The following is a 144,179-nucleotide window of genomic DNA, read 5'->3' as shown; positions in this document are numbered from 1 at the left end:
ATATATACATATACTGAATTTCCTGCGCTTACGCCGCCGCGCTGCAGGGATTGCTCGCACTCCAGATAAGTCCAAATTTCATTCATTGCTGACGCGTTTCAACCAAACGGTCTTACTTAAAGCATTATATATATATATATATATATATATATATATATATATATATATATATATATATATATATATATATATATATATATATATATATATATATATATATATATATCCATTAACAATATATATTTATATACCAATAACGATAGATCTTATCTGGTGGCCCGCCATTTTGCACAAGAACATCAGAGCAAATGGGAGAAACTGAGTTTTTACTGCATGGACCAGGCCCCCAAATTGGAACGAGGAGGAGACAGAGACAAGTCGCTTAGGATTTTAGAATCCAAGTACATCATCGGCCTCAAAACCACCACTCCTTGGGGACTTAATAACAACGAGGAACTTTGGGTACACCTGTAAACATCTGTTGATTTAGGGACATATAGTGGACTTAAAAAACTGAAAACAAGAAACTTTGCCAGATTCCCTAGTACCAGGCCTTTTCATTTCTTTTTCATGCACATTTGTATGTCTTTCTTGCACATGGTCAAGTATGCCCATTCAGGGCTAAATAATGAACTTAAAATAATGAACGAGAAATTCATTTCATTTCCCATTGCACTTGCAGGTGTGGCACTACAATAAATGTCATCATTCATTCATCCCTTTCATACTTTGTTTATTTAATTTCACGTACCCCTAAAGAAGAAAAAGGAAGTCAAACCACCGTAACCCTCGATAACTAAATGTCTGAACCCAAAACATTAAGTATTAGAGAGGAAGACATAGAAGCATTACTTAGGAGGCCATCAACACTGAACCCAGGAAATACAGCGATTAATGCCAGTCACTCCACAGAACTAGAGAAAATTACCCACCGGAAAAAGACAGGACCACATTTATTGTTTCTTTGTGGAAAATAATCACACCTCAAAGATAGTCAAGTTATTGATTTAAAGTAGGACTCTTCTTTCTCTCTTCAGCAAACTTGGAAGAGTAGCAAATTTGATAGATTTTGTGTGTTTATGAGCTAAAACACTAGGACTATAGGTCTGTTTACCATTTTTGTATATATGTAGAGTATTGTCAAATGTTGCGTAGAGGAATGTTATAATGTTTATGTCATGAATTCACTTATATTTTTGGATACATGTTGAATGTTTTCTATCAAAGGAGATGATTTAAATAATGTGCTAACACCCAATTGTGTACCACTGAATAATTTTGAAGAAAACGCAAAAGTATATATTGCCGACAATGTCAATAAATTAGGACATTGGACAAATTTAAGTGTGAAATTCATGGTGTCAGAGGCAATTGTTATATGTTATAATTTATCTTGATTCCAGTCTCTGATTACCTTAACAGAATCAATCCCCTGATTGTTTGCTTAACTATAGTGTAGACACCAGTCTACGAGGGAAACTTTGGTATTTGGTTCCAAATCTGAGGTCTAGTGCTCCAGCCAGTTGGAGGCATATTCTCCTCCTGGTACGATTTTCCCATGGCACTTGCAGGTGTGGCACTACAATAAATTTCATCATTCATTCATCCCTTTCATACTTTGTTTATTTAATTTCACGTACCCCTAAAGAAGAAAAAGGAAGTCATACCACCGTAACCCTCGATACCTAAATGTCTGAACCGAAAACATTAAGTATTAGAGAGGAAGACATAGAAGCATTACTTAGGAGGCCATCAACACTGAACCCAGGAAATACAGCGATTAATGCCAGTCAGTCCACAGAACTAGAGAAAATTACCCGCCTGAAAAAGACAGGACCACATTTATTGTTTCTTTGTGGAAAATAATCACACCTCAAAGATAGTCAAGTTATTGATTTAAAGTAGGACTCTTCTTTCTCTCTTCAGCAAACTTGGAAGAGTAGCAAATTTGATAGATTTTGTGTGTTTAGGAGCTAAAACACTAGGACTATAGGTCTGTTTACCATTTTTGTATATATGTAAAGTATTGTCAAATGTTGCGTAGAGGAATGTTATAATGTTTATGTAATGAATTCACTTATATTTTTTGATACATGTTGAATGTTTTCTATCAAAGGAGATGATTTAAATAATGTGCTAACACCCAATTGTGTTCCACTGAATAATTTTGAAGAAAACGCAAAAGTATATATTGCCGACAATGTCAATAAATTAGGACATTGGACAAATTTAAGTGTGAAATTCATGGTGTCAGAGGCAATTGTTATATGTTGTAAAATACTTCAAAAGCACTGCAGTCTCCCATAGATAATTATTTTTCAGTGTATTGTGTTCAATGTATACAAAGTGCCACTGCACTCATTTCAATGTCTCTTCGGGTGCCATTGTCCTGAACCAGCAAGAGAAGGTGAACTACCACTCTCGCTCCCTTGCACTCCTCCACTTACTGTATTTATCTCAGGTAAATCATCTTTCTCAGTGGAGGAGGCTGGTCAGCCTCCGCATTGAAAGGAGACCAAGACCCTTCTGGGGAGGCATCCGCCAGGCGTGAACGGAGCCTCCCGCTATTAAACATGAGAAGAAGAAAATGCAGAAGCCTCTTCTTTCAGGACAAACATGCTCTTTATTCAGCTTTAAAAGTAGCAGCACCACTCTCCATCCTGACGTGTTTCGGCTTCCCCTTAAGCCTTATTCACAGGTGAACAATTTATAAAGTACCATGTATATATTACATATTTACAGAGCATGATCTTCTCGCTGTTGCTGGGGTTTTGCTGTGCTCGTTCAGCCAGGCCTTTAGGGTGCAGATGCACTCACAAGCAGTGTTCTTCGGCCCGGAGGGATCCCAGAGCCGGTGCTGGCCATAGGAGTAGAAGGCCGGGTGGTGGTGGGTAAAGGCGGTGTGCGGTAGTCTGCAGGTAGATCTCGCACTGGATGGGGGAATCAAGCCAAGTTATATACATCTTGCCCCAAGGTGGGCCAAACAGAGCAGTCAGGCCTCCAAAAGTGCCCCAGTCCACCACTGGTATTGACTGCCTCAAGTGCTTGGGGTTCCCCCTTTCAAATGTTATAAGGGTGTATGTGCACCCATTACACTGTGGCAAGCACTCAGGGGAAGCTCCAATGCCCGGCCCGCCAGCTGCCGATGTCGTTGCCGCTCTCCGATGCCAGGTCCAATGGTGCCATAACTTAAAGACTAACTCCAGGTCTCGGGCTATGATGCAGGAGCTCCTGGGCTTCCTACTGCAGGAGCAGATTTCCCTTGAAGCTCCGTGCGACTTACGGGTCACGTAGAGCGGTGCTGGCATAGGCGCCATCTTGCCTCGAGCCTATAAATGAACTCCAGACAATGTGAATGAATCAATTTTCCTCTTCCATTTAAACACTCCGATTGCATACTGGGATGATTTGTGTTCCAATAAATGTCTGGGAACTGTACAAGTATAATACATTCAATCTTGACGAGGGTAAGGAGTCAATATTGGTATTGTAGCTGGAATTTAAAATGCAGGTGTGCCTGGAAATCACTTTCAGGAATGCTTGAACTACTGATTAGAATTAGAAATGCAGTGCAGTGCAACATTAAATGTAAATGGACCAAAAACAAGATAAATGAAAGCATGAAAACAACCAGGGTTTGGGACACAATGCTAGAGTTCATAAAATGTAGATTGGACTTCGGAAAACAATGTATTGAATTGTACTGTTTTTTACGTAGCAAGGATCCTGACACTCACAAGGCATAAATCACGTTTCTGGGTGGAGTGGTTTAATTATTCATATACAACTTCATACCAGAAACAAGGATATTGAAGCATGCAATTTGTATCTACTGTTTGGTGCATATTTGAAAGGGTGGTTGTGTGACTTGACTTTTATTGGACGTGTTAGGTGAAGAGTGTGAGGTATGATAGGAGAGGATGTGCTGCAGACGCAGGTCTCGGCATTAGCTCAACATCCTTTAATTCCCGGCAAATCAGTTAATCTCTCTGTCGTTTAAATAAATTTGACATTGTTAAAGGTAACTGGTGTTCATGTAAAGCACTCTAATACCTTTGGGTTGAGTTTGTGAGATATAAAACTGCAAAAATTAAATAATATAAATATAAAATTAAAATATGATGACATAGTGGACACATGTCAGATGGAGTGTAGTTGCATGTAAGTGTTGCAGAGGGTGTAAGAAAGACTTGCATGCACTATGGATGGAATCCGCTGTTGATGTGCATCAGAAGGGTCCATTAAGATATACAGTGCTCACCAACTACCAACAGGAGACCGTGCATATTTTGGAGACATTGTTAAATTACAAAACAAAATCAGGTTCAAAGCCGGAGGGTCCTGGGGAAAATTTTAAAGTCCACAAATTATTTAATCCCCAACAATAACTTGCTATCAGTACAAAATCCTTGGGTCTATCACACAGATTTAAGAGTGTGGACAACCACTACTAAGAAGGTTATGAACCCAAAACAAAGTAATACAGAGCCAATGACTACATGCCCCAGAACTAACTGTGGGCATTTCCCTTTTAAGGATGAAATCCCTCACTCACCAGAGGTGGCATGCTTCATCATTTGGGATTCACCTTCCTGAGGAAAAACCTAGTTTCTCTGGGGGCTCCAACTCCCTTTCTGAGAGGGAGGAGCTCAAGGGATGTTTTGAATAGCTGGTAGGATATTCTAAATCCACAAATGAAGAGACAACTGTGGGAATGAGGATGCAGCGCAAAGAAACATAAACACGTAAGGATGGTGAGGTTAAAACTAGCTAAGGAGCGTAAAAATATGCTTTATTGAGATTTACAGCAATATTGAATGGGTTTGCTTAGATTGAGCCGCACATCTCAAGTTGTTACGCCAAGTATAATCGTGACAATAGGTCATTAAGCAATTGCAACTAAGGCGAGGGTGCTGAAGGTATATGACACCTACCCACCAAGGTGTCGTTTCCTCCCAAGATCCAAAGGGAAACTTGGGTCACACATATAGAGACAAAATACCTCAGCACACCCTTCTCATTATTTCTGCACGCGGTAGTATCAGTGTAATTTGACACAATCCTGGTAATCTCAGTGCCCTGTATAATTCAGTCCAAGAACAGATTATAGTCTCGGGAGGTAATGATAGAATGGTCCAAAACAGGTCTCCTTGAATTGAAGTTTGTTTATTCTCATATACCACAGGAAGAAAACAGCCGACGCGCGTTTCGCCCACAGGGCTTTTTCAAGGCTGCGAACAAAATATTGGTATATGTCCATCAGGAAAACATTCATTTCCATTGATTTATACTAATAGTGTACTTCTCATATTCATGCAACATCACAGGTGGTTCATGTTAATTGACAAGGCCATCTCGTGATGTATGCTAGGATACACACCATTATGTATGTGCCATTCACCCTAGTGCACCTGAACTCCCAGTTCACATCCATCTGTGATGGTGGAAACAAAAATGTTCGAATGAGTGATAAGAAGAAGAGGGAACCGATTAGAAAGCCAACGAAGAAATCGTAAGAAATAGATAATGTACTTAAAAAGTGGTAATACATTACAATCTAATTTGGACAGTATTGTGACAAGTATTTGCAAGTGTTAAAAGAAGGGGTGGGAGAGAGGACCTCCACCCAATGCTAAATATGCAGCCGCGATGTGTCTCACCTTGAAGTAATTTTTCTTCTAGTGACTCTAGTCCACAACGGATATTCACAATATAGATTAATTGAATTCAGTCAGTCACAAAGTATGAAATAGGTCTGCTTTTGTTATTCACTCTGAAAAAGTAACAAGGCCAACCGTTATTATCTATAATGTTAGAAACAAAGGGGTCGAGTGAACCTCAAACCAAATTTAAGCCAAAGAAAGTCTACACACTCATTTAAAAAATAAATGTATTACCTCACCAATTATACTGACTAAAATTTACGTTGGTATTCACTTAGTACCAATGTTATTAAAAACCGAAGATAAAAACAGCTAAAATATAGCTGATACACGTCTTACCTATATTAGAGATGAAAATGCGTCCAATTTTAGGGAATGTATTAATGTCCTTTCCAAATGAGTAATTGTAAACCCAAATTAGACAACATCCAACCCAAGGTATGGGTTTTACTCCCAGAATCTTGATAAATCCAAGGATAGATCTGTATCAATGATTAATATTTCAATGTTAGCCAAAACCCGAGAACCAAGCATGATTGTAAAATGATACAGTGGCATCGCAAGACAACATGTGGAAATACCACAACAGATTCGAGCTTTACAGAATCTAGTTATGTATTGTAAAGCCATGAAATGAAGTTGATCAAAACACGGTATTCCTACCTCATGAATCACACTGTTCTAAATGTGTTGGAATAGGGTGCTCACACAAGTTATATAAACGAATTGTTCATGTGCGCGATAATGGTATCTAAGGGGAGAGGTGACTCCTTAGTTGAAACTCCGATTTATCAGCACGGATATAATAAAACATCCAAACTTGTGCAATGAAGCGCGCTATATTATTTCGCATATAAGATTATAACTTGTTAGCGAAGTGTCCCGGACCTCACGTAAGATAGAGATTATATATCAAGCCGAGATATCTCACCGGACATCGCCCGAAACTGAAAAACGTCCTAACAGCGACATGAGCCTTAGCCAAGGCATGCACCCATAAGTTAGATGAGCCACCCGTCTCCTCTTAACTATTTCACAGCAGCAAGGGCAGTGTATCGCGCCCAAGTGAATCCAATACGAACACGCGATGCCGGTTCCTGGCCCCAGTATAAATACGTCAGATTGGTACGTCCTAGCTATCGTCGACACAGAGGAAGGACTAGCTCGTATACATTAAACGAGCGATTCAGTGTAAATAGACGCCATTATTGAACGTGTATCTTAAATGATAGAATATGTGAAACAAGCTTCATGTTTGAGATAAATACCAATTTAAAAAGAACATAAGTAAGATGGATAAGTATTAATAATTAACAGCTCCCTCACGCTTATTGTGAAAAGGAAAATTGGTGACTATAATTAGGTCACGTAAGAAGGGGATGTTGGTTTCATTAATTAATTCTCCTATTGGAGTATAGAACCAAGTGGGAAAAAGGTTATTATTATCTTTCTCACCATTATGTGTCGATCCTCAGGGATGTTTTTCCACCAGCACAGAAGACGAACCCTGGGACTTCCTGTTCACCATTACAATCTTAGTCTGTGTTGAAAAACAATCCTTTTTGACAAAACAGAAAACTCGAAGGAGAAAAAACAGAAATATAAGGCATATCATACTAGCGTATCTACCCGACCTTGTCACCATTAAATCAAGTCCAATATTGCATACTACATGTGAGTCATTTCCTTTGTATGCATACATATCACATCTACTCATATGTGACCCATAATTGTTGTTACACACCTGGAATATATACATTTCTATTCCAATATAATCATGTTTGGCACTGATACATATTCTTTGATGCCAGAAATTCTGTTGCCATGAATTCAAATCCGTAGAGCCCTCGTAGTTTTTGTTGTTTACAAGAATTCATGTAAATCCTTCACAATATTTACCCCACATTCCACTGCTCGTAGCTTGATGATCCATAAGCTCTCTTTTTTTCGTAGGCATGCCAATTTGTCCCCACCTCTTGGACCCAAATTCATGCTCTCAATTCCATGAAAGGTCACCTTATGTAAATCATTTGAGCTGTGGGTTTGGTTGAAGTGTACTGCAAAGGGATATACAGTATTGTTATTTCTAATTGCACGAATGTGTTCTTGAATTCGTTCCTTAAGGGGTCTGATAGTACTCCCTATGTATATTTTCCCACATATACATATCAAACAGTACACCACATACTCGGTATTACAGTTTATGAAGCTGTTAATGGTGTACGTTTTCGCTGTGTTGTATTTGAATTGACTTTTTCTATGTAATCCAAAACAGCAGATGTTACATTTTCCACAGCAAAAGAAGCCTTTCTGTGAGCAACGTGGCCAACCCTCATTGCCAATGGGGGGTATGTAACTGGGGCATAGATACTGTCTCAGTGTTCTACCTCTGGCATGAGTAATGACAGGATTGTTCCCTATCAACGGTTTGATATCAGTGTCATGTGTAAGCAGGTGCCAGTGTTTCTTTAAGATTTTATATACATCAGTACTGGCGCTTGAGAAAGGTGTAACAAAATTAATGTTTTTAAAGGTCTTCTTGTTCTTCTTGTCTTACTTATTGATTAGAAGGGAAGATCGCTTGATTTGTTTCACTTTGTTTCTAGCCTGTTTGATAATGGCTAGTGGGTAACCCCTTTGAACGAATCTGTGTTCCACATTATCAAGCTCCTCTTTTAAGACAGATTCCACACTGCAGTTCCGTTTGATCGAAGCATCTCACCAAACGGAATTGCATTAATCTGAGATTTGGGATGTGCACTACTTCCATGCAGTATGGCATTGCATGCAGTTTCTTTTCTATATGGAGTAGTGACCAGTTTGTCCATATCCACACCAATTGTGATGTCAAGAAAGTTAATTTGTTTCAAACTGGACTCCATTGTAAATGATAGGTTGAATTCATTATCATTCAAAAATTCATGAAATGTGTCCAGATCTGATTTGGATCCTTCCCAGAACAAAAGAACATCGTCAATGTAACGTCCAAAATAAAGAATGTGTTGTAAAAGGTGACCTGGGCAATTCTGCCAGATATGCATTAGTTCGAAAAATCCCATATAAAGATTTGCATACGAAGGAGAAAATTTTGCCCCCATCGCCACACCTCTTTTTTGGCGAAACCATTGGCCATTATGTAAGAAAACATTGTTGTTAAGGACCAGATTAATAAGGTCCAATATCATTAGCGTGTGTTCATAACACTCAATTGGACGACAGTCCATGAAGTGTTCTATTGCTTTGAGACCCATTATTCCCGGTATACACGTATACAATGAACAGACGTCCATTGTTACTAGGAGATGTCCTTCAATCCATTCCACATCCGAGATCTTACTAAGCACATCCCGAGTGTCCCTGATTGATACCGGAGATGATAGACCTGTCATCTCCGGTATCAATTCTCCTACTGAGAAAATATCTGAATACATTGATATGTATCTACAACCACACGTAATAAATCTTCCGTCCTACATCAGGGACACTCGGGATGTGCTTAGTAAGATCTCGGATGTGGAATGGATTGAAGGACATCTCCTAGTAACAATGGACGTCTGTTCATTGTATACGTGTATACCGGGAATAATGGGTCTCAAAGCAATAGAACACTTCATGGACTGTCGTCCAATTGAGTGTTATGAACACACGCTAATGATATTGGACCTTATTAATCTGGTCCTTAACAACAATGTTTTCTTACATAATGGCCAATGGTTTCGCCAAAAAAGAGGTGTGGCGATGGGGGCAAAATTTTCTCCTTCGTATGCAAATCTTTATATGGGATTTTTCGAACTAATGCATATCTGGCGGAATTGCCCAGGTCACCTTTTACAACACATTCTTTATTTTGGACGTTACATTGACGATGTTCTTTTGTTCTGGGCAGGATCCAAATCAGATCTGGACACATTTCATGAATTTTTGAATGATAATGAATTTAACCTATCATTTACAATGGAGTCCAGTTTGAAACAAATTAACTTTCTTGACATCACAATTGGTGTGGATATGGACAAACTGGTCACTACTCCATATAGAAAAGAAACTGCATGCAATGCCATACTGCATGGAAGTAGTGCACATCCCAAATCTCAGATTAATGCAATTCCGTTTGGTGAGATGCTTCGAATCAAACGGAACTGCAGTGTGGAATCTGTCTTAAAAGAGGAGCTTGATAATGTGGAACACAGATTCATTCAAAGGGGTTACCCACTAGCCATTATCAAACAGGCTAGAAACAAAGTGAAACAAATCAAGCGATCTTCCCTTCTAATCAATAAGAAAGACAAGAAGAACAAGAAGACCTTTAAAAATATTAATTTTGTTACACCTTTCTCAAGCGCCAGTACTGATGTATATAAAATCTTAAAGAAACACTGGCACCTGCTTACACATGACACTGATATCAAACCGTTGATAGGGAACAATCCTGTCATTACTCATGCCAGAGGTAGAACACTGAGACAGTATCTATGCCCCAGTTACATACCCCCCATTGGCAATGAGGGTTGGCCACGTTGCTCACAGAAAGGCTTCTTTTGCTGTGGAAAATGTAACATCTGCTGTTTTGGATTACATAGAAAAAGTCAATTCAAATACAACACAGCGAAAACGTACGCCATTAACAGCTTCATAAACTGTAATACAAAGTATGTGGTGTACTGTTTGATATGTATATGTGGGAAAATATACATAGGGAGTACTATCAGACCCCTTATGGAACGAATTCAAGAACACATTCGTGCAATTAGAAATAACAATACTGTATATCCCTTTGCAGTACACTTCAACCAAACCCACAGCTCAAATGATTTACATAAGGTGACCTTTCATGGAATTGAGAGCATGAATTTGGGTCCAAGAGGTGGGGACAAATTGGCATGCCTACGAAAAAAAGAGAGCTTATGGATCATCAAGCTACGAGCAGTGGAATGTGGGGTAAATATTGTGAAGGATTTACATGAATTCTTGTAAACAACAAAAACTATGAGGGCTCTACGGATTTGAATTCATGGCAACAGAATTTCTGGCATCAAAGAATATGTATCAGTGCCAAACATGATTATATTGGAATAGAAATGTATATATTCCAGGTGTGTAACAACAATTATGGGTCACATATGAGTAGATGTGATATGTATGCATACAAAGGAAATGACTCACATGTAGTATGCAATATTGGACTTGATTTAATGGTGACAAGGTCGGGAAGATACGCTAGTATGATATGCCTTATATTTCTGTTTTTTCTCCTTCGAGTTTTCTGTTTTGTCAAAAAGGATTGTTTTTCAACACAGACTAAGATTGTAATGGTGAACAGGAAGTCCCAGGGTTCGTCTTCTGTGCTGGTGGAAAAACATCCCTGAGGATCGACACATAATGGTGAGAAAGATAATAATAACCTTTTTCCCACTTGGTTCTATACTCCAATAGGAGAATTAATTAATGAAACCAACATCCCCTTCTTACGTGACCTAATTATAGTCACCAATTTTCCTTTTCACAATAAGCGTGAGGGAGCTGTTAATTATTAATACTTATCCATCTTACTTATGTTCTTTTTAAATTGGTATTTATCTCAAACATGAAGCTTGTTTCACATATTCTATCATTTAAGATACACATTCAATAATGGCGTCTATTTACACTGAATCGCTCGTTTAATGTATACGAGCTAGTCCTTCCTCTGTGTCGACGATAGCTAGGACGTACCAATCTGACGTATTTATACTGGGGCCAGGAACCGGCATCGCGTGTTCGTATTGGATTCACTTGGGCGCGATACACTGCCCTTGCTGCTGTGAAATAGGTAAGAGGAGACGGGTGGCTCATCTAACTTATGGGTGCATGCCTTGGCTAAAGCTCATGTCGCTGTTAGGACGTTTTTCAGTTTCGGGCGATGTCCGGTGGGATATCTCGGCTTGATATATAATCTCTATCTTACGTGAGGTCCGGGACACTTCGCTAACAAGTTATAATCTTATATGCGAAATAGCATAGCGCGCTTCATTGCACAAGTTTGGATGTTTTATTATATCCGTGCTGATAAATCGGAGTTTCAACTAAGGAGTCACCTCTCCCCTTAGATACCATTATCGCGCACATGAACAATTCGTTTATATAACTTGTGTGAGCACCCTATTCCAACACATTTATAACAGTGTGATTCATGAGGTAGCAATACCGTGTTTTGATCAACTTCATTTCATGGCTTTACAATACATAACTAGATTCTGTAAAGCTCGAATCTGTTGTGGTATTTCCACACGTTGTCTTGCGATGCCACTGTATCATTTTACAATCATGCTTGGTTCTCGGGTTTTGGCTAACATTGAAATATTAATCATTGATACAGATCTATCCTTGGATTTATCAAGATTCTGGGAGTAAAACCCATACCTTGGGTTGGATGTTGTCTAATTTGGGTTTACAATTACTCATTTGGAAAGGACATTAATACATTCCCTAAAATTGGACGCATTTTCATCTCTAATATAGGTAAGACGTGTATCTGCTATATTTTAGCTGTTTTTATCTTCGGTTTTTAATAACATTGGTACTAAGTGAATACCAACATAAATTTTAGTCAGTATAATTGGTGAGGTAATACATTTATTTTTTAAATGAGTGTGTAGACTTTCTTTGGCTTAAATTTGGTTTGAGGTTCACTCGACCCCTTTGTTTCTAACATTATAGATAATAACGGTTGGCCTTGTTACTTTTTCAGAGTGAATAACAAAAGCAGACCTATTTCATACTTTGTGACTGACTGAATTCAATTAATCTATATTGTGAATATCCGTTGTGGACTAGAGTCACTAGAAGAAAAATTACTACAAGGTGAGACACATCGCGGCTGCATATTTTGCATTGGGTGGAGGTCCTCTCTCCCACCCCTTCTTTTAACACTTGCAAATACTTGTCACAATACTGTCCAAATTAGATTGTAATGTATTACCACTTTTTAAGTACATTATCTATTTCTTATGATTTCTTCGTTGGCTTTCTAATCGGTTCCCTCTTCTTCTTATCACTCATTCGAACATTTTTGTTTCCACCATCACAGATGGATGTGAACTGGGAGTTCAGGTGCACTAGGGTGAATGGCACATACATAATGGTGTGTATCCTAGCATACATCACGAGATGGCCTTGTCAATTAACATGAACCACCTGTGATGTTGCATGAATATGAGAAGTACATTATTAGTATAAATCAATGGAATTGAATGTTTTCCTGATGGACATATACCAATATTTTGTTCGCAGCCTTGAAAAAGCCCTGTGGGCGAAACGCGCGTCGGCTGTTTTCTTCCTGTGGTATATGAGAATAAACAATCTTCAATTCAAGGAGACCTGTTTTGGACCATTCTATCATTACCTCCTGAGACTATAATCTGTTCTTGGACTGAATTATACAGGGCACTGAGATTACCAGGATTGTGTCAAATTACACTGATACTACCGCGTGCAGAAATAATGAGAAGGGTGTGCTGAGGTATTTTGTCTCTATATGCTTTATTGAGATGCTCCCCTTGCCAGGATTGAAAAACAGTGCACCAGTGGTATGGATTTAAACCGCAATGGTGCGATAGACAGTGATGGTCAACATGTTTCAGCCATAAGCCTCATGTTGAGGCGAGACTTTCATCAGGAGCTATGATGCTGCTGCTAAATAAGTGTAAGTGATGAAACAGAAAAAGGATACAGGGACAGAAATAATTTCTAATCTGTCTGTTCCATAAGGAAGAATTACCTATGATCAAATAAAAAGCATGTTAACAGATTTGATTCAAATAGATAATTATAAGCGTATAGCACAGATTCAATTATTGGTACTGTATAGTGATAAAAAATAAACACAAAAAATGCCTTACCCGGAACTGCTGGGTAAGTCACTGCACCTCTACCTGGAGACAGCTCAGGAAAGGCACACTGCACTGCAAAAAATGGTGTGTCTTGTAACAGTGGACATTGTAAAATACCCTGCCTATTTTCTTTCTTATGTTGCGTTAAGATCTAAGGTGGGGAGGGAACAGTTTCCCTATATCTTTGAACCAATAACAAAAAGAAGAGTGATAATAATAGATATCTGTTATTTGTATAACCCTCTGCAAAGGACATTTACTATACAATTTTTTGAGGTTTTTTTTATATAGCACAAACTTGTCCTGATATTGGGTATCAAAGCGCTTTACATAGCACCAGTTGCATTACATGAGGACACATTTACATTTGTTAGGCACTGGGAGATTAAGTGATTTGCCCAAATCACAGGAAGTTCAGTGTCATTGCCAAGACTCGAACCCAGTTCCCCAGATTCAAGGTCGACCGCCCTAGCCATTAGGCCAACTCCTCTCACCAATTATTATTAGCAATTCTTAACAAAAACTTAGGCTGAGACATACATAAATTGCAACATATATTTTTGTGACAGCTAAATTATTTGGTTAACTGACCTATGTATTAATAGGTCAGTTCGCACAATAAGGATTTGGAGTGAGGCACAATCCGACCTACCCCATTACTCTTCATGAATTTGGTGGCAAATTGTGACTTTCTCCAATGAAGGGCCATTAGAGGAATGGTGGCCTACTGTCAGCATATCACCATGTCTGTGATCTTATTTTTAATTGTTTTAACTTTAAAGGCAGCCATTTTGTCTTGAAAGAAATAGTGCTGCCTTTAAAATTGTGTATTTTACAGTTCCACTGAACTACTTCCTCCTCCAAACTTTTGTTTTACATTCACAACAAGGAAAGTGTCTTAGGATGACCACTTCAGCTTTGTGAATGGGTTACAACCACCTTTGAGGAGTTGGTAACCTAAGAATGGTTTACGACCTAAATTATGGTTGCAAACAATTGTTACATAGCATCTTGAAATGCAATTTAATAGGGATGCTGTACCAGCCCCTTCTCAATGTCAAATCAGTAAGCATTTCTAAACCCATTGTGTGATTTGCCAAAGGACTGCTTGGCAATATATTGTTTCTGTGATGGTTAACAAAGATAAGTGGGCATATTACCAACAACTAGCGATAAGTTTTGTCTCTAACTTGTTTAGAGACAAAAATTATCGCCACACATCGGCGATTTTTATCGCAGATAAACCTTGCTATTAGCAAGGTTTATCGCAAATGCGATAAAAAACGGCCGCAATGCATGAATATCGCTGAAAAGTCAGCAATATTCATGCATTAGCGAGCTAATGCTCTTAGCCATGTTATCCACCTCCCATTGGATAACATGGCTAAGAACTGCTCAGGGCAGGTGTTAGCTTTTGGAGATATTCGCGCTTAGCGCGAATATCTCCAAAAGTTGGTAATAGGAGATAGCGATGTTAGCGACTGTTTCCAGTCGTTAACATCTTGGCACGCCCACTTTGCATCTCATAAGTGATAAATATCACTGACATGCAAAGCGGGGCCCAAGATGGTCGCTATCTCCTATTAGCTGTCACTAACTGGTGTTAGCGACAGCTTGGTAATAGGGAGATAATTTTATCTCCGCTTTCTTGGCTTTTAAAGCCAAAAAAGCGGAGATAAACCCCCTTGATAATATGCCCCATACGGTCCTTGTGTTCACTTACCAAACCAAAAACCTTCTGTGAGCCCTTCCTACACTATGCCAAAATGTATACACCCAATCTCACTGCATGTCCTGCTTTCAGCAGTCTTTACGATCTTATTTTAATGTAAAAAACTTGAAACAATTCAGCGATAACGATTATTTTCCCATCCACCAAACCACTCTTATGTTGCTGTCATTGTTCGGGGCCATGCCCTCCCGACCCCCCCCCCCAACAAATATTCCTGGCTACATGCCTGCCTCTACCGTCAGCTCTTCTATTCTCAGCCCCATGCATAGCTGTCTCCGATCGTGGTCTACGGAATGTGCGTCACGCTGTTACATACACCACAGATCTGCTTGTAAAGCAAAACAATCCTCCTATAGGATTCCTTGTTTTCCTTCGCACCCCACAGGACGTCAGACCAGGCCTGCAGTTGTGCTTTTTCCTCTTAAATCAGGGAACCGTTGAAATGATTTACTGTGTGAAGCCTAGATTTAAATACAACTTTTAATTTGTTTAATCAGCAGTGTAGCCAGCAAGCGGAACATTTTTATCAGAGCCAATGAAAATTGCAATATTTAATCTACTTGAAAAACTGACAGTGCAAGAGCAGCAACAATGTAATGATCTTATGGGCCTAAAACAAAGTTACGGGCCTCCCTGTAAAATTTTGCGAGCGAGTCGTAAAATTTGACCTACACTGGCAACCTCACAGAGACAGTCACATAGGCAGAGAAAGCCGCAATAAGGAGTGCCCACGTCTCTATTCGCACGCACCATGGGCCTAACGCACACCCTTGCAGGCTCAGCACTGTGTGTGTGTGTGTGTGTGTGTGTGTGTGAGGGGCAGGGGGCAGGCTTTAGGGCCCCCCTACGTTTCAGAGAGCCCCATTTAACCCAAAGTCAGTGACTGTCTGTGAGATATGGGATGCTAGGGGATGCTAGGGGCCCCTGTTCATATTTTGCAGCGGGCCCCATCATTTTGTGTTACACCACTGGCATGCAGAAACGTACGAGTGCCTAGACGATGCCTCTGAAACTCTTCTCACTTACAGACCAGGCACTGCACAGAAGACACCGGTGCAGGCATTGGACAAACGCATTGAAGCAGTCCTGCACGGACGACCGAACAAAAGGTTTCCAGCGTAGACAGAAAAGGCATATCTTTCTCCACACAAAGAATAGCCACCAAATGCACACGAAGGGCTGTATCAAGATCAATTACCTCCTCGTCTGTTTTCCTGGAAGCAGTCCTTACGCATGACACTTCGCCTTTCTTGCAGATCAATTCCTTAGCTGAAACCCAAAAAGTTCCCCCAAGATGGCCCCTGTTACCCATGAGCCACCACAAAAGGGAGAAACAAACGAAGCCCTTCCTGTAACACCATACTAAAAAACACAAGAAAACAGGAAATAGTCAACCGCCATGCCCTTGAAGGAGGGTCGAACTCAGGCCTGCATCCAGGAAGACCAGGACTCGGAGTAATGAAGATTCTGATAAGTATCTGGGGCATTATTTCAGTCGTTATGCAAACGTAAGGCGGATTTATGCCTTTTTTCCCTGATATTGCGCAGTCTGCAGCACATGCATTACATTGGGATACCTATGAGTTTATATATGACCTGTAGACGGCACAGCTTGGCAATGCAGCGGGGCAGTTATGGCCAGTCTTTAAATGGCAAAACAAAAGAGCAAGTACTCAACAAATTGAAAGGCGACCAAGGGGGGCAGGGTAAAGAGGCGGGTTTAGGAGTGGGCTAGGTGTGGGGCTACCGAGAAACATATACTGGGAATCAATATTTTCTTGGGTCGAGTGATAACTGATTCAATTCTGCAGTCTGAGGTTTGAGAAGTGTGGTGCTGGAATAACTTTCAGAGTGGGAGTGCTGCAATCAGTGTTACATCGCTGAAGTCATAGGGATTGTGAAGAATCCAAGCATCACACAAAAAACAAGTGTAGCAAAGGAGTCACGTCCACAGGGCCGGACTGTGAACAGCAACCAGCCCTGGCAGGTTGCTGCTCGACCAGCCCCCACTGCCACAAATGGCCACAAAACCAGCCCCACCCCTCGGTTCCACCAGGGAAAAAGACGGTGCCCGCTACAACCAGTCCAGCCGTGCATGTCCAGCATGAAAGTGGTAATGGTGTGGGATCTAACTGGCGTGGTGGCACACGGTCATTTAGAGACAGCATATTTTCCTTTAACACAACCACTAAATTTGCACAGACATGCTGTTTTACTGATAAAACTGTACAACAAACCAATGATAATTTATGGAATCGAGTTTTCCAGTCAGTGGCGTTGCTAGTGTGTCATGGTCCTGTGGTGCAAGGAAGGAAACAGCCCGTGGTCCCTGCTTAATCTGTGAAATACTGCAGTATCTGGGTTCAGTGGCCCCTCCAGGCCTCTGTGCCACTGCACCTGCTGCACCAATGTAAGATAGGCTCCCTGGTTCAAGAGAATATTTATCTTTTGCGCCTCACCGAGTAAAGTATCAACATTTGTTCTGATCCTATTAAATTCTTCCATGACCTTTCAGAATGACAGAATTGCTTCATTTGTCCTTTTCTACTTTTAATGTCGAAATATTTGTATAGTTAATTGATAGGTTTTACATTTTGTTGTGTGTTAGCAAAATAATGACATCCTACAGACTTTCAAAAATTCTCTCACCCTGCAGTCAGAGAAATAAAAGTAAACCTCAAACTCCGTGTTAAAAGAATAAGCAGCAATTTATCAGACGTATCACCTGATATTTGACCTCTGTGACAAGAGGAAACAAGCATTTGCAATGCAATAGGTCTTGCATTTGCAAGAGTTTAAGCTATTGACATTGTAAATGAGAATGCCTTTTATTTATCTGTTTTGATAATTGACACATAAATGAAAGGCATTGTCATTTACAATGGCAATAATTCAAACTTTTGTAGCTGTCAGCCCTATTTTATTTTACAGAAGGTGCTGCCATTGTCCCGGGCTGCTTGGAAAGTGAAAGCGTGAAAGGAGTGCTAAATGTTGCAGGAAAGCATGTCGTGTCTGAAGTAGAAGAAACTCATTAAAGAAATAACAGCCACATGCATCAAAGGGAATCGCAAAATTCGTCCGTTTGCGAATGCAATTCCCATTTTTGGGATGCATTAACATTTTTATTTTTGCAATTTAAGAAATTGGAAAATTGCGATTTCTTAAATTGCGATTGCATTTAAGGAATCTCAAATTGAGATTCCTTAAATGCAATGCATCAAACTTTAAAAATGTGCGAATTCGCAAATAAGGGGAGCAAATTACCATGAAGTTGACCTTCATGGTAATTTGCGAAAACTTTGAAAAATGCACTAAAGTGCATTTTTCAAAGTTCCATTTTACGCACACACATGCCCTTGGGGCATGTGAGTGTGCAAAATGTACTCCTAAGCAGATTTCAGGGGTGCAACAGGGTGTCCTTTGGACACCCCTGCACCCTTGAAATTACATTCTTAATTTGTGAATTTTTAATGGTGAATGGCAAATTAAGAATGTCTTTCCATTCATTCCTATGGGCCTCTACGCCCATAGGAATGGATGGGGAAGTATTCCTTAATTGCGATTCTCAATTAGAGAATCGCAATTAAGGAATTTTAAGAAATTGCTATTTTTATAGCGATTTCTTGATGCATTGCAGTTTGCAATTACTTAATTGCGATTCCTTATTTTTCGCAATTAAGGAATCGCAAAATGCAATATTGATGCATGTGCCTGATAGTGCTTACAGATTAAATAAGACATGCTTTGTAACAACAAAGGTAAAAGGGCCAGACCTCGTGGGAGGTTACAAATGAAGACAAGGCAATACTAAGGACGGACTAACAAGCCTATTAACGAATCAGAAGCCAGCATTTACAAAGGACAATGACACAAGCCAATGATAAATATGAGTGGAGAGTGGAGGAGTTTCAATTCCATACTCCAATACAGCATGCCTCTACTTTTGCCCTCTTGCAGCTCTGCCCAGGCTCAACCTAAAAAATGTTTTAATGCATCTTATCGCTCTCCATCTATGTTATTTTGGCAGCTCAACTCACACTACCAGTGCCTGTGCCGCTTCCCAGGAGTTAACAGCTCGATATAGCAGCTGCAGCAATCGAGTCCTGGGTTATCAACAATGCTATGTGGATGGGGGGTCCTTTAATCCTTGCTTGTCGGTTCCCGGATGGCGCTGGATGCAGGAATCCGGTCATGGGTCCCTAGCTGGCATTGGAGAGAAGTTTGCTCAGTAGGTGCTGCTCCTAGCTGCTGTATGGCAAAGAAGTAAGGGTAAGCCACCCCAAACTGGATTTTCAAAGGGCTTCTCTTCCTTCCTACTACACAGTGACCTGTTTGGTGATGTCACACATTGTGTTGACTCCAACGTGCTCATCAGTACCAATGTGAAATGGTAATCATGTGAGCGTGCACCGCAGAGTAGAAATGTTGTGTATGCTCATATTGTCACGTGTCACCATTTATTTGGTAAATACTGAATTCTCAAGTGTCTTGCTCAGCAGAGAAAGTTCATATTTTTGTATCATTTTAAAGGTCGAATGTGCTCAGTCACAAGGATTCCATTTGCATCTGCAATTTTCTGATCCTACCATAATCACCCACATGATCTTCATTGGAGTCTGCATATGAAAACCCTATACATTTGTTCTATATGCATGTGTACTGGGTTCAGAGTGGCTCTCTGGCTGGGCAATCACGTGATTCGTAGACCATTTCGTTTAGGCCTCAAATAGGCATGAGACTATATTATCTTTGACGCCAATGTTGTCTAAAGAGGTACGCGTGTAGGACCGAGTTCCATATGATGACATTCTGCACTAAAGGTAAGAAGAGATTCTCTAGTGTGGTGGGACTGGGGTGGAGACTGGCCTAGCACTCAACCTACCCTTCAGGTCAGACATTTAGTTAATTAAAGACAGTTATAAAATTGCAAAGTTTAATCATGTTTATTTATCAGAGCACTTTTAAAGAAGACTATTGGTTGTCTTCTGGGCAGATGATGACAGGGCAAACCAACTTGGGTAGGTATAGGGGAAGTACCAGAAGACAGAAGTAAGAATGCAGGCCACAGTATAGAACAGGTGGCGTTGATAATTATTATCTCCAGGATGCCACTTTCCCTATAGGCAAATTACTGGGATGGGAGTGTGAGGAAGAATTACTATTCATATTCCTTGGCCCGCTGCTGACCTTGTCAATATTATGAAACAATTGCTTAGCATCCATGAAAATCCTAAGGAGTTCCATGAGGAGCTTCAAAACATGTCGGTTTACTATAAACCTAATTTGGCTTTAATTGAATAAACAGTTGTGACTTTTAGCACCTAGAAAGTGAGAGATCAATCAGTGAAAAAAGGTGGTTGGCTACGACATGCCTTGGATGATACCCCTGCCATTGCAGCCACATAAATGCTATAATGTAAGAATGATCAATCAAGATGATTTGACCAACATTTCAAATTTAAAACAAAACATAGAGGAATACCTTCAGACTATTCAGATCAATCCAAATTCTGACTGTGTAGGCCATGCAAAATGTGGGTTGGACACAGGGGCTGGTCTTTGGCCAGGCTACGCGCTCAGTGTACCATGGGCACCCAACTCTAGCAGGTGCATTATCTCCCATTGCACTTAATCGTCAGCCACATGAAGCTATAGGCAGTGCCCAGCCACTGCAGGTGCCCAACATCCATGGCCTGCACAATGGTGGTTAGCTTCATGGTCTGCTTCTGATCCCCATGCTGGCACCCAACTCCCCTCTATTCATGGCCTTTGGCAGTGCACATGTGAGTTTACCACTGGGCCTGGCATCTGGCCTGGCTCTGTGTCAATTCACCATGGTCAACCAATTACTTGCACCATGCATAGTGCAGGATGAACATAGGGCTTGACTTATGGCCAGGCCCTACACCCAGCTGTTGGACAACTGCCCAGGGCCCACAGCCTTTGGCCATGAACTGTGGGGGTTTGGCAGCAGGGCCTTGCCTCTAGCAAAGCCTTGAACCCAACTTATCATGGGTGTCCAAACTGACATGGGCAACCAACTCCATTTGTGAACAGCATTCAGCAGTGCACATAGGTGAGTCGACCCTGCACCCAACCCACTGCGGGCAGCCGACCCCATTGCGCAAGGTCTACTGCCTGCACAGTGGTGGTTGGCCAGAGGGTCTGGTCTAAGACCAAAACCTTCTCATAGTTTAGGAAAAATATTTCAGCATTACAGAGGTACTGGGTTACAATGGTACTGAGGTAATCAGAGGGGTGGCGTGAGAGGGGTGACGTGCTGTGTACCATGGTACAAGGGAACCAGGGACTGATACCATGGTACCGACAACCGAAAATATTTCTCATGCAGTATATTTATTTTTCTGGACTTGAGGACCCAGTCTCCAAGGGCTGTAATGGATGCAACAATGTATTCTCCATTTGGTTGCCATCTAATCAGGATCTGCCCATCCATTTGGGAATGGGCAAATGAAAGCACATCTGGACACCCATGGTCCAGATAACTCTACATTTTTTTACCTGTGCTAACACCATCATGCCCATCCTAAGTCCCTTTCTAAATGCAAATTTCTCAAAAACGACAGAGCAGATTTAAACCAAATCACAAAAAGCAAGTTTCTCAATAAAGTTCAAACTATTTACCAAATGTGGTGTCAATCTTTTCAATAATTTACTCTGTATTGGAAAGCAAATGTTTCTATGAGAATTAAAATAGGAGCTCACACTTTTGTCTCCCACCCCTTTTTTGTGCCCATGCTTGATGGACCAGTGCAAAACATTCCACGAAGGAATCAATGCAGATGAACTTTGTTTGTGCACATTCGGAACAAAAACTGTCTCTCCTATGGAAGCTCTGGGCCGACTATAGTTACATAGTAGCAACATCAACTGTGTAATATAGAAATAGATATAGATACAGATCCACAGTATGTCTGTGTGTATTCACAGAAAAAAAAAAAACAGAACACACTTATGTCAGAGTGTGATTATTGATTCACAATGGTCAGTGCTGAAAACGTACCTCCAACTCATTTTGACACATCACTGTCTTCTTGGTCACAGTAAATTAACAGTCCGTCAACACTGTTGTTTACTTTGGTAAAAGAGTCACACTATCACTTGTGTAAAAAGAGCTTTTTACTAACTAAGCATTATGGGACATGTAGCTCTTTCCCAATATTTCACCCTCAGTGTCAAATAATATAAATAATTTAGTAGAACTGAAACAACAATGTCCTTCGAGGTTAGTACTTTATCATCCTTCACAAATTGTGCATAGTCCTTATTCGTTTGTTCCAAACTGTCCATTTTTATCTTTCTGAGCTCCATGATGCATTATGTTACAATCTTCTATGTGTATTTACATTGATATTTAAGTTTATATATTGAATTAATGTTATATATCTATTTTAAATGTAGAACAAAGTATATTGAACAAATATATAACTAATTGAAATATTTTAAAATAGATTCCCTTTTTAAAGGCTTATTTAAAAAAGATTCCACCTAAAGTCAAATGTTTAAATTGATTTAATATGCATTAAAAATTGCGAAACCTTATTTATATAATGCAAGTAATTTAATGTAATTATTTAAAAAAACGAGTCACATTTATTATTGAATTGAAAAGGTAATTAAAATATGTTATTATTAAATAATATATTTTTTATTTATATATAAATGTTTTAACATGACATAAAATTCACTTATATTTATAAAAGTCATAATTTCTTGATTTATTTTAAAGCTATCTCTTATGGGTTTTTTATTTTAAGTCCTTGCATCTATTGTTTTGTATTGGAGGGATTTTCAGTATCAATGCTTGGCCATATGTGGCGTAAGGCTTACTCCAGGTGTGAGCTGCAGTACATTTGCTACAATTTTGGGTCCTTTTTGGGTGTAGTAGTTTTACACTCGTAAATTTTGCTCCACCCCCTGACATGTAAGTCATCACTTTGTAGAAAATGTACACTCAGAAAAGGTGAATAGCCAAAAGTAGTACATTTACTACAAAGTTGAGTAAATTTAAAGGTGAGAATAGGCTCCAGAGTATTAACTTCCTCCATCAAGTCAGTATCTTTGCCCTTGGTGACAAATTCAATATAAAAAGATATGTGTCTTCTCTTGAGGCACATAAAATCTTGAGTGGCTGTGGGTGGGTCATCCTGTGTAGCAGCCAGTAACTACTCCTTCTTGTGCAGTAAAAGTTCAGGGCAAGGGAAACAGAGAGTGTGAGGCCAGATAGGAGGACGGAACAGGGGGAAGCAATGAGCTGCCTGGTTGGAGGGGCAATAGGTTTCCGCTAGGGTAACATGACGCTTTTTACTTGTGAGGTGGGGCTTTAGAGATGCAGGTAGAAACAATAAGAGAGACAGTTGTCCTAACTGGGGGACAGAAAGCAGGGGACAGAAGTTTGCTGCTGAGAAGGAGCACCCACTGTCTCATGCGGCTCCTCGATGGAGAAAGAATAGTTTCTCCCCTGAAGCTGACCTTTTTAGGTCCAACCGACCAAACACAGAAAGCTGTCCAGTTGCAAAAGGCATAGTGTGGCTTGCTAAGAGCATACAGGGGCTTGTAGCCTGCCTATTGCTTACTATTGTTTGGCTTTACTGTTACTCTCATTTGCCTGCTTTTTATTTGTGGCCCAGCTTGTCAATCTGGTATTTGTCCTCCTATGGAGCTTAGCCTATTTACCAGCTCTTTGATTGGCTGACTCCTATCCTTAAACTGTTTGCTTTTCAGTTACTACTTTTTTTCTTTTTGTTTAAGCACTCAATTAAAGTGCATGTGCTTTACAGCTGCATCCCTTGTGTGCTTTTCTTCCCCCTCCACATTGCTCTCTCTTGCCCATGTGTTTCTCTCCCCCATCTGCACTTGAGGTGTTCTCTCTCGCCTATGTGAGTCAGTCCACATTGCTCTCTTTCAATCATGTTGCTTCTCCCCCACTTGCCATGGTGCATCTCCGGCTGGCCACTGTGTTGCTTCTCCTCCACTTTCTCCTCAAACCCACTCCCACAACCTGGTCATCTTTTTCAATAAAATAAAAAAATGTTAAGCACTTTTAAGCTGTGTTTTAAAACAGCGCTTAAACGCTCCTTTTTAAAATATAGGATCCATCTTGGATCAGAAAGTAAAAAGAAAAAAATCGGCGAGTAATTTTGTAGGCGAGCATGGATGTTGAACACATGCGCATGCCTACAAAATCACCAGCAGCCACGTCGTGGCCCTTTTTAGGTCTCGCCTACGCAGAGCGCAAGCGCTGCTTTGGATTGACCTTTTGGAATCACTCCCTACTTTTTTGGAAACTCGTGCATGTACTGCATTGTATCCAATGAGCCGCATGCATGTACGGCGTTTACCTTGCGGGAACGAGCAGCGGCGCCATCTGTTTGCAATTATCCCGCCCGCAGCTGCTCACTTCCGTAACTTAAACGCTGCGCTTTGCTTTAACTTTCGCGGCTGCAGGGCCTCGCTTGTCTTTCAGTGCTTGTTTTAGTTGGCAAAAGAAGGGCTTGGCTAGTTTCAGAAACTACATTTGGTTCTGGGCATTAAAGTGAAGCACTGCAAAGGAATGTTGTAACGTCTAGTCTCGTCGTCAGCAGTTCTGTGGGACAACCGACTGCCCAGAATTTAGCCTTAGCTGTGTTCCTCTTAGCCTTACGGTATTCTGTGCACAGAGCTTCCCCCGGTGGGTTCCGCGCTCGATGCTGCTCCCTCACACCTATGGCACAGTCGGTCTCCCCTGGCACAGGCTGTGATCCAGCTTTTGATCCTTTCTGTTTTGCTCAGTTACGAGTCCAGAGCCGCCCCCGTGTTGTCTGGCGGGGCTCGGCACGGCCCTGTGCCACACCACATCGACGGCCCCTCCTGGCACAGGATGTTTGCCACAACTTGTGCAGACTGTATGTTTGGACTTGTGCACAGAGCTGGCAGCGGCTGCTGCCCCCTGCTGGCCGCTGCTTCATTTTCGGTCTCAGTTTCGTTCCTGGTGGATTCACCGGACAGCGGCTGGGGAAGAGCAGCAGGCCCTGAGGGAGCAGCTCCACTGCCCACCATCCATGGGGCACACTGGGGAACCGAGTGCCAAGGAGCAGGGTGGGGTCATCGGCGGCGCCAGTAACAACGTCACGGTGACAATCCTTTTTAAATAAGTGGGCTTCCTCAAAATGAAGAGTGGGACGGAGGCGGGGAGCGGGGAGAGGCTGCGTCCCTATCCCGGGGCTCGCTTCTAGGTGGGCGCTCTGTGTTTGGGAACACCCACCCTGTGGTACTGGCTGCTGCAGGGTCCACAGGACTCTGCACCCAGAGAGATAAGCACAGGGCCCAGGGGTCTTATGTAAGTAAGGGTGCCTCAAGCGCCAACCAGACCCGAGGGGCATCGAGGGGTTGCATAGAGATTATATAAGAATAGCGTAGTGCTCACTGCAACCCAAGAGGTAAGCACAGGGCTAAAGGCGTTATGTACGGGTGTGTAAGCACTAACCAGACCTGAAGGGCATCGAGGTGCTGTGTAGAATTGTACAAGAATGAGGTGAGCACAGAATGCCTATAGATCTTATGCAAGAGGGTCTCCTGCACTAACCAGACACGAGGGGCATTACAGAGCTGTACCTAGATTGTACAGTAATAACCTAGCGCCTATGTACTCAGACATACAGGAAGAGGTAGAATTATTATGGCAGCTACTACCCCCCCCCCTTTCCGTTTCTCTCCCTCACACCTTTTGTCTCGGGTTTTGTTTCCCGTCTCACTTTGTCTTACATCCCCAGCCCTGTCCCTCGCTCTTTTCTTTCTTGCCCTTAAAAACTACTTTTTAGCCGAGATACTGCACATCGCGAGTGTCATGCTGAAGAAAAGAACGGCGGCGCTCTGTTTAAACAGAACACAGCACATTCTTTTGAGTCGTAATCAGTTGCTGGTGCCCAAAGGCGCGTACTGTAAGACTGCAACATACAGAGATACGGTTGGGCTTCATCTACTCCATCAAATGGATGGCCAGGCAACAGCTCTGTCCCGAAGGCTGTCAGTCTTGCTCTCCTCTAGAGTCGGCTCACTCTGCCTGCCCTAGGATCACTTATCTGCCTGTCTGCACTGCCTCTGTGTGATGGGTTTCAAACTGGAGCTGGGTCAAAGCAAGGAGATGAGTATGTGTTCTGAGTTTTTTTGTGTGTGTTTTTTTAAGTCAGCGCGTTATCAAGGAACACTCACTGTTCCAGGTATTTGATGAGTCTGTAGCTTAGGACTGGGTTGTTTCCATTCCTTTTGGGAAAAGAAAATAGTCTCCCTCCCCACAAAATGCTTTTCCAGCCCTATGAGTTCTGTCACCCAGTTCACTCATCACACTACTCCGTTATTTTTCTTTCTGTTATTCACCTCGCCTATTCTCTGCCCTTCCCTTTGCTCCATCCTTCCCTTTCCCAATCAATCTGTTCATTCTTTGCGGTGCTCTTTACACTTCACATCTGTCTACATTAACGGCCTCTTGACCCCTTCTTTCCAGTAGCTGCACTCTCCTCTTTATTTTTACTGTCTATCCACTCCACCAATTCATCCCCCCCTATTCACTCGTCATTAAATCATAAACCCACGGTATACCTTAATGGCAATAATTTATTGTCTTTACAAGTTTGGTGGCTATTACACGTTTGTGTAAAAAGTAACACGAATATTAAATGAAAATTAGATACATGAAATATGCAAGTTTGCTAGTGCCAACTCTTCAATTCCTTGTGACAGAGAACCCAGGATAATATGCTGCATTGCTAAACACTTAAAAGGTCCAAAAGGCAAGACCTATTGGCTATGCCAATGCCAATGCTTGTTTTTAATGGCCATGCTGCACAGCAACACAATGGTGTACAGCACGGATAAAAATATTGGCAAAGTCAATAGATATTTTAAACTACACCACCTTTACAAAACTCATGAGGTAAAAAAAGGTTATTTGCTGTTGCTGGTGATTTTGTACGTATAGCTGTGTGGCTTGGTGAGTTTGTGACCATGAGAATGACTCAAAGTGTAGATGAATGGCTGTAAGAGTGAATTCATGGATAAATGAATGCATACATTGAATTGATCATGGTTTGACGGAAACCATTTTTAATTGGGAAAGCTTGCAGCATCGAATAAAATTGTTTGGCCAGCAGGCTTTACCAGTTTTTAATGGTGAGAATTATGTTCACTGATTCTCACAGGGGTTCAATGGCTACTTATAACAATAGTCGGTTTACTTATCTTTAAGTTTGACTGTCACTTTTCACTACACCTATGTTACGGTCCTTTTAAAAGGAGAGCATACAATTTTTCTTTTCTTTTTCTCCACACAAAGAGAAAGAGTGGCCGATGATGTTAAGTGGGTAAGCTGGCGAGTACCAGTCAGCAACCCCTTTGGTGTTTCTACCGTGAGGCACTCTCTCTCCCCTTCACACTTTTGTTTATAGTTATTGGTGGGAGGTAGAACCTAGCCAGGATGTTTTTTTTAAAGTAGTGATTGATACACCGTGACAATTAGAGTAGTGCAAGTAATCACACTCAAGGGAATTGAGAATGAAATTGAAAATCCTTGTATTGTCATTCCTGTTGGGATTAGGAGTAATTTAGGTGAGGCTCTTGTTGTTTATTATAATTTAAATGACTGTTGCCTGAAGATACAGCTTAAACACACAAGAATGAATGAAAAAATATAATGAACATAGAGAATAAAATATTTGTAAAGTTAAGCACTAGCCAGTATGCTCAGGCAGTGAGGTGCACTACCGTTTAGGTGGATGTGCATATATGACCAGACAAAAGGCCGTCCCTCTCAGTGTAAAAGAGGCAGTGACTGAAGTGGGGAGACCATTGCTAATGCTGTATGTTGTAGTGGCGGACATTATATGTGAATGGCAGTTGAACAGAACAATGTTTGATGAGAGCCCCTATTTGAGTGTCTATATGTATGTATATTCTGTTTATGATTTTTTTTATTGCAAAATGTTGTGAGGCAGTCAAAGCTGTCCTTATACCAGACATAAGTATAACCGTAACTTCCATGGATGGCATTAAATTCAATGCACTTAAATTAAAACCAAATATACCACCAGGAAACTACCACTTTTTGTCAACGAGTCCTCTTTGGGGAGATTACCTGAAAAGAAGAAGCATTCTGCTGAAACTAAAATTTGCAAATGAGTCAGCCACATTTACTTACCCAGCTCAGTGTTCTAGAGTGGTCCATCCACTTGGTATCAGTATTCCTGACCGAGATGTTCCTCTTTCAAGGGACCCGCTGTTAGCGCTACTACAGCTCACACCTTTGTGATGGACTAGGAGAGTGGCATGGTTAGAGGCCTATGATGTAGTTATTGTAGGCAACAAAACTGATGGGAAAAAGGCAGAGATCTTCTCTCATGATAGTGAAAAACTCTCTGTAATGCCTAGTGATAGCTGGCTATTCTGTAGGGAAGACTCATATTTGGTTAGTCCGGTACAAATGTCACCGACAAATTCCGCTTCTGCCACCTGCCACCTGACACCTGCTGTGTCAAAGTGCTGAGATGTTTTTTTCTTGCCCGCATGTGTGTTTTCACACATTTGGGCTGCCTTATAAACATGCCCCAATGTTGCCATTTGCCATCAGTTGATACACAAGTTCAGATTCTGAAACCCTTAGTCTCCACTTCAGAATGCCTTTCGTACCACTGCCATCTTTTCTATCTGTTTCCTGCACTGGTTATATCCAGCATCTCTTGTAACAACATGCTCATGATGGTGTACAAAAGAAGTGGCACTAGTCACCGCAACATGGCTCAGAAAAAGCACTGAAAGCCAGATGTGGCCTCGCCCTCCACTCATCCTTTGTGTTCTTGTAGGCAGGCATGGGGGGTTTCTGGCCTCAAACACCACTGGTGGCAAGTATGCTACAGAGAGGAAGCAAGGGTATGCTGCTTCAACAGTGAAAAGGTCTTGCTAACATCTAGTGTTGACTGTTTAACCAATTGAAAGCATCCTGTTGGATATCCTGATGCTGCAATCTTCCCGATTTCTACTCCCCCCACCTGCTAGCAACTCACTTTTGTATCTAAGTAACTCATAACATGGCAATCGCTAAAGTATCGGACTAAAAAATTGCCTCTTCTTGCACACCTGGTTTAATTCATCTTGTTCCCATTTTGTCATCAGTTGCTGTGCACCTTTAGATTCAGACATCTTAGTCTCCCCTCCTGAGTAGCCACCATCCTTTGGTAATCAGTTTCCTGGGCTCACTACCACTGTCTCCCTTGCAGCGACACGCTGATTACACAGGTATGGTCCAAGTAGCCCTCTGTGTTGCAAGAATCGTCATAGAAAGCTCAAACATGCAGAGAGAGTCAGTAGTGGCTTCACCCTCCAGTCCTCTCAATATGTGTCTGTGTGTGGGATATTGTAGAGTCTTGAGAGATGAGGGAAAGGTTCATTTGCCTTGGAGACTGTGAGAGTAAAGAGTAAATGCTTTTAGTTTATAAACTATACTTAGCAAAAATTACAACACAGCAGAACCTCTAACAAAAGGAGGCCGGGAATATCTAAAAGGAATTTAAGGATGAATTGCGTTCTTTTTACAGCCGTTATAAGACTAATGTGGGTATAATCACGCAGTATCAAGTGGTCATCATAATATTAAACACTACTATACATTAAATCATAATACTTTCAAAAACAATTATTTCCCTTGACAAAAATAAAATACAAACTCACACATTTACATTTTATCAAAAATCCTCCATCATGTGTTTAAATCACAACAGCTTGACAACCTCTGCCTTTTAACTGATTATACGATAGGTCTAGAATGATCAAACACACATTTCCGTGTAACAAATCTGTGTTGGATAAATCTTTTTTGTATTATTCCAAATATGCGCCTGGTTACAAAATTCATAAATGTGGAATGGTAATAGACAGTATCTCAATTTGATCTGTACAGTAAGTAAAGGTAGATATTTGGCAGCTTCTTGCTACGTTTTATGAGCAATCATACTAATAGTGTCAAAAAGAATTTACCTCTTGTATAATTTTGGAGACTTCATAGAAATGTCAATCAATCAATGACTGTTTTAACAAACATAGCAGTGATGGACTGATGAAAGGGACTGGCCATCTAAATATACACCGTTATACACATAGAGAGAACATTTTCAAGCAAAGCTCTTCCTAACTGTTGCACTGCTAAAGTTATCTATGTGATTTAGTGCCCTCGTGAACGATTTATTTAGTGGTTCCAGCATAGAGGCATGACTGAGGATTTCTGAGTAGTGCTCAGCCCTCAGAAGCAAGATGGTTCTTCATTTCATTGTGAAGAATCATGAACCACTAGACTTAAGGCTAAAATCCATCGGAAAGTTGTTCTAAACAACTATTGGATTTTTTTTGCTCAATGAATAAATAGATGGGGTCTCTGTTATGCACATCTAGAGGACACATCGACCAAGTCATATCACGTCATATTAAGTACGCCTTTGTTATTTTTTGTCTTTCTTTTTCTTCATAACCGTACATATGATGTTGTTGTCTTGTTTTAAACAGATGACATGTGTTTTTTAAACAAGTGCTTATTAGATGTTTCAACTTCAAATGTGGAGTGTAGTTGTATTGCTCTACCCAATTGGAAAATTGTGAAGGAAGAAATGTGTCCACTTCTGGTCTGCTTTTCAAACATTTACCCCAGTCACAGATATGAGTTTATTCAATCATTATTTTGCTCGCCATGTCACCCCAGTTTGGACCCACCCATATGCAAATCAGTCTTGACCCTGCTCTCCTTGGTTCCAAACTGGGATGGCTTGGTGAAGAAAAGAACAACGAATTTAAACCAGATCTTGACTGGGGGTGAGTGTTTAAAAAGTTTCAGCGCTCCGTCCATCATCTTGTTGTGTTGCTAATATATAATAGTACCAGTTTATTATAATTATAAGTCACATTTTGAGTAGAATTGATGTAATGTAACATAGACTTTTATCAAATACGGATCATGCTCACCATTATTCTCCATTTTTTAGACCTGAACCAGCATTGCATTGCTTATTTGAAACATCCTTTTTTGGGGGTCTGGAAGAATCAGCTGCTTCTTCCTTCTGTTTCAAGCAGTCCAAATGATTGGTCTGGTGCTGACAGGACTGTTCATGACAGTTAGCATCATCACTTAGGGTCACATGGTGGCATTTCACATTGATGCCTGGCATGAGTTACAGCCAACCTAATGAAAAACAACAATTATTACATAAGGTGAGCCAACATGATTTGGCTGATTGTGTGTGCCTGATTTTTCTAGAAGGGGGACCTATATCTAACATTGTGCTGTGCTTTTGTCTTTACTAAGAACCAGCAGCCTGTTTCCCACCAAACAGATGAGACAATATAATTAATCATCTCGAAGCCACAATATGTATATATGGTTGAGTAGAGAATTATTGACAGTTTTGATATGATTTTGTGGAAAAACCTTTACTTTTTACTATGTGTAAGAATTCGAGAAACAAGTGGTGAACCAGCTGAGAATCCACACCATCCGTGAATATTTGCTCTAGTATGACAGAGGACAGTACTGAAGACAAACTGAAAGGGAGACTGGTGGTAATTGAGAGACAACCAGACAGACACTCATGTTTGCAGATGTTATTCGGGTTGACTCACTAGAGTCTCTCACCTTGAGTGGGACTCCACCTCAGACAGTCTCCAGTAGCTACACTGCAGGAGACAGTGTGAGATCCATACTAAAGCTTAGACATTGTATGTACCCGGAAACAAGTAATAAGAGCCAAGATCACTAGACCCTGCAGCAAGCTACTCTTGTAATGAACGTCAGACACATCAAGAATGATCCTGGTTCTGGCGGAACCTTGTGAAACCAGTGACTAACTGAGGGACATAAAGGTATAGAAGCACTGCCAAACAAGGCAAGAGGGAAACTGGGTCCAAGCAATGAGGTGCCATAAACCAACGGACCAGTGAGGAAAAAAACACAACAAAGCATGCGGGATGAAAGACAAACTAAAACCATCAGCAAAAATGACAATGCAACCATGCACCACGTTTCCAAGCACTGATCAAAGCTATGGGCTGCTTTTAGGCAGGAGCTGCCTGCACATCCCCAAAAACAATTATGCGTAAGCTTAAACTACACTAGATGCATGACTAAGATTATTCTGCTTCTTAGTATTCCTGAAAAACACCTCTCTCTAGTACCAGAGATTAAAGTTAGATAAAAAATATGCTTTGTCTTGCTCCCAGTTTAATGCAAATAAATATGGATTTTATAAATAAACTCCCTAGATTGTTTTACTTCTAATAAGTTAGTGATTTTTATGCAGCCATAGAAGGCTTCTTCTGATCCGTAGGTGCATCATCATGGAGACCGAATGACTTCGCTTTCTGGTATGAGAATGCTTTATCTTTCCATAAAGGTTAAAATGAGTCCCTATTTCAAATCCTAATATGTCTCCTTTAAAAGATATTTTATTGAGAATGTAGCAAAAAAAATTGAAATACATTTCAATTGTAACATGTGAATTGTGAACTTTTACAGTTTAAGTGGTATATTAAACATGTTACACAATAGGAAGTATGTAAGGTTGAGCAAGGATGGCAATGTAAGATCAAACCATGAGTTTTAAATAAGAGACAAAGGAGAATAAAAAAAAGAGGGAAGACTAGAAGAAAGAAAAGGGAGAGAAACGATAAAGAGTAAAGACGAGTTATAGCCATATGGGTATGTAGAATGAATAACAATAAATACAGCAGAAATAGTGGCAAAATCTAACTTATTCTGTAATAAGAGTAGACAAATTGTATAGAAATGCCTTAAAGTGTAAATTATACACTTATTTAGTTAGGTGGGAGGGAAGAAGTACATCCACTTAGCACTGCATGACAGATAGTTACTGAGTACGTAGCATCCATAGCTGATGACGCTTGATGTATAATTGCATCAAGTCAATTTTATACCTGTCCAGTCTGTGATAGTAAGACACTAAAGCCCACCAACATAGAAGGGTCTTATTATTTGTAGATTTCCAGTTAGAGGTAATAACAGAAATAGCTACAGAAAGCAGGAGATCCACCAGTTTCCCATGCCTCCTGTGTTTACTCCAGATTTCATGCAAACTACCCAAAAATAGTAAGTCATGTGAAAGAGGTATGAAAGTCTGGGTGATGGTTTCAATGCAATTCTATTTCGAAGCTCAGAAAGTGGACAGAACTATGCCCCTTATGTCCTCGAGACTCCCTCGCTGAGCGCCACGAGGGAGTCTAGAGGACATAAGGGGCATATCATAGCCCAAGACTCTGTGACTACACAAACTAAAAAAAAACACGCGGATTTACACCTTTGAATACGTGACGCAGTCTACTGCGTCACATAGAGATAAAACATACCTAGGGACAAACGAATCCCCACAACAGGACTTGGACGGATATATATCACTGTTTGGTCATTCGTACTAAATATTGATTGAAGCCTTGAAAAAGTTTCTACGAAACGAAACACGTATCGGCTGCCGGTTCAACGCTTGAAAGGACTATTGCCACATCGAGCTGATCATTCTGATTATATTGTTAATGTTTTTAACTTTGTAATTCTCGCATATATTCTTATTAAATTGATACCGCAAGAACGATATTATTGATGTCCTGCTGAGACGTTGAGTTGATTTGCTTAATTAACTTTATGAATTGACATAAATTTGAATAGGAGTTCCAAGGTTTTCTTCTGTTTTATCATTTTGATAGTGCCTTGGTGACCTTCCAATGAGAGATGTAGCAGAGGAATATGTGACGTTTTTCCGCATACCATCACTCCGCAAAAATAATACCGCAAATACAATCACTCCGCAAATTAACACAACGCAAACTTTTACAATGACTATGCCTTTAACACACATGCCATTACAACGCAAATGCATGCATGTTAAAGGTATACTCATTGTAAAAGTTTAAAAGGTAAGTGAGAGTACCCTGCAAAAAACACTACCCTACACTACACAAACACTACCCTACACTACACCAACACCAAAACACTACCCACTACCCTACACTACCTTACACTACACTAACACTACCCTAAACCCTTAAACACTACCTACACTACACAAACACTACCCTACACTACACTAACACTACCCTAAACCGTAAAACACTACCCTACACTACACTACACATACACTACCCTACACTACACAAACACTAACATAAACCCTAAAACACTACCCTACACTACAAAAAAACTACCCTACACTACACCCACACCACAACACTACCCTAACCCCTAAAACCCTACCCTACACTACACATACACTACCCTACACTACACAAACTCTACCCTAAACCCTAAAATACTACCCTACACTACACAAACACTACCCTACACTACACCAACACCACAACACTACCCTAAAACACTACCCTGCACTACACATACACTACCCTACACTACACCTACACCATAACACAACCATAATCCCTAAAACACTACCCTACACTACACATTCACTACCCGAAACTACACAAACACTACCCTACACTACACCCACACCAAAACACGACCCTAAACCCTAAAATACTACCCTACATTCACATACACTACCCTACACTATACAAACACTACCCTAAGCCCTAAAACACTACCCTAAACTACATATACACTACCCTACACTACAAAAACACGACCCTAAACCCTAAAACACTACCCTACACTACACATACGCTACCCTACACAAACACTACCCTACACTACACCAACACCACAACACTACCCTAAAACACTACCCTACACTACACATACACTACCCTACACAACACTAATGCTACCCTAACCCCTAAAACACTACCCTACACTACACATACACTACCCTACACTACACAAACATGACCCTAAACCCTAAAACACTACCCTACACTACACCAACACCACAACACTACCCTAAAACAGTACCCTACACTACATATACACAACCCTGCACTACACAAACACTACCCTAATCCCTTGAAAATGAACGCCCAACCCAGGCCCATTCCCCCTTACCTCTCTCTCCTCGTGGTTTCTCTCTTTTTCTTCTCGTATTTTCTCTCTGCTTCTGCTTCCTCAATCACGTCCTCTCTCTGTCAGGGGCGGTGCAGGTTGATGTGAGGAAACGGAAAAGCTTGATTCCTCACAACGAGGTGGATTGCCCAAATTCTTTTTTTACATCGTATGTGCATTTACCACACATACCTTTACAACGATTTTTGTTGTAAAGGCATGCGTGATAAATGCACATGCAATGTAAAAAATGCGGAGTAATGGTATGCGGGGTAGGGGACAATGCAGAGAAAAGGTATGCGGAGTCAAAGTCCGTGTGATAAAAAATTCATGATAAAGGATATTTAACGTAGCAGAGGCCATTTCTGAGAGAAAGTTAGGAGTTTGTCCAATAAGACAACTGAATTAATCTTAGGTGTGTCCTTAAGGGTGTTGGTGTACCATATACCCAATCATTTAATTTTGGAAGAATTCCAGGAGAGGCCTGCTTTGACAAAGACTGTTTAAGAATACTATTTGTTGAGTGGTAATAATTCGTTTTATTTACATTAGGTGTATTGCCTGATATAGCACAGTAGAGATTGAGTTCTTGGAAGAAAGCAGGAAAGTAACGATCTGGAGGTGACATAAATTAAAGAATGCCTTCAGCATATGCTGCAAATTTAATGTGTGTATTGATAATTTTGAATCCGGTAAATTCATCTGAAGTCATCAGTTGATGAAGAACAGGTTCAAGAGCTAAAATGAATAATAAGGGAGCAAAGGGGCAACCCTGACGAGTTACTCTAGTTAGAGGAACAAAGAGAGATTGAATACCACTTGTTATAACCGAGGACTGTGGTGAGGAGTAGAAAAATGATATGTGACGACTAAAAATTAGGACACAGACCATGCAGTTCCAAAGCCTTCGATAAGAAACGCCAATTAACCCTATCAAAGGCTTTTTCTACATCTAAAGATAATGCCGCTAAGAGATCCTTAATCTTATGAACACTAGTGTGGGAGCCTGAGGATTAGCCAAGTATGGTTTTAAGATTAAACGCCCAACTTACAGAATTCATCCTTGGGAAATCCTGATGGCTCTTTAAAAGGTCAATTTTCCACAGTTTGTGAATTGGAGATAGAACAAAACATAAGCTATGCATATATCATCGACAGTTAGAATTTTAAATAATCAATCAAAGATGAGAAGTTGGTGAAGTTTCAACATCTTTTTATATTTAAAATTATTAGAATTGTTTTGTCATCTTTCTTCAGATTAGTCGATTTACAAAAATATCAATAAAAGATTGATTAATGAAAGCATAAGTCAATACGTAGTGTTCTGTAAAGGAAAACAGCACTAAACTAGCTAGGGGATCTAACCTATTCTAAGTAGAACCCATGAAGAATCCTTTTCAGAAAAGAGTAAGAGTGAGAATAAAAGAAGAACTTCTCATAAAGAGTCGTTCTGGAAACTTAGCCGAGTTCCCTACAGCTGCAATAGCAACCATCAATAATAGAATGATCTCTGCAGTAGTATTGATCAGGAAAAGGTCATTAAATAAAAAGGAAATAAGTCACTTTTAGTAGCAGCTGTTGGTAACAGAGCAAAAGATCAACTCTCCAGGAGAACAGCCACAAGGCAGGGGAGATCGGTCTGGGTCACGGTCTTGCATCGGGATCTTCAACTCATCTAAGTAGGAACACTCATTATTATAAATCACACAATAATGTATTGAAACTCTATTAGGTATTAGCTACTCCAGCCAATCGAAACTGATCATCCAATGGTGTTATCAACTTTTGATGTCTCGTCTCCCGATTCCCATGGTAAACATTCATGCCGCTATAGCGTTTACACTTTACTTCAGGACTTTGTTACATGGAGGAAAATTCTCATGAGAACCTTCTTACCTAAGATAAAAGATGCGCTATAAGTTTCTGTGTGAAGACAAAGTCCTGTCAGATTTGGGGAGGTAAACTAGCAATAATATTCTGAGGAAGCATACATAAATGTCCAAATCAATATTTATTATAACTCTCATCACAAGTATCATTGTATTAAAGTAAATTACCTAACATGGTGTGAGGGAACTGAATGAAACACAAGTATGAAGGCATCACATTCTAAGCAAGTTGCTGGTGCTAGGCAAAATATTCTAATTGACATCTATTAAGCTGTGAGCAAGAGTCGAGAGAAAAAGGCTTTCTGGCCTAACTAAAAGTGCACATTTGACAATGAAAGCTTAGTACAAACATTTTTAAATATCTAATTTCATAAACATTTTGTAAGCACATTTCCTCCACATATGAAGAACTAATATATCTATTTGCAGCATTAATAAGGATTCTTTCATGTTATGAAATGTGCAAATTTTGTCCTCATGTCATTATCTATGTAAAAACATTTCGGCAGCAGTTTAAACGTATTTCTAAAGTGCAATTCTAACATGGTCTGCAAGTCTAATTTTTATTTTTGAACTAATTTTCTCCACTAGCAATTGCATGATGCCATTCAAATCAGTTTGGTGACTGTCCTAAAAAGAGAGCAGTTTGACCTTATTTGGCTTATAAAGAGAAAATATTCAATATGTCTCGACTGACATTTTAAACACCCAGTAAATGTAATGTGGGCTGGTCCAAAATGTGAAATATACTTGCAACAAGTAATGGCCGGGGGTGGCGGCTGTCCTAGTGCCCCTTTCTGTAAACAATATTATGGTAATTAAAAATCTTTATTCGATTATGCATCATAATCATAAATGATACAAATTTACGAACCACATAAATACATTAAAATATACAGGGTGCTATATTGAGCTCAGATCACACATTCTGTTGGCAGTAGGTACAATTTAGAAGAAAACAGGCCATCATTGTTTCATTGTAAATTAATCGCTCACAATTTTATTCCAATATAGAGCTCTTTTTAAATAGGAAGTGACCACCAGCATCACCGCATGATCAGGTAATCAATGTAAATGTAAAAAGGCAGGCCGAAATGGTGGAAAAAACTGGCATTTTAAAAGTTGTGTTAAATACTTTTCAATCATATAATTTGTAAAGCGCACTACTTACCCATGAGGGTCTCAAGGCACTGGGGTAATGCTGCTACTGCTTGCAGAGCCAGGTCTTGAGGAGTTTTCTGAAGGTCAGCAGGTCTTGGGTCTGCCGTAGGTGGATGGGGAGGGTGTTCCAGGTCTTGGCAGCGAGGTGGGAGAACGAGCTGCCGTCGGAGGTCGCTCTTCGGATGCGGGGGACTGTGGCGAGGGCAAGGTCAGCGGAGAGGAGCTGGGGGGTGGGGGTGTAGAAGTTGAGTCGTCTGTTGAGGTACGCTGGTCCGGTGTTGTGGAGTGCCTTGTGTGCATGGGTGAGGAGCTTGAAGGATATCCTCTTGTTGACTGGGAGCCAGTGCAGGTCTATCAGGTGGGGTGTGATGTGGCTGCGGCGAGGGATGTTGTGGATCAGGTGTGCAGAGGTGTTCTGGATACGTTGATGCCATTTTAGGAGTTTGGCCACGGCTCCTGCTTAGAGGGAGTTTCCTTATCCTAACCTGCTGCTGACGAGGGCCTGGGTGACCGTTCTTCATGTTTCGGTGGGGATCCACTTGTAGATCCTGTGGAGCATGTGGAGGGTGTTGAAGCAGGAGGAAGAAATTAAATTGACCTGCTTAGTCATGGAGAGGGTGGAGTCGAGGATGACCCCTAGGTTGTGTGAGTGGGTGGTGGTTGTTGGAGCTGTTCCCAGTGCGGTTGGCCACCAGGAGTTGTCCCAAGCCGAAGGGGTGGATCCGAGGATGAGGACTTCCGTCTTGTCAGAGTTCATCTTCAGTCGTCTGTTTCTCATCCAGTCGGCGACGGCCTTCATTCCTTCCTGGCGGTTGGTTTTGGCGGTGTGGGGGTCCTTGGTGAGGGAGAGGATCAGCTGGGTGTCATCGGCATAGGAGATGATGTTGAGGTCATGCAGTCTGGCGACTTGGGCAAGCTGTGCCATGTAGATGTTAAAAAGCGTTGGTCCTCCAGTGACCTGGATTCCCTCTTATCCCTAATTTGGTTTAAGAATCATTCCCTATGGAGCCTCCGATCTCTTTTTTTAAGAAACTTTGGCTTATAAAAAAGGTCATTCAAGGGAGTGAGCAACAGTTTTAATATAATTTAACCACATATCTTGTTGCCATACATACACCCGAGGCAATCCTCAATCACACCCTTGTTAATATTCAGATTCTCGTCACACCATACTGAAATAAAAAGTCCCCTATCTTTCACAGTTAGACCTGTCAGGCCTGGAATGGAATTTGCGCCCAAACTGACATTTACTCCTAACCTAATTTCTATTGGTCTATGGTCACTGAAGCAGGTTTCATGCACCGTCCCTGGGCTAACATAATCCTCAACCGACCTTGATATAAAAACATAATCAATGATGTTCCCTTTCCCACAGCCCACAAAATTGAGCAATTCCCTGGATGGGAAGGACCCCCTAGACATGATATTTCGTAACACAGCCCCACCAAGTGCGTCCAATAGCTTGTGACCCCTTTGGCCAGAGACAGAATCACTAATCAAAGAATCATCAACCAAAAAGGGGTTTCAATCACTTAGATTAACTCCCAATTTAGCATCAAAATTCCCACCTATTATAATGTTAAAGGATTTAAAATATGCATGTGATCTAGCCTCTAGGATAGTTACTACTTCAAAGAGAGACTCTATCTGGCATCCAGGATCACTAATAGAATTATAGAAATTCACCCCCAAAAAAGTGGAAATCTTTGGAGGCAATCACCCATAAGATCTGTATCCCGTTGTGTCTCAGGGGTACTGAAAAGACACTGTATTGCTTGGAAAGACGAACAGGGTGGTTAACCCACCTTGTGATCTATGGCAGGGGAGTGAATCACTGCCACATTAAAGCTTTCATATCCATCCTAGCCAACCGGCTTTCGGGCCCAGGTTTTCTGGAGCATAATAACATCAAACTCAATGGCAAAATTAAAACATTCTGGGTCCATCAGCTTATCTCTTATACTCTCAGAAAGGGTCCCAACACACAAGAGGGTGTAGTCTCAATGGGTTATCCACTAATAGGACATTCAGCTAGGCTAAGTGGCCTATATTTAGAAAATCAGGTGGGAGTGCCCTGGAGTCAGTCATTTTAGTCCAAGTCAGTTAAAGGGAGAAATCTAGTAGCAGTAGCAATAGCTGACTGTTAGGAAGGGTGATGTTTTGTGCTGTCCCACATTGAAAATGTAGGCTCTAAGTGTCAATAGAAAAAGCTAAGCAGGAGAATATTGCACCTGTAAGCTTAATAGGAAATGAAACAATCCTTTGAATTAAACGTTTTAACACGGCAGGAGACCTACAGTTGATTACAACACAATCCCCCTCTAGGGTTTTGGGCATAGGTCCAATCCACACAACCCTCCTAACAAATAAAATATCATTATAATCATTGACCTAAACATTTGCATTTATAGATGACCAGTGGCATACCTTGTTTTTTAGATGGGCAGTAGATTCTGTAATATTATTTTCCCTAGTACACGGTACCCCTGTCAAAATTGCTACATAGGGACAGCGATTGGGAGGTACATTTAGGCCAGGAGACCCTATTTTCTGTTGGACCCCCACTTACCCACTGCGACTGTCTCACTTTGATCTATTGGACTGCTAGAATTCCTTTCACTCACGTTATATTCCTTGGAGGAGGCAGTAATGGAGGTACCAAAGGTTGGGAAAGCAGCTGGGTGGCTTAGCAGCACAAATAACTGGGCCTACGGGACTGGATGCTGCGACAGAACCTCACTTCCAGTTTGAGCATTCATACCATGAAGCTTAAGTCCCAAGGAGTAAAGGGAGTTAATAGATTCCTTGATAGGCTCAATCCCTTTCAACAGCTTTGTAACCACAGACTCCAATACTGACAATCTTTCGATCAGGGGCACAATAGTTTGCGAAATAGTTCAAGGCATGTTTTAAGTAATTATTTTTCTGAGTTTTGCTGACAGTGCCTTTTCTGCTCTCTGTTTTCAGATTTAACCTTTGATGTTAATTTAAGCAATAACACGCAAAGATTTGCAAAAGCCTATTCACCCTCAGCGTTCCTTGTTTGTATGCCTGCTTTACCATGTAACCAGAAGAAGTCGCTGCTGAACCCCTGAGATTAGCAGGCATCAGGCATGGTGAGAAGGTACCAAACCCAATTTAAGCACTGAGGCCATACCAATGGCAAGATACATGCAAAAAGCACATGCAACAGAACATAGCATACCATATGAATGCCATAGTACCCCACTTGTTAGAGGGTTTTTGGTCCTCACGTTCTGAATTGAAGCATCACCACCTGGGCAGAAGAATGTGAGAGCACAGTTACTGCAAAGCTTGGTGACACGAGCCATAACCAAGATTCCACACTTACCCCCGCTCTGGTAGCTAGATTGTGACTTAATTCCAAGTATGATACAAAAGGAGGGCGATGGACGGAGCATTTGAGAAAATCAAACACTCACCCCCAGTCAACTGATCTGTGTTTAATCCATCACCATTCTTTAGCTCACTCCAGTTCAGACATGGCCATATGCAAATCAGCTCCGTCCATCATCCCCTTTGGTATCGCTTTGTTCGCCCTAAGTTGGCAGGGTATGCCCAGACGTGGGTTCCTTGCTCACTCTACCACTGGATTCAAGATAGCCTGGCTGATGTTGATTATCACTCCGAAACCGGTCTCAGGATGCTTGTTTCCGTTCCAAGGAAGACATGGCTTGGCAGTTCGGGCTGGACTGTTCCCATGAGGCACAGGGTCAGACTGATTTGCATATGGCCATGTCTGAACTCGGGTGGTGGAGTGAGCTAAAGAATGGTGATGGATTAAACCCAGATCAGTTGACTGAGGTGAGTGTTTGATTTGCTCAAACGCTCCGTCCATCATCCCCTTTGGTATCGCTTTGTTCACCCTAAGTTGGCAGGGTATGCCCAGACGTGGGTCCCTTGCTCACTCTACCACTGGATTCAAGATAGCCTGGTTGATGAGGATTATGAATCTGAAACCAGTCTCAGGATGCTTGTTTCCGGTCCAGGGAAGACATGGCTTGGCAGTTCGGGCTGGACTGTTCCCATGAGGCACAGGGTCAGACTGATTTGCATATGGCCATGTCTGAACTGAGGTGGTGGAGTGAGCTAAAGAATGGTGATGGATTAAACCCAGATCAGTTGACTGGGGGTGAGTGTTTTATTTGCACATAAGCTCCGTCCATCATCCCCTTTGGTATCGCTTAACTCCAAGTACAGCTGCTACAACAGCAAATGCAGCTTGCAGAGAAAACTAGTCTGATTGCACTAAACAGCATCTCCTCAAAAAGAAGATGAGGTTGTGTTCACTTATCTTCAATTTACATCTCCTGGATGCTGCCTTAATCACTTCCATCTTATTATCTCTGGGCATTATTCACAAACCTTTGCGGGCAACTAAGTGGCTCTCAGTTGAGCAAATAACGTGGTTTGAGGAGTGCAAATTCGAGTTTTTTTTTTGTTTAGGAATTTTATTGAGTTTTTAAGAATAACAAGAAAAACTAGAAAACAAAAAGGTAATATCATCATCAGAGCAATAAAACTAATAACAATATATGAGCATATAATATATAGATGCACGAGTATTAAATGCTACTAGAAAAAGAAAGAAAAGAAGGGAAAAAGAACATATTGGGAAACATAGGAGGAAGGTAAAAATGTATATGATAAAATATGATGGCATTAAGGACAAAAAAAGAGAAAAATAAATAAGTGACAAAAGATAAGAAGTAATTAAGACATAGGAGCATGTGAAGCAAGATAAGTTGTGAAAGGTAGTCAAAGAAGATCAGATTTAATTTTCTGGTATAGAGTGGAAGAAGAGACAGTAGTCATTCTATGTTCATCACAAATGAAATTCCACCAAATTAATGAGGATAATTTGGAATTATCTTTTCAGCATGACAGAATAACTTTAAAAGCTAATGCAACAAATAGGTCGAACAATAAAGATATAGGAGTACAATCATCTAAATCAGGTGTAGATGAACCAATAAAAACATTTTGCAATGATAACGGTATATTACATTTGAAAATGTTCATACATGTAGACCAAATAGAATGCCAAAAGCTCAAAACATTAGCACATTCATAAATTTGGTGCTTTAAAGTCCCGGTAGAATCAGAACAAGACCAGCATAAGGGAGATGAGGCAGGGGAAAACTTGGATATAGAAACAGGGGTTATCACTGTTCTATCTATTCTATATATATAAAAATGAAAGTATGTCTGTTTGTCCTTTATGCATTACTACACCATTCATCCGATCGCCATGAAACTTTAGGAAGTTGTTGAGTACACTCCCGCGAAGGTTTCTGGCAAAAGAAAAAAATATTTAAAAAAAAAAATGTCAAAAAAATGTTAAAAGTTGTTGAGTACACTTCCGCGAAGGTTTCTGGCAAAAAAAAAAAGAAATGAAAAATGTGTTAAATATCGGCCCTCATGATCTTTCAAATACTGAACGTTTACAGTTTACGGTGCGACTCGCTTTTGCAATGACCATCAACAAAGCACAAGGACAATCGCTGCAAGTGTGTGGACTAGATTTGGAGAATCCATGCTTCTCACATGGACAACTGTATGTGGCCAGCTCACGCGTCAGAAAACCTTCTGATTTATTTGTGTACGCACCAGACGGAAAAACAAAAAATACCGTGTATCCACAAGCACTCGAATAAATAAACAGAATTAAAACAACACTTTAAAATGTTTCCCATATTAAAATGAATAAGTTTCAATAAAAATGACACAATGTAAATTGAATTTTATCATAACAAGTTTCATTAAATTTCCTTTCTTCTGAGATCGCAGCAACGCGCGACGGGTAAGCTAGTTATAAATAAAGTAGAGTGATTGAGTTATACGAGCAGCAGCTGAAATTAATTTTGAATAACTTAGACCATAATTTATCTCAATCAGAGACAGGTATTGGAAAAGATAAGTCAGTTTTCCAGTCTAATTCTGTAAGGGATTTAGATCTTTCAGTAACATCTAATTATAGTAATTTATAAATATAAGCTGCTTTAGGTTTATGATCGTGAGAAATATTATATAGCGGTGTAGGTGGAGTGAGTGAGTTGGAAACATTAGAGAGATCAAAGGTAGCTAAGTAATATTGCAAAGCTGTTGATATTAAAATATATTCATCAAGGGATGTATCTAGTAAATTATATTGTATTTGTAATAGGGAAAAGGTAATGACAGAGTTTTGATGGATGAGTTGATGGACAATAATAATTCCCTTCTCCTTCCAATGTTTGCAGTAGAACGATTTACTTTTGTATTTAATGTATTTATTGTACCAGATAGTAGAGGATAAAAAACATTGGAGAGGGTCGAGGCCATCAACGAATATGTTATATAGTAGGTTTTGGGAGTATTTTAAAATAGGATTATTAGCTGTTAAAGTACAGTTTGACATGTAAATAATATTGCGAAAAGAAAAATCTTTGAATAAGGACCGTTCAAAAGAAATCCATCTAGGTATAGGACTGTCACCAAATTCACAGGAAAGGGCAAAATACTGTCTGATTAAAAATGCAGAATGATAAGCTTTAAAATCAGGAAAATGCACACCTCCTTCACACTTGGGGCGTTTAAGCTTAGTAAGGGAAATACCTGGGTGCTCTTTGTTCCATAGGAATTATGTACAAATGGAGTTGATTTGTGAAAAATGAGAGGGATTCGAAAAGGTAACATGGATAATCTACAGAGGATATGAGGGACAATCCTCATTTTAATGATGTCAAGCCTACCCCACCAGGACAAATGGAGAGGTGACCAGGAAAGTAAACGTGATTGAATCTTAGTAAACAATGCATTACACGTGTGCTTAATTGTGACTGGTAAAGTAGTGGAAAACCAGATACCAAGGTATTTGATTTTTTTAGGACACCAGCAAAATTAGTGTCCTTACAACTACATTGATAGCATAGGCAATTCAATGGTAGAAGTTCAATTTATATCCCGAAATACTGGAATATAATTTAACCTCATCCAAAAAGGGAGGGAGGGAAGTGAGAGGATTAGACATATAAACTAATATATCATCAGCGTATGCTGACATTTTAGTTTATAGAGAGTTATGTGTGAGGCCAGAGATATGTGTGTTAATACGGATATGCTCAAAGAAGGTTTCAAGACATAAACCAAATAACAAGGGAGAAAGAGGACAACCCTGACGTGTACCTCTAGATAGAGATAAAAATTTAGAGAAACAGTTGTTTACAAAGATACTAGCATGGGGGTGAGAGTATAATAGTTTAATATAGGAAATAAAAGTTGGGCGGAATCCAAACCATTGAAGTGTTATGAACATGAATTGCCAATTAATTAGATCAAGCCTTCTCAGCATCTAGGGATAGCGCTGCTAGAGGGGACTTAACATTCTTACCTAAGTAAATGACATTCTCAAACATTCGAGCATTATCCGCAGCCAATCTGCCTTTAATAAACCTGCTTGATCAGTTTTAACCAATAATGGGATAATGTTCTCCAGACGAGTGGCAAGAATTTTTGCGAATATCTTAAAATCATAGTTGATTAATGATATAGGGCAATCATTTTTACAAAGGGAGTGGTCTTTATCAGGTTTGGGGATGAGAACAATCAAGGCTTTCATAAAGGAACCAGAGGCTTTGGATTCAGCAATAAAGGAATTAAAAAGAGCCAAGAGTTTGGGAATGAAAATAGAGGAAAAGGCGGAATAAAATTCAACAGAAAGGCCATCAGGTCCTAGTGCTTTTGACTTCTTCAGAGATTTAATAGCATCAGTTATCTCCTGTATAGTAACATCCCTCTCCAATAAGTCAAATTCCTCAGGTAGGGAAGGAGGAGTGGGGAGGCCAGAAAAGAAGGTATCTAAATTTTGAGTAGAGGGATTTGTATCATCGGAATATAGTGATTGGTAGTATTCATGATATACATTGGCAATGTCCTCACCTGATGAAGCAAGGATATTAGTAGATTCATTTAGAATGGGTCCAATATTTTTGCGTTCAGATTTAATTTTTATGTAGTTGGCCAACATCTTACCGACTTCATTTTGACCCCATGGTATTTAGATTTAATTTTAAGAAGGACAATTACAAGCTTCAAGGGTAGCTAATTTATTAAGTTCAGATTTGGCCTTAATTAATTCATGAAGTGCTGAAGGGGATTTAGAAGTAAATTATGTATGTTCCAATAATTTCAGTTGTTCTAACAATGCTGTATGTTTATTTCAAGTAGTTTTCTTTTTCTTAGCAACATATGAAATAGTGAAGGCTCTAAATGAGGCCTTAAAAGCATCCCAATTATTGGAAGTAGAGGTGTCAGATGGGTTGTTAAGTGTGAAAAAGGTATTGAGAAAGTTAGTAGCTTCTGTAATGAAAGGGGTATCAGAAAATAAAAATTATTTAACTTCCATCTGTTAAATTTAGGGAAACTTAAGGAAAGGTCCAAAACAGAAAGAACGCGTGCATGATAAGAAATGAAAATAGATCCAATCTCCGATGACAAAAGTGATGGGAGAAGGGATTTACCAACCAAAATATAATCAATCCAGTTTGATGAACATTTGAAAAAAAGGTAAATTCAAGGGAGTCAGGGTAACAAGTTTTCCAAGCATCATATAATGAATGAGAGGCAATGGCAGATTGAAATGCTTTGTGAGATTTATCTGGATGAAATTTACATTTGGATTGTCTGTCAGAATAAGGGTCTATCCATTGATTAAAATCACCAGCGACTACAATATTCGGACAATCAATGGAAGCAAGTAAAATCTTGATAGAATTCCAAAATTCAGGGTCAGGTCTGACTGGGCCATAAATGTTCAAAAGAACTAATTCTTTATTTTATATAACAACTTTAGCCATTACCCATCGTCTATCAGTATCATTCTGTGTAGGCAAAACTTGTACTTATAATGATTTATGAAACAGTATCGTTACACCCCCCTTATTACCAACTGATGGAGAAAACACAACTTAACCCACCCATTGTCGTTTTAACTTGAGCGATTTAATGTCATTACATTGTGTTTCTTGAATAAAAGAGACCTGAGCATTTTATTTTGATAAAGGAGAGAGTACCTTTTGTCTTTTGATGGGATGTCCAAGACCACGAATATTCCATGTGACAAAATTACACATATTGGCGGGTTAGGAGGGTGATACATGGAAGGAGATGACACATTGCAAGGAAAAAGCTGGAAGGAGATAAACACCATATATAAGTTGAGAGAAAAAATACATCATACAACAATAAACAGCACTCATGGACACATGCAACATACGATATATTGTTAAAAGAAAGACACAACCAAAAAGAGAATGATAAAAAAGGAAAAAAGAATAGAAGAAAAAGAAGGTAGATCAAGGAAAAAGATCCAGATTTAAGAGAAAACAGCAAAGATTGAAGCATGGGGCGCAACTGCACAGACGGAAGATGAAACAACAGTGAAGGAGATAAAAAGAATAGAGTTCTGAACAGCCATAATAGAAAAATAGGAGAACAGATACAAGAAGCTTAAAGATGGTGAGAGGAACCAGAAATAGAGTGCGGAAATAGATTTTGTAGAAAATACCTCAATTTAATAGGATCATCAAAGAAATGCGTGAAGCCCTCATGAGTAATTTTACAAAGGCAAGGATGAAGAATACCATAACAAATGTTTAACTGTCTCATCTCTGGACGAAGAGCCAAAAACTCCCTTCTCCTTGCATTAGTAGCGTTGGAGAGATCCTGTGACAGATAGATGGTGTGACCAGACCATATGAGAAGGCGTTTTGCTTCAGCTGCTGAGAGCACACGCATGAGATCTGTAAATTCCAAAAATAACACAATGATTCCTTGAGGTCTGGAAGCAAGCCGATGAGCACGCTGAATATTTAATGAAGGTTCCAAGGGGATCTCTAAAAGTTCTGACAGGAACTTCTTTAGGAAAAGAAGCATATCCGGTCCTTCAAGATTTTCTGGTAAGCCATAAAGACATAGATTATTGCTTCTATTGCGATTTTCAAGGTCCTCAGCATGGAGCTTAAGACGATGGATTTCTTGCTCCAAAACTGGTATCTTTGTAGATACATCATGTAAGCCACTAATGCATTGCTCCATATCAAGAACCTTAGCTTCCGTATTAATCCATCTATCCTCTATTTGCTGAAGTTTCTCATTTGTCGTGTACATAAAGGATTTTAACCCCCTCACCTCATCCAAAATAATATCAAGAACGGGGTTTTGAGATGATAAGATGGGAGACAGAGGGTCATTCTTAGCTCTCTTGGGCTTAGTACCAGATGATGAGGCTCTAACCGAAAGCGGTGATTCACTGGCCATCTTGGAATATCGTGAAAAATGAGACTGAAGTTTTTTGTGAAGATTTCAGTCTGCCCATAAGCACAACAAAATTAGAGCACAAGCAGTGAAGGTCCAGAAATGGCAGAAAAAAGAATTATGCCACCCTTCGTCCGCACTCCAGCATTTGCCAAAGAAGGAAAAAAAGAAAACCAATCCTGGAGTGCATTTAGTAAAACAAATGCCTGTGTAACATTAGATGCTGGAAGGTATGACGCATAGAAGAGAGCAATTATATCATTTGTGCAAGAAGAAAGAGGTCAAAAAGTCACACAAGAAGGTGATAACCACATCATGAAATAGCCCCCCTCACGTGATGTAGAAACTAGTACTGTTGCTCAGAAAATACAGTAAAACGCAATAAATGGAGCGTCTGCGTATGTGATGCAATATGATCAGGAGAGCCTTACATATTGATAATTGACAGAAGATTATATTCTTGGGGCGAGAGTCATATTAGTAGAAGCAATCAGAAAGAATTGAGGTGAAAAGGAAGCAAAATTAATGTTGCTGTTCGTTAAACATGCAAAAAACACTGGTTTACCTGAAGAGAGTTGAGCGAGCGGTGGTCAAAACAAAATGGCAGCCGCTTGCGTTGGAAATGAGGGGAGATTTCCTTCACCGCCACTGGCCCGTGTGAAATCCAAAATGTGCTCAAAACGGCTCCATGTGCCGCTCTGACCCCTCACGTATCAGGGTCCTGCATCCGTTTGCAGCAAAGACCTGAAGGACGGCTGATATCTGCTAAAGAGCTCCGCGTCCGAGCAGAGCTCAAGATGGAGCCGCCATCTCATCGAGGCGTGAGACCACGCCCCCCAAATTCAAGGTTTTTATTCACCCAAAAATTAATTTGCACTCAACAGTAGTTGCAATGAAATTTAAAATGACACCAGCATGCATTATTTTAAGTGTGAGTGATCTCCTTGCAGAGGTGTGCTGTGGGCACCTTTGGACACCTGAAAAAGCTGAAGAACTTCCACAAACTCACATCTTTCTGGTATTCACACGGTGGTTTCCTACACTGAAAATGGATGCGGATGTACTTGCATGAACTAACAATGACAAGAGTGAATTTGTTTGCAGGTTGGAAAGAGGCGTGAAACATTCTGAAAAATGAACGGACTCTTAGACAATGGTTTTTCATGGGGGAAAATATTTTTTGCTGTAGAAAAGTAAAAAAAGTTCCTAGTGCAAATGCTTTGATGCGTTATATTTACATATTTAGACGTAGACACCTGCTAATGGATATATATTTACTCTGGGGCACCTGCAGCAAACACAGCTTCCCAGGTGTAATTCTGGAAATCTATTGAATTCCAAGAAACTAAGACATTTTCTTCAAAATTAGGAGTTAACACAGGTGTGCAATTTTCCGACTTTCTCTATGAATCAGGCAATAGCATGATTGACTTTCCTTTCAAGTCTTTAATCTCCTAGAACGACAATAGGTATGTCAAGGGGCAGTGGCACCCTAAAGGGTAATTTAGATTAGGATGATAAGGGGTTAAGCAGTCACCTGTTTCTAGTGACATTAAGAAGATTCGAATAAGGTGTCTGTACCTATGCCTCAAAGGTATCACATTTAACTGGTGGTAACTGCAAATGCAAATCCATGAGAAATAAGGTACTACTTACTGTCTGCAGAGTGGGCTCAAAACCTGTGTGCATAGACTACTCCCAGGATTACACAGCAGGGTTTAATTCAGCAACAGAGGTTAGCACTGACCTGATACTGTCCTCAGACTCGCCTCCCAAATACTCAACCGGTTCAGTAAGTCTGGTAATAGTTCCAATGACCACCTCTCATCACCCTTGCTTAGAATGCTGCTGTTGCAGGAGGGGCGTGACGCAGGCCCCTGCCGCACAGGGGGGTCCCCAACCTTTCAGGCCCCCAACCGTTCAGGGAGGCCTCCATTCAGCCCAAGACCAACGAATATCTGTGAGATATGGGAGACTCATGGGGCCCTTCTTCACATTTTGCGAGGTGGGGGGCATCATTTTACAGTATGCCACTGTGTTGCAGTGCACTATATTGTCAGCTACAGAAAATCCACTGCACAGGGAGAAGCAGTGCACTCGCTCCACACACAGAGCAAGTATAGTGTGAACAGCAATGGTACAGGCTTACCTCACACACTGGGACAGGCACAGTACATGTGGTACACGCTTCCATCCCAGAGCCACTGCAGAGGAGCAGCGCAGGCGCCAGGAGTGCACATTTCACTCCAAAATAGGTCTTATATGAGGAGTAGTGGTGGCTCCTCCGCTAAGGCTGAGGAGCGTTGTCCCACTGCTTTTAAGCTGTGTAATAACAGATGTAAACTTATTATCATTTTCTTTTTTCTTGTTGTGGCAGCTTTGCAGCAGGACAGAGCAGGCGAGGAGTGGTTTTCACTCCCTAAGTGTGCATGAATGTGTGATTGGCCATCCTGGGCCGGCAAACTTCCAAGCGCACTTTGCAAGTTCTCCATCCAGGCTGCATTACAGCCTCAGTGGAGAACCTGCCCAGACCCCCAGTCCCTGTCTGAGCGTCGAATCATGGTGCTTAAGCTAATTACAACGCTTCATTGCAGAGTTGAGATTGGCTCAGGTGAGCGTGGGTGCTTCCTCTTTCGGCCTGAGGGACGAGGAGGAGAGACGTGATGAGGAGGGCACAGTGACACACAGCACATTTTCACCACTGGCAAAAACTGCATGCATGCGCAGAGCTCTGGGGTGTGGGTAATCATTCACTTCGTGCTAAATGCAAGCCAGCTGATCAGCAATGCTGAAAATATAAAGGAAAAAGTACTTTACTTCTAACACACAACACAATAACACACGTTATCTTCACATACTCAAATATATCTTAATTGATAATTACAGACTTATACCATTATCCAGACTGCTACTCGAACATTAGCAAGTGATAATTCAGTGCAAAGACAACAGTAGCATTAATGGGGGTGGTGGAGCTCCTACAAGCCCAGTAAACCCCTTCCCAGGATCTGCAGAAGACTTGGTGCCTAATTAAGAGTTTGGCTGATTGGTTACTTTGTCACAAACATGAGGGATAATCCATTCGCCTTACTACAAGCGCATTATACTGTATATCTATGGCACATGTAAAACAGCGGATGGTATATCTGTCATGTTTGCAATGGAATAACCCACCAGCCAAACTCTATAACAGGCCATAAGTCCCCAAAGTGAATATTCCCCTCCATCTGAGTGCCGCACTAGCATACAACCTTCATGGCCTTCTCCGCTTTGGTATGGGGTAGGTTAGGCCTGCTGGTGCCAGTGGATGGTGGCAGTGGCGGCACACCTCTTTGTGGTGTCCATCCAGGCATTGCCCAGAGAGCAGGAATTGCCTTGTCTATGCCTCAGCCCAGCCTCTTAACCGGGGCGTGCACTGAATGTGCAGGCGCCACACCCAACCCGGTGAGCGCCAGCAGAGCCAATACCTTTTGTAGGGAGGCTATGCTCAAGCCAAGCTGCTCGCAATACAGTGTATGTTTTCTCTGTTGGATTGTCCTCTCCTAAACAGTCGGCAGAGTAAACTCCATTATAACAAGCATTGGCAAAGCTAACATGTCTGACCTTTAATATCTAGTCACAGACCTATTAACTCTGCATTGCTTCTTTTCTTTGGCATTTGGCCCACTTTATTATTAGTTTACCATTCAAAGATGGGCAATGTGTTGTTTTCAACACTTCAACCAACTAGAATGGTAAAGTGATGACAAAGAATGTCAAAAAGCATTCAGAGTTGGCAGCCCATGCGCATGCAAGCGCATGCAAGCGCATGCAGACATCTATGAATGATTTGATATACCTTATCACTCTTTACCATTCCAAGATGGACAATTTATTGGTATCTTATAACAATAAAGAATGAGAAATAATGAGAAAAAATGGGTCTAAGATGATCACAAAATCAACCCAGTAAGACGTAATGAATGAGTAGAGAAGTAAAGAATACAAACAGGCTTTTACTAGCAATACTCTGCAGAGGAGTCCAATCTGACCTGCACCCTAAGATGTCTGCCAAGGGACTGACCCTCCAAAAGCCCGCAACACATAATCATTCCTCCCCGAAGCCTCCAACTATGCCCACAGTGGAAAGTTACTGGCGTGGGACGACTGTGAACAAAGGAGGGACAGAAGGATGGGCTACCACCTGCCAGATGGGTCCATGCTATCTGTAACTCAAGGTTACCACGCTGAATCTCAGCATCCCCTAATGTGGGAGCAGAACTACACACTCAGGTAGATATGTGAGGGCAGAATGGCCAATTTATTAGTAAGTCGGGAATCAGCCTTGAACAGAAGAGAAAATAATAATGAAATACAATGTTCTGCTGAGGCAAGCAATATGAATAATGAGGCCTAGTTCATTCACAGCCTAAGCAGCCTAATAGGGATTACGAAATACAAAATGGAGTCCCACTCGCTAACTAAAGTTTGCATATTACAGGGATAACTCAGTGGGTTGCATAACATGAGTGGAGAAGTGTGGCTCACTGGTTAGAGCAGGCAGACCCTGAAGCAGAGGTCAGACCCGGGACCAGGGTTCAATTCCCGACGCGGCAGGGTCTTGAGCTCAAATGTCCATGGACTCGGTAATTCTCACTTCGGTGCCTGACCTAATCATGGGTTCACACTCTGCAACTCTGGGCATTAAGCTTGCTTAATCTCCTTAACGGCCCCCCCGCGGCGGGATGCCTGGCTTTCACCTTGGGGATGCCCTGTAGGGGCTATCTCACAGGGAAAAGCCAGGACGGGTTCCCAAGGCAAGCGCGGAGATACCCCTTCGGGGGTTGATTCTGGCGCTATATAAGAAACATAATAATAATAATAATAATAATAATGAATACAAATGGTGTCTATTTAGCCACACACTGCTAACCTAATATAACATGAAATTAGTGCATAGCAGGAATGGGGTTTTCAAACCTAACAAACTTTCACCCCATATGAAAAGGAAAAAAGGTTAAATTAAACAATTTAAAAGTCAAAAACATACATCTAAAAAATGACACATTGGCCCACCAGCCCTTAACCCCTTCGCTGCGGCGGCAATTCCGCCGCAGCGCTAGGGGCGGGGGGGGGGCCCGAGCAGCGCTCGCATGCTCGTGACGGACCCGCTCCGTCACGAGCCGCGGTTGCGCTGTGCTCATGACGGAGCGGTTCCGTCATGGCCCCGCCCGCTTAATAGAACGCACCGCGCAGGCGCGAAATCAGCGCCGCGCCTGGCAGGGCCATGACGGAACCGCTCCGTCATGAGCACAGCTCAGCCGATGCTCATGACGGAGAGGCTCCGTCATGAGCATGGGAGGGGTTAAACTGATGGGGTCTAAGTTAATAGTAGATGTGGACAAGCGAAATGTCATCACTGACAGTGAGGGAAGGATGTGGCTTGAATGGGGTTGCCCATTTCCTCATGCTATATGCTGTGGTGCGCATAACCAAAATGTGAATGACATTTTAAGTGACCTATTGATGGATACTACTGACCAAAAAAACACTCTATGCGTGTTTATTATTGCATTACATATGATTAGAAAAATAGTTTGAAGAGGCATGTTAAGCAGTCCTAAAAAGAGAGTGCAACTCCAAAGTCTAAACTCTAATTAGTGCTCCTTAAGTTAAAGAGGAACTCGTCTCAAGATCCACGCAATCAGACATGTTTCGGTGATTTTAAAAGCACAAGCACTATCCAAGTTCGAAACAGTGGTAGAACATCTTTGCCTGGGGAATGAGATACATTCCCACCTAATCAACTAGAGGGATAGCTCGGCTGTTATATGGTTGGGTCTGTAAGATGGGAGTAACCTTAGGTAACATGTTGGTGTTAAGACAAGAACCTGTAAGAAACTCTGTTACCTGAAGTATCACTGCTGTCAGAGCCTTAGCATGTTAAATCTTTATAATCAGGGGTAGCTCTTCTTGTAGAGTAAAGAGAGACAGTGAGATATTTGTTACACGAGGGATGGCACTGCTGTCAGAACTCAGTCTGTGAAAAAACGGTTACTTGAAATATAGCTCTGTTCTCCTGTAATGCTATAAAATCTCTGTAAATTTGGGAATAACTTTGTTATAAGAGAACAGAGTCTATAAATCTGAGTAATCACTAGGATAACTAGGCTTACATTCCTGAACCTGTAACCCGAAGACTGGGGCGGCTCCTTTGCAATGGCAGAGGAGAGTCGCCCCACTGGTCAGTCAGTGACAGAAAAAACAATGATTTGAAAACAATAATATAACTTTACTTTTCTGTGACAGGCTCTGGCTGACGGTGCGCGCATGTGGGGCCGGGCCGGGCCATGACATGCAGGTGAGGATGTGTGTGCCACAATGAGCTGCTCCCAGTCTTGGTGTTACTAGTGTAAGTTACAGTGTTAGAATGTGAGTGCAGGCATCTCACAAAAAGTGAAGGACTGGTCTCACACACCACCGGGTGTCATGCTTCATCATTGACCAGTCCTCACCCTCTAAAAACTCGGTTTGATAGAGGGTGGGCATACACTCACATTCTAACACTGTAACTTACACTAGTAACACCAAGACTGGGAGCGGCTCATTGTGGTACACAGTATATGTTGGAGGCTGCCGCCTACCAGTACCCCGTGCCTCTAGTTCCCTCAGTCCAGATCCATCTGGCATTTGTGGTTATATATGCAGGTGAGGTTGCCACTTAGAAGTGAGCATGTAAGTTTGGTCGGTTCTTAGGCCGGCCAAACAGACATGTGCACTTCTATTTATCCAACCCAGTTGTGCTCACAGCCAGGTTGGATAAAGGCCGCAGGCTCCCAGGCAGTGTCTGAGCTGCAGACCAGGCTGCTCAGACCAATCCTGGCACTGCATTCATAACATAAGAGCAGTATCTGGATTTGGTGGGAGCCTATGCCTTACCAGAGACTGCTGGGAGTGAAGCACTGAGGCAGCCGGCGGGGCAGCGAGAAGAAAGTTTTAAAAAATATTATTTTTACCCTCAATTCCCCGTCTCGTCCTCCCCCCCTCCACCCGACCCCACCTACTTTCATTGTGTGGCTGCCGCCACTGCCCCAAGATAGCTGGGCTGTGCAAAACTTTTTGAACTGTGCAGGTTCCACTCGTCGCTGCATGCTATTAACCCCTTCCAAGCTGATGACGAGCTGGGCTCGTCATGGTGTAGCCTCCTCGTACACTGATGACGAGCCCAGCTCGTCATAAAACAATGAAGAATAGCAATTCCCAGCACAGGAGGGGAATTGCCTTAGCAGCCATGGAGTTAAACTGCAATCCACGATAACCTCTCTCTGCTCTATACCACTATTGGAGAAAGGAGAATTATTTCAGGGGAGTAGGGGGTTCTTTTCTTTTTTTTTTTATTTCAAGTGATTTTATTAGGAAAAATGTTATATATACAGTACAGATATACATTACAGATATAGCGAAGGCAATGCTGGTGAGACCGTGCGCCGGCACAAACATGAATCGCTAGGTAATCACGATCTTGGCGTATATTGTCATAAGTGATCTTTACTTGCATTAGTGCCCTTGGCGCTCTTGTTGGGCCGCTGTGGGACAATCTAATTGCTTTCTTCAGAATTCATTGCCCTGAGAAGTTCTGCTACCCACGGGACAGATCACCTCTCTGGTTGTTCGTCACTGTTTGACACCAGATAGTACATTGTAAGCAAGAATAACAACCCAAAACTGTAATTGTGGGTTGCTGTATTGATCGCATATAACTAGGGCCACTGGAATTTTGCGATTGTGGGCTGGGGGTAATTTCACATGATTATAGATTTACCACCAAATCCATCCTCTGCCGCAAAATCTGCATATATATTCAATACAAAAATAGTTTTTAGCGCAAACGGTTCAAAAGTTACTAAAATCGCAGCGACGTGTTGCAGTGGAAGGCCCGTTGCAGAGCAGGACTGGTCACCTTTCTGTTTCTTATTGCTATATTTGGGGTGTTAAAGTGGTACTAATGAGGTTCACAATTGCAACAACAGTGTTACCCAGTTTAAAAACGATGAAATAATGAAGTAATACTATTAGAAAATGTGGTGCATTACCTTGCAAAATGTGCCTTTTCTTGCTGCATAATTTACTCCAAACTGCAGCCTAATTTGCCCCTCTCGTGGCGCATAATCCCTGCATATTAACACATTGGTGATTATGGTGCTCAGTCTGCTTAGAAACTGGCTGTTTGCGAAGATCCCTACCCATACCGGGCCCATCCGGTAGCTGAAACCTGCAGAGTCATATGCACCATATCATATGTAATTAGCTCTAGGGGACGCCATATGAGCGCGCGATTTTGTTCTACAGTTAGTGGGGCAGATTTACAAGCCCGGTGCTCCACTTTTGCGCCGCCGTTGCATCACGCTGCGACGGATTTACAACTTGACGCACCTAGGGAGATGAGTCACGTTGTAAAGCCCTGCGCCACATGAAACCTGCGTCAGGTTTTATGTGGCCGTTCCGGCACTGAGTGGGTGTCCCGGCACAGGAATGCCTCGGAAAAGTGCCTGAGTGAAATCTACAAGTTTGAAGCAGGCGTAAGGCTTGACGCACCACGTTGTGTATGGGCGGGCCGCGAGCATTGCTGGAGTTGCGTCGCACTTGCAACACGACTCCAGCAATGCGCCACCCTTCCAACGGGAGATGCGTCATGCATCTGTTTATTTTTGTGCCATGATGCACCGCATTGTAAATGCGGCGCATCTGTGGTGGCGCAAGGGTAAATTTGCATGCCACATCTTTTCTGGCGCATCTCTGCTGATTTGCAGGATGCGCCAGTCGTCATAAATCTGCCCCAGTGTTTTTACTGGCTTCAAGCATTTTACGCTTGAGAGAGTGTTAATGATTTTTCTACTTAACTCCAAATGAGGATTTGAGGATTATTCAAACGGTTTGAAGCAGCAGTGATGGAGGCCTGGACGGGGTGAGCTTTTGCCATCTTCCAGTTTGCTCTGGACTAAGAAGTAGAATAGGGTCTGAAAACTTTAGAATGTGGCCTTGGGATGCTCCACATGGTTAAAATGAAAAAAATAGCATTGATCTGGTGTTTGTTTTATCTAGGATTATAAAAAATGACGAAAGGGACACTTTCCAACAGAGGAGCAAGCTGCAGAACAAAACGCACAGAGCTTTCATTGTTAAAATACCATTAAAAGAAAGACATTGAGAAATGGTGCTTTTCAAATTAATTGCAGATCCAGCTTTAGATGACATAAGGGACATGCAGAGCTAGTAAATGGACCGTTTACATTTCTGGAACATTTATAGATTTTACATTTTAAGGTGGAACTAACTTTAAAGGTGTTTAGGGTGGAGCAGGAAAGTCCTGCTGGGGGTGGCTGGTTGATCTCCTCTCAGGGCACAGCGAGTCCAGATGTGGTAGCCAGCCCATGTCCAGATGCAGATGCCAGAAGAAGGAGGGGGACTGCTGGAGGGTGGCATTGAACTCTTGCCTCTTCTACCACACACTCAAACTTGCTGTAGAACGTGATGGGGTTTGTGTGTTGTAAAGCCCCTTCTGGGTGGCCTTCCACCGGCCTGAATGTGGCCTATTCTGAATCACCCTTTGTATGAAACACCCCCATTGTTTAAAATCATTTTTTTAATGGCTCTTTATACATCACAGAGGAAAACATTTTTTATGGAAGTAAATCAATCTTGTACATTTTTAAAAATAAACATTTTGACTTGTGTGCCAGGCTTCACGGCCTGGCCAAGCCCTGGCCCTGGGCCTCCAGACATCTCCATGTCTATGCGAATCTTTGTCTCCGTGAAGCTCCAGTCATGTGACCCAAAGGCCCAGAAAGGCTCTGTGAAAACCCAGCACAAGCATTGAAGACTCCACAGTGTGTTCAAGGCTACAAGGCAGTGTGAAACTCTGTGAGACTACCATGCACAGGGGGGCCCAGTGAGACTCCAAGCATTTAATGTGCGGCTTCACAGTTCTGGGACTGTGGGAATCTTGGGTCTGCCCAGGACTTTATTGCGGTGCGAGGCTGGCTCTCTGAGACTCCTGTGCTGTGAGGCTAGGCTCCAGCAGATGTGTGAGGGTCCACAAGACTCCAGAAGTGTGAGGAGAGACTGCACGGATGGCAAGATTGTTAGAGAACAAAGGTGCAAGGTTCTGTGGAATTCCAGATTGGTTGGGTGAGACCTCAGCGCTATGATGTAAGAGTCCAGGGGGCATATTTACAAGGGGATATTGCCACCAGAACGGCACTTTTAGTGACGTTCTTGTGGCGATATCCACTTCTTCTTATTTACAAAGCGGCCTTAAGCGGTGGCTTATCGCCGCCTTGTAAATAAGGCTCCTTTTGACTCTTCATTCAACGTGAAAGGGGCGTACATTTAGTGTTACAGTGGGCATTCCACCACAACACCCATTGCTTTTTGATGCTGTCCCATATTTACAAGGATGGACCTGCGCCAAAAACTAAGGCCAGTTAAAACCTGGTTTTAGGATGGCGATACTAGGAGAAATTATTCATTTCTCCTCGTATTTAGCTCTTTCTATGTGTGCTGCATTTTGCAGCACACATAGAACACCAGCAAATTGCCTTTACAGGCTGTTTATGTGCAGGAAGGTGTCCCTTTTTCCACATAAACAGTCACCTCTGCAGCGCAGGCACCCCTGGAACATGGCGCAAGGGTGCCCGCACTGCTTCAGAGGTTGTGCCTCAGGGATGTGAGAGTTTGGGGATGGGAGAGGGGTGTGAGAGGCCCTGTTTAAAGGCCCCTTCCTTAAGGTGGCTTCCAGAAATATACCATCCAAGATATGAAACTAGGGGTCACTCCAGGGGTATGAGAAATTCCGGCAACCTGGATGGATCTGGGGCAGTGTGACACCCAGGCCTGAGTGAGTTTCCAAGAATGTGTGAGACTTCAGAGTGCAGTAGAGTGAGCTTTAGAAGCTTTGTGATGCCCAAAGTATACAAAATCACATGGGTTACGAGAAGTCGGGGACCTGGTGAGTTTGCATGGCAGCCTGAGACCCCAGAACCGAGTGGCTATCTGACAGACCACTGGGTATTCAGTTGTACTGTCACTCCGCATACGGAAAGTGAGATTTGTAGAGCCAACGGGTTACACTAATCTTTCAGGTTATGGTCAGACAGCAGCTGAGGTATCATTCTAATATCTGCTTTAAACATATACTTAGAAATACAGTACTTTTGCCTTAAATACGAATGGGCCAGTTTATGAAAATATGCAAAGTATTCTATAAAAGGAACATTTTTCATTTCGTAAAAGTAAACTAAATTTCCACACACAAATAAGTATACATTTCATGAACAAGAATATTTTCCCTATAATGCCACCTTTTCATTTTTAGTAACTAAATGTTTGGTGCCAGAACATCAATTTATCTAATTTGTCAAGTACTTTCAAGTAGTACTGCCAAACAAGGCTATAGTCTAACTATTTTGTGATGTGGTACTATTCCATGTAAGAATCACCAGCATTATGCCAGGGTCAGTATTAGTCTACTGGTGAGCACCATCAAGCCATGGATGCCCACAAGAGTCCCTAATAATGACAAAGACCGCTATCTACCAAAGGTGAGCAGTGGGCAGTGTCATGCCATGAATGTCCACCAAATTCAAAGCATTACTTCCAGTAGGTCAGTGGTAATTTGCACCGATTGAGGGTAGCTGGGCAGGTGGAGGGGGGAAATGAAGAAAAGAAAATGTACCTCCTCGCCTCATTTCACATCGTCCCTCGTCATCGCCCCTCTGGTCCAGCCAGAGGAGGAAGCAGATAGGCTCCCCTGACTAATCACAATGCTGAAATGCACCGTTGTGATTGGCCTGAGCACTGTGGTTCAGCGCTCAGATGGGGAATGGGGGCTTTGGCATGTTCTCCATGCAGGCTGTAATGCAGCCTGCATGGAAAACATGCAAAGTGCGCATGAGTGTTCGGCCGACCCGAGAGGGCCAGCCAAAAAGTCATGCACACTTTACAGACTGCCACCACTCCTTCCCTGCTCTAAGAGCAGAGCAGACCCGCCCTGCAAAGATGCAGGAACAAATAAAATGATGCTAACGTCCAGTTATTATCATTTTTCCCCTTCATTTCCACTGCTAAAAGCAGTGGTGCAGCGCTCCTCCGCCTCAGGGGAGAAGCCGCCACTGCAGTTCGCTAAGACCAGCATTATGACAGGGGTGGAAAACAATTAAGCCAAGGATGTCCCAACATACCATGAATTTCGACCAATGTGTGAGTACCAGCATTATGCCCCGAATGGGCGCTGTCATTCAAGAAAAGCCCATCCTATATTCACAAATATCAACAATATTCATGGGCAAGCATTTTGCCAGGGGTAGTCGCTATCATGCCATGGATGCCCCCAATACGCCAATAATTACCATCAATATGCTAAGGGTAAGTATGCCAGCGATTGGCACTTTAATGCCATGGATGCCTCTAGTATGCCAAGAAGTGCCAGCAATGTGCAAGGTCTAAAACGCTCATACTTCTGTGTGTGCCCACACATACACAGTATTTACCTTGAACTAACGTGGTGCTGCATTAATCCTGTTCCACCTGCTTAATATATTTTTCCCAGGCTTGTAGCTCCACAGTGTCATTGTACTCAGTTGGGGGTCCTCTGCAAACCCTCTCATGTGGACCATGGCTGGCTAACTCAGGAGTCAACAGTGACACTGTCACTGTCTATGGCCCCAAACTGTGTAAATCAACCAGACAGCACTTGCCCATGCTTACTGATACCATCACAGAAAAATGCAAAAGCCTCCAGTAGTATGAGGAAGTATGACAAGATGGCACACAGCTAGAACCAGGCGTGTTCACACTCATACTACAATGCTTCTGAATTGGAGTGGGCTACTTTCTCTCAAGTGGGACACCATCAACCAGAGGGGCAGATGCAGAGGCAGCACATTGCTGATGTTACAAGGACCTGGCACAGCCAACTGGGCCAGATCTGATGTGGTCCCTTCCTGGTCCATAATGTCTGGTGTGATTTTCACTGTGCCCAGCCCACGCTCTTCCATAATCAGTGTTGCTGGAAACTGAAAGTGAATGCTGACAGGCCAACCCAATGTGGCAATGACCACTACTTGTTAGCTGGGCTGGCAACATCACAGACCTTCACCATCTGTCACTATCCTCACTTAATGCCATTAGTCAGCCATCCTCTGAGGACAGGAGCAGACAGGTCCTGACCCTCTCCTGAGCTGAGTGAAAGCTGCAGCAGCTTTGCCAGACTGAGGTCACTGGGGCCATGCTCAGGCTGAGACCGTGGGTGGCAAGGAGATGTTGGTGATGGCTGGTATTCCTGGATAGTGCAAAGCTGCGGCCCAGGCACTGGGTGAATCGACTCATGCATGCACTGCACTGCGATGCAGGGCCCCATCTCTATTCCCAAGAGCAGAACCACCCCTCAATTACAATTAACCAAAGGGAGACTCCGACGGGAGAGGCTGGGGCACAGTGATGGTCAAGGGGCTAGTCTTGAAGTTGCAACATATTTATTTTTAAACATTTATAAAGTGCACAGCTGCCCAACAGGGTTTCCCGGTGCTAAACAGGACATGCGAGGTTGAAGATAGTTGAAGGAACTCAACTTGATTATAAATAAAGGTCTTTAACTTTTTAAGGAAGGCTGAAAGTGACTGAAAGATCCTAAGTTTCAAAGAAAGGGAATTCCACAGTTTAGGTCCAAGGTAGAAGAACGAGCAGACTCTCATGCAGGTCAGCCCCACTCTGGGAACAGAGAAAAGGGAAAGGCTGGCCGATCTCAATTGGTGGGAGGGCAGGTAAGGTTTATCAAGGTTTTATATGTACGAGGCTGCCAAACCATACATAGCTCAAAACATGTGACATAGAGCCTTGAACTCGTTGCGTTTGTTTACATTGAGTCAATGAAGTTGATGGAGCAGAGGGGAGACAGAGGCGTGTTGAGTCAACAGAGGACTTATCTGCCTCCAAGTACAATATATTGCCAAAGTCAAGTCTGGAGATAACCAGTACCTGCAATACGGGTCTTTGGGTAGCAGGTGGAATTAACCAAAGGATTTATTTTAGCCACTTGAGAACCACAAAGCAAGTTGCGGTGACTCCAGACACTTGGGCTCTAAGAGAGAGATTATTATCAATGATAAAACCCAAGTTCTTAACCTTCGGGACCGGAGCAGGTAAAGGTCCCAGAGAGGCAGGCCAATGGCTAGCTCCCATGAGTTCAGAATTGTTTCCCATAATAAGGAGCACAGTTTTAGAGCTGTTCGGCTTTAAAACATTACTGGACATTCTCAAAGAAATGTTATGCAGTCCAAGCAGGAGCAGTTAAGGGTATTGATGCTGAGCAGAAGAAGGAGAGAAAATGATCTGAGTATCATCTGCATAAGAGAAAATGGTTAACCCAGACTTTTCTGTTATGTCCGCTAAAGGTCGAACATAAAGATTAAAAAGCAGAGGACTCCTGATGTTAAAGCTACTGAAGTTGATTTAGTGGTTTGTGAGAAGCCTTGGAAGGAGCGATCCTTTAAGAAAGAGATCAGCCACTGCAAGGCCACTCCTATAATGCCAGAGGCTTGAAGGATGGAGTGTGAGACTGTGCCGAAGGTCACGCTCAAATCCAGTAAGATGAGCCCTGCCGTACCACCACAGTCAAGCTGCTGACTAAGATATTCCGTAACACCAAGCAGAGCCGATTCAGTACTATGCCCAGGACGAAAACCCAACTGTGACGGATGGAATAACTTGTGTCAGTGCCACATTTGAGGAGAGTAAGGAATTGATGTGTCTTTCCAAGACTTTGGAAAAGGTTGAAAGAAGAAATATAGGGCTGTAATTTGACCAACAGAGGGGATCAAGGCCGGTCTTTTTTAGCATGCAAGCCAATGATAAAACATGCAACTTAATGATGAAACATGCAAGCTAATGATGAAACATGCATGACTTAGTCTGTTGGTCTAGCCAGAGGCAGAAGAAAAGCCAAGAACATTTTGTATGATGATTGGAACCACTGTCCATGGGAGGAATTCAACTGCCTAGGTCTGTTCAAATGGGTGTTGGTGCAGCACATCAGTGAAGACTGGGTTCAATTAACTCTTTGAAGGTTAATAGAATGTAACAATTGGCAGTTGCGGTTAAACAGCGTGACTAGGATTCTACTATTGCTATACTGGATGGTGAGCACTTTGTGCTGAAGAGGAAGGACACCATACATGTGAGGATTTTGGTCCAACTGGTTTGGGATTAGCCCTTTGCCTAAGACTCTATTTGTAAATAATGTGGTGTGAAGTGTATTTAGGAGGTGGATCTCTCCTACCTCGTAGTTGAGAAGACCTCTGTTTTGGTAATACGGTTAGGGTACGTTATACCATCTGGTCATACGTTCTATGTGCTCCCCCATCCAGGTATTCAAATTTCATTCATTCTGAATAGAACATATCTTTTTGGAAAAATAAATGAAACTTTGATGCCCCATTGCTCCCTAATATGTTTGCGTAATGCTGGACTCTGAGCCAGGTAGACTGAAAGAAAGAGGTACTTTGTTGTATAGTTAAGAACCTCAACAGGGCTACCTAAAGGACAAACCATGTAGACTATCAGGGTTGACTTCATAAGGATCAGAACACTCTCTGAGGATCAATCTCCTCTTAGCGAAGGTCACTCTAAAGCAACAGATGAGAACTAGTCTGAAAATGTTCCAGCCACCCATGTTTACCCTTCCTGAATGGCTGATAGCATATCCTTTGACATGCCTGCATTGGGGGGGGGGGGGGGGGGGGGGCACATGAACTCATCCCTGTAAGCTTAACTTGGTTTGTAATGTACATATACCTTCCTGTATTGACCTGACCTGATTACCATTGGTAATGGATATCTTGGGTTCTTCGATAACATGGGGAACTGGTGGAACCCAATAATGTGAAGGTTGAAGGCACTTGCAGAGAACAGAAACAAAAGATACAAAGGTTGGCAAAGCATATAGGTCTGGCCTTTGCAAGCTGGTGTTAAGGGTAATTAGATGTCTTTTTATTGTAAATACATGGCACTTAAATAAACAAATAAAAAAATGGCACAGTCATCTGCTTGAAAGAAAAATCCCACATTAGAAATGACCATAGCACATACGTTTAATAGAATAGTATGTTTTTTAAAGCTTTTTGGGACCTTTTTGTTTATTAGCTCTGAACTGGGAAAGCCACATCCTGTCTCACCAAAATGTGGCAGGGAGAGGGGATGGAGCTGGTAGAGTCCTGAAAGGGAGCGAAGGCTAAACTACAAAGGGAAGGAAAAGACAATGAAGTCGCTGGAACCTGTCCACAGTGACATTCCAAGGGAAAGGAAAGGGACCTTTCAGTGCTTACTCACAAGTGAACAAAAAAAAGATATTCCTCCCCTGCATAACAGCCACCTGCGTACAGCTGCAGTAACTATTTCTTGGGGAAGGTTCAGGAAACTTCCAGACCTGCCAGAAGGTCATACAAAGGGACATGAAGACCCTGACTTAAGGGGCCACTATTTTATGAAGCTAACCATATAAGAATCTCCAAAATGCCATCCTGTGCCTTCTTGTGCCCATGTAATGAATTTCTGAAAACTCTAGGTGCACAGTCACTAACAGTTCCCCATTCTCCATCTCTTGTATCTCTACCTTCTGTCCCTCAACTCCTGAATCGGATGTTGTCTCATCTCAGCCATAATATGAATGGCACAGTATAGTTTGTATTGTGTTAGGACATTTATATAGAGTTGAACCTGCACTAGTTGAATAGATTAGAGACCTTTGATTGCAATCAGTACTGATAAATCTTTGTAATTCCATACAAAACATGGCTCAAGATTAGTTTACCTAGACCCTCTGGCAAAAGTGCAGGATTGATACAGCTTACTACTAGAGACAAGAGTTCTGGAGAACTGCAATCCACAGACCACTAAAGCATTAGGTGAGTATGGTACATTCTGGACAATAATCAATTGAGGCTCGCAGGATTGTTTGTTGTTAGTTCCATATTTTTTCATCATAATAGACACACTCAAGGTTACAAGCTAAAAATATATATTTTATGATTTTATTAAAATCAACGTCTATTCTAGTGCAAATAATAAACATAACACTGGCAGAAAAAGTGATCAATATAAAAATATTAAAAATAATTGCAACAATGGAAGAGTTTACTAGACATTCCCTGCCTTTATCATTCTGCAAATCGGGAAACATCCTTTTCCACGCAACCATTACAACGCCTAATGGTTACATCGTGGTTTTAACAACGCAAGTCATTACGTCGACTTGCACTGGAGGGAACCCTAGACTAAGGAATAGTGTGAATTACTATTCCAACACCTTCCCTACTGTACGTAGACTGGAGTTGGAATAGTAATCCACACTATTCCTAAATCCAGCGCCCTCCAACGCAAGTCGTTGTGTTGGTATGCGTGGTATGATCATACATTCTGCAAATCTTTCATGACTGAAACTCTTTTCTCTATATGAACTAATTGATTTGTTATTGAGTCTATTTTATTATTAACCCAATCGAAACACTTTTATGCTGGTCACCCCATTGTCCTGTGATATTTTAACTTCAGGTTTCTCTTGCAGAATTTTATTGAGGTCTTTCAGTACGTCTGTTTCTTATGACTCTGATTATCAGCCATTTTTTAAAATCTGTTCTGAAGTTGTGAACGTTATTTTTGGCTTCAATTGCATTCATACTCTCTGGTGTTTTATTTGGGTAATTTAATGGTATTGATATCTTATTCCTCTGCTTTGTTACCCTTTTTTTATCCTTCAGAACGGTCGCTCCCATTATGCTCTTTGAAAACTAGTGAATACGTGTTTCTCTGCTGAGAATTATTAGTGTTTTCCTCATTAATGTGATTCAGATTACATGGGTATAGTACAGATTTGTTCTATATAAAAAAATAATGAAAGAAGACTTAAAGATTTCTTCTATATTCATTCCGTCACCAGCCTCCTGTAAATGTTCCCTTGTATTTACCCTGCATGGCTCATATCTTTATTCAATTGTATTTTTTCCAAGTTTGGGTGGCAGTTTTTCCTTTTCCTGCTTTTCTGTGTGCTGTCTTTCTGTTTGATTGTTGTTACATTGACAGATGGAAACACTTATTCTTATATCTGGTATTGTCTGCGCACTGTTCAATATCTACTCACTTTTTGCCTCCTGGAATGCTATCTGTGAAATCCCGGCAGAAGAGGGGGATTTGAATGCAGAGAATTCCAGAACATAATCCGATCGTAAAATATCACTCATTGAAAATGGAGTATTAATTGCTTCACACGTTGTACTAACTTTGTCATTTAGAGCCTCCAAAACAACTTTTCAAATGTTATCAGGGTTTAGTTTAACAGTTCAAGTCAAGTCAAGTCAAGTCATTAACAGTTCCTTTTCGTTCTATCTGATTTGACCCGTCTGTGCCTTGACCAAACCCAATACAGGAACCCTGGTTTGATCGTCCTCCGCATGACCCAGGATGCACTCCCGCGCCTGCATCCCACACCATGTTAGGAGCCTTCACCTGCACCCACTACCAGTTCACCTGCAGGAACTTACCCACACAACCCACGCAAGCACCAGCAATACCCCCACCCAACAGCACACACCTCAGTCAAGCCACACCCTAACACTCTCTTATGTGAATGCTGCCCAACACATGATCTTTACTCCACCAAAATCTGGGATCTGCTGAGCAGCGATGTACCAGACCTCCTCTTCCTCCCAGAAACCTTATTCAACATTGCACAGTTTCCAACATTGCCAATGCAATCCCAGAAGACTACAACATCACACAACAAGACTGCCTTCACAAGCCAGGATGCGGACTCGCAGTTATCTACAAAGACTCCATCAAGTGCTCAATGCCCTCAGAAAGCACCACCACATTCATGAAATACCTGCACTTCAAACTGCAAATCTCCAAAAACTTCACTCTGAATCGAATTCTTGTATACCAACCACCTGGCCCACGAACTTCCTTCACCAACCACATCATAGACTTCATTGACTCCTCACCATAGACTCAGAGCCTTCATACTCCTCTGCGATGTCATATTCCACATGGAAGGAAGTACAGATCCCTGCTCCACAGCACTCCCTGAAAGCCTCAACAACATTGGACTAACCCAGTTAATCCCAGAAGCAACGCACATCACTGGACAGATACTAGACCCCTTCTTCTCCACCAACCACAGCACCAAGTACACCTCTACATCACCACTCACTTGATCTGTCCATTCCATCATCTACTTTCAAATCAACAAAATGCCCATCAGTGCCAGCTTACCCAGCCACAGCTGGGGCAAAATTGAAGAACCCAAATGGCTAATCATCACTTGCACTGATCAATTGAACCCCGTGGACACCCTCAACAAAGACACCACAAATCAGCACCTGGATCTAGAACTGTGCAGACTTCTTCACATCCGTCAAACTTAACAAGCAAAGAAGAACCAACAAGCTAGCCAGCTGGTATGCAGAGGTCTACCGAGACTGCAAACAGCACTGCAAACAGTGAGAAAGAAAATAGACGGACAGCCACAAAACCAAAGACAGAACCACCTACAAAGCTGCACTCAGAGACCACCTCCAGCAACTGGGAGACACCTAAAAAAGAGCGCTAGCTGAATGCATCGAAAGGAGCGCCAACAGTGCAAGGAGATCTCCTCTATCATCAAGGACTTCACCACACCACAACCCCAGCCTCAGTAAACAGTGTCACCCTCTCCCAAAAAGTATGCTAACACCCCCTATTCAGGTCTCCCACAATATTTGCTAAGAAAACTGCAAATGGTTCAAAATAGCCCTGCTCGCTTGGTGCTTAATTTAACATACTGAGCACTTGAGGAATCTAAATTGGCTTCCTGTAAATAAGCAGATCTTATTTAAGACCCTTCTCCCAATGCACAGAGCATTGAATCACTTCGGATAAGCTTATCTGTCATCCAGGATATGCCACTACTCAACTAAAGAGCCATGCGCTCATCTAGTCGCCACTTAGCCGGGGGTATATCCTTCTTACTCCTAGGACCTCAGACCTGGAAAAGGCTCCCAGCAGAATTGCGATAAATTGAAGGGAAAGAGTCTTTTCAGAAAGAAACTTAAGATGTGGCTTTTTGCTCTTTAACCTCCCTTTTTCCTCTCTTTTTCCTTTTCTCTGTATAGCATCAGGAAACTCCCTCTGAGTAGCTATATGCTCAACAAATCCAGCCATTCATTCAGAACTCTGTAACTACCTGTCAAATTTCTTCCGCGTCAAAGTTCCAAGCATCTACAGCAACTTTGCACTTCAATTAAGCCTTAGTGATCTCATTGCCAGCCTACCCATCACTAACCAAGATGAACACTTAATCGAATGGTAAACTCTCACCAGAGATGACACAGCCACGATCTTGAAGTTCATCTACTCAGGGGCACCTGCAGATTCCTTGCCCCACAACATCTACAACCTGGGAGCAGCACCAGTCCAAACCACCCTCATCCACATCATCAGCACCTCCATCACATCCACCACATTTCCTGAAGACTGGAAGCATGCTGCGATCAATGCCCTCTTTAAGAAGCCATCACCTGACCCAAGCCAACTGAGAAAATTCTGCCCGATCTCCCTGCTCCCCTACTTAGCCAGGGTGGCGGTCACATCCTCTATCTTTAACATTGCGGCGGGTGCAGCTTCAAGCTGCACAAGCCACAATGTTAAAAATGCATGCATCGCATTTGCATGCAAAAAGCAGCAGGCACTGCGCAGTGCCTGCCGCTTTGTGCACACAAATACAGGGGGTACCATAGGTACCACCCATGTGCACCCCCCACCCCCCCTTCACCCAGGGGGCCCGCAACGGGCCCCCAAAGTGAAAGTCCGTATGCTTTTCACGGCGGAAAAGCCGCCGTGGAAAAGCATGTATTCACCACCATCCTAATAGGGCTGGCGGTGTCTGATAGAGACCGCCAGCCATGTTAGAGCTTTTCCGCCGCGGTCGGAAGGCGACCGCGGCGGAAAAGCTGCAGACGGAATTCAAGACCCACCAGCCATCCTAATTTGGCGGTGGGTCTTTGGAGGCTCCGCAGCGGTTTTTCCTCATCCTCCGGGCCGGCGGTGGCTTCTGCCGGCCCGGAGGATGAGGAAAAACCGCTATCATAATCGGCCCCTAAGTTTGGATTATAAACCTATCACTACAATTTACAATATAATAAACTTTATTCGGTTCACGACAAATGAAACCATAAAAGTTACAATATACAATTCAAGTACATAACAATTTAAAAATACATCAAACATAATACATTGTATTAAAATACATCCCCGGGTATACAGTGCAAACAATTTGTATGGGTGTACAAAAGTAGGGGTATGCAAGGGAAGCACATAACAAATCCCATATTAAAAAAAAACACAATTTTATAATACGGTACAGCTTCAAATTCCTTTAAATGTCCAGGTTTTTCCTAAATTTCATTGAGCATCTCAAAAAGCCTGCCACAAAATGAATACATTCAGGTCCTTATAGTAATAAGTAGTAAAGTGCGGGGCAAACCTGTCTAAAATTTAACTTTTTTAAAAGGGGTTTTAAATAAAAGTTCCTTGGTGTTTTATAATATTTACAAAAAAACACAAAGTGCAGTAGGTCCTGTGGAGACAAATTGTTGCAGCCACAGGGAGCTAGCACTTTGCCCTTGTAACACCCTCTCGGAACAGCTAATAAAAGATGGAAATAATCCATTCTAAACCTGATTAGCAAGAAACGCTCATATGAGGGTACCGGCCATTGAAGATATGGTTCCAACTCAAAAGAAGACCTGAGTAATATGTGTTTACGTATGCTCTTTTTTAACATTTCTCTCTCCTCTCTTTCCATTTTTTTGCGTATCGTGAAAGAGCTCTTTACAAGTATCACATCTTCCTTGGTGATGCAATCAGGTGTTAAAAATAGTTCTGGGCGCCCTAGCTCTCTAAAACTGTCCTGTAAGTATTTAATCCATGGAATAAATATCATATGGTAAAAGCCCAAAATCTCTTTTAAAATTTTTTGTGTAAGGGCAAGATGTTCATTTAGCCAACATTTGAGCAAGAAGATTAGGGGGCGTATGGCCAAGGTATCACTAATGTAAGGGGTGCCCGTTTCTTCGTGGACCATAAAATTTGCCGTCCCTTGTGGGACGCACAACAGCCGCTTTAAGAAATTGTTACCTGCAACCCCTCAAGGCCGGAATACCCCCATATGTCACTCCCGTAGCTGGCTATAGAGACGCTTTTGGATTGATAGATTTTTAACATCGCGGCCAACGGGCGATAGCCCATTTTAGCCGTAAAGCTAAATATTGCTGCGTTGGACCTAACAACCTCTCCCTTTTTCTTGTTAAGCAGAACGGCCCAGTTTAATTTATCATCCAATAGGATGCCCAGATAGGAGAAGGTTGTAGATATAGGAACTCTAGCACCATTTACCTTAAAAGGATACTGCTTTTTTGGGCGCTGCCCTACCTGCATTATGTATGATTTGGAGTAATTTATGGCCTATTCTCTTACATCAATAAAGCCCCAAAATACATCTAGTAGAGTCTTTAATTCTTTAGGGGTATGTGCCAGGAGAACGGCGTCGTCCGCATATAGCAGGACAGGCAGTCCCCGGCGTCCCACAATAATCCGCCCCGGTCTCCAGCAATGTTTTTTCCGGATCATTAATGTATAGGTTAAAAAGGAATGGTGCAAGTATGCACCCCTGACGTACCCGCCATTCTGTTTTAAAAGTTCCTGGTCACCTTAAGGTCGGAAGCGTATCTAATATTTGCCTGTGTATCTCTCTGTAGATCCATCAGGAAGTCCACTAAGTTGGACTCCACCCCCATGTCCCTCATGGATTGCCACAGCTTCTCCCGTTTGACACAGTCAAAAGCAGATGACAAATCCATGAAGGCCAAATAAATTGTCCCTGGGCGTGTAATGGTGTACTTCCCGAGGATCAGGTAGAGATTAAGGCATTGTGCCATAGTCAAATGGCCCGGGCAAAACTCAAATGGATATCTGATACGATCTTATGGTCTTCAGACCAGACAGTTAATCTTTTCAGGGTGGCGCCACCTATAACCTTCACAATGGAGTCAATTAGGGAGATTGGTCTATAGTTTATGGTACAATCACGGTCTCCCTTCTTAAATACTGGCACTATGGTCGAGGTTCCCCAAGATTTTGGGCAGCCTTCTTTAGCCGCTGCGTTAAATACAGCAACCAGGATTGAGGCCCAGAAAGAGGGGTTTGATTTAAAAAGATCAGGCGGGACACCATCAGGGCCCGGCGCCTTCTTGTTTGTGACAGTGTTTATGCTTTCCTCCACCTCCCCCGCAGTAAACACGACTGCGTCTTTACTTGTACTCCTGACTGACGACTGAACCCGGGAGAATTTACTCTTAAAAATACATTCATTTTCACTTATATTGGTACCCATTTCCTCGACTCTTTCTACTGTAAAAAGTGGTCTATTGATGATTTCCCAAAAGCGGTAGCTACTAGAAAGTGTCATGGGATCCAGAAGCTCCCTCCATGTGGCCTCTTTCAGTTCCTTTTTATGACTTGCTAGTGCGTTCTTATATTTAAGGCGAAGAGTTCGGATCTTTTCTCTCTCCCTTGGTATTTCTTTCAAAGCCACCGTAAGATCTCTTGCAGCTTTGGCGCATGGTGGACTAAACCATTTGGGATCACTGTGCACCCTGTTTTTCCCTGGGGCTGAAGCAGGATCCCCACGTTAAATACAATTACATTAAAAGCTTTAAGGATACCCTGGGCAGATGATGCTACGTCCAAGCAGCTCGAAAATTCCAACGCACAAACCTCTTTAAGAGCATCATGACAAAGGGATGCAATTACTTGAGTCCATTTCAACCGGCGCTTACCATCGGTTCATTTTAACCGGGCATGGTTTAATACGGGGTCCTTTTTAGTCAATAGGCCACCTCCTAGGCTCACGCACACAGGATTGTGATCACTATGTGCGCTTGCTACAATAAAAAAAACCTTAAAAGAGACACAATAGGCCTGGTAAGCAATATATGGTCTATAAAGGAACCCTCCCCGCGGCCTTTAAATGTTGGTTCTCCTTGTCTACTATTTGGTTGAGCATAACTCATGGCAGGGTACAGATTATATTTATTAAGCATGTCATTAAGAGCATTGCCCTGAACGGAATGTTCAAAATGGAAGCCCTACATTAGTGCGAACCCCATAGACCCCCATGTCTGTCTTTTTGGGATCTCCACACGGATGTATGTTAAAATCACCTGTAAACATTAATTTATTTTTGTATGGCCCACAGCACTGCTCTACAAAGTTAATCAGCTCACCTATCTTGCAACCTGCCGCCTTCTGTACAGCATTATAAAAATGTATCACACACAGACTAGTATTGCGGCCCCTTAAAACTATTGCTTGTATGTCTCGATGGGATGATAAAATACCCCTGGTGTTACATCTCAGGGCCAGGGAAGTAAAGAGTGCCAAACCACCCCTAGCTCTACCAATAGTGGCACAGGTTGCGGGCACAAAAAATGCTTTATACCAATCCAACAAAAGGTTACAGTCAACCAGCCACGTCTCCTGGAGACAGATTATCCCAAAACGACTGATGAACTGAACCCATAGGGGGTCCGCAATCTTTCCTGCCAGGCCTGCAACATTCCAAGATACTACGTTATAATCCTGGCCATTATCACAATTAACCCGATGTATAGTGATTTGCTCCCCAGGACAATCAGTGATTGTTACCCTTTGGGGTTATCTAGCCTTAGGCCTTTACTCATGTCCATATTTAGTGGTTCATGGTGGGACACCAGTACATCTAGATCCAGGACAGGGCTTGTAACTGTAGCATAGTTCTCAGAAGGTACGCCATCACTCTCTATGTGGGTAGATTTTACCTTGTTAGCCCATAGTCAGTCGCAATCGTTAAGCCCTGATAGGACTGCGTATCTGTTGAGGCCCACCGGCAAATGTGTGTAATTGCGTTCCCCCCATGTGTTATCTTCTGCCATTCTAAATTGGGTTTGGCCATACCTGGGAAGGTCTCTCCGTTTGTACGTGCGTTCCCTATGCACCTGGAACCAGTTGTGATGTGCTTCACCCGCCTTGTAGAAGAAGCCAAGGGGCAGGATCTCTATGCCTTGTCCCCTAGGCGCCACACCCCGGTCCACCTCCCTAAGTATACTTTCTGCCGATAGGGGATTATTAAAATTGACCACTATGCAGTCTCCCCCTCGTGATTTCCTCGAGCTTCCAAGCCAGGATACTTGACGTGCCATAATAGCATAGTGCGGTGCCCATCTGTTGTGTTACAGGCCAACCAATGTGTAACCTTATTTTTAAGTTGACCATATTCTTCTTTAGCTCCAGCTGGAAGAGTGGGTACATTACACATAACAATCACTAGAGGAGCTGATTGGGGTGGTAGGTCAATGATTGGTAAAATCTCTGAGTTTCTCATCCTCATTGCTGGGATTATGTTATAATCTACCCGCTTAGAGACTAAAGAATTTGTCTTCTCCAATACCCCCATGTTATCTTCTATTCCAACTTTACTATTGGGGTTTGGCTTATCTAGCTCTATCCTATCCTTATAGCTGATTGGTTTTTTGGGACACTATAGGTGTTTCATCTAGTAGGGATGGCACTGTATGTAATGAGCTATTACTGGTCCCAGTGGATATTTTATGTTGTGATCTGGGGTTATTTTTCTGCATACAATCTACCAGGTTGACCAATGTTTTTGAATTATTTGTCATGGCATATTCAAGCTTCCCCAGGCTCTCGTTGATTATTTTCATTCTTTCTATTAGTGGTAACATTAAGGATTTTAAAATTTGTTCCACTTGATTCACGAGGCCTTCTGGGGCGTGTGTAGGTAGGAGAGACCCTTTAAGTGTCTGAGCTTTAGAAATAGAAGGGGTTTATTGGTCCTGCTCGAGGGTATAGTGATTAGAGTGGGTATTGCTGGGTTCATGTGAGTCCCATCTTTACAAGTTATTTTAGTCACTTTTGGGCGACTGCCCTTTTGACGACCCCCACCTCGCTTTCTTTTCCCCGTTTGTGGAGGGCGTAATACAGGTTTAGGAGGCATGGGATCGGCTAAGGCATTAATATTATTTGATACTACAAGTCCACTTTCTTCAGGGTGCCAGTTATACTCTAGGCTATCTACCTGGGTACCAAGTTGTTCAGGAGTTTTTGCTGATTTTATAGAACCCAGGGACGACTGCTTCGAGCATAAAGGTTCCAAGGATAGGCGCTTTTCAGTAAGTGTAATTTATCGCTCCAAAACTATTGCAGCTCTTGTTATGAAGCTATCTAGTATCCCCCTTACACTTCCCCCAATAGAGTATGATGCCACTTGCCTCCCTCTTCCCGGTCGAAGTGCCATGGTCAGTGCCCCAGCTCAAGTACCGCAATAACTATATAGTTTTAAGCACTCAAGTTATCGAGGGTCAATAATATGGAGACAAGTCAAGCAGGCTCAAACATAAAAAGTCTTACTTCCCACAGTCAGCTCTTTTTCAGGGGGTGGCCCAGCCCAGCCTTGTCCAGCCTAAGACGGCCTTAGACAGCCCACCATTTGCCCGAGCTTAGCCCGGCGCACCCCGCGCGCGGTCCCGCGACGTGGGGGATGTCCGTTAATTTATGCGCCTCCTGGCGTGGATGTTGGCGGCTTCCGGCCACAAAGGCACCTGGTCGTAGTAGTCCTCCGCGCTCCCCCCCACCCCGCTGCGGCCGCGCCCTGTTGGTGTGGAGCTCCGGCGGCAGGGGGAGACCATGTGCGGTGATGCGGGCTCAGCGGGAAAGAGAACGGGCTTCAGGCAATGCCCCCAGCAGTGTCCCGTCCTCGGCAGGAACAGCAGCACACAAACAAGGTAGGACCCCTGCTCCACCGGGGATGTCCGTTAATTTATGCGCCTCCTGGCACGGATGTTTGCGGCTTCCGGCCACAATGGCACCTGGTCGTAGTAGTCCCCCGCGGTCCCCCCCCCCCCGCTACGGCCACGCTCTGTTGGTGTGGAGCTGCGGCGGCAGGGGGAGACCGTGTGCGGCAATGCGGGCTCGGCGGGAAAGAGAACGGGCTTCAGGCAATGCCCCCAGCAGTGTCCGGTCCTCGGCAGGAACAGCAGCACACAAACAAGGTAGGACCCCCACTAAATTATTGACCAATAGACCCAACAAATACAGTAACAAACTGAAATACCATGCTAAAAATGGTTTTATTGCAAGGAGACAATTAGAAACTAGCACAATTTACTTGATTGAGGGCCTGATGTACGACCTTATTTAGCAGTCGAAAATGGGAAATCGGCCCGTTTGCGACTGCTAATTAGGTCTGTGCAATGTGCAAACCCTATTTTGCGAGTCAGTAACCAATTACCGAACTGAAAAATAGGGATTGCGACTTGCTGTTAGGAATATGCGTGTCAAGGACATCCCTTCCTAATAGCAAGTTCCACTTCTAGGTACGATTGTTTTGTGACCGCTTCCAGTAGGTGGTAAGCACTCGCAAACAGGAAGGGGTCCCCAGGAGACCCCTTCCCCTTTGTGACTTGTAGTGAAAATATTTGTTTAAGAGCAGGCAGTGGTCTCACAGACCACTGCCTACTCTTGATAAATGAAACAGAAACGTTTCATTTTTCTTTTTTAACTGCATCACGTTTTCCCTTCGGGAAAATAGGTTGCATTTTTTTTTTTACTGCTTTACTTGCAAAGCAGTCACAGATATGATGGTCTGCTGACCCCAACTGGCCACCATACCTGTGAGTGCTGGCCACTAACAATGGGGTTGCAAATTTTGACCTTTCTAATGAATATTAATGAGCCAGGTTGTTTGCGACCCCATTGGGAACCGCAAACAACACTGTTTTACATTCCATTTTGTGAGTCGTAAATTACGAGTCGCAAATTGTCCCTGTTTACAACTCGCAAAATGGAATGGTCATACATCTGGCCCTTAGTTTAAGCGTCTGATTTAAATCTTGGAGGATGGGTTACTCCATCACAATGGTGATGGATATCCTGTCCACTGAAATATAAATCCCATAAGATATATTGGGATTTATATTTTGGCATACTGAATATCCGTCACCACTGTGATGGAGTAACCCATCCGCCCTGATCTAAATCAGGCTCTATGTTTCACACAATGAAATACCAGCCTTAATAATTATGCTAGATGCAGAGAAAGCTTTTGACTTTGTGAGCTGTGATAGTTATTTTGTATTCTAAGAAAGTGTGTCTTTCCCTCCTGGCTCACAAGTGCAATCTATAATTTTATAAAGATGCAAACGACAGAATAATGATCAATACTGTATGAAGTGAGGAATTTGAATGAAGGCGTTGTATAAGACAGGGGTGTCCTTATATCCTTTTTGCTTTGTGTATAGAGACACTAGCTGTAGACTATAACCTCCTTTATTAACCCCCATATATTAAATCTCCGCTGTCCAACACCTCTAAAATTGAGTTATATATGGCATGACATTATCATATTTTTAACTCCTGATGATTCCAGTATAAACAACGCCCTGCAGATTTTTACGAAGTTTGAGAAACTCAGAGGATAAATGACCCATCATTCTATAGCTGAGATATTATTGGTAAATACTATAAAGAACCAATTTCCACTCGCATTGTAAAGTGCATACAATGAAAGGCCCAAAGGATATTTACGTTTTTTCCCAACGGATTATCAGATTTATATAATAACCTTTGTGTACTTATGTTGATTAAATTTGAGGCCTTACTGACACTAATATCTAGAATAGGACGAGTAGCATTGAAATAAATGTCTGTACAAGGCCTTGGCGGTGAACTCCGCTCCATCCGGGGAGTTTGTGGAGTTTTCCGCACTCCACGCTCCACGCGAGCTTGCGCTCACCAATGCCAGTTTGGCTTGCGTAGTGAGTAAACTCCACCTGCTAGTGAAATTTCTCAACGCGGGCGGTCAGATTTCTCAACTCAGGTGGTCGCAGATGGCCGCAACAGCTCGCTTTGAGAAACCTTCCGTTCGCGTTGAGAAAGCTGCTGCTCGGGTAAAAATGTATTCAAGCTGCAAGTGAGAAGCAGCGCCCTCTCGTGTTGCACATGGGGCCATTCGTGCTGGTTTTTACAGCGTGGGACAAACACCTGGCTATGAAAATCAACACGAATGGCATGACCAAACCCTCTCCACCGCTTGCAGAACTTCGCCTTTTGGTCTCTTAAACTCTGCCCAGGCCTAGTCTGTACTAGCATTGTTACATTTTTTATTCACAACTGCGGCATATATTCGTTATCATAAATGCTTTAAAGAAATTAAGAGGAAGCTTTTGAGGTTTATTTGGGGAAATAAGGACCCCAGACTTCTGCTGTGAACTCTCTGCCTATCAAATGCTGAAAGTGGCCTGACTCTACAGAATATGAAACTGTATTATCTGGCAGCAATCACCTCTCACAGCTTCACAATTAAAGACACAAAGAGGTGACAAAAACGGTGATGTAAATAACCTACTTGTTTTTATAGTTGCCAATATTTCAGTGGTTGTATTACTTAACAACACATGCATTTACAACATATGCCTATACAACACAATGCCTTTATGACACATAGCTTTTACCATGCATATGCCTTTACCATGCATGCATTTTTAACACAAGGTATGTTCATATGAATATTACCTAATTTCTTTAATTTAGGGGAAACCCCCAAACTCTCCCCCAATTTTTTAATTTACTTTACGATCCGATACCCCTACCCACCATAAAACCCCCCAAAAACACCCTATCACCCAATACCCTTACCCATTCCTAACCCCTAAAAACACCATTACCACACAATACCCCTACCTAACCATCTCTAACCCCTAAAGATGCTTCGATAGATAAATAGATAGATAGATAGATAGATAGATAGATAGATAGATAGATAGATAGATAGATAGATAGATAGATAGACAGAAACACACACATTTACCTTATACATACTGACCTTGCGATGTAAAGGCATACTTGTGTTTAAGGCTAGGGGTTGTGAATGCAATGCACGGTAAAGACATTTCTTGGTAATCAATGCGCTGTAAAGGCATTACGTTGTAATGCTCACATTGTAAAGGCTGTTTCTCATACCAGACGATAACATTCTGCAAACAATTAAATCAGCAAAAAAATGAACTAAAGACATGCATGTGTTTTTTTTAATGAAGAAAAGAACAGTTTTTAAATATTTTTCTGTTCCAATGGCACCTGTAGAAATAAGAGTTGGGGATATTGCATTGGTAACAGGAGAAATAATGCCCACTGATAAATAGGAAAAGAGCTAGCATAGTTAGGCAATTGCCAGTGCATCTGCTCCAGCTTTAGGTGATTTACAGAGGTTGGTGTGAACTGGCTGCATATTGTTTTCCAGTGCCCCAAGAAATCTGCATTTTGGAAAGATTTATCTGCATATATAAAAGCTGAAACACAGATTTTTCTTCTAATCAATTCATCCAATCCTAGAGCTATTCGGAAAATCTGAAATCCTTGACAAGCTGCCCCTTTATATTAGAATTACAAAAAACACAGTTGATGGACAGAATGTAGAACAATGTCATACATTCACCCCAGTACAAGTAGTTCGGACTGGACTGTTCCCATTAGGCACAGGGTCAGAGCTGATTTGCATACAGCCAGTGTCTAACCCAGGGTGGTGTGGAGTGCAAAAAAACAATGGATTTAGGCCCAGATCCTTGTACTGGGGTGAATGTATGACATTGTTCTACATTCTGTACATCCACTGTGTTTTTTGCAATTTTCACCCTGAGTGTGCCGGGTATACTCAGACGTGAGTCCCAGGCTCTCCACACCACTGAAGTCAAGCTATCCAGGCTGATGAAGGCTGATAGCCAGAAACGGTCCTTGGATGCTTGATTCCGGTCTGGGAAAGACATGGCTTGGTAGTTCGGACTGGACTGTTCCCATGAGGCACAGGGTCAGAGCTGATTTGCATATAGCCAGTGTCTAACCCAGGGTGGTGTGGAGTGCAAAAAAACGATGGATTTAGGCCCAGATCCTTGTACTGGGGTGAATGTATGACATTGTTCTACATTCTGTCCATCAACTGTGTTTTTGCAATTTTCACCCTGAGTGTGCTGGGTATACTCAGACGTGAGTCCCAGGCTCTCCACACCACTGGAGTCAAGCTATCCAGGCTGGTGAAGGCTGATAGTCAGAAACCGGTCGTTGGATGCTTGATTCCGGTCTGGGAAAGACATGGCTTGGTAGTTCGGACTGGACTGTTCCCATGAGGCACAGGGTCAGAGCTGATTTGCATATAGCCAGTGTCTAACCCAGGGTGGTGTGGAGTGCAAAAAAACAATGGATTTAGGCCCAGATCCTTGTACTGGGGTGAATGTATGACATTGTTCTACATTCTGTCCATCAACTGTGTTTTTTGCAATTTTCACCCTAAGTGTGCTGGGTATACTCAGACGTGAGTCCCAGGCTCTCCACACCACTGGAGTCATGCTATCCAGGCTGATGAAGGCTGATAGCCAGAAACCGGTCCTTGGATGCTTGATTCCGGTCTGGGAAAGACATGGCTTTGGAGTTCGGACTGGACTGTTCCCATGAGGCACATGGTCAGAGCTGATTTGCATATAGCCAGTGTCTAACCCAGGGTGGTGTGGAGTGCAAAAAAACGATGGATTTAGGCCCAGATCCTTGTACTGGGGTGAATGTATGACATTGTTCTACATTCTGTCCATCAACTGTGTTTTTTGCCTTTATATTAGAAGGCAATTTTTTGTGGATGTCAGTGGCTAGACCCATAATAACTTTCCACTGGAAAACCAATCACTACGCTAATTTTGCATAATGGCTGAATAAATTAAGAAATGTTTATAAACGATAACAAATATATGCAATTGGAATAGGAACAAGCAAGAGCTTTAATGCACAGTGGAATAATTTCATTAATACATTAGAGTGAGATGTTTAATATCTTTAATTGTAAGCTAATATTAGTTATGACTGGAAAAACAGATGATGAAGATGGGCAAACAAATTGAAATAAATGTTTTGGTATTATGAATTTCATAGTCCATGAAATACGCTCCTTTTGGAGGTTATCATTTTCCTGCTTCTATATTTTTGGGTTTTGTTTACTTTTTGTGTGTTTCTTAGCTACTTTTTCACTCTTTTTCTATTGTCTGTTCTTTTCATTTACTTGCTTTTTAAAATTGTATTACCTTTTTTTTCCTGCCCGTCTCACTCTCTCTATCCCAGAACCATGTCCAAGGGTAAGGTGTGCCACAGGAGCCAGATCCGCGACCGCCATCCTTGAAGGCGGTGCCCACAAGGGGTGCAGGCACGGGCCTTTTTTGGGGAGGTGGAGTTGGCTGCACTAGTTTTCTTTGTGCAGCACCACCTTCCCTTAACCCTGGCAGCAGGTGGCAGGCCTGGGTCCGGGTACGGTCTCCGGGAGCGTCAACAGCGGTAGGGGAAGGTGCGCCAGGCAGTGCTTCGCTGCTCTGGGGTCCGGCGCACCCAGAACAAGTTGACACACCGGTGGTCCGATATCCTGGACCGGGAGCAGGACCTGCTGGACCTGCTAGGAGTGGAGGTCCTGGGTATTGATGAGTAACTATTTAATTATTACTACTTTGTGTCTGTTCTTCTGCTCTGTGTTATATATTGCGAATATCTTTTTTTTCCCAACCAGCTAGAATGCTGCTGCTTACATTACAGGTAAATTACGTATAAAAGTCTTGCGTGATTGTTATGACACAGGTGCTCTTCTGCGCTACTAATCTTACTTGTTTGCAACTTTGCGTTTGTGCTCGCTTAGCGTGATTATGTAAGAGTTTATTTTAGAGAAATTAAGTAACGTAATGCTATAGTGACTCTAGTCCTTTGTCCTGTCACTAAGAGATAGGGGCGGATTGATACTTAGGTTTAGTTACTTTGTGTGAGTTTGTAATTTTTTAGTGGTATGCGTGATGCCTCCTCTGTTACGTCACGTGCTGCTAGTACCCCAGTCTTTATTAGAACCTTTTCTAGTTTGTTCAATAAGTGGTAATAGGCTGAGCAGCACTAGCAGAACATCAGCATCAATCAATCAACCAAATATTTGGTGTATACAAAAATTTAGTCATGTGTCCTCCATTTGACCATATGCATTGTTGAGGACTAAAAGAAGTGGAAATGCATACTTTAACATACAATTGAATTGGCACTCTTGGAATAGGTGGGCTAGGTCAGGTGGTACATCTTACTTAGGCTTAGTTAGTATTCTGGAATCAGAATGGAAGAGTGGATTAGTGTTGATAAATAGTAAGTAGTTGATCCGCGAATCCCCCGATACTACTTCTTGACCAGATGAGATTGGTCAATTTAGTTATTGCAATTGTTGTGTACATAAGTTTTGACTGTTCTTTAAAAATATTTTATTTGTTTGACACCATTCATCAATGTTTGTCTCTTTCTTATATCTTTCCTGTTCAGCACCCAGGGGCAGGCAGACAAGGGCGCAGTCGGCGGGAGAACACCAGCAGGAGGACACCAACATGGGTTCCTCTGCTGGCCCTAGTAAGTCTTCTTGTTTTTAATAATAATTCTTATTCCATAACTTTTACTGCACCATATTTTTTCCCAAACTGTTATTTCCGTTTCCTAATGCTATTTTTTACCAACAATTATCCTTTGATCTGTACTTTTTCGAAAATCTTGTTAACCCTGCCTCTGCTATGATGACTCTCTGTACTACTACTATTAGTCTGTCTGTACTGTAGTAGCTAAGCTTGCCCAGTTGGCCACTCTTTATTTAAAAGGTTTTAAATAAAACTCAGATTCACCAGTAGCTCTAGCCATTGAGTCCAGTCCTTTAGGTTGTCCTCTTGTACTACTTCTAGTCTTATTGATCTTCTTGAGTCTTTGTTAATCTTGAGGCTTTTGGACAATTGACACCAACAAATGCCCAACCAGATTTCTTACTATTTTGATAGGTTAGGACATACTACTTCTGTTGTAGGGATTTTGAACATAAAACTAACAGAGGAAGGGTTGGAGCAAAGTACCTGCACCTGTCGTAGTCCGTGACTTAGAATAATATGATGGTGCTTGAGAGACCTAGGAACACAACCCTATAAGTTCCTCTCAAGGACAAAAGTCCTAAACAAAACAGCATACACTTTGAATCAGCACCCATCAACAAAGTTGTTCTTGTGAAATACAAGTACTTTGAATCCACGCTGTTTGTTTAGCAGGTCACCATGCCGGTCTCGAGTCATTCCTGAATACCCATAGGATATGACAGATTCTACAAGTTCTTTGTGAACACCAAGAATTCTCCAGCCCATACCGCTTAGTGCAAAAACAGTTGTTTTGAGCCCTGAAGAAGTCTCATCAAAAGAGACGAAACGTGTTGGCTAGAAAAGAGAAAAAGAAAAATTCATTGTGATTTGGATCATTTGTCTACAAAAAAATAAAGGATTTAAAATATACGTCTATCCAGCTCGGTCCTGTTCATTTGACACGGATGTTTCCTATTATCGTAAAGGACATTACTTGTATTTCACAAGAACAACTTTGTTGATGGGTGCTGATTCCAAAGTGTATGCGGATTTTGAACATACAGAACTTTGCACAAGAAAATAGGATGTTGGTGATGGGAGGTTGGACCTTCCCTTCCTCACACACCTCAATCAGAAGTTCAGAACCCATCACAATCCCCTTCCCGACTAGTTATAGAAGTGTCTTGTCATAGCTATTAGCTCTCTGAACCCTCCCCCCAAGATACCCAACAAGTAGACAACCCAGAACATAACACACCCAACCTCTTAGTCATGGAAGCAATGCACATGCACACCCTTCCTTTCGCTCGCTCGCTCACTCGTGTAAGTCCACACCAAATACCACCTAGTCTATGTAAGTTCAACATTTTTATTTTCAATTGACAAGCTCTGTACATTGTTCTATAATGCAGCACCAACAGGAAAATCAATAACATTAAAACAATAAACATTGTTACACTTGCTTACAGTTTGGAACTAAATCATGATAACTGAACAGTGGTGGAAGCACCACCATCCCCTAGGTAGGAATATAGTATATATAAATTTATAAATGAAGATCTCTGAGTTAATTCTGGGGACCCTCACCTTAGAAGAACCTAGTACTGGTAGTTATTGCATCATAAGCTCTGCAAAGCTCTGGTTCGGAGAAGGGAATCTTCCGTCTGTAATCTAATGCGAAAATATGAAATTTCTCAGCCGTGCCAAAAAGTGTAGCATTTATGGATAAGCAATATGGACTAACAGTACACCAGAACCTCATAAAAAAGTGTCTTGTTAATATTTTGGTTGACCTTATACGCAGCGCTTAGACAGGAGCAGTATGAGCTCATGTGGGATCAAAGGTGTCTTATACAACAAGCTGCAAAGTCACGTCACATGTGCAAAAATAAAAGACACAAAGGTAAAATGGTTGCATGGCTCGGGCTAACTAAGCAAAGGCTGAAATGACCCTAAGGACCATATATAACTACTAGTGTCTACTCTACTACTACCTGATTTGTACTAGTGATGTATGTTGTATACTATTAACTCATTTTTCAATCTTGCTACTGACCAATAGGGGGCGGTGTATATGATGCCTAAAAAATGTGTAATGTTTTCTAGGCGCACTACTGACCACCATTGCCGGGGACAGCGGTGAAGGCGAGGAGGATGGAGAGGATGGGACAGTTGCCGATGGAGCACTAGGGGGCGAGCCAGCACCAGTGGCGGGCGTGGTAAGTTAGATTCATAATCCGTAACTATTGACATTACACTCACTGCAAGGGAGTACTGTATGTATACTGTACTTAGGGCCCCATTAGGATTGCCCCCGCCGGGCCGCCATCCCTGTATAAAAGACCCCCCGCCATATTACAATGGCTGGGGGGTCTGCGGCGGATACAAAGACCATCCGTCGATTTTCTTCACAGTCGACTTGTCAACTGGGCGGAAAAGGGTTCAATATGGTGGCAGTGTCTGAAACACACCGCCAGCCATATAATGTGCATTTTGGAATGCCTTTCTGTGGCGGCATTGCCTCCATGGAAAGGCATGTGGAGTATGCCTGGGGGCCCCGTTGCGGGACCCCATGGATGTAACCTATGTGTACCCCCCTGCCTTTCAAAGTACAACGTGGCAGGCACCGCACAGGGCCTGTCACGTTGTGCTTGGAAAAGCACAACATGTATTTTTAGCATTGCGGCGGGCGGTGCTTTCAGCATCGCTCGCCACAATGTTAAAAATACGTGATGCGCCCGCCACTGTGGTGGGCGCATCCTAATTGCCCCCACGGGACCCCTGCCCTTATGGCGGGCAGTCCCTTTTAGTGTGAGGACGGTGGGTGGACAAAGTCTACCACAGGGGGCTCCTCCCGTGCAGGGTCTCTTGGCCGCTGGGGCTTGTCTGCCTCCTCTGCTTCCTCTGCTCTCAGCAGCGGTGGCGGTGGCGGCTGCTCCTCGGGCTGCAGGCCGGCGGCTTCCCTCCCCCTCACGTGGCGGGCGCATCCCGTATTTTTAACAGACACCCATTAATTGCATTAGTAAAGGCATTAGGGGCGGGAGTATTGAGTAACCAATGGCCTCATATATCTGTGATTTCAACTCCGCTTTGAAAGTTTTAGGGAGAAGACTAAAAGTCAGATCAGATCACCTGGTGTTGAACTAAAAAGTGAAAGACGGGTGGAAGGAAGAAGGACGGGCGAGATTTAATATTTATGACTGACAGAGAGAAGGATACGTGTGATGCAAGCATGCAAATTGCAAAGGTGGCTGATAGTAAAGAATCTGATGCATGGTTGGTTGAATGCCTGAAAAAAATTCTGCAAATGTTAAAGCCCAAGCGAGTGGGAAGATAGATACATACCACAAATGTTATGTACTGTGATTTGTAGTGCTACCATGCCACTATGTATATAATTACCTTGTCTTACTGTTTTTCTAAGAGTATATTTTACAATTGTCTTGTTTTTTTCTTTTTGATATACGGATACTCCTTCCAAACCAGATTGGAAGGAGTTGGCCGCCAAGGCACGGCGCCGCATGCTGGAGGCAATCTTACGAGAATATCGGTGGCTGGTGGTCTTGGAAGAGGAGGAGGAGGAGGCTGCAGCAGCTGAAGTCTCCTCCAGTGCCCCGGGCCCCAGCCACCGCCCTCCAGCGGTACGGTGCCACCGTCTGGCGGCCGCCCACCGCCACATTTCCATCTGTGGTGGCCCCCACTGTGGATGCAACTGCTGCGCTCTAAAGTGCTGTGTCACCCTACTAAAGGAGGCAGTGCGTGTCCTCCAGAGACAATCCCGCCACACATAGAGACCCTGTCTATTGCCCCTTTTTTAATTCTTGTTTTGGTGGGTGGGAATTGGGCGTTGGGGTTTTGGACATTTGGACTTTCTCGTTATGAACATTGGTTGGGGTTAGGGAGAGGGGTGAGTCAGGTTTTGTGGTTTTTTTACATAGTTTATTTTTGTTAGGGTTACATTAAATCTACATTTTACTTTACATACAATGTTGTTTATGTATTGTAGGTGGGGTTACTGTTTTACATCACACTGTTTCCCCACTGATTGAGTTGTCCTACTAGTACTGTCAGTCTCTCTGTTCTAGTCTATGCATTCTTTATCTGGACTCAAAGGGTTGTGTGAATTGATTGAAAACATGTCCATTATTAATTATGCCTCCCCCAAGCTTCTGTTACCTTTGCTTGATGTTTAACTTAGGCACAGCGATGGCTGCATGGTGATGATGGTTTCCTTTTTCTAACATGCCATGATTGTGGTGGTGGTGGTGGTAGTGGTAGTAGTAGTAGTAGACACTGGCAGGGCAGCAGCATTTGCAAAAAAAAGAAAATGAGACAGTCAGTCGCCTTGGAGAGACTGTTCGAGGAGTAGTAGAATGAAGTACAGTACAGAACTTACTGAGCAACACTAATATGCAAAAATATTTTACAACAAAACATAATGGTGGTGGGGATAGCCTCCTAGACAGAGTTACAAACTATAGTTGTATCGAGTCACTTGACTAGGCCTACAGTGTAACAGTTAGTGCTGTGTATGAGGATTGCAAAAAACACAGTTGATGGACAGAATGCAGAACAATGTCTTACATTCACCCCAGTACAAAGATCTGGGCCTAAATCCATCATTTTTTTGCACTCCACACCACCCTAGGTCAGACACTGGCTATATGCAAATCAGCCTTGACCCTGTGCCTCATGGGAACAGTCCAGCCCGAACTACCAAGCCATGTCTTTCCTAGACCGGAATCAAGCATCCAAGGACCGGTTTCTGGCTATCAGCCTTCTTCAGCCTGGATAGCTTGACTCCAGTGATGTGGAGAGCCTGGGGCTCACGTCTGAGCATACCCAGTACACTCGGGGTGAAAATTGCAAAAAACAGAGTTGATGGACAGAATGCAGAACAATGTCTTACATTCACCCCAGTACAAAGATCTGGGCCTAAATCCATCATTTTTTTGCACTCCACACCACCCTAGGTCAGACACTGGCTATATGCAAATCAGCCTTGACCCTGTGCCTCATGGGAACAGTCCAGCCCGAACTACCAAGCCATGTCTTTCCTAGACCGGAATCAAGCATCCAAGGACCGGTTTCTGGCTATCAGCCTTCTTCAGCCTGGATAGCTTGACTCCAGTGATGTGGAGAGCCTGGGGCTCACGTCTGAGCATACCCAGTACACTCGGGGTGAAAATTGCAAAAAACACAGTTGATGGACAGAATGCAGAACAATGTCTTACATTCACCCCAGTACAAAGATCTGGGCCTAAATCCATCATTTTTTTGCACTCCACACCACCCTAGGTCAGACACTGGCTATATGCAAATCAGCCTTGACCCTGTGCCTCATGGGAACAGTCCAGCCCGAACTACCAAGCCATGTCTTTCCTAGACCGGAATCAAGCATCCAAGGACCGGTTTCTGGCTATCAGCCTTCTTCAGCCTGGATAGCTTGACTCCAGTGATGTGGAGAGCCTGGGGCTCACGTCTGAGCATACCCAGTACACTCGGGGTGAAAATTGCAAAAAACACAGTTGATGAACAGAATGCAGAACAATGTCTTACATTCACCCCAGTACAAAGATCTGGGCCTAAATCCATCATTTTTTTGCACTCCACACCACCCTAGGTCAGACACTGGCTATATGCAAATCAGCCTTGACCCTGTGCCTCATGGGAACAGTCCAGCCCGAACTACCAAGCCATGTCTTTCCTAGACCGGAATCAAGCATCCAAGGACCGGTTTCTGGCTATCAGCCTTCTTCAGCCTGGATAGCTTGACTCCAGTGATGTGGAGAGCCTGGGGCTCACGTCTGAGCATACCCAGTACACTCGGGGTGAAAATTGCAAAAAACACAGTTGATGGACAGAATGCAGAACAATGTCTTACATTCACCCCAGTACAAAGATCTGGGCCTAAATCCATCATTTTTTTGCACTCCACACCACCCTAGGTCAGACACTGGCTATATGCAAATCAGCCTTTACCCTGTGCCTCATGGGAACAGTCCAACCCGAACTACCAAGCCATGTCTTTCCTAGACCGGAATCAAGCATCCAAGGACCGGTTTCTGGCTATCAGCCTTCTTCAGCCTGGATAGCTTGACTCCAGTGATGTGGAGAGCCTGGGGCTCACGTCTGAGCATACCCAGTACACTCGGGGTGAAAATTGCAAAAAACACAGTTGATGGACAGAATGCAGAACAATGTCTTACATTCACCCCAGTACAAAGATCTGGGCCTAAATCCATCATTTTTTTGCACTCCACACCACCCTAGGTCAGACACTGGCTATATGCAAATCAGCCTTGACCCTGTGCCTCATGGGAACAGTCCAGCCCGAACTACCAATCCATGTCTTTCCTAGACCGGAATCAAGCATCCAAGGACCGGTTTCTGGCTATCAGCCTTCTTCAGCCTGGATAGCTTGACTCCAGTGATGTGGAGAGCCTGGGGCTCACGTCTGAGCATACCCAGTACACTCGGGGTGAAAATTGCAAACAACACAGTTGATGGACAGAATGCAGAACAATGTCTTACATTCACCCCAGTACAAAGATCTGGGCCTAAATCCATCATTTTTTTTGCACTCCACACCACCCTAGGTCAGACACTGGCTATATGCAAATCAGCCTTGACCCTGTGCCTCATGGGAACAGTCCAGCCCGAACTACCAAGCCATGTCTTTCCTAGACCGGAATCAAGCATCCAAGGACCGGTTTCTGGCTGTCAGCCTTCTTCAGCCTGGATAGCTTGACTCCAGTGATGTGGAGAGCCTGGGGCTCACGTCTGAGCATACCCAGTACACTCGGGGTGAAAATTGCAAAAAACACAGTTGATGGACAGAATGCAGAACAATGTCTTACATTCACCCCAGTACAAAGATCTGGGCCTAAATCCATCATTTTTTTGCACTCCACACCACCCTAGGTCAGACACTGGCTATATGCAAATCAGCCTTGACCCTGTGCCTCATGGGAACAGTCCAGCCCGAACTACCAAGCCATGTCTTTCCTAGACCGGAATCAAGCATCCAAGGACCGGTTTCTGGCTATCAGCCTTCTTCAGCCTGGATAGCTTGACTCCAGTGATGTGGAGAGCCTGGGGCTCACGTCTGAGCATACCCAGTACACTCGGGGTGAAAATTGCAAAAAACACAGTTGATGAACAGAATGCAGAACAATGTCTTACATTCACCCCAGTACAAAGATCTGGGCCTAAATCCATCATTTTTTTGCACTCCACACCACCCTAGGTCAGACACTGGCTATATGCAAATCAGCCTTGACCCTGTGCCTCATGGGAACAGTCCAGCCCGAACTACCAAGCCATGTCTTTCCTAGACCGGAATCAAGCATCCAAGGACCGGTTTCTGGCTATCAGCCTTCTTCAGCCTGGATAGCTTGACTCCAGTGATGTGGAGAGCCTGGGGCTCACGTCTGAGCATACCCAGTACACTCGGGGTGAAAATTGCAAAAACACAGTTGATGGACAGAATGCAGAACAATGTCTTACATTCACCCCAGTACAAAGATCTGGGCCTAAATCCATCATTTTTTTGCACTCCACACCACCCTAGGTCAGACACTGGCTATATGCAAATCAGCCTTGACCCTGTGCCTCATGGGAACAGTCCAGCCCGAACTACCAAGCCATGCCTTTCCTAGACCGGAATCAAGCATCCAAGGACCGGTTTCTGGTTATCAGCCTTCTTCAGCCTGGATAGCTTGACTCCAGTGATGTGGAGAGCCTGGGGCTCACGTCTGAGCATACCCAGTACACTCGGGGTGAAAATTGCAAAAAACACAGTTGATGGACAGAATGCAGAACAATGTCTTATATTCACCCCAGTACAAAGATCTGGGCCTAAATCCATCATTTTTTTGCACTCCACACCACCCTAGGTCAGACACTGGCTATATGCAAATCAGCCTTGACCCTGTGCCTCAAGTGTATGAGGATGACAACAAATCCAATCAATGCTGGCAATTAATTCGGAGGTATATGTTCCTTTGTTAAATAAAAATCGCCTCTAACATATACTGCTCATGGGTGGGCAAGCAGAAGAAGATCATTGCTTTGCCTTGAAATTGTAGTACTGTTGCTTTTGCCACATCCGCCCCAGCAAGCGTGTGATTAATTATTGGTGTACATTTAATTTAGTCACACTTCAATAAGTCACTCAGCCCGGGGGAAGAGGGTTAGGATTTGGTAAATGGATGGGAAGGGGTGTTTGGGGAAAGGTTTGAAAATGAAAAACAGACAGTACATATGGACAAACACTAAACAACAAACTCTGTGGACTACCATATCCATATCAATATGTTAAGGGAGAAAAAGGAAGCGATGCATGATGATAATTGATAAGGAGACCCGGATTACATACACTTCTTGTTCAGTTGTTCCGGGCTTAATACTTTTACAGATAGCAAATAAAAAGTTTAAATATTGGTAGGGATGAATCATAAACAGAGAGCAAACCTAATGATAATAACAACAACAACATGAACACACTGTTGTAAAGATTGTAGACCCAAAAAATGTATCAAATTATTTAAAAGATGATGAAAGTTGATAGTGTTACTGTGTTATCCTGGTCAAAAATGTGGACTGGATTTGCATCTTGGCATTCCTCTTGGTCCTCTCGTCCATTAATCTTGGGTGTCACCAGTCGCCACTGCCCGCCTGGAAAATGTAGATTTATTGGTAAGGGGAGTGTGCATTGTAATGTTTTCCCAAGTATAGGGCAAGACCCGGCCTGAAATTGTAGATGGAAAAACAAAAGGGATATTGAGAAACAACGTTGAAAGAAATGCACAAGTTATGGTATAGTGCAACAAGAACACTTTCCGAAGTGGCATATACGCATCATCTCTACTCTAGTCTGTTTCCAGCATTGAACTTCAACAACAACAGGACAGAGCAGGCCCACAGTGACTGCACATTGCTTAGCACATCCTCCATTTAGAGTACTTTCTTTTAAAGACTTGGACAAAGCACATATCCAAACATAGCATTTTACAATTTAAGTTAGTAAATCAATGCACCGCAGTCATCCCACCACTACACTCGACTCCACTTCTACACAGACATTTGGGTCTGCTGTGGTTGTTGTTGACGTGTTTACCTTTTATGCCACTCATGAAATGTCCTCTTGACTTGTTATTATTCCATCAATCATCTCCGATACCTGTACTGACTGACTGTGAAGATCGGCCTGCAGTAGAAGTAAACTTTTGTTATTACACAACAACAGTACAAATATTATTGACTTGAGTCACTCTTTAGTGTGTACAGTAAGACTACTAGTACACTTTGACTTCACTTCATGTACAACAAACAAACAACAAAAACACAAACTCCAATCGCTCAGAGTCAGGTGTCCAATGCATGACATTCATTTTCATCACCTGTTCCTTCTCATCTTAAGTTAATGAGCCGTCTTTTTCGCCATCATAATCATGGACAGTGCTGTTGTCATACTCAGTGTGCAGATTGAGTCCCCTTCCTGTATTCAATCAAAAGCTATGTATCAAGCTGCAGTAGAAGTACAAATTTCTTATTAAAAATATTTGCAAGAAGGGAAAAATTGCCTTGATTTACTTTTAGCGTGTACTGTTGAAAGATGATTAGTGCACAATGACATAACTTCATGCACAACAAACAACAGCAAAATCACTCAGTCTGTGACTCTGCGTCCAATGCATGGCATCAATCATTACCTGTTCCATCTCATTCTCAGTTAATGGGCAATCTCTCTCGGCTCTAAAAGGAGGATAGCTATAGTAGTCATCATGTTCCACTTCTTTTGGCGGGACTAGGAAAGTTTTATTTTTTCTTCTATTTTCCATCATCCAGTCATCAGGAGGGCAATGGGTTAATGGATATTCAGTATGATGGAGCGGAGGAGCTGGATTTGGAGGACTGTACTGTGAAATGCAGACACCTGAAACTTTTATATTGAAATAAGAAGAGTAGAAGACGGTGAAAATGGATTTGTTGTGATTCAAAGTTTGTAACCAGAACGACAGACACACAAATAAAGGAAAATAAGGGAGAAAGACAGTAAGTGCAAGCCTAATTGTCAGGGAAGTGTAGCTCGTCCTCAAACTCTGGGGGTTCAGCCAGTAGTAGGTAATCATGTGACACACTACTTCTGTCACCTGAGCCGCTGTCCTCATCTTCCTCCCTTGCTTCATGTATTGTGTAATTCGGTGGTATGAGGTGCTGATTCATTTTGATCATTTTTAACCTCTCCACGTTTTTGGGTGAGAGACTGGTCCTTCTCCCTGTTACAATGGAACCAGTTGCACTGAAAACATGTTCGGAAGAGACACTTGCGACAGGGCAAGCCAGATAGCTTATCGCCAGCCTGCTGAGCAGTGGCCATTCAGCCCTTTTCCTATACCAATACTGCAATGGGTTTTGTCCAATGTACACCTCTGTTGGGTCATCCAGATAGGCCTGGACCATCTGCTCAATGTTCAGGAGTGCTGCTGCTAACCTTTCGGGCTCTTTTCTCCGTGCATCAGCACTGTGCTTATTAATGCCTAACTGTAAATACCAATCGTGTAACGATTCTACTGGGCCTAAGGATCCAATTATTGTTGATGTTATCGATAGTGATTGTGAGTGTTGTGAGCCAAACGCACTGCCCTCAGCCTCTGAAGTTGCACTTGATGCTGCATGCCCTGCTGCAGTACTTCTTGTGGGTTGATTAGCAGCCGTTCATTTTCCAACTTACTTGCTGCCTCAGCTATCCAAGTTTTGTAGTGGGCAACATCCATCTCTGAAAAAGGAAGGAATGTCTTCAGTCCCAATTTTGCCCGTGGATCCAGAATTGTGGCAGAAATGTAATATTCTTGTAACAAAATCTTATTGTGCACCCTTGTATTTTCAGCTAAGCGACGGGCTAAGCTCTCCACCAAGTCATAAGCTTCCTTTTTTTCCTCTACACCTTCGTATGATTCAGACACCTTCTTCAGCTGATGCTCTAGCATTTGCAATAATGGGATATCTTGGCTCATTGTACAGTCCTCTTTGCTGACTTCACGTGTGAAGACCTCAAAAGGACGAAGCATCTCTGTCAGGCATTTAACTAGGCACCATTGGTCCATCTGAAGGATCATGCCTTTCACAGTAGCATCCAGTCTTCGCATGACATATTCATTGAATGGCCTGTTCTGCTCAAACAGACGCTCAAGCATGTAATACGTTGAGTTCCAACGTGTTGCCACCTCCTGGGTGAGTGCTTTGACTGGCATGTTATATTCATGTTGAAAGAATCTCAGCTGCTTCCGAGCTTTAAAAGAATAGCTGAAATGAGTGCATATTCTTCAGAAGATGGTCAGTAAGTTACTGACTATGGGTTCTTTTTTCAGAAAGTCTTGAACTATAATGTTTATGCAGTGCGCCAACCAAGGTCCATGGCCTTCAGTATATTGCTGCCATTATCTGTGGCAACAAAACTCAATACTAAGCCCTCTTGGGTGCACCATTCAATAACCTTGCTGTGAAACTCTTCCAAAATGTTTACAGCAGTATGAGATTTCTCCATGGAGAAAATGGCTACAGTTGCATGTTTTCGAGTAGCTTTAAAAATCTCAGCTGTGTCAACTACACCTCGTTCAGATAGCTTATCTCTAACCCTCACAAAAGAGACCCAGTGTGCAGTGATGCACATGTAATCTGTGGCTTGGCAACTGGTCCACATGTCTGCTGTCAGGTGGATATTGTGAACAGCACTCTCCTGCAAAGCTTGTCCAACCAATTGCAGCACATCAAGATGTAGTGCCGGAACAGCAATTCTTGCGAAATAGGACCGGCTGGGAACCTTCCATTTAGAGCATGAGGAACCTGAATTGATTTTCGGTTCCATGAACCATATAGTCGTTACTTGTAAATTAGCGTGATGCATCTAGAATAATAACGAAGAAAACACAAATACTAATATACACACGAAAAGCAGTAATTTAGGAATTAACATACATCGCATTGCACGTTTTTGTACTTGCTTGACTCGACCAATGCCATTTCGTGGCCTCGCTCGATCCCTGCATTAGCAAGCCCTATCCTTGCATTTCACTGAAGTCGTTCAGCTGAGAAATAGCCCAACTGTTGCAAACTGCTGTCTCTGCTCGTTATGCCTGTCAAGGTTATAGGTAGAAGGAGGAGGCTGGATAAGCACATTCCAAGGGGTGCGGTACAGACTCTCTCGGAGTTAGCAAAAGGGAGTCACCATCACGACCTTGCTATAATGAGATGAGCTAAACCAAGAGCGCTTTGTCTCCCATATATGGTCTTTCCCTCTGCACCAACCTGTATCAACTTGTATTTTTCCATCTTTGGTAACGGTATTGAAATGTAACAGTATATATGTGATGTTCTGACAATGTGCCAGCAGTCTTCTTGGCGGACCTCGTGGAGTTAGGTCGCAAGGAGCTCCTCTGGCAGAGTTTGTTTGTTATAATAAATGATTGGACCTTCTACACTGCCAACCGATTGTTTATTGGATATGGGTATTGGGCTAGTTGTATGTATGACTCTAATTGGGTTGTAATAATAATTTTCGGTACTTCAGTTGGTGACTCCGCCGGGACTTCGCGTTGGGGTCCTCCCTCTGTAATCAGAAAAGAAACGGGACATTGAAAGGGGCGATTTTGATCGGGGGTTGAAGAATAGACCAAAGAATTTGGGGTCTGCTCCGCTCTCCCGATCGCGAGAACCACAGCTGCTAGTGACCCAACGCCGGAGTCCTTCAGGTGTAACCCGAGAACCAGCCACGTTGGCATTAACGGGAATTGGCAGTGAAGAACGTACTATCAGACCTGCGTGCACCAGGTGAGTGTCTTGTCTTGTCTTGTGTTGGATATCTTTCGGATTTTGGACTTGGCATTTGGTGACCTTTGGTCACGGAGAACTTTGGAAAAGGGGGTCTGACGGGGCAGCACTGAAACTGCACGTGCGGACGCCCCTGTTTTGGTTTGTGAGAGTAACTAGAGATTGAGACCAAACGCCTTGGTGTGAATTGCGGTTTTCACCAGGCTGGACTGCTCTCGGGAACGCCGGCAATTGAGATTGGGTAGCGCTCGGACAGATCTGGAGCGGCCCTTGAAAAAGCGGGCTTAGCCAGAATAGTTCGGGAGGTGAACCATGAATGCTGTCGGATGGCCCGTTGGTCGGTCTGTGGTTTAGAAACCTGTGTGGCTATCTCCAGGCAGTCAAAGGACAAGACTGTTGAACGTTGTCATTTTTGAGCTTTGAAGTTCTGGGAAAAGATCTCCATAGTTGGGAGTCGACGGGCTACACCTCTTGTTTGCAAATATCTGTGTTTTCGTTTCGTTTTTCTATGTTGATGTAAATTGAATATTCGTTTTCGTGCTGTGGTTACTTAATTTGTGTAACAGTGAATTCGAATGAAGACATGGCCATGTGTACGAGAGTGTTGTGATTAACAATTCTTGATTCCTTTTCAGCTCAATTTAGGTAGAAAGGGGCAATGCCGTGCTTTAGTAAACTATGCTTTGGCTGTGTTCATCGAGGGAGCACGAGGTTGGATGAAAGCCAGCCAGCCCCTCCGGAGGGAAATCCCAGCCATGATATGTATTGCAAACATGGGATTGGACCCCTCCTCTTTAATACCTTGTGGAACAAATACACCAAGGATAACGTAGAACTGCAATGGCCAAAAACCGGGTCTTTTGATGAGAAAAAGATTAGGGGTGGGCGGCCAGCTACGCTCCGTGCACGGAGTGTGCGTAGTGCCGCCTACTCCGCATTTTGCGGAGCGGGCGGAGCCAGGCGGCACTACGCACGCTCCGCAGATGGAGCGCAGCTGGCCGCCACCCGCCTCCCTCCCGCCCTCCCTAAATACTTTCAATTAAAGGAGTAAAATAATTAAAACGCACTTACCTTGCCCGCCGCTGCCCGCCGCGTCCCCGGGGCTCGCTATCTTCCGTCTTGTTTACTAATGCGCATGCGCGGGCGGCTGCGCATGCGTATTTTCTCGTGAGAAATGCGCATGCGCGGCCGCCCGCGCATACGCATCAGTAAACAAGACGGAAGACGGAAGATAGCGAGCCCCGGGGACGCGGCGGGCAGCGGCGGGCAAGGTAAGTGCGTTTTAATTATTTTATTCCTTTAATTGAAAGTATTTAGGGAGGGCGGGAGGGAGGCGGGTGGCGGGGCTGGCGGCCAGTGGTGTTTGCGTAGTGGGGCTACGCGGAGTGCGGAGGTGGGCGTAGTTTCTCGCCCACTTCGCGTAGCTCCGCGAATCCCCACTACGCACACTACGCCCAGGGCTAAAAAAGATCCAGTATCTGCAAGAACGCCTATTTGCTAAACGTAGTAGACAGGCCATGTTTGACACCCTTAATAAATGGCAGAAAGAGGCAAAGCGAAGACGCATCCGGTCTGAAAAACTCCTGAAAATACAGCAAGGGCAGACTGTAACTCAGAAAGCCATTGCTCATGACAAGAATAAGACTGAGCATAATATTGAGTATGCAGATAGACAGTTCAGGTTACAAGTAGATAAGAGTTATGTGACACGGAATGAAGCAGAAGATGAAGTAGAGGATTTGTTAGATAAAAGACCTCCCCACCGTAAGCACAGCAACGCATATACCCAGTGGTACCCCTTCAGATGATGGCTGCGCCCCAAGCCTCCGCACCGAAGGAACACGTGCCTCTCACCTCCCTGGGGACTACCCGTGTCCCACCTACCTCAGTGAGAGACCTGGCTACCCTCATCCCTGATCCCAGACAACCCCTGGGATCACCCCATATGGTATTAGCAACTCCAAGCCCTATATGGACCTCCCAATCAGCCGGTACAACACCCGGAGATCCGGGGCAAACACCAAAAGGGGAGCCAGGAGGCCTGGGCAGTAAGCGATTATTCACTAGAGCGTCTGTAGGGTACGGCGAAAAAGAAGCAGTAGCAGACCAGGCCGCCAAATGGATGCGGAACGATATATACACAGTAGCTGATGTATGGAGCACTATTAAAGATTTGGAGCCGGTGATGCAGCAGCATGCCCTATATCAAATGTCTTGTTACCTCATTGAGGCCTGGGAACTATGCTTCCGGGATGGGAGGGCCCCTCAGGTACTATATACCATCCGAGACTGGACTCAGAAGTTTAATATGGATCCACAGGAGGTATACAAGAATGTCGACACATTCGTGAAATATCGAGGCAGAATGTTCATAAAAAGCCCCAATTGCACTTCCCAGCATCCCATGCGAGAAGTACACTCTTTTTTTCATCCCGAAATTCCTGAAGCACGCGATGCTGCTGACCAAGTAATAAGGGCTCGAGTAGACGCCCGGTTCCAGGAGCAATGGGTGTACACTCCGTTGAAACGAAGCGAGGTTCTTGCCATTAAATCCCAACTGCCTGATCCCTGCAAAAATCCCACCGCCTATTACAAGGAACTGACCGAAGCTGCGGCCTCGGCTGTGATGACCCTGGCATATGTCGAGCTATTCTTTGGGTTACTAGTTCCTGTTGATATATGGCGGCAGGTGCATGACGCCGATCATGCTGCGGAACTAGGAGGAACTTGGGACGAGTTGAAGGATTGGGACCGAGATCAAACGCCTGGGGATAAGCCTAGAAACGAAATCACCTCCTTACCAGCTAAAATAATAGCATACATGCATACCCTGATTCCTCCACGGAAGGTTGACTGGGACAAACTGACAGCTTGTAGGCAGAAAAAGGATGAAACGGTGTCCGATTTCTTTACCAGGTTTGAAGGGGTTTTTATTGACTTTAGTGGGCAGGATTTGGCCACGGAAGGTGGAATTAGGTTGTTCGTGAATAGATTTGTTACCAATTTGGCACCGGAAATTTCTGCACGGTTGCAGGCAGCAGAAAGCACCTGGAGAAGTGTGGCTCAATGGTTAGAGCGGCAGACCCTGATGCAGAGGTCTAGCCCGGGACCAGGGTTCAATTCCCTGCCTCGGCGGGTCTTGGGCTCAAAAATTCCACGGACCTGATAATTCTCGCCTCGGTGCCTATTCTAATCATGGAGTCCCACTCTGCAACTCTTGGCAATAGCTTGCTTAATCTCCACAACGGCCCCCACAACGCTAAGGATGCCTGGCCTCCACCTTGGGGGTGCCCAGGAGTGGACGCCTCACAGGGAAAGCCAGGATGGGTTCCACAGCGGTATTCGTACAAGCGCCTTGAGACCCTTGCGGGTGAGTAGTGCGCTATACAAGTATCAATTTACAAATTTTACTACCTCCACTCCCTCCGTGATTTTGAGCATGGCCCAATATTATGAGTAAGCATGGGTGGAAAATCCGTTCCGCTCGCGGATTTTGCGGATTTTCGGTAAATTCGCAATCCGCGAACTCTCGTGAATTTACCGAAAATCCGCAAATTCGCAGGCAGCGGATTTTTTTTCTTGGTGATACAATATTGCGGCGTGCGGCGTTCACTTACCGTCATTCAGCGTTTGCCGAGAGGTTTTTCTCGATATTTTGATAGTGCTGCGCCATTTTGGATCTTGCTGCGGGATCCCGCGGGAGTTTGGCGACGCATCGCGAGAGTTCGCAATTGCGAACATGTAGGTGCGGCGGGCAGCAACAATCTCGCACTCGCGAAATTACAAAATTTGCAATTTTGCACAAGAAATCCACTAGCAAGCAGCATAGACCTTCTGAAAATGATGATTTTTATCAGAATAACTCCTCAGGTTGACATTTGCCTGCACTTTTTTGGATTTGAGGCCTTTTGACTTTCTTTGGATCTCTTTTGGATTAGAAATCAACTTTCACCAGTAAGTTTGTTTGGGGCATTACAGTTGCTGTTCTGCAGAAAAACAAGTTTTGCAAAACTGAAAGCACTCAGCAGGTGCAAAAGTTCACTCATCATTAGTAACCATTCCCTGTAGTACTTCCTGAGGGGACCCTCCATAGTTCAGTTGCCTATGTTTGTTTGGGGCATTATAGTTGCTGTTCTGCAGAAAAACGAGTTTTGCAAAACTGAAAGCACTCAGCAGGTGCAAAAGTTCAAACTCATCATTAGTAATAGTAACCATTCCCTGTAGTGCTTCCTGACTGGGGCCCCTCCAGAGTTCAGTTGCTAGTTGCAACAATTCTATGACCCTGCTCTGACCCTCACACCAGGCTCATAGAATAGCTACAACTAGGCCACAAAGGTCCTGGAAAAAAAAATTGCACTGCAACAGAAAGCAAATTACAGATAAAGAAGCAGGTGCCAGACTGGAATTTTAAAACAGTGACACATTAATAAATCAACCCCAAATTAATTCATGTCAGTTGAAGCAGGGCAGGTGTGCTTGCTTTTTCCCCCCATAATCTACAGTGATGATGAACCAGAGGGTGGAATTGATGTACCAGAGGATGGCATGGGTGAAACAGAGGGTGGCAGTGGTGAAACAGAGGGTGCTGGGAACCTGTGATGATGAACCAGACGTAGAAACAACATAGTCGCAACCGTTGCGAGCCAACAAGTAAGTTCGCAATTGCGAACTGGTACAAAACCCTCGCAAACTGGCAGAAACCCTTGCGAACACAAAAAAAAATCCGCAAATTCGCGAGAATTCGCGGATTCTGCGGATTGCGAGTTTGCAAATACGCAAATTTGCGAATGCCAGATTCGCAAAATTCGCCCATGCTTAAATACGAAAATAGGGAGAACGAAAGCAAGGATAAAGTAGAGAAAAAGGCCAAGGATCTTAAAACACGGGTGCTGCTTCAGCAAGTTGTCCGAGGACAAGGAGGGGGGAGAGGAGCCAGAGGGCCCGTGTCCAGAGGGGCGGGAACAGGCAGAGGGGCAGGCGGGGCTCCAACTGTAGGGATAAACCAATGCTCATATTGTAAACAGGAGGGACACTGGAAAGCGCAGTGTCCGTTATTACTTGCCCAGAACGGCGCAGTCCGAGGGCGAGGACGAGGATGAGGTGGCCCAGACCGGAGTGATATGCACAGAGAGGAAGCATCAGGCAAGTCTGAATGGAATCATTTTGATGGTCACCAAGGCAGACAATATTATCATGATGATTACGCATTCGAGGATCAGGATGTGTATGTCCACCCATAGGACAGCCAGGGACAGAGTAGGGGCCAAGTGTCGATCCCAGTCAATCAACAAGGACCCTATGTGAAGGGGGAATTGATGGGGACTTCTGAGAATTTCCTAATTGACACAGGGCAAATGAATAGTTCAGTTGCTCGATCATTGGTTCCAGGGGCGGCTCTGTCCAGGCAGAATAATGTATCAGTGGGATTTTCAGGAGTCCCAGTAGTCAGTCCCATCTCTAAGCCAATCCCCTTCACGATCGGTCCCGCTACTGTTGAATCACCCTTACTGCTAACTTCGCATTGTGGGGAGAATTTGTTGGGCTTGGATATGCTGAAAAGGTTGAATGCAAAAATATGCTGCTACCCTGATGGGTTTTTTTTGACGATACAACCCCACACTGACTGCATGAAACAATGTTTTGCTAAAAATGAACCTCTTCCCCCTGAGTTTAACGGCATTCCCGCTGCTTTATGGGCAACAGGAGATGAGGACCTGGGTAAGTTAGACATCCCACCAGTCCATATCACGTTGAAAACTGGCGCAAAATTACCACACATACCGCAGTATAAGATCTCACCAGCCGGTGAACGGGCTTTGCTTTCAACTATTCAAGATCTCATTGATAAAGGGGTAGTGGAGGAGACAGCTACTAATAGCTCTAATAGCCCGATTCTCCCAATTTTAAAGAAAAGTTCAGATTCTGACACAGGGACACAGTGATGCTTATCGTTTTGTGATTGACCTGAGAGCCGTTAATAAGATTGTCGTACCGCAGTATCCTGTGGTAACGGACATCACCACTATCCTTACGATGATTCCGCCCACTGCTCAGTATTTTTCAGTCATAGATCTGAAGAATGCTTTCTTCAGTATCCCTATACACCCTGATAGCAGACAGATCTTCGGATTCTCGTTATCTGGCCGAAGCTTTAGATTCTGTCAGGCACCTTAAGGCTATACTGAAAGTCCGAGTATCTATAGTCAGGCCCTTAAGGCTCTGTTGGACGATCTACCCTGCCCGAGGGCAACGTGCATTTGCAATACGTGGATGACCTGTTGATCGCCTCTGACACAGAAGAAGGCTGCAATGCTGCCACTGTTAAATTATTACACCATTTGGCAGCGAAGGGGAATAAGGTATCCTTGTCTAAGTTCCAATACTGTCGACAGGAGGTAACCTACCTAGGTCATCTACTGTCGAAGGAGGGTAGGCGACTGACTCCTGAACGCATTACTACCATCTCTAACAAGTCTGTCCCTTGCACTCAGCGCAAAGTTCGTGCCTTTCTTGGCATCACCTCTTACTGTCGCCAATCGATACCTAATTTTTCTCTTCTCGCTAAACCTTTGTTGCATTTAACCACTAAAGACGTGCATGAACCCCTCCCCTGGACGGATGAATGTCAGCACTCCTTTGACTCTTTAAAAACTGCTCTCTGTTCTGCTCCTGTCTTGGGTACTCCTGACTACCGTAAACCTTTTGTACTATACGTGCATGAGGTCGACGGTTGCTCGCTCTCAGTGTTAATGCAGGAATTTGGTGGTAAGCAAAGACCTTGCACTTATTTGTCAGCCACATTGGATAATGTTGCAAGAGCACTTCCTAGCTGCCTGAGGGCCACCGCAGCTGTCGCGGTGGCCATCCGGCAGTCGGAAGGCATCGTTCTAAATTCCAACCTAACAGTGATGGTGCCGCATGCTGTGGACACATTACTAAATACAACTAAGACACAGCACCTTACGAGCGCACGCCTCACTGGGTATGAATTGACACTATTTGCTCCGCACATCACGATTACACGATGTGCCACGTTAAATCCAGCTACATTGCTACCACTCCCTACGAGTGAAACTACCAATGATATACATGATTGCATATTTCGAACCGAAGAAGAAACGAAGGGAAGGGTTGAACTTACCGACATTCCTCTATCTGACCCTCAGGGGGAGTTATATGTGGATGGGTCCTGTTTTAAATGAGCAGATGGAACAACAACAGCTGCATATGCAATTACGACCTTGAAGACAGTAGTTGAAACATTTCGGGTGCCCCACCGGTCAGCCCAAGCTGCTGAACTAGTGGCATTGTTACGAGCCTGTGAATTGAGTGACGGACTCGAAGTTAATATCAACACAGACAGCCTTCGGCGTGGCCCATAGTTTTGGGCGGCTGTGGAGGGAACGGGGCTTCCTTACTTCTCATGGTCAGAAAATACAGAATGGCCCCCTGGTATTACGATTGTTGGATGCCCTCACTCTATCCAAGAAATTAGCCATAATAAAATGCAGTGCACATAAGGCAGTGGTGGATGAAGTAGGGGAAGGGAATGCTTTCGCAGACCAGGTGGCCAAACAGACAGCCCAATCTCCAATGTTGGCTATGTTTGTAATGTCCTCTGCAAGATGGGTGGAGGAATCTGAATTGTTCGATAATACTATGGAAAGTGTATGAGAATTACAGAAGGAGGCCACGCCGGCTGAATTAGAAAGATGGGAAAAGGAAGTGGGAAGATTGGACAAGAATAATTGTTGGGTCGATTTGACAGAAAAACAGAGATGGTTGCTACCTAATGCATTGGTGCAGGCCGTTGTAACTATGGCCCACGGTCGTGCCCATGTAGGAGCCAAAGGTATTTGTGGCCTGTTAGACCCAGTATGGAATAACTCTAACATACAAAGGACGGCTGTCCGTTTAGTCCAATACTGTATGGTCTGTTTACAACACAATCCAGGGAAGGGAGAAAATGTTCTGAGTGGGAACTTTGCACCTCCAACATTACCCTTTGAAGTGCTCCAGATGGATTATATCCACATGGAACGCGACAACAATTTGAAATATGTGTTAGTAGTGGTTTGTGCTTTTAGCAAATGGTTTGAGGCCTACCCCACGAAAGAGAACACTGCCCTGGCCACAGCAAAGGCCCTTCTTAAAGAGTTTATACCACACTATGGTTTGCCCCGTTTGATCTGGTCGGACAATGGGGGGCATTTCCACGGGGCCCTTGTTAAGCATATTTGTGATGGATTACAGATAAAACAAAAATTCCACGCAGCCCGACACCCCCAGTCAGCAGGGCTCGTGGAAAAGTACAATGGGATTCTGAAACTAAAAATGGCTAAGATTCAGGAAAGCACAGGTTTAAACTGGCCTGACACCCTGCCCTTGGCCCTCATGTCATTGCGAGTTACCCCTCATTCTCGCTCTGGTCTTTCTCCTTATGAGATAACCTTCGGGCGACCAGCTAATATATGGGGGGTATCCAGACCACGGTCCTTCTCTGATATCGAATATCCTATGTTGATCGATTACCTGTATGCCCTGACTAAAGATCTCAGTTCTATTCATCAGCAGGTAGCATCTGTACTGCAGCCTCTGCAAGAGGGCCCCGGACATCGACTGGAACCTGGCTAGTGGGTGCTGGTCAAGAAGTTTGAACGAGACTCCAGCCTGGATCCAAGGTGGTCCGAGCCGCGCCAAATCTTACTTGCAACCCGGACGGCTGTCAAGGTGGATGGGAGAAAGCCATGGATACATGTATCCCATCTGAAAAGGCTGCCGCTCCCGCTTCCTTATGATCAGCGATGCTCTGGGGGAATTCTGACCCAAGAAACCGAGAGAGCCACTGCATTCGTACCCTTTTCCGACGCCTGCGAGATAGAACAAAGGCAAGAAGAGGGAGTGACGAGATCGGGTGAACGGTCTCTGCTGAATCTGCAATTGCTCTGAATCCTGTTTTGGATACCCCAGCAAGCAAAAGCTCTGATGAAGGAGAGATACCTTCTGTGCTGTTTTTTGATCAGGAAATTCCGGGTCATGTGCGATACAACCTACGGCCAAGAAAGCATCACGGCACCTAAGACTCTACTGCTAGGAGATAAGGAAAGACTTGATTGAATAGACAGGGTTTGCTAGATTGCAGGTCTGAGGTGCTGAGCGAGACACTGGACTGAACTCGTTGAGAGCTGAAACTTTAGTTACTGTGCTCTGTTCAGAAAGAAAGACTAACCCTTGTGAACAGCCAGGTTGTACACCAGGATCCCTTTGACCACAACGTTTTGTTTTCTTGAGATGAACGATAGGAGTCTGCCTGTGAGACTCTGACGGACACAGGGAGAAGAACCCTCTGGCAGGACAGACTGCTAGGCCTGAGTTTAGTTTTGGATTTTTAGCTAGGAATGTACCCTTTTGGTCGTATTGTACTTGAAGAAGAACTTCCCATTGCACCACGATACTTGCCATTTTATGAACCAATGTTTTCGACATGGACCACGAGGGTCAAGATCGCATTTGTGTTGGTAATAACAGTTATATTAGCTATTTTCATGGGCTTATTCATATATTTAGAACATAAATACCCCTTGCAAACTCTTCTACCTTCTACTGTTGCCCCACCTGAACATTTCATGTACACCTTAGCACCCCATAAAGAACGACATCGCCATACTTATGCGAAAAATGTATTTGTAGAAATGCTCCATCAAACACACAGCGCTACCAACATCACTGACTGTTGGGTTTGTGGGCTCTTGCCTTCTGCATAAACATGACCTGTTTCTCTCATTGCCCTTGTCCTATTTGGGAAGTTATGAAGCATGGTTTAAAATGTTTTCTGCTATGTACAATCATTATATAGAAAATCCCAAACAGTACACCGAGAAGGATTATACATTGAAAAACATCAGGGATTTGACCCAAAGTGAAATGGGGGACAGGGATCGTTGGATCCAGAAGCCTGTATGAATCTATATACGGAGAATGAGAATAGTATCTGGTTAAAAGATGAACTCTATGATTTTGCTAATTTTAATGATTTGCAGTATTTCCAACACTTTGTGGTCAGAAATGTTACCAGTGAACGCACTGTACCCATTTCCATTTTGAATACTTCTTCTGATTTCTGTGTACAGGGGATGGGGCATATACAGGTTTGTGACAGTGTCTGTAACTATACTTATCGTATGAAAATATTTAGTAGCCCGCCATTGTTGACGCCACCAAATGTGTATTTTGTATGTGGGAAAATGCTTACACTTGGTTGCCCCGAGGTTGGGCAGGCCAGTGTTATCTGTCCTTCTTGTACCCACCTGTATACATTGCGCCATCAGACTATCATAGAACACACCAACTCCATACCGCTAGAACAGTATCCAATAGGCAGCGTAGACAGCTCATAGCGACGGAAGTCCATCAAACTGACACCTCCATATAACAGTTTACTGACTTTAGTAAGGGATTGGTCCCATTCTGGGGACCCATATTCAATAGCAGAGAAATAGGGTGGTTGGCCAGAATAGTAGAGAATGTCATTAATATCACTACAGATATCATGACCAATATTACAGTAGAGCTTCAGGCGACGAGACTCGTTTCGCTCCAAAACCGGATAGTTTTGGACGTTATCTTGGCTGATCGAGGTGGAGCATGCCGGGTGATTGGCAGCTCCTGCTGCGTGTATATTCCAAACTCCACCCCCACCGTTCATTTGGCTATCCAAAAGCTACATCGCATAGCGGCTGAAATGCATACCGAGAATGGGTCCTGGTCACTGTCTGGGTGGTTCTGGGGGCTTCTGACAACGTGGGGTTGGAAATTATTGTTGATACTGGCTGGGGCAGCCGGTGTCATTTTCACCTGTTGCATCCTTGTACAATGTGGTCCGGCTTGTTGCTCCTATTGTGCCACCAGGGTGACGGCCATGTGCGTCCCTGCTCCTGTCCCCTCCAAAATTCAGATGCTCCAGCAGGAGATTCATGAACTAATGGCCATTGATGAGGAGGTTTTCCAAGACTAGGATTCCCTTTTTGTTAGCTACATCACGCTAAAAGGAGGGTTTGAGGAACCGGAATTTATTTTCGGTTCCATGAACCATATAGTCGTTGTTTGTAAATTAGCGTGATGCATCTAGAATAATAACGAAGAAAACGCAAATACTAATATACACACGAAAAGCAGTAATTTAGGAATTAGCATACTCCACATTGCACGTTTTTGTACTTGCTTGACTCGACCAATGCCATTTTGTGGCCTCGCTCGATCCCTGCATTAGCAAGCCCTATCCTTGCATTTCACCGAAGTCGATCCCCAGAGAAAAAGCCCAACTGTTGCAAACTGCTGTCTCTGCTCGTTAGGCCTGTCAAGGTTATAGGTAGAAGGAGGAGGCTGGATAAGCACATTTCCGAGGGGTGTGGTACAGACTCTCTTGGAGTTAGCAAAAGGGAGTCACCCTCACGACCTTGCTATAATGAGACGAGCTAAACCAAGAGCGCTTTGTCTCCCATATATGGTCTTTCCCTCTGCACCAACCTGTACCAACTTGTATTTTTCCATCTTGGGTAACGGTTTCGAAATGTAACAGTATATATGTGATGTTCTGACAATGTGCCAGCAGTCTTCTTGGCGGACCTTGTGGGGTTAGGTCGCAAGGAGCTCCTCTGGCAGAGTTTGTTTGTTATAATAAACGATTGGACCTTCTACACTGCCAACCGACTGATTATTGGTAAGGGGTATTGGGCTAGTTGTAAGTATGACTCTAATTGGGTTGTAATATTAATTTTCGGTACTTCAAGCAGATGGCTGACACAAATTCAAGGAAACTCACCCATTCCACAAATAAAAAAGGGAGAAGATCCAGTGCTAACATTTTAGCCAGCTTTGCATTGTACAACCATGCCGTTGGGTGGTTGCATTGGAACTGCCTTCCAACCTAAGCATGCTCTCAATGGTAGGCTGGATTACTTTCCTTTGTGGTGCTGTTGTTTTCATTAACCCACCTAGGCTCAACGACGCAGTTTGTCTCATTGCAGTACTCGGTCGCCTTGGTGTCTCAGGCTGACTCTGAGTATGGCTCTTACTGCGGTGCCACTCAGATGTTACTGAGGAGGATGTGGGCGGTACCACTGGGACAGGGCTAGAAATGCCTCCCTCTTCTTCACCTTCCACCGCAATAATATCGTCCCCTGATTCTTCATGCCCGACTTCAAAGAGTTGAGTTTTTTTACTTTGTTTTAAGTGAAGAAGGTGATTCTCCCACACGATAGTGTGGTGTATTCTGAGATGACTTAGCCTCCTGTACCATAGTTTGTACCAAGCTTACAGCGCCGAACACCTGTGCGACAAATTGAGCATATAGCAACGTTCTCCTCCTTGGTGCTAACAGAAAAGAAGTACCAATCTGGGGAGGAGAACTTTCTGGCACTGCTGGATGTGCCTCTTTCAATAACAGATGATCTGGAGGGTGTGCTTGGAATGTGACTCCGTGCAGCTCACTGTGACTTTCACTACCACAACCTAAGTTTTTCTGGAACCTTCCGTTTCAGAAGCATTGTCTTGTGGCATGCATCACTCAGACTGAGCTGGTGGCTGCCAAGTGGAATCACGATCATCAGAAGTGGGACTTGAAGAAGAAGATGATGGACTAGGCCTCCTTTTCCTTGCTGGTGGTCTGGAAGACAGATCTTCCAAAACAGTGGTTTGCTCCACTTTGTCTGCAGAAAGCTCGATTTCCTGAAATGCCTCTACTTCAGGAGCAACAACTATTATTGTGGGCTGTTCTTGCGGCTGCTGCTGTTCTTGTGGCTGCTGCTGCTGTTCTTGTGGCTGCTGCTGCTGTTTTTGCGGCTGCTGCTCTTGTTCGTGCGGCTGCTGCTGTTCTTGTTGCGGCTGCTGCTGTTGTTGTTGCGGCTGCACACTTATCTGCTGAGTTTCTGCCTGCGTTGATTGTTACTACTTTGCGATAATGACATTTCAACATCGCTGCTCGTTAGTAGACCGGCTACCTCTGCGACACTCAAGGGCTTGGGCTCAGGTTGGTGGGGTTGGACCGCTGGTGCGGAGGTGCTGCTCCCAGCTTGTTTCCCGGACAACGCTGCTGCAGGCGTAACTTTTTTGGACCCAAAAAAAACATTGGCTGGCATACCAGTCGTGGTTAATGGCACTTCCTTTTTCTGTTCCTTTTTCTCACCAGCAACATTTTTTTGGTACTGGACCTGGTACCTTTCTTTGCGGCCATCTTCTTCAGATGTCAGGCAGGACGCAGATGCACAACAAGTTGTGGTCACACGTGATCGTGATGCGCAGCAGGATTTCTGTCTGGCTGGAAGTAAAATGGGTGATGATGATGACACCGCCTCCTCTGGCTTTTTGTGCTCCTAAAATCAAATAAGCCAGGAGATGAACATCAGTGAAATGTTGCATTTGTTGTTGTGGTTCAGTTACTACTGTACTAGTGCAAACAAAAGATATAGTCTAGCCATTTCTGAGACTTTGTCAACAAGGGCTCTGTTATACTACTGTGTACACATACTACACTCTCAGGAAGGATAGGAAAGAGAATAAGAACCACCAAAATAAAAATGCAATGGAAGTGGGGAGGACCCTATTTGCTATTAAATTATTTGAGCATCACATCATTCATGGAGCTGTTGCTGGCAAAGGGGGCGGATGGATGGAAGCAGTAAGCCAATAGGAAAACCATGCAGGCCTAAATGGCAAACGCAGGACACCAATAACTCCCATCACAAAAAAAGGCCACCAGCCACATGGACACTCACAAATCACGAGCAACAAAGAGGGGACCCGGGAAACACCAGGAGCTGACAAAGGGCCTATAAAAGCCAGGCAAAGGATGCATGCTAAAGCACACTGCTCTGCCTTTTTAATGCAACAAAATGCAAATACAAAAATTCACAGGCCTCAAAAAGGTCTGCAGTGTACATTCATTGCACACCAACACACACCAAACACACACAACAAAGGCATGTCTTTAAGATGCCCAACAACAGAAAGCCCACCCCAAAAAACACAATTCCCAGCTCAATCCAATGCCATCCATGCCCTAAATGATGTCTAAATTCAACAGACCACACAGAAACACTTGATTAATAAAGCTGTGGCTACCTGCTTAGAGCCTGCTGGATGAAAGCAGGCCTGTTGGCAGACAAGGCCAGACAAGCTTGCAGGCCTAGGCTTCAAAATGGCTACCAGCCACATGGGCAGGCCCAACAACAGAAAGCTCACCCCCCATAAAAACACTTCTCAACTCAATCCAATGCCATCCATGCCTAAATGGTGTCTAAATTCAACAGACCACACAGAAACACTTGATTAATAAAGCTGTGGCTACCTGCTCTGAGCCTACTGGATGAAAGTAGCCCTGTTGGCAGACAAGGCCAGACAAGCTTGCAGGCCTAGGCTTCAAAATGGCCACCAGCCACATGGGCAGGCCCAACAACAGAAAGCTCACCCCCCATAAAAACACTTCTCAACTCAATCCAATGCCATCCATGCCCTAAATGATGTCTAAATTCAACAGACCACACAGAAACACTTGATTAATAAAGCTGTTGCTACCTGCTCTGAGCCTACTGGATGGAAGCAGGCCTGTTGGCAGACAAGGCCAGACAAGCTTGCAGGCCTAGGCTTCAAAATGGCTACCAGCCACATGGCCAGGCCCAACATCAGAAAGCCCACCCCGAAAAAACACACTTCCCAACTCAATCCAATGCCATCCATGCCCTAAATGATGTCTAAATTCAACAGACCACACAGAAACACTTGATTAATAAAGCTGTGGCTACCTGCTCTGAACCAATTGGATGGAAGCAGGCCTGTTGGCAGACAAGGCTAGACAAGCTTGCAGGCCTAGGCTTCAAAATGGCTACCAGCCACATGGCCAGGCCCAACGTCAGAAAGCCCACTCCAAAAAAACACACTTCCCAACTCAATCCAATTCCATCCATGCCCTAAATGATGTCTAACTTCAATAGACCACACAGAAACACTTGATTAATAAAGCTGTGGATACCCGCTCAGAGCCTATTGGATGAAAGCAGGCCTGTTGGCAGACAAGGCTAGACAAGCTTGCAGGCCTAGGCTTCAAAATGGCCACCAACCACATGGCCAGGCCCAACAACAGAAAGCCCACCTCCAAAAAAACACATTTCCCAGCTCAATCCAATGCCATCCATTCCCTAAATGATGTCTAAATTCAACCGACCACACAGAAACACTTGTTTAATGCAGCTGAGGCTATCTGCTCTGAGCCTACTGGATGAAAGCAGGCCTGTTGGCAGACAAGGCCAGACAAGCTTGCAGGCCTAGGCTTCTAAATGGCCACCAGCCACATGGCCAGGCCCAACAACAGAAAGCCCATCCCAAAAATACACATTTCCCAACTCAATCCAATGCCATCCATGCCCTAAACGATGCTTGAAAATGAAAAACATTAAAAAAACACCAAAGGAACAGTTGCTTCATCATGCACCCACCCATGAGGCCATGACTAGCTCTGGGCCTACTGACTACTACTACTCACAACATTAAAAAAAAAGAATGATAGTTACTAAAAATGAAATTGTAGTTGCAACAACTGCAATGCCCCAAATACAGACACAATAACCACTTACTTGTAAAATATCCAATTCAAAAATCCTCAAATCCAATGGCAATGATGCAGCAGACAAAAAGAGTGATCTTTCCAGCTCAAAATCCAAAGGCAGAATGAGCAGGAGATGGACAAAGCACTGGGAGGAGCCTGCTGGACAGGAACAGGTAGTTGGAGATTCTGTGGCACTTCCTCCCTCTCCCCCCATTTTAAACACGCATTTACAATGCAATGGTCTCGCCATTCTTAAAGTTAGAGCTATTGGCATTGCTCATGACATTATTTTTATTTATGCTTGTTGTTTTTAAAACATAAATAAATGGCATTGTAATTTACAATGCCAATAGCTTAATCGCTCACAAATGCAAGGCCTATTGCATTTGCACCCACACAGAGCCACACACAAAGCCACCCACACACACATACAGAGTCATTCACATAGAGCCACCCACACAGAGCCACCCGCCCACACACAGAGCCACCCACCCACACACAGAGCCACCCACCCAGACACACACAGAGCCACCCACCCACACACACACAGCCACCCACCCACCCACACACAGAGCCACCCACCCACACACACAGAGCCACCCACCCACCCACACAGAGCCACCCACCCACACACACAGAGCCACCCACCCACACACACAGAGCCACCCACACACACACAGAGCCACCCACACACACACAGAGCCACCCACACACACACAGAGCCACCCACACACACACAGAGCCCCACACACACAGAGCCCCACACACACAGAGCCCCACACACACAGAGCCCCACACACAGGGAACAGAGGCCTGAAAAAATGCTCACAACGAGGGAACAGGGGGGCAGAAAAGCAAGCACAACCAGGGGGCAGGAGAGCAAGCACAAACAGGGGGCAGGAGAGCAAGCACAAACAGGGGGCAGGAGAGCAAGCACAACAAACGAGGGGGCAGGAGAGCAAGCACAACGAACGAGGGGGCAGGAGAGCAAGCACAACCAACGGAGGGGCAGGAGAGCAAGCACAAAGAATGAGGGGGCAGGAGAGCAAGCACAAAGAACGAGGGGCAGGAGAGCAAGCACAAAGAACAAGGGGGCAGGAGAGCAAGCACAAAGAACGAGGGGGCAGGAGAGCAAGCACAAAGAACGAGGGGGCAGGAAAGCAAGAACAACGAGGGGGCAGACGCCAGAAAACGGACACAATCAGGGAACAGAGGCAATAAAAGCGAGCACTCACCAGAAGACTCGGCAGCTTCTCTACTTTTCCCGGCGGCGGTCCAGCAGAAATGGCTCCCGAAAAAGCCCCGACATTTTAGGACTTGGGGGCGTGTTTTTCATTCTCTCCTCTTCCCATTGGCTGGAATATAAAATTCCAGCCAATTGGAAGAGGAGAGAAAGAAAATAGAAAGAACGTAAAAACACCCCCCCAAATCCGGGCTTGAACGGAGTGACGCCCCTCTCCTCCAATGGCTGGCCTCCGTTTAGGAAGCCAGCCAATGGAAAAGAGGGGCGGGTTCAAGCCCCCATACTGTAAAACAAAATGTCTCACCAGCGAGACTGCGCAAGCGCAGCCTACGCAGGCCGAGACCTAAAACGGTCAGTCCATGATCTAGTGCACTCACATCAGAAAAGTGTTACTCTAAATTGCTGATTTAATCCTGCCTGCAAAGTGAATATGGCTCCCATCAATCGTTATTAACTCACCTTATTGAAAACGTACTTATCCTGCTCCCTTCATAGACCTTAACAGATATCTGATCCTCTTAGGACTAGACTAAAGCAATATTACTGAGCATACAACAGTTTCAGAGATACAGACTCAAGTGGCCAGCATATACATTAACTGAATTAACATATACACTCAACCACTACCTTGATGTTGAACGATTGTACAACCTGCACAAGACCTTCTAGGGCAATTATCTTCAAAACCTTAATACATTAGCACCAACAATTTGAAATCAAGTACAATTTCTCAGATCAACTACAATGAACTCTGATTAAAAAAAAAAAATATGAACGAGGCCAGCCACTAGTCATTCACTTCATGACATGCTTAATCAAGCATTGAGAACACAACGAATTTACCAAATGTTCAAGAATTACCTGAAATGGAATGAGCCCTATTTAGACAGGTTCTGCTGACTACACTGTCACCGAGGTATTACCCACCCCTCCTTCATACCCCTCCAATGGCAGGACTGATTATCCTTCTTGCATCTGGTTTATCAAGCTAAACTCATGCCACCAAGCACATAACCCACCCAAGTCATCCACTAGACACTAATTCAGCGATCCTATGGGTCTTACAGTGCTCCAATTATTATGAATGTTAACTGGCAGTTGTATCCCGCATTATCTGCTGCTATTGTGGCATCTCTGTGCCCTTTGCTAGGCTAAAGAGAGACTTTGAAAATATTTCTACTGTAGACAAGCAACTACTCTGGTTTTGTGGACACTGTCAATCTCAAAAATCACAAATGCTCATTAAAGCAAAGGAAGGAAATGTACATCTCTCTCCTATTTTTCAAAATAAATACTTACATAACTTAGAGAAAGGCACTCACTGTATTCCATAGAATTTCCTTACAAAAGTGTCTAAATATTGGTACTGTAATCACAGATGGGAAAGCCTCAGGAACCTGAGCTCTAATTTTGCATAAACTAAGTTGTCAAAATCTGGCTGCATGGTAAAGTTCCAGATTAACATGAATAGGAAAATGTCTTTCCAAATACAGAAGGCAACAATGACCCAGCAACTGATCCAGAGGTCAGAGATATGACAACCATTAAGGAGTGACTAGGAAATCGACAACAATCTCTAAATGTTGGACTAAAAACAAAATGGCTGTATTAATTCATACTAAAATTATACCATTTAGACAAGGCTACAAAACACCAGCTAGTTGTATTTGGTAAAAAAAATACTGTTTCACCTAAACAAACGTTTAAAAAAGGCACCATAGTGTGTTTTGGACCATACATGGGTGAAAAACAGCAGATTGTAAACATACATCTGGATCCTCCACAACAGAGTGAAAATGTATCACATAAGCATACTCTATTTCTCCCATTAACAATGACAGACAAAAAAGCTGCTCATTTCATTGCTGCTCATGTCCCTGAGTTGAGAGGATGATGGGAACGAGGTTTAGGCGAAACCCCAATTTAGCTAAATAATAAGGGCTGCATGTCACGAAGGGGTTGACTATAACAGCTGATTTAAAAATGATTCGAAGTCACAGCAATATAAATTTGACTTGATATGACAAGAACCTTCTTAATATTCTCCAATACGAATTGTGCAACTGCCCTCAAGTACAGAAAAGAAATATGCATTTTAGGAAGCGATGCAATTGCTACTCCTGCAGCACAAAATATAAAAATATAACTTCCATAAATTGCGTTTTATTACCATTTTATCCTACATTACAATTGAGGTACCTGCTCAAATAAGACACCTCAGCAGTATTTTGAAGCAGAAACCCGTCTAGTCAATTTCTGTATATTCTGTAGTTTTTCTAATCCGCTCTCCCTGTGGTTGAGCAAAATCGAATTGCCTCTCACAGTTTCAGACAGCTCTGTGAAGGTGATAATAGAGCTGCTCCCTGCTGTCATGAGGCAGAAAATGGCATATGGGGCTAGAAAGAAATAATACAAGCATTTGCAATGCAATAGGTGTCGCTTTTACGCTACTTTGAGCTATTGGTATTGTAAATGACAATGCCCTTTATTTATGTTTTTAAAACCAAAACATAAATAAAAGGCATTGTCATTTAAAATGCCAATATCTCAAACTTGTGTAAATGCGAAACCAATTGCATTGCAGATGCTTGTGATCTGGTGGTTTCCAGACAGACTATCGGTGCCTGCCACGAAATGCCTCTGTGAACTGGCACTGCTAAGCGATATATTGTTCCCTCAAATTACGTGCTCTTGCTAACCTTTAGGGAGGGGGTGAGGATCAGAATCAGAAGCACCCATCCAGGAGCAGTCACAAGAACAAGGGCCCTGGTACTTACTGTTTTAAAAAAGTAAGTTGAATGTGCTTTTCTAGGGGATGAAGGGTGTAGCGGGCGGCGGTGTAAGGAATGGGACAGACATACTTGGACCTCGAGGGTGAAAGGCCACGCATGGACGGGTCCGATGGGAGAGTTGTAGCAAATGTTGGCTATTAGCCCAAACCTGCCTAGCTAGAATGTAAGGTTGGCAGCCACCAATTGTGTGTTAACGGGGAAGGGTGTGGCATAATTTACACGGTCACACTAAAAAGTACATAACAAGAGGTACAAATCTGTTAGAGCATGTGCTATGTCCAAGTCATGCAGGAGGCTGTAGCAGATGCATCCTTCATCCTAACTATCTGTAGAGCACCAGACAATGTACTATGGTCCTTATAGAACGTATCATAAAAATACAGTGTTCTAAGAAAAAAATCAATGGGAGTTCAGGTAGGTGGTGATGCATTGGGTGCACGTATCAGGATGATGAATAATATTATCTTGTAACACCTCTACTTCAATAATAGACACCAATGTGCTATTAAACCACTTCTGTATGGCTGCACATTTTAGGATCATGGAGGGGATGTATCTTGTGTACAGACAGTAAAAGGTTTGAGAATAAATAAAAACAAATCTAAAATAAAACCATAAATGAAAATGAGTAGGTATGCACTAAAATATTTTAACTGTGCTGCCGGTACCTGGGCTTTGTACCCAAATAATACGATCAACACATATCTGCAAGCCTTGAACCTCTCCACTTCCTCCTAATGCCCCCCCCCCCGCCTCAAAACACAAAAAAAAACCAGGGTAAACGTCTGTAGGAGCTACATTGGATGTAACGAAAGAAAATAACACACGAAAATAATAAATAGCGCCCAGCAGTTCATGGATGCATATACTGTCCCGGCCTCTTTGAGAAACAACCCAAGTCAACATTTCGATTCTACCCGCAGCCAGACCCACGCTACGAAAAGGAATCGATCGCAGGCTCCTGAAGATGTCCTTAAAATGCTGTTTAAAATGTTTGAGACCTGATAAGAAGTCACCAAGAGAAAAGGCGCGCACAGTTTATTGTAACCTTTTGCACAAGTCTATTGAAAACTCAGTCGAAGTGAACAGACACCAGAAGCACACACACATTACAGGAACCACGTATATCTTATTAGTTTCTGCTCTATTTTAGTAGCAGTGCAGCCGGCTTACAGGGCCGGACTGGGAACCAAAAGCAGCCCTGGCAAATTTTGTCAGACCAGCCCCCATATGGTGCATAGCGATCAAGCGCAGCACGCCAGCCTAACCACTACAAAGGTTTTGTGGGAAGGGGGTGGGGGTAGTGCAACTTTTGGGGGAGGTGTATACAACTTTGATTGTAAAAGACTGGGTCCCTGCTGTCCATGTATCCAGTACCAGTGATCTTTCCCTAAAAACATTTCCACAATGAGTACTTCTGTCCCCCTGTAAGTCCCTAGTAAGTGGTACCTTGGGCCTAGAGGCTGATGAATGACCCCCTCACTAGGACCATGCCACTGCCCCACAGCTTGTATTCCCCTGTGAGGTAAAAAAACAACCAAGTCGACATGGCACACTGCCTGTGTGCCATGCCAACTAGCACTACTCAAGATATAGGTAAGTCACCCCTCTAGCAGACCTTACCAGCCCTAAGGCAGTGTGCCCTATATCACAGGTGTGGGCATATCTGCCTGAGCAGATATGCCCCTAAAGTATTTGGGTCTATTCCGTAATATTGTAAGTGCCAGGGAAGCCATAGAGAGTACATGGGCTGGGAACTTGACAAATCGAGTTCCACAGGACCATCATGGCTTTGCTGAACCCAGGAGTGTTTGGTACCAAACTACTCCTTTCAATAAACCCACACTGATGCCAGCATGGGATGTATTGAACCATGTACCTAGTGGGTACCTCAGAGGTACCCTCTGAAAACCTGGTGAGGGCACTGACTGGCTTTAGGCAGTCTGCCGCACACAGAGATGTTTCTGGACCTCTGGAGAGCCTCTACTCTCTGGGACCAGAAACAATGCACATCCTGGGCAGAGGTGTCCCACCTCATCCCCCAGGATGGGCCCAGTGCTTGAAGGGGAAGCTTGAAAGGCCTCCTGCCTTTGTAATGCGACCCCCAGCCTCTGCTGCTAGCAGCAGATGACAATCCTCGGTTTACACCTCCTCTTTGTGGGAAAACAGCAGGAAAAGTCAGTAAGATAAGGAGTTGTGCCCACTTCTGCCAACGACATCCCTCCGGTGGAGGAGGCAAAGTTAAGCGCACTTTACAGTCCCCTCCATCTTGAAGATGGGGGGACTCCCCCAACCCTGATTTTGCACTCTAGGGATTGTTTGTGTGTAGGATGGTGTCCCTATATTTTTTGCTAAGTATACATTAATTTGTATGCAGGAGCTCATTCTAACTAACATAGGCTGTGGTTCTTTTGATCATTCATAAAGGTATCGTGCTTAGAAGAGGAAGGAGTGACTGCCAATCACTCCTTAGTAGGAAAAATCTTCTAAGAAATTCAAAATTGGTCCCCTGAGCACTCTTGTTATCCAGTTGACCAAAATGAATCACAATACTGGATGAATTCTGGAATCTTCTTCTATTGTTCTATCCTCGCCAACATGTGTTTCATCATTAGCTGACTTCATCAGGGCCAGGGAATCATATATCATAAAATACTAAATGTTCAAATGTGTATATACATTTAACGTTTTTTTTAGATTCAAAACAAAGCAAAGAAAACAGCAGACCCTTCCAATCCAATACCTAATCAGTAACACCTTAACCAAAAATAGAAAACTTTAAAAGAACATAAGGTAGAACTAATTAAAATTATAATAAATGTGAGTGAAGTAACAGCATAACCTCATGTGTCACAATAGCCAGGCTCAACTCCATATAGTGGGAACAAAATATACCCATCATGCATGTGATTAGAAAGTTATGCTACTCCAAGTTAAATACTCAACACTATGCACTATTCCTTATTACATACTCAAATTCAAATAACCACCTATGTGTGTGACAAATACAAGACTAAACATCTTTAATCAATAATTTTCGCTTATGGAAACGAATTGTGCATCCGAAAGAAGGTGAGATAGAGTTTGTTGGTAAGAACTCTGTTCAATTGCATGAATATTTTGTCTGATATTCAACACGATCACTAGTACACTGGTACTGTGGCCTACATTTGGCAAACAAATAGCTGTACCATATCCGAATAGCTGTACGATATCTGTGAAATTAAATAGACCATGTGGCAAACACATGAAACAGCACCCTCCTTCTGAGGGAGGTTGCAGAGCATTAGAAAAAACGGAAAAAAACAATATTCGTACCTTCAATATTACGCCCCACGATGCTGTGGATACCACAATATTTTTTTAAAGAAATTATGGCCTAACTATATTTTTATTTTCATGTATAGGTGGAACATCACACATTGACTACGAGTCACATCCAGTGCCCATCTTTTTTAAATAAGGTCAGCTGATGGGATAAGGAACTCTGAGCAGGTTGTGCATGACAATTAATACTTGTGCACAAGTTTAGGGTGAGTGAGGAATGCTGTTGCCAGACTCAGTCTGCCATCTGAACAAAGCTAAAACGGTGGCAGATAGGACCCAGACTCTATTGTGTATGGCCTGATACCCTTTTGCGTAGTGACAGTGAATGTGCTTTTCCTTTTGGGGGTAAGTGTAAGACCTGTGGTGTTTTTAGTACACTTTTGGGTTCAGTGTAAGACCTGTGGTGTTTCTACTACATTTTATGTTTGAGCTGGTTTGAATTATAACTTTTGATTAATACATGTTACACTGACTATCGATGCAGCCTTGGGTACATTTTCCTAGTTCCAGATCTAGAGCAAGTGTTTTTTTAATGTACTTGTCTAAAAAGCATATTTATCTTTGCCATCCAGTAATAAAGTTGCCACTTTGAGCTGATTTGCCCAGTGGCATTAACTGATGTGCTTATCAGCTGTGGGGGTGAAAGGCCTCCTTGAGCAATAAGCTAATTCCGTGGAGAGTAAGATCCTGACACCGGAGGAAGGGAGTGGGGTTATGAGTTTCAAGAGTGATTATGGCCAACTCCATGTTAACTATGGAAGGTGAAGCCCTCAGTGAGTTTGTCTCGTTAGTGTTAGCTTTAGTGTCACCAGTCATCTCCTCTCACCGTTGTCACTAAGTGAGAATATATCCCGAATCCCAGCAGTTATCTGCAGCCAAGCAGAGAGACTTGGTAAGTATAAACAATTAACGCTGCAGTTCCTGCTAAGGTCGGAGTTAAAGTTTTAATATAATTGTTAGATATTTATTCAACAGGTCAATTAGGTTACAGCAGTCTAGATTTTAGAGTTGCCCATGCACGAGTGTAATTTCCGAGTGTAAGATATTATGTTTCCCTCGTCTTAATTGCTGATTTCACTCGCAAGAAAGTATCACTCATAGTCGCCCAAATGTCCCTCATGAATACACGAAAATTATGAAAATGTCCCACATTACAATCTGAAGCACTTTTGTCCAAGGTTTCGCCATTCTTTAGGTTGCTGGTCCGACTCCTGAAGCGGCCATCACGGAGGCAGAGAGATTTCGGGAGGGTGGGGGGGCGGAAGCGGGGCGATTACCAGTGATCTGACGACCCATATAACACCGTCCGGAACGGTGTTAAAACTTAGGCCGCAAACGTCAACATTATCGGCGCCATCTTGCCCCTTTTCGAGCCCATTCGTGCGCGTAAGCGGCAGCCATTTTGAGTACCATGGCCTCTCTGCCCCTCGCTGATAGCCAGCGCGTCTCTCTCTCTCCCTCCTAACCTCGCAAGCATCCCCCGCACGCTGACAACCCCCGCTCTCACATGCCTTGGGTCATAAACCCCTCTTCAGCGCAGCTCTGCCTCGGAACCCCATCCTGTTCCCAGCGCGACACCTCCCTTCATTCCTTTCATGGTCCCGGGTCCTTTGATACAACCCCCTTTTCCTGTGTGCCCGTTTGTCCTCCTCGTTCCCAGGCCGCCACCTGGCCCTGCGGATACTGTTTATTGCCCCCCTGTACAGTAGGAAGCTTCCCCCATCAAAGGACCCTCGAGTTGATCAAAGCCCCCACCCTATGAGATCCGATCAACCCCACACATTCCGTGAATCGGCGGAATATCCAGCTGCGCGATAATCATCACCTGTTGTGACCGGGGTGGGGACTTCAACTGTAAATATGTGTGGGAACGGGCCTGAAGGGGGGATTCCGAGGATGTCTTTCCGTACATCAAAGGGTTGACAGAGATGTGTTTCATACAATAAAGCAATAAACTCGTGTATAAGAGGCCAGGCCTCAGAGATGCGGTTAGAGCACCTCGAGAAGATACCCTGTTGTCTGATTTGATGTGTTCTGCTCCGTCGGAATAAAACTTCTGTTTCCTGCCTTCCAGTCTCCAGCGCCTGCCTCTTTGTTTGGTAACTTGAGTGGGTATAGAGGCGGTTAACACCGGGCAACTCTGAAAAAGGTCATCCGCCCTACCTTTTTCCACAATTGGCGCCCAATGTGGGGCCCATCAGCGACTCGTGGATCCAGTGGGAGAGGTCCTGACGACAGAGTGAACAACTGCAACGATCGGGAGTGCACCTGTCCGATAGACCCTCGTCTGACAGCCGATCATCCGAACTTCACTGGTTCCGAACAGACCTCTCTCGAGTGATCTACGGTCCTGACTGGGAACGATCAGGAGTGCCGCGAGGATCACGAAGAATAGAGGACGATCGGGCGCTGGATTCGGAAGACAAGAAACTGTCCATGCGGTCCGGGTAAGGTCGTGTAAACACGACGAATTGCGAAATGATTGTTTGATTGTTTGGAAAATACTAGTATTACTCTTTTGTTGATTTGTTTGGAGATTCGCTGTCTGCAAACGGAGAAACACAGGCTCTCTCTTTGCAAGCAGTGAAGGATAGGTAACGCAGACTTTTGTCCCCATTGTAATCCGTCGTGCCTATCTTTCTCCCCCACTGATTGATTGTTTTGCCCGAACTACTGTTCGTGGATTGTTCTCTGGAGATTCTCTGTCTGCAAACAGGGAAGAACAGGTTCTCTCTTTGCAGGTAGTGAAAGGGTAGGTAACGCAGACTTTTGTCCCCGTTGTAACCCGTCGTGCCTACTTATTCTCCCCATTGATTGTTTGATTGACCGAACATTGACTGTTCGATATTGGTTCTTTTTGAGGTATTCACCGCCTGCAAACAACGTAGAATAGAAATATTCTGTCTAGTCTTTGCACGCAGTGATAAGATAGGTAGTGCTGACTTTTGTCCCCGTTGTAATCCGTCATGCCTGTCTTCTCCCCACTGATTGGTAGCCTGTTTAGCCCGGACCGCTTATTAGAGATGAACCATCCGGCTCCACTGGAAGGCACCCCTAATAAGGACATGTTCATGAAGCATGGACTGATCGCTATAGCTTATAGCAAGCTGTGGCATAAATATACGAAAAAGGATCGAGAAAGTCAGTGGCCACTGATAGGATCCTTCGATGAGGATAAAATAAGCGCGCTAGAAACAGCCCTTGGTAAACACAAGACAACGCCCACTATGCTTGATAGTCTCGGCATGTGGCGCAAAGAAACCGAACAACGTAAAAAGAGAACTGAGAGTAGGTTGGGAAAAGAGCTGCGAAAAGCAGCCCACCTAGCTGCTCAGAAACTACAAGAAGAGATTAAGGAAAGAGAGGAAGCCAAACAGAAACTAGAGATGGAAACATCAAGCCAGTGTCCGGTTAGAACACCCTCCACGCTCTATCCTGAATTACCCTTGAAACAGCGAGCCAACGATGATCTGCTGTTAGGTCCTCCGATCATCTACATGCCCCCTCCATATGCCCCTTCCCAACCCTTAGCGCAGCACCCACCACCCCCAAGCACAGGCGAGAGTAGCACCAGAGCTTCGGCCCCCGCGGCCTCTGTGCCGGCCGAACCCCTTGTATTAGGTACAACACAAGTGGCAGTGTTAAATGACCCAGAGACCCGGAAGGCTGATTCTACAAGAACGAACAGATTAAGCAAGGATGAGCGAGCAGGGATAGACAAGGTAGTGAGGACATTGGTAGAAAGAAAGGAAAGTGAAGAGCACGTCACGGACATGTTCAACACGTATACAGGGAGCCACAGACGACATTTTACCATGCGACTGTGTTACCATATCTTGAATGCGTACGAGGACCGATATCGAGAAAAGGGTCCCGAGAGCCTTACGACTCTATACAGAAAGGTCGATATCGGGGATGAGAGTGAGTGTGATGTGACGGACCTCCTTACGCGTACGCTTGAGGTTTTCCGCCACCTCACTGAACAAGAATCGGAAGCTAAACCCCCGACACCCGTAGCAACCGAACCCCAAACTGAGCGAGCTAGCACCATGATGCCAATTAGAGAGGCTGCTCCCTACTGGGTTCCTCCACGAGGTCTAGGAACTCACGATGACGTTAACCACAAAGATGCAAGAGGGAGGGTAGTGTATAATTGGGTCTACCAGTCATGGGATCGGCAGGATATTCTGACGTTCCGAAAATCTCTGCCTGATTTACGTAAAAACCCCACTGCCTTCTATACTGAATTAGGTACAGCCCTAGGTTCAACGATCATGACCCTGGCTGATATCGATTTGTTTTTCGGGCTATGTCTCCCAGCTGATGTGTGGAAGCTAATCCGGAAAGTCGACCACCTTGAACTGTTCGGACATACCTGGTCACAACTCGATGACATAGATAAGCAACGAGAGCCTGGACAGAAACCCTTGAAATCCATTTTAGACCTCCCAGATAAGATCGAACAGAAATTGAAAACCATGATTCCAGAAAAGAAAGTGGACTGGTCGATAGTAACGGCTTGTCGTCAGAAACCCCAGGAGGATGTATCGGAATACTTCTCCCGGTTTGAAACGGTGTTCTCCGATTACAGCGGCCAGGACATGACCACTGCAACCGGACACCATCTGTTTGTCCAAAATGACGTTAAAGGTTTGTCACCGGAGGTCTCCCAGAAACTGCAGGCCAGCGAGAGTAGTTGGGCTGCCTCCAAACCTGCGGCTATCCTCCAGATGGCCCAATATTACGAACACCAGAAAAACGAAAACGATAGAGCGACAGAGAAAAAGAAGAAAGATTTAAAAGAGAGGGTGATGATTGTGCAATTGCAAGGGGTGACCATAGGACGAGAGCAATACAAAGGAAGCTATCAGACGAATGTCCCTAAGAACGCACCTCCTAAAGACCGCACCTCGACACCCCACATTGGACGTACAGACATTAGGGAGGACCAGTGTGCCTTCTGTAAAGGATATGGCCATTGGAAATCCCAGTGCCCGGTTCTTTCAGAGATGAACAGAAATAGGGATCCCAAGGACGTAGCGGGTGGACCAAGAAATAGAGGACAGCTGCGGGGGCTCACAAATGACACGACTAACGATAGATCAAACAGACCGAATACATTTGACCGACCCAGACAGAATCAGTACCAGCAGTCTGACTGCGACGATGCCCACGACTTTGCATAGGACTGCCAGGGGCAAGGGAGGGATCCAGTCGAGCTCTATGTTGACCAGCAAGGTCCTTATGTCACTGCTAAGGTCCTGGGTACAAAGTCTCCATTTTTGGTAGACACTGGCGCAACACGTAGTGCGTTATCTAAACGACTGATTCCAAGGGCACCCTTGTCTGGCTCACTTGTGACATCGATAGGTTTCGATGGAACGCCCTCCGCTAACCCTTTCTCCGCTCCCATCCCCTTCGACTTAGAAAACAATACCACTGACACGACGTTTTTGCTTTCCTCCAATACTCCTGACGCCATTATGGGACTTGACTTACTGAAACACTTCCGAGCGACCATTAGATGTTCCCAAGACGGAGTTCGAGTTTTCCTGTACGACAACCCCATTCTGCTTAGACATTGCCCTTCCCGACGCATGTTTTCAATCAATGACGCTGACACATCCCTGCTTGACACTCTGCCTCTGTATCTGTGGGCCAAGATGGATTCGGACGTAGGGCGCATGATGATTGACCCAGTACACATTACTGTCCGACCAGACGCAACACTCCCAAAACTTCCACAATATCGGATATCGCCCGAGGGCGAGAAGGCATTGGTAAAGATTATTCAGTCACTGATAGACGCAGGAGTGGTAGAGGAAGTGGTTAGCAACGTCTGCAACAGTCCTATCTTGCCCATCATCAAGAAACAGGGAGAGGGGGATGAGAAAGCATACCGCTTCATCATCGACCTTCGAGAGATCAACAAAGTGGTTGTACCCCAGTACCCCGTGGTCTCAGACATCACCACTATCCTGACCTTGATTCCTTCTACTGCCACCACCTTCACTGTCATTGACCTCAAAAATGCATTTTTCTCTATCCCCATCCACCCAGACAGCCGATATCTCTTCGGCTTCACCCTGAAAGCCCGCTCATATCGGTTCTGCCGAGCACCCCAAGGCTACACTGAAAGCCCCAGTATCTACAGTCAGGCCCTCAAGAGACAACTGGATCAAGTCCCGTTACCCGATGGAGTGGTGTTAGTACAATACGTCGATGACATTCTTTTGGCGGCCGACACCACTCCACTGGTAGTCACAGCCACCATTCAACTCCTGCACTTCCTTGCGGAAAATGGCCACAAGGTCTCCAAAAAGAAGTTGCAATTCTGCCAACCCCAGGTCACTTACTTAGGCCACCTCCTGTCCAAAGACGGAAGGAAACTTACTCCCGACCGGATCCAAACCATCCTCGAAACCCCCGTCCCCAAGACTCAGAAACAGGTTCGCTCCCTACTAGGCCTCACCTCCTTCTGCCGACAGTGGTTACCAAACTTTAGCCTCATTGTGAAACCGCTGCTTTCCCTGCTAGCTAAAGATGTCCCCTTCCCACTCCCTTGGACCGCTGAGTGCCAAACCTCCTTCACGGAACTACGAGATGCCCTTTGTTCGGCCCCTGTCCTAGGTACCCCCGATTACACAAAGCCCTTCTCCCTCTTCACTCACGAAAGGGAGGGGTGCGCTTTATCTGTCCTAACCCAGTCCATTGGCCCAAAGCAACGACCGTGCGCTTACTTCTCTGCCACTCTTGACCCTGTAGCCAGAGCCTTACCTGCCTGCCTTCGAGCTCTAGCTGCCGCTGCTATCTCTATCCGACAGAGTGAGGGGATCGTGCTCTCGAATTCCCTCACGGTACTAGTACCCCATGCAGTTGACACCCTCCTGAACTAAACCAAGACGCAACACCTGACGAGTGCACGACTGACTGGATACGAGCTGACTTTGCTTGCACCCCATATCACCCTGAAAAGATGCACCACACTGAACCCGGCAACTTTGCTACCCCTACCAGAGAACGATCCCAATGTGCCCCCTGTACACGACTGTGTGACCCTTACGGACGAACAGACTAGAAGTAGGGTTGATCTCAGAGACACAGCTTTTCCTGACCCTGACGGAGAGCTGTGGGTGGACGGTTCTTGCATCAAACTCCCCGATGGCACCACTTCAGCCACCTATGCAGTCACCACGGCCTGAACTGTAGTAGAGACAGCCCGCATCACACAACGATCTGCCCAGGCAGCGGAACTGATTGCCCTGACACAAGCATGCATCCTAGCAGCAGGTACCACAGCGAACATTTACACCGACAGCCAGTATGCCTTCGGGGTGGTTCACCATTTTGTGCTCCTTTGGAAGGAAAGGGGATTCTTGACCTCACACGGCACCCCTATCTTGCATGGAGATTTAGTCTCCACCTTGATCGAAGCTGTCCTTCTCCCCAAAAGACTTGCGGTCATCAAATGCCAGGCACACAAGAAAGTGACAGACATTATAGGACAGGGAAATGCACTAGCGGACCTCACTGCTCGAACGACAGCTGAAAATAGGACGACAACACGCATGTACGTGACCAGGTCACAAGCAGAAAAATGGACCGACGCTAGGGACACTGTTAGGGATATTCAAATGGCTAGCACACAACGCGAACTGACTGAATGGGCACGGGTGGGACTAAAGGACGATGAAGGCTGCTGGCGGACAAAAGACGCAAATAAATGGTTGTTACCTGACTCATATTTGATTCCCATACTGACTATGGCTCACTCCCCTGCCCACATAGGATCAGCCCCCATGATTGAACTTGTCTCCAGAGTGTGGCACAATGATAAAATCTCGGACTCCGCCAAACGTCTGGTCCAACAATGCCTGATATGCCTGCAACATAACCCTGGGAAAGGAACTGTGGTCCCCCGGGGAGGGTTTGGGGTTCCCAATCACCCATTTGAAGTCCTACAGATGGACTACATCCAGCTAGACAGATGCCAAGGCCTGAAATATGTGCTTGTAGTGCTGTGTGCATTTAGCAAGTGGGTGGAGGCATACCCAACCTGTGATAACACTGCTATGGCCACTGCAAAAGTACTGCTAAAAGAATTCTTCCCTCGCTACGGCCTTTGTCGAATTTTATGGAGCGACAATGGCCCCCACTTCATAGCCGAAGTCATCCAGCTCATCTTAAAGGGGCTGGGTATCACACAAAAGTTCCACGCAGTCTTCCACCCCCAGTCTGCTGGACTAGTCGAGCGACACAATGCCACACTGAAGTTGAAATTAGCCAAGATAGTGGCTACCACAGGACTGAAATGGCCAGACGCACTCCCACTTGCATTGCTATCAATGCGTTCCACCCCCACCAAACACCACCTGACACCATACGAGGTCGTTTTCGGCCGGCCCATGAGCGTCTGGTCTGCACCTAAACCTACCTCCATTCATGACGTCCCGGACGTCCTAATGTCTGATTATTTGTACAAGTTAACTGAAACTCTGTCTGTCATTCATCAGCAGGTGCAGCAGGCCATCCCCGATGCTTCCAGGGGTCCGGGCCACGACATCCAACTGGGGGACTATATATTAGTCCGGAATTTTCAGTGGGCGAAGAGTTTGGAACCCCGGTGGACGGGCCCCTGGCAAGTGCTGATCACCACCCGGACGGCGCTTCGAGTGGAGGGGAAACGGCACTGGCTGCACGCACACAACTGTAAGAAGATCTCCTCGACCCTATCCACGACAGAAAACATCGACAACCAAGAAGAGCTCCTGAACAGGGATCGACCATCACTGAACTGCTATCCTGACACCGAGGCACTTGAACTTGCCAAATTCTCTGATCCCACTGTGCCGACCAGAGAAGGGTATTTCCTGTGTCGAAAGGAGGGAGCTTCGGCTAAGTAGACCACGGACTGAGTTAAATCTCAGAACGGTGACCTAAACACTACCAAGGGTTACCCGGAGAGAAGCTAAACAAAGTCTGTGGTTCTGCCCGCTACCGAGCACCTTGAAGATGATGGAAGCGCCAGATAAGAAGATGATGGAAGCGCCAGATAAGAAGATGATGGAAGCAACAGGAAATACCCATTACAGGAACCCAAAGACTGACAATATGCACAAATCAAAGACAATCGCCTTCTTCATTGTCTTCCTCTTTTGCCTCCTCCTTATGACTTCCTTCTGGATCCTGGAAGAGAGCACGCCTGCTCATCAGATATTGTTAACAACTGCACAGCCTACCACCATGAAAGAACATTATTTGATCTCACTATCTCCTCAACTCAGAGAAAGGCGAAAGGAGTTCTGGAACAACTCTTTTGTGCAGCTACTCCACCAGCACAATCTCGCCACCAATGCCACCAACTGCTGGATCTGTGGGTTGCTACCCCACGCCACTGGACACTCGATACCTTTCATCCCTTCACCCTTCTCAATTCACGGCTCCTGCCTTGCTTGGCTGATCCTCCTGCAAGAAAGCTATAAAGACAATGCAACCTCCAGCAAAACCATGACGCACTTCTTTCATGAAGTCTGGCGAAACAAAACAAAGACACACTTCTGCCCGCAGACTTCCAACGACTCAATCCACATGGACATCCCTACTAAAGAACGAATTGAAATGCAGGTGTTCAACAATCCAACCAGACCCACCTTCTCCTACCTGCGGAAACGAACGGCTGCCACTCTGACTGTGGCCCTGTCAGTCATCAACGTCACAGGCCACATGTGCATAGAAGGGCTTGGGACACAGCTGGTAGGCCACAGCGCCTGCCGTTTCACCAGAACTTTGGATTCCACCGATCCACCTTCCTTTGTATCCTCACCAAATATGTATTTCGTTTGTGGCACAAAGGCTTATACCTGGCTCCCCAAAGGCTGGGGGGGCACTTGTTTCATCTCCTTCATTCTTCCTCCGACCTATGTGGCCCCAGCAAATCACCATAGACAAAAGCGAGCCAAGGATATTGAACAAGCCGACTCAACAGGAGCACAGTTCCTCGATGCTATGAAGGGACTTGTTCCACTCTGGGGCCCGATGGCAAACAGCCGTGCCATCCGACATCTGACTCAGGCAGTCGAGACAACAATGAACATCACAGCTGGTATTCTTGCTAATAACACAGCCGAACTTCAAGCGGTCCGCCTGGTGGCTCTCCAGAACCGCCTGGTTCTAGATGTGGTTCTTGCGGACCGTGGTGGAGCATGCCGCATCATTGGGTCCAGCTGTTGTACATATATACCGGACAATTCACCCTCAGTATACAAGGCCATCGAACACCTCCACAGACTCTCTTCAGAAGTCCACCAGGAACAGGAAGAATGGTCGCTTGGTGGTTGGTTCTGGAACACCGTTAAGAACTGGGGCTGGAGACTGTACGATTATCCTGATTCTTGTAGTTGTTATATGTGGGTTGTGCTTAGGAATCCAATGCCTGCCGCCTCTGTGTTCCTTATGTATGAATTGTATTTGCCCTAAGACTGTGGACTTTGGAAATGAACGCATGGGAGCATTATATGATGCCGAGGTCAGGAATTTGATGAAGATTGACATTGTGTAGGCAAGTTGGCTAGATACGTTGAAAAGGGAGGACTGTTAAAACTTAGGCCGCAAACGTCAACATTATCGGTGCCATCTTGCCCCTTTTCGAGCCCATTCGTGCGCGTAAGCGGCAGCCATTTTGAGTACCATGGCCTCTCTGCCCCTCGCTGATAGCCAGCGCGTCTCTCTCTCTCCCTCCTAACCTCGCAAGCATCCCCCGCACGCTGACAACCCCCGCTCTCACATGCCTTGGGTCATAAACCCCTCTTCAGCGCAGCTCTGCCTCGGAACCCCATCCTGTTCCCAGCGCGACACCTCCCTTCATTCCTTTCATGGTCCCGGGTCCTTTGATACAACCCCCTTTTCCTGTGTGCCCGTTTGTCCTCCTCGTTCCCAGGCCGCCACCTGGCCCTGCGGATACTGTTTATTGCCCCCCTGTACAGTAGGAAGCTTCCCCCATCAAAGGACCCTCGAGTTGATCAAAGCCCCCACCCTATGAGATCCGATCAACCCCACACATTCCGTGAATCGGCGGAATATCCAGCTGCGCGATAATCATCACCTGTTGTGACCGGGGTGGGGACTTCAACTGTAAATATGTGTGGGAACGGGCCTGAAGGGGGGATTCCGAGGATGTCTTTCCGTACATCAAAGGGTTGACAGAGATGTGTTTCATACAATAAAGCAATAAACTCGTGTATAAGAGGCCAGGCCTCAGAGATGCGGTTAGAGCACCTCGAGAAGATACCCTGTTGTCTGATTTGATGTGTTCTGCTCCGTCGGAATAAAACTTCTGTTTCCTGCCTTCCAGTGTCCAGCGCCTGCCTCTTTGTTTGGTAACTTGAGTGGGTATAGAGGCGGTTAACGCCGGGCAACTCTGAAAAAGGTCATCGGCCCTACCTTTTTCCACAACGGGGCATCCAAACAGAGCAGTGGGACACAGTGCGTGCGGTAAACTCCCTCTGCATTGGCTCTCCCAGCATCACGTTACAGCTCGGACACAGAGAGCCGAGTTGGAAAGCCCTGGAACTCACCTGCTGCGGGCGGCAGTCGGCAGACAGGGGTGCTAATTAAATGATGGCCCTGACAGCGGTCACCGTGCCTCTCTAGGATCATGGTAGTTACGCGCACTTTAAATTGTGAAAGCCCAGTGCGCATGCGGCATGAGTGACCCACCAGCCCAACCCCATCCTAAACTGAATTAAGGTGCGCAGACACGGGGGCGGAGGAGACACCTACGTGAACACGCTGCGCTGCTGCACACCGGCAGTCCCAGTCCGACCCTGATAGTTAAATTTTATTTAGGCTTACAATGGAGAAACAAAGAAAGTCATTATGACAGCATGCCGACAGGCGCCCCTCATAGAGCTGAAATAATGTAATACCAGCACTGTTCCACGGGTCATCTGCATCGGTGGCTGAGCACGTTCCATACGTCAATGGTTGTGCTTTTTGGTCAGGTTGGTGCAACTGCGGAAATGGCGCAAAACAGCACAGTGGGAGCGCACGTCGCCGTGAGCGTGCACATCGGATCGCCGGAGAAGACACGCCGACCTCCGAGGCTGCCTGCTGCCTACACTGACCCGCTGCAGAGGGAGAGGGACACACGGAAAGAGCCAGGTGAGTGGGTGAGTGAGTGGGTGAGTGGGTGGGGGGAGAGAGAGAGACAGAGAGATTGTGTGTGCGCGCTTCCATGAGTGTGGCTGTGTGCATGCGTGATTGTGAGAGGCTGCTGCTGTGAATGTGGAGCAAAGATGTGCACGGCTGGGGGGGGTGGCTGGGCATGCGCGTCCACAATGTGCAATCGGCACTCGTGCACCTGTCTAGCTCCCTTGAGGAGCAACTTGGTGACAATAGGTCGAGAGAGCTCGACCTAAAAAGGAGTCCTTGCACAAAAAGGACAGCCAAATGTCAATCTGAGTAGTTTTTTTCATCCAAATCATCATTTGCTGAAGGTTTTATGCTGCTAGAGCTGATATTCTTCTCCAACTTGAAAATTTTACATGTTCGAGTACTCGAGCTTCACATTACTTCCGCCGGATGTCTATGGCGCATCCAAAATGACGTGTCCACGTTCTCACGCTCCCTGCCGCTTTGGATATGACTTGTTCGGGTTCTCTCGCTCCTTGTCGCGTTTGATATGACGTGTTCGCGTCCTCACACTCTCGCTCGTGGTGGAGAATGATGTGTTCAGGTTCTCTCGCTCCTTGCCGCATTCGATATGACGTGTACGCGACCTCACGCTCTCGCTCGCGGTGGAGAATGACGTGTTCAAGATCTCATACTCTCGCGGTGCATGATAGCGAGACGAATGACGTGATCGCGGGCGCGTACTCTCGCGAGATAGAGCAAAATGGCTACCAAAAATCCAACATCTCGTGGAGCAGGCAACCAGATCGGGAAAACTTGTCGGCGAGCGCGGGAATCCCGGTAAGGCGACCCCGGGGCGAGAACGTATTTTTACAGCGCGAGCATGAAAATAATTTCCGGTAAGCTGCGGATAGCGGAAATGTTGGCATTTTCACGCTCTCCGCGGAACGCGAAAATGTCAAATGATCGCAATTTCCACGAGTGGAATGGAATTTGACGCCCAGGCCTTGTGATTTAGCAATCTGCACAACCAGGGGGACTTAGTGTCGCTGTCAACTACTTTGAAGACATCTCTGTATCTCAGTATCATGTGTGACATCCTGTGCACCTACAGGCAATAAAAAATAATCAGGAAGATATTCAGATCTGGGAAACTAAATCAATGTGACACAAGTCATCAATGTCATCCTCATCACAAATGAGTGGCAATTGTGTATACATGCATAAACTAACTCTTTTTTTCTAGCCATTGCATGGGAACAGCTAACTTGGTCTCTCTCTAGGGCTTATGATCAGACCCTTATGGGAGGCAGGCACAAATGTATTCAACTAATTAAATAATTGATGGTATCACTCCAAGGCCCGTGGGACTCCTGTGGAAGGCATAGAGAAGCAGATAAAAAGTAAATTAATTAATTACACAATGTATTTTGTCCCTCCAGGGCCCATGGGGTCTCTATGGGATGTAGGGTGGTCACACAACATTTTTATAAATTAATCAATCAATAGGTTTCATTCAGGTCGCATGAGGCCCCTATGGAAAGCAGGGGAGGTCAGGCAAAAATCGAGTACATTAATTAATAAATAGTTGGTGTCCCTTCAGAGCCCATAAAAAATCTAATAAATAAATCAGCAACTGTGTACTACAGACCACTGCAATCACCCTCAAGGACAAATCTATATACTAGGAAAAATGTATTAGGGAAAAACACAAAATGAACAAAAATTGCATATGTTGCTCCCAATAACAATCAATACTCATAGAAAATATAATAAAATGATGACTACAAATAGTAAACAACCACTGGCTTAACAGATTAGAGCTCGCTTACCACATAGCATGGACTAGTAAGGAAGGAGGCATGGAGTACAAAGACAAGATGCCACCTATCAAACACACACACACAAAGGCACCACAAAATGGTAGTTGAAACAAGGCCAGCAAAGACGTACACATGGAGAACAAAGAACATGTCTGCCCTAGTCTGCCTGGAGCATCTTCACGATCCCCCTACCCCCCCCCCCCCAAAAAAAAACTTGTAGCATTGAAAGGAATGGATTGCACTAATGCGTCTGGGCCAACCGATGGCACTGTTTTTTACACCACCATTAAATCAGCATGTCATAAAAGAAAATGATCTTTGAAAATGGCACAACTACAAACAGCCCATGGTACCTTCAATTACTCCTCTAAAATGTTTATAAAGTTGCAAGTAAAAACAATAATCAACCATCCTACGCATACACAAGACAAGATCACAAAAAATTGCAGGCAAGCATATAAGGGGAGAAGGGAGCTGAGAACAAAGGAAAATGTCTGGCTACTTGGGTTTGGAGCAACCACTGCCCTAGGCACCAACAGGCACATGCCGAAAAGAAAATCTACATTTGACATGAATACAAGGCAATCCATAAGCCACTAGGATGATACAAAAAATACTTATACCACACAGTGGTGATAATGTCTTCTCATAACCGAGACCTGGCTCACGGACAACAGTAATCCTGACTTAGCCACTGCCCTCCCACAAGGCTATACCATTTTCAGGCAAGACAGACTGAAGGGGAGAGGCGGAGGAGTAGCCCTGCTGCTACGCAACTCCTTCAAATGCCATACCTTCACCCTTGACTCACTAAAAGGAGCCGAATCCCTTGGATTCTCTATTAAACTTAATGAGTCCGCCTCCTTCTCAGGAGGACTTATCTACCGCCCCCCAGGTACTGCTACCAGATTTCTAGAAACTCTCAGTGATACCCTTGGTCAGCTCCTAACCCGATACCCACATGTCACCCTCCTGGGCGACTTTAATCTGCACCTCTACTCCACAGAGGACGCTCAGACACTAAATTTCCACCAAACTTTGGAAATTTTCAACCTTCAACAAAGGGTCAAGCAACCCACTCATCTAGCCGGACACACACTAGACGGGGTCTGTACTAACTTTCCCCCTCTAGAAACCCATACCCCTGTCCCACAAATCTGGACAGACCATAACCTGATCCCGTTCTTCATCAGAACCCCGCACCCTAAAAATTCAATCAAACCCAGTTCACTTCCAGAGAACCACGTCAACTGGAAAAAGGTAGAAGACACCTTCAAACTCATGCCTACCTTCGAGACTCAGACCCCGAGCCTGACGGGTAACGTGGAACAGGACTCCAAACTCTTCCACAACTGGATACAACACGAAATCAGAGTACGCGCTCCACCTAAACGTACCAGGAAAACTGATAATAAAGGCAAAATAAACGCCCCCTGGTTCACGCCAGAATTAGCCAAGGCCCATCTTCTCTGCAAAAAAGGTGAACGCAAATGGCGTAAAACATACGACAGTACGGACAGAAACTCCTATGTCCAAATAAGGAAAAGCTACCACTCCATTATAAAAAGCGCCAAAAAAGATTTCTACACCAAAGCCATCAATGAGGCTAAGCAAAAACAAAAAACCCTGTTCGCAATAGTTAAAACCTTCACTCATCCAAAAGCCTTACAGCCCGAAATACCTCCCTCCCAAGATTTCTGCGATCAAATAGCAGACTTCTTTGAAGAGAAAATCAACCTCATTCAGAAAGACTTTCCCCCATACCAAAGCTCCCAGTCCCCCATCCTCCCGGAACAAGCACTAAAGATAACCGGAAATCTAAAGACGTTCTCACAGGTCAGTCTAGCCCAAACCCGGGAAGTTATTTTAGCGTGCAAGTCAGGTGCCCCCTCCGATTCCTGCCCTCCTAGAATCCTTCACCAACTGATTGAAGTTGTTAATCCCATCATAAACAAAATAGTAAATACCTCCCTCAGCACAGGCATTGTCCCTAGGGTATGGAAACAAGGCATTGTAAAGCCCTTAATGAAAAAACCGAATACATCCCCCTCCGACCTTACCAATCTCCGCCCAATCTCACTTCTCCCAGTTCTGGGAAAAATCACGGAACAGATAGTCTACAGGGAACTCAAAAACCATCTAGAAACTAACAATATCCTCCACCCCCAACAATCAGGTTTTCGCCCCCAGCACTCGACGGAAACAGCCTTGATCGAATTGACTGATTCCATAAAACTATTATAGGACCAAAGAAAGAACGCCGTGCTGATTTTGTTGGACCTCACAGCAGCGTTCGACACAATTTCTCACCCTATACTCCTGGACAGACTTAAGGACATTGGTATCTCCGACCTGGCATTGGACTGGATAACATCATTTCTAACAGAAAGATCACAATACATCACACTAGGACCTTTCAGTTCTGCAGAGAAAAAGATTCGATCCGGAGTCCCACAAGGCTCCATCTTAAGCCCCCTGCTTTTTAACGTCTACCTTATTCCCCTTATTTCCCTGATCGAATCTTTCGGCATTACTGTTACATCATATGCCGACGACACCCAACTCATAGTCCCGTTAGATGAGAATTCAACGACTGCCGAACAAAATCTAAAAAACTGCTTGAAAGACGTCTTTCTGTGGATGGAAATAAACCACCTTAAGTGCAATACTAGCAAGACAGAAATCCTCCCCATGGGGAAAAATGTCAACTTCTGTCCTTATCTTTAGTGGCCTGAGGACTCTACAGCTCCCCCCCAGACCGTCACAACAGCAAGAAACCTCGGAGTCATCTTCGATACTGACCTATCCTTCGACCAACACGTCAGGAAGGTGGCAGGAAGCTGCTTCGGAATCATCAAATCCCTCAAAAAATTATTTGACTTCCTACCAACGGATGCTAGAAAGGCGGTAGCGGTCGCGCTAATCCTCTCGCGCCTTGATTACTGCAACGGTCTAATGGCAGGTGTGAAAAAAATCACACTCAAAAAACTGCAGAGCGTCCAGCATTCCGCTGCCAGATTGGTGCTTAAACTCCCCAGGAGGTCCTCAGCATCAACTGCTCTGAGAACCCTCCACTGGCTGCCTCTGCACAAAAGGATTCTTTTTCAGATCCTAATCGTTGCCTTCCGGGCATTTAACCACACTGGCCCCAAATACCTAATTAAACGCTACCCACACTACAACCCCCAGAGGACCCTGAGATCCTCCAACAACAACCTGCTAAAACTAGCTAAATTCAACCTAAAAACCAAAGGGGGTAAAACCCTGACCCATCTATCTTCCAGAGCATGGAACTCCATGCCCCACCACCTGAGGTCCCTGACCAAAGAAACTCATTTTAGGAAACAACTAAAAACATGGATCTTCAGTCTATCAGACGAGTATGTGTTGGATGCCATCTAATCCTGCCTCTGTAACCACAACCTTATGTATACCTTCCAGTTAGCGCCAGGATGCTCCTTCCGGAGCGATAGTTGCGCTTTACAAATACCGAATACCAATACCAATGTGAACCATACATAAAAATACACTAAATGCCTACTGTAGAGCAGACTTCGCCCCAAACAGTAAAACAACAATACAACAAAATGCTTAACAATTCAATATAAAATTCATAAAAAAATATGGAAATGGAGAAAATGTATATTATAACCCCGACCCCGCTATCCTCAATCCCACATGCCCCTCTACTCCAAATCCCTGGCTATCCAGCAAAAAAAAAAGGGAACACAACTAGTGGTACCTGCGCTTCCTCATAACAACAAACTTCTGCAAAGTACTACACTGAATTTATTTGATTATTTCTAAAAAACAAGTGATGCTTTCCCTTCAAAACCAAATCCAAAATGACCTAGGTCTAAACAAAACAAAGGGAGGAGTCTTCAGGATAGGAAGTGGAAGTGGAAGCTGCTACTGTCTGTACAGTCGCCTCCTAGTGTCTATGGAACTACTTGTTAAAAAAAGAAATGTTTTTCGTGCTTAAAAAAAAGAAATTACCTGAAAAGTTCTCTTGGATAAAAATCTAACTCAAAATTTATGTTTATGTTGATTTCAGGTGCTTGTCATTCAAGAGCTGTTGCTCTCATTCAGAAAATACTGCTCATGTTCATGCTGATCCCAGTGTTACTGCACGTTCGTATTAAGATAAAGGCATATTGGTGTAATCTCAGGCATTATGTGTAAATTGCATCACAACAAATGACAAGAAATTATGCCAAATTAAGCTGGAGTAAAGAAAATTAAGCCCACCCGTAGTCCTGAGGCCACAAAGAAATCTGGAGTGGAATTGCAAAACATTTGTTTGGGTTTATTTGCATGCCAGGCAGAGTATCAAACTGAATCAGTTCTAGCATAAGGTAAGGTAGGTCAGACAGAGGGTGTGTGTTCATCCTCATAAAGGGATATACCATGAACTAAATAGTTTGATTGTATACCTTTGGCAGGACCTTTTTTCATGAAATTGTGCTGCTAGTGGTTCCATTGCTATAGCAATCAGTATGGGTGAATGAGGGCACAACTATTGGGTAACTGTTTGTACAGCCCAGAAGTATGAGATAATTTGTTCACTTTTCTAGGAAAGTAGGATCTACTGTCATGGTTACCCCTACATTTTGCTGGTGTCAGTTTGTTCTTTTAACTAGTCTGGGATCCTGCTAATCAGGAAGCCAGCTGCTGTGCTTCCTCCCTAAATTTGACATGGTAAGTACTTGGGCACCTCCACAATTGGCTACTGGTGTACCCTTGTGAGTCCCTAGTGTATGGTACTAAGAAACCCAAGGCATAGGTACACCTGGGTCTCCCATGGGCTGCAGCATCTAGTATGCCACCCATGAGAGACCACTCAAACTGTGACTACAGGCCTGCCATTGCGGCCTGTTCAGGCTGGTGCTAGCACCACTTACAACAGATATGTGTTTCCTCACATCTAAGGTCACTACACTGAAAACCTATAAGTCACGCCTAAGGCAGGCTTTTCAATCCTGTGCTGGGTTGTAAGTGTGAGTGTGCCCCTGCAGGAGTAGGACACCCCTACAAACCCAGGAGTCGATTTGCCAGGCTTTCTAAGTGAAGTCAGCCCTTTTTATACATATAATGGCCATGCGTCATTTCTCAAAGACTAACTATATAGTAGCTGTGCCGAACTTGGGTATGTTGGTATTAAACATGTTGGAACCATACCCCAACACTGTTACCAATGTTGGAGGTATGATTCCATGCACTGGGGGCTCCACTGGGAAGCCCCCAGTATTCCCGGTAACAGCCTTTCAGGGTCTGCCAGCAAACTAATGCTGCTGCTGATCTCAGACACGATTCTGCCCTCCTGCTGCTGAGCTGAGCTCGAGCATGGGATGGTGGAACAATAACTTTCCTATCACAGACAGGACTTAGTGTATTGGGTTGGGGGCGCTTGCCAGCACCACCAGACTACTTTGAAGGGCACAGTTGGTGCCCTCCTTATATAATCTAGTTACAACCAGTTTTGGGATCCCTTGACTACTGCTCTGGAGTGAATCTGGACAAAGGACATGGGAGTATCCTCCCCTCTGTCCAGCCTCTCCTATAGGAGGGACCCCTGAGTCATCCAAACCCATTTCTTAGGGTATAAAGGGCTCACCTGTGGGTGGTTCCTCAGATTTGTCATGGTATAAGACTGAAGCCTGAAACAACACCACTCTTTGACCATCTGAACACTTGGACATCGCTGGACTTCGCCTGGAACCAAGACTGCATCAAGGAAGACTCCTCCTGCTCCTGGTCTTGTTGTTCTGCAAGTCTTCTTCGTCATCTGCGCTACATCCAGGATCTTCAGCAGACCTGTGGGCATCAAGGACACCGAACTACTCTATCTTGGAGTGAAGGAGTCACTCCCCTGTATCTGCGGGCACCACAATGAAGCTGACTGGTCTGGTGCTCCTGATGGCCCACAGACTTTGAAAGGCTCAGCAATTTTCTCAAGGCCTGACCTGTACTCTCTGCAATCTTGAGGCCATTATCCCTCGTCGGAACCACTGGGACCAAACCCCTGTGCACAACATTGACTGGCCATCGCCAAGGAGTATTGGCTCTGCACTCTAGAGATCTTTGGGCTACAAGAAGCTCCAGCCTCCGGCATCTCTTCCTCCCAAGATCTTCATTCTCACCACATCCTCTGCACTGTGGGCCTTTATCTTTGGTGAGCTGCTCGAGCAGTGGCGGCTGGTGAGATTTGAAAGTGGTGTGGCTGAAAATGTTTGTGGTGTAGCACGCAGTGCGAGCAAGCGCAGTGAGCAAGCCCGAACCACCTAAGGAGGGTTCAGGGGGGGTTCTCCCCCCGAGAAAATTTTGAAAAATTAGCAGCCAAATGGTGGATTTTCAAGACTTTCGGAAGCCATTGTGCTTAACAGAAACAGGCCACTGCCTCCCCTAAAACTATCATCAGTTCCAAGGCCTCATGAATAAACCATTCTAAATTGCAATAAACCACAATTAATTAATTATTAATTAATAGGTTGGATCTGTCTACTTACCAAGTGGCTACTTGAGATAAAATGGCATTCAAGGTAGCCCATCAGAGTAAAATGCCTACTTTTTCCACATAGAATTGAATATCCTCTTAACCAGAATCCAAAAACATCCAAGTCAGGACCGATCGCACCGAATCCCTCTAACACGAACCAAAAGGCTCCACAGAAACCCTTACAAAATCACCCTCAACCAACTACAACCAAGGCCCAGGTACCCCCTAAACCACCTAAGTCCTTACCGATTCAACCCTCAACTAATTCCAAGACACAGACATCCACCCATCCAAAACCTCCTCCCGCCCTTCCTACTCCCGGCCCCCACCTTCCCTAAACACTCTGTTGGATTTAACACCATCCCGAGAAATAGAAAGAGGAGGGCCCATCCTATCCATCTTCCGCCTGAGGCATCCCCCTATGTAGTAATTATGACAGGTGTCCCGGAACTTTCTCCCAACCAGGACGAACCGGTCTGGTCATTAAAAAACAAGGTAATATACTGGTTGTCCAACAACAGACCTTTACCAACTTTTTTGGATAACAGAGTCACCACTGTGCGTAGAGTCCCCTGGCTAGGTACCGAGCCCAAAAACATACAGGGTGATTGCGTCATAGTGAACTTTGCCGACCCTAATACAGTTGAGCACATTTGCTCCTGGGGAGACCATACATCTACTGAAGGGATAGCCACCCACAATCTGTCATATTTCTACCCCCCGGCCCCACGACATAATGCCGGTCCCCCTTGGAGCTGGACGAGAGTGGGGAATTGGGATGGGAATAGAGACCGAGGCCACTGGGCAGGCCATGGATTCAGCAATCCAGCTCTTGGCCACTTTACTAACTGGAGAGGCCCACCTCTAACTAATAGATATGAATGTCTGGATATGGTTGACTGACCATCAGTCCCCTTCATTAATGTCAAAGCTAGCAATAACACTCAAACTCAGCCTATTCACATCCCCAGAAGAACTCTGTTGGTAGGAGCTATCCCGTCATCCCCGCTTGGCTCTCATACCAAGCCTTTTACCTCTCTGCCGAATTTACCCTTCTTTCTGACTACCCCTTTGGATCAAGATCCTAGTCACGCTCACCCATCCCTCCCTGAGGAGCCACATATGAGGCAACAACACAACACCCCAACCTCTTGTGATTTACAACTCTCCCCTTCCTCCCTTCACCCAACCACCAAGACCCGCGATCCACCAGCTCTTGCTCATCCACAGAACTCTAATTCCATCTTACCATCAACTTGGGATCTTCCAGTCATTTACTGGAATGTAGCAGGCCTCATATCTAAGACACATCTCCAGTCATGGATTGATGTGATTAACAAGCATAAAATAGTTTGCCTCCAGGAAACCTGGGCTATTGACCCTATTCACATTCAGGGCTACAAAACTTTCCATATCCCCGCCAGTCCGTCCATCCATGGTAGACCCAAGGGTGGCTTAGCTATCTATCTCTCCAATCAAACTTCGTTTATGACCATAGAGGTTCCTTTAGAGTCCCCAACTGTTCAAATCCTAAAGCTAGCCCCCGATAAAAGTTCTATCTATTATTTTATCACCATGTATAATAATTTCTCACCCGCTGATTGTGTAAAGTCTTTGACAGAAATCTCTTCATATCTGCATGTACAGAAAGCTAAGAATCCGCAGTTACAATGTTATGTTGTGTGGGGAGGAGATTTTAACGTTTATCTGTGTAGCAACTATAAAAAAGGAATTTGCGGGCTCCAAGAGGAACATGATTCCCCCATCACCCACTTTGTCCACTCCAGTATTGGGACTAATTTAAACGACTGTCTTTTTTCATTAGAACTTGAGTTTGCGAACGAATCAGTGCGTCCCATCGTCGAGTTCAAGCCGACCTTTCATGGTAGAGGCTTCTCCACCACCATTGACTACATCCTGTGTTCGCAAACCCTAAAGAATCGTTTAAAAGACTTCATAACCGGTACTGACCCCTCAAGTGACCACTACTCCAACAGTATCACCATTATATTCAATTTATTTCCATCAACCGACAGCAAATCCAGTCTTTTAACCCAGCAATCTCTGGAGATGGATAAAATCAATGGATATACAGTAAAATGGTCAAAGATCAACCCCAATGAGGTCACCAATAAGATCATCCAAAAAACCCTTCCCTTAATATACACTTGCTTAGAGGAGGCCTCTTCCCCCCAATTGATCCTCTCCAGTTTTGTTAATATTTTAGATGCTATTCGGCTGGAGCTCACTCGCCAACACAAGGCACACGACAAGGACTCCCGGGGGTGGTTTGACTCCCATTGCCGCAAAGCCCTTAGTGCATTAAAAAGGGCACTTCACAGTCAGGATAGGGACATGGCCTTAATAGCCTCATTAAGAAGGAATTATAAACTGGCCCAAAAAACCCGTAAACGGAAAATAAAAAACAATCTCTGGGCCCAACTGCATGAGAGCACTAGGAGTAAGGACAGCTCGCTATTCTGGCGAACAGTCAAGTCCCCCTTTTTAGCGGACGCCACAGCTGTTCGACACCTAGATGTGGCCGTACCCGCTGAAAAATGGGTAGCTCACTACTCACAGATCTTTGAGGATTCTTCCTCTGCAGCCTTGGCCTCCGGAATCGGGGAGGAGGTCCTTACTATGGATAATATTTATCCTATTGACCTCCACTTCGAGCTCGCAGAGGTCATTGCTGCACTGACTTCCTCGAAGACCGGGAAAGCTCCTGGCCCTGACGGAGTTCCACTTGACATCTTTGTGAGTAACCTAGACTTATGGTCCCCAATTGTTACACAAGTTATGTCCGCAGCTTCACAGGCCGGCCTAATTGACTCTTGGTCTACATCTGTGCTTCTACCCATTTTTAAAAAGGGAGAACGCGACAACCCAGCCTGCTACAGACCCATCTCCCTCTTGGACTCGCTGGGAAAGGTTGCTGGGAGGCTAATCCTGGAGCGCCTCCAGGATTGGGCCAAAGAGAAGAAGATCTTAACCGACCTTCAGTTCGGGTTTCAAGAGGGATTGCGCACTGTAGAACAGGCTCTTAATTTGACACTACTTATGGGCAAATATGTTAGGGCTAAAGGCGGAAATCTTTACCTGGTCTATGTGGACCTAAGTTCCACATTTGACTGCGTAATCCACTCTAAATTGTGGGAGATTCTGAGCAACTTGGGAGTAGATCCTCCACTTTTGAAATTCCTACGAGAGCTCTACACGGATGCTAAAGCATGTGTGAGGTATGGCATCAATGGAGAGCTATCGGACTCATTCAGCATTGCAAAAGGCGTCAGACAGGGGTGCGTCCTCGCTCCATTTCTATTTAATATCTACACAAATGGACTGGAGCAAGCGATGCTGGTAGGCAACAAGGATCTCCCCTGCATAAACACTCGGCCAATCCCAGCATTACTATATGCTGATGATTCCGTCATCCTAGCGAGAACACCAAATCAGCTCCAACTCCAACTGGACAAGTATTGTCAATATATGCTTTCCCTTGGTTTAAATGTAAACAAATCCAAGACCTTTGTTATGCATATTGGCAAGAAAGCTCAGAAATGTAAACCTCTCTATATCGACAATACTAGATTAGAAAACGCTAGGAAATACCCATACCTGGGGATCCTCATCGACGATCAGATCTCCTGGAAACCTGCCATCACCAGCAACAAAATGCATTTCCACCGCACAACAGCAGTGCTGACCTCTTTTTCTAGGAAGTTGGGCAAGCCCGCTCCCGCTGAGATTCTTCAAATGTACCAAGCCAAGTGTCTGAGTATGGCTACTTATGGAGCGGGCGTATGGGGCTACGCTCCTGCCGGAGAGCTCCAAGTAACTGAAAATGATTTTTTGAAATACGTGCTAGCCCTCCCCCGAAGTGCTCCTAATTACGGTAGTCATACTGAGCTCGGTTTGGATTATCTATCTGACAACATTAGATACCAACCGATCCTCCTCTGGCACCGTATATGGACCAAAGAGCAATGCCATCTTACCCGGAAGCTTATAACTGATTGCCTGTCACTGACCCACTGGAAAAAGATTCCTTGGTTACTTTATGTTTTTAATTTCCTGAATGATTTGAACTGCCCAATTCTTTTCACTAACCCTCTCTCACTAATGGATATCCCCAGAAAGACCTTGAAGAATCTATGTATCAACCATTTAAGAGACCTTCGCATGTGCTTAGAAATCGGCAAACAATCAAATACTCAGTTAATGGCGATTCAATCCTTCCCTGGCATACAACCTTATCTGTCTTTTTATTTGTCAAACTATGATAGATATGTTTTAACAAGATTTCGCTTTGATTCTTTTTATCGTCTTGTCTCGTTCCCTGAACCCTCAGACTGGACTCGTGAACTAACTAGATGTCCATGTGATGACTGTACTCCTCAGTCTACCTTGCACGTAATTTTATTCTGTAGTTTCTACGAGACCCCGCGTAAACGCTGGTTGGTCCCTCTTCCCCGCCAAACAGGACTGAGAATATGCAGACCTGCTCTCTTGGCACTACAGTTTTTAGACACCCAATTTGTTGCCAAATGTATAGCTTGTTTCTTAAAGGCGTGTCTGAAAATTCGATCTCAATTAGCGCTTCCTGCATTGCAAATTTTTATGTGCACAATTTATATATAACTGCCAACCAGGGTTTCAAGTATAGCCGATTCTCTTTTAAAGATCAATTTAATATTTGCTTATGTATTAGTCATTATTGTACTTATGAAAATTTTTTATAAACTTGTTGCAAATATTTTTCTACAATGTACTTTTATGATTGTAAAATCAATCGAAATAAAGTTTCTTTTGACTTGACTTGACTTGAATTGAATATCATATTGGTTAGTGTTCATTTTTTGAAACTCAATAGCATGCATAAAGGCACCATGTATAAACAAAAAACACATAAGCATACAGAGATAAAATATAAACATGCAACATATAAAATGTTTCCCCTACATGTGCTTGTCTGTTTCCTTTATGAATCATTTGTTCAAAGCCAAGTACACAGGAGGTGAATGAAATCTTCATATGATATAATTGGCTACAGAGAGAAATATTCATTTAAATAAAAAAATAATTCAATCTTATAGACTGTCATCCAAACTTTGAGCCGGCTAGCTTTACAGTTGAAACACGAAACGTAAATATCCATCACCCCAAAGCCAATTGTTCAAACAGTAATGTAGAATGCTTTACATAGATTTACATTTAAACAATCAAGCATGGTAAAATCCTTTCAAAAAAAATTAATAAGGAGCAGGAAGATGACCAAAACCTTTGTGTAGAGAAGGTTTAATAGTACAAGAAGTATGTTTTGTATACTTGAAATTTAAATACTTTGTACATCACTGCTAAAGTGTCTGGTTAACCAGTACTTTAAAAAACTTGTATATTTACATGAAATATGTATTGGTGCATGGAAGAAACATAACTTTCTCAAAGTTGTATGGGTTCACACATTTATATTATCTAACACCCATGAGGCCACCAACAAAATATTACTAGTAGATAACTCTATATGTTCCAACAAGAAAACAAACATGGTTATATCATTAATGAAAGTGAAATGAGCCAACATTCAGACTCCTTGCATGCAAATATAAGTGCTCCCTTACAGATGTTGCATCACTGCAGATGGCAATTCGCATCAGATTCCGCTAAAGTAATGGAGTTGATGAACATGAAGTGCTGCCACCTTAATAT

Source organism: Lissotriton vulgaris, chromosome 5 (assembly GCF_964263255.1).
Source record: "Lissotriton vulgaris chromosome 5, aLisVul1.2, whole genome shotgun sequence".
NCBI classification, from domain to species: Eukaryota; Metazoa; Chordata; class Amphibia; order Caudata; family Salamandridae; genus Lissotriton; species Lissotriton vulgaris.
Note: the sequence above shows the minus strand (reverse complement) of the source record.